Raw genomic sequence first — 120,831 nt, forward strand, 5'->3', positions numbered from 1 at the left:
ACACATATAACATGACCCACCCTAAGGGTCAGTAATTTAGAATATGATCCGCCCGAATGACTAGACACAGATGGAATGATCCACTTTAATGAAACAACGCAGTAAACATCATCAACCCTAATTCAATTCACAACATAGCACTTTAAAAAGTTCATAGTCTTCTTCTGCGTCTGTGTTCACTCTCTCTGTTTTTTAAATTTCTATACATTCACAGCTTTTTCCTCCACTTCTTCCTCACTTTCTCCCCTTCTTCTTTTCTTCTCCTGTTTCGCTTTCTGCACGTGTCTGGGTTCTTCCTTGGTGAGGCTACCTCTTCTTCCTCTTCATAATCCCTCTCTTCTTCATCCTGTTGTTTCTTAATGCAATCTGAAGACCAATGTCCTTTTTCTTGACAATTATTACAGGTATCTTGACTTTTGTCTCTTCTAGCCCTGTTTTGCTTTTTTTTACGGTCTGGACACTCTGAAGACCAATGACCTTTCTTCTTACAGATATAGCAAGTATCTTGACTTTTGTCTCGAAAGTAGGGAGAGTATTCTATCGGCTTGTCTGAAGAAAATTTTCTGATGCCCGTTCGCAAAGCTCTGATGAAAATTCCGATCTGTGTAGGCTCTTATATTGTTCTGATAGGTTTGAGAGTGAAATGAATAGTGGAAGGCAAGTCACTCACTCTTTATATATACTCTGGTCTGCCATGGATATAAAGAGACCCTTGGTGTTTAAAATATTGTCATTTGACTTTTCACAGTCAAGATGAAACGATCTAATCAATTTGAGAAGTATGAAGAAGAAGAAGGTAAGAGGCAGAAACGTGATCTATCGCCTCGTACAAAAGCTGAAGTCTTGGCACACATTCATGCCAGTGATTTTGAAGATGACATGAGTGAACCAAAATCCAGACCCAGCAATTCTACACCCAGTCAAAGTTCACCACCCTTAGTAAACCCACAAAATTACTATCACATTCGAGAGACGGAATAGCGCTCCTCTAGAAAATTTAGAACCACGGTTTACACTTACAGGGTGAAGTATAAAGATTTTAAGACCGACGTACTGCTGGAGAAAGCAGAGGGCTTCATCACCGATGTGTGGAATTCTTTGTTAACCACACTGAATCACCAATGTCAAGCCAAAGAATACGATCGCTTGAGACTTTCCATTCATCACGACGGTTTGAAATACCCTGTTTGGATCGAGTTTAGCAGTCCAGCAGAATTAACACCTTCCAAAGTCATGGACAAGACACAACACTTGTAACAATCCAATGACCAGTTTGACATCACCGATGGTAAAGCGACACTGTTCATGACCCACACGTCTCTTCCCCAAGGGACTGGACGTAAAAAGGTCTTATTGGTGGACGACCTTCGTAACACCAAAACAAGCCTCGTCCGAATTAACAACTCTCAAGACCAGATATGTTTAGCCAGGGCTATCGTGGTGGGACGAACTATGTCGACAAGAACGACACGGCATCATGGAAAAGGGCTTGGGAGAACATTCGAAAATAGAAACGAGCCAAACAACGAAACGAAGCAGAACTCCTGTTACAACAAGCCGGCCTGTCCAAAGACACACCCTGTGGCATTCCTGAAATGCAAAACTTGCAAGATGTCCTAGCTCCACGCTACACCTTGAATGTGCACCCTCAATAAGTGCGCGGGTCTCTGTTGTTTCGAGGCAAAGATTTTAAAGATGGAAAATACATTCACGTCTATCATCACGATGAACGTTTCGATACCATTACCAGTATCACCGAATTCCTGGGATACGGTTATTACTGTGAGAAATGTGACTATGGCTATAACAATCGAGAGTAACACAATTATTGTGGATCGAAATGCACAGGATGTTTGGCCTCTCAACCCTGTCTGGACGAAGGACAAGAACAAGTTAGCCCTGCCTGTTACCAGCAACACCTAAAGACGCAAGGTTCACAGCAGAAATGTGCTTGTCAACTCCTGATATTGCCCCCTACGTGTGGGCAAGGCATACGTACCAATAGTGCCAAGGCACATGTATGTTCAAGAAAGAAAAAATATCACATTTGTCACCACATCGTGGACTTGGAACATCAATGCTACATTAAAAAGTACCAACCCTAACAAGAGAAAGATGATGACCACAGGAAGAAAGAGAATTTCATCTTTTTCGATTTAGAATGCATGCAAGAGACCGGCATTCATATTCCTAATTTCTGCGTGGCTCATCGAGCGTGCGAAAAGTGCATCCATGAACCTATCTTTAGTCATTGCCCTCACTGCAGCAAGATTCCTGGTGGACGTGAAAAAATATTTCGGGGACCGAACAGGCTGGCCAATTTTACCCGATGGATCGTAGAGCCCATCGATGAGACCTGGAGCCAAGATGACATCGAACGTTCCAGAGATTGTCATCGCCATGCCACGGTAATGGCCCACAATTTCCCGAGATACGATGGACAGTTTCTTTTGAGATACTATACAGAACAAGGCACCGACCTTTTTTAAGTCACTTTGAACGGAGCCAAAATCATCTCCATGCAAGTGGGATAAGTACTGTTTAAAGATTCGATGAGTTACTTGGCCATGCTTTTCAGCCGAATGGGTAAAACGTTTGGAATGACAGAAATGGCGAAAGACTGATGTCCTCACTGTTTCAATGCCAAAGCCAATCAACATGCTGTTCTACTCCATTTGCATGATGATAAAGACTACGACCCCGACAACATTCGTACCGAACAACCAGAAGCTTTCTACGCTTGGTACAGACAAAGCCTCGGACCCTTTCAACTTTCAGGAGAAATGTTAAAGTATTGTCGTTCCGACGTGGACATTTTACGGCGCTGCTATGGAAAATTTCGAAAACTGTTCATGGAACACGGATGGGTCGATCCTTTGAAAGAAGCTTGCACCATTGCCAAAGCGTGTTCCTTAGTGTACAGACAACGATTCATGCCTGAAAACACCCTGGCTGTGTTCAGCCCTCAAACGACCAACTTTGTCAAACGTCAATACTCGGTCAAAGCCCTACGCTGGTTACATTATTTTTGCGACAAGGAAGACAAATGGATTCAGCACGCCCGCAACGGAGGGGGCGAAAAGACCATCGGAACGTATTCGGTAGATGGCTGGGACTTAGAAAACCCAAAGATCGTGAACGAGTTTAACGGTTGCTTATTTCACGGATGTCCCGTCTGCTACCCTGATCAAGTCACTAAAAATCAATTTTTACAATGAACCATGGAATACTTGTTCCAGGCCACTTGTCAGCGACGCTTAAAGTTAGAACAGCAAGGATACCAAGTGGTGGAAATGTTGGAACACGAGTACAATTACCGTTTGTAAACCGATCCCGAGTTTAGACGCATCGTAGAAAGTTGCAAGTTGAAGGACCCACTGAACCCAAGGGACAGTTTGTACGCAGGAAGGACAAATGCCACTTGTTTGCTGTACCACACTGACGAAGAGAAACGAGAACAAATCAAACACTTGGACGTGTGCTCACTGTATCCCTACGTGTGCAGATATTGTCGCTTTCCTGCAGGGCACCCGCAATTGCGGACGGAACACATCGACCTGGACCACATTCGACAATACGAAGGCTTGATTAAATGTAAAGTCTTGCCTCTCACTGACTTGTATCATCCCGTGTTTCCTCACCATTGTCTAGGCAAATTGATGTTTCCCTTGTGCCGTACTTGTGCCGAAACGTGCAACCAAGGCCAGCCTTGTCAGCAGACCCAGAACGCACCTTGACGGGGACGTGGGTTTGCGTGGAATTATTCAAAGCTCTGAACATGGGATACCAAATGTTTGAAATGTACGAAATTTACCACTTTTCCAAGACACAACAGTACCACAAGGGTGACCCAAGTCAGAAAGGCATTTTCGCAGACTACGTGAATGCCTTTATAAAACTGAAACAAGAAGCCAGTGATTATCCTTCTTGGCGTCACACTCCCGAAGATGAAAATACATTCAAAGAGAAATACTGGGAACAAGAAGAGCATCACTTTAGACCACATCGAGACAATCGAAAGCAGGAGATCGTTTGCCAAAGTGATGTTAAATTGCTTGTGGGGTAAAATAGCACAACTACCATGTTTACCCAAGACGGAACATTTGACGAAACCTTCCCGCTACTTCCAGATGATTCACGACAAAACCAAATACATGAAACACGTGGACGTCGTTCGTGAGGATTTTATTTTATTCAATTACGAAGAAGATCTGGACTTTGTACAAGCTGACGAATTTGGAAATGTCATCATTGCGGCTTACGTGACAGCCCATGCTCGATTATAATTGTACGAAGATTTAGAACTGTTAGGGGATTGCGTCCTGTACTTTGACACGGACAGTTACATTTACATCGATCGCCATGGTCAACATCACCCTAACACCGAAAGAGACCGTTTAGGAGCCTGGACAGACGAACACCCCGACGAGAAAATTTTAAGTTTCGCTAGTGGCTGTCCCAAAAATTACGGCTACGAATACCGTGACAAAAAAGGAGAAGTGCATACGGAGTGTAAAGTGGAAGGATTGAATGTCAATTATCGTACCAGTCAAGTGGTGAACTTTGGAGTATTGAAAGAAGTCTTGCAATCTGGAGAGGATGAAAACTTTAAAGTGGCCACCTACCAACCGAACAAGATTATACGTTTACCCACTCACCAAATTGTCAGTCGACCCTTGGAAAATGTCTATAAAATCGTGTACCAGAAGCGAGTGCGACTTCCCAACCACTTCACTTTGCCGTATGGTCACGTCCGTATTGGTCAGCATATAAGAAGGGACAATGTGCAAGTTCGATAGTTCATTGTGACTACCAAGACCAAGCGAACAAGTTGAATTCTTTGAAAGAGACATCATTCAAGTTTGAGGATTGTAAAATACAATGTACCTTCCCATAGTGTGACTAATATTGGATGGATAAGACCCATGCATTGCGACGGAAAATGTCCGGAAGGAAACTGCAAGTGTCCATGCGCTTACCATTGTAATTGCGTAAAGGATTTTGCAGACGAGTGCGATTGTGGGCCTTGCGATGTGAGCGATGCTGTACACTGTGACCTCAGCGATGCAGATTTTAGTACCACTACTCCTATTATGGAAAGTGATGATATGCGTGTCAATCCTGATGGATGCGAAAGCGATGCTACTCGTCATCGTGGACACTTTACTGGGTTTCATTGTAAATGTAGATGTCAACCTTCACGTCTACCACCCTACGGATGTCATCCAGCCATGAGGAAACTGCTCTCAATGTCACCCTACCCTCATCGAAACGAGTCTGTGAAAGACGAACATTCGTTCCCTGTGCGTTTGTCTGAATACTACGACTTTGAAAATCGTTTTCCATCGTTCAAAGGAAAATGGCATAAATATCTGGAAGGACAGACCCCGAAGAATTAGCCAGAGCCGGATTTTTCTACTTGGGCGAAGGAGATAAAGCGAAGTGCTTCAGTTGCGGTGTGTCACTTCACCAGTGTGAACAACAAGATTCGGCCTACCTGGAACATGCTCGATGGTCTCCCAATTGTCACTATTTACTTTTAGTGGGACGATATCAGTAATCCCTAAATGGATACTTTACAAGAGAAAATTGGTGGTTTGCCTGTGGAGTTGAGAGAACGCATTTACTGAGAACTGGTCAAAATTCAAGTGAAACGTAAAGAACAATTGCATTCGTTAGGTCACCGGTGTTTAAATCACTGGTACCTGAATGCTATAACAGGACTGATTCAGTTGAAAGTGTTTCATTGGTCAAACATTCATCAACTACCCCTTGGTCCAAAGGATTGGTTTGTTATTGATGATTCTATTTGCTACCAGGTAGACTTACTGCAACAAATTTCAGAGTAAGAAGAGTTAAAGGATTACCAAACTCTTTTACAGAATGTCACCTAGGTGAAAGAGGAAACTTCTGAACGAACTGTGATGTGCAAGTTAGTGACTAAACGATTTAGATCGCTACTGGAGTAAAACCATCTCTGACCAGACAGTACACTTATTGTCTATGACAAAAAAAGAGTTTTATTATGACCTAGTCATGGATACTTTACAAGAGAACATTCGTGCTTTGCTTATGGAGTTGAGAGAATGCATTTACCGAGAACTGGCCAAATACAAGTCAAACGTAAAGAACAATTTCATCCGTTACGTCACCGGTGTTTAAACCACTGGTACCTGAATGCTATAAGAGAACTGATTCATGAGAAAGTGTTCCAGTGGTCAGACCTTGTTAAACACTTCGAGGTTGCAAAGGATCAACATGTTTATGATTTTCGTTACTTTGAGATTCACCTACTGCAACGAATTCAGGAAGAAGAGTTAAAGGATTACAAAAATCTTTTGTGCAACATCTGCTTAGTGGAAGAGGAAACTTCTGAACGAACTCTAAACTGTAGGTTAGAGTTTGGAAGATTTAGATTTCCTACTGGAGAACGACAATATCTGGGTAGAAATTACATGTATTGCTTCCAAAAAATAAAGAGGGTATGAAAATAGGCTGCCATGCAAAGGCTTTTATCCAAGGTGATTCGACAGATTCCGTGGAAGGAACTCAATGGCACTATTAAAACCGTGGATGATTGCCATCACTTATTAGAAGAACTTTTTCCATTGAATTGAGTCGACAAGTGGTGTGTATCTCAATGACTTATTTTCTGTGATTTCGTTTACCAGCCGATTCCGTGTGGACTCTTTATGAACAGTACTTATCACCCAAATGGCCTTAAATGATCACGAGAGACTCATTTTGCTCAAAGCCATGCGTTTTCATGTGGATACTTCTTGACCTCTACGGGAAAAAAAGAATCGTCAACTTTTAGCTACCGAAGACGTGTATGACGATGTGTGTGTAGCTTGTGACTTACACCCCGACTGGACAGATGTACGTGACTGGAAAAAATGGGGTTTTGAGGCTTGGAACCAAGAAATGGCCCAGTATGCTCGAGAATTGTGAGCCTTCCTTCCAACGTCCAAAGATATAGTCACTTTTCAACCTGTGTTAGTGACAGTACCAGAAGAACTAATCACCGAGGACAGGACGGTCATGGTCATTCCTGAAAGACCCTTTCGGGAGGATACTTGTGTGACATTACCCCCTGTAGAACCTGTCAGAACATTACCCAAAACATTTTCTATAGAGACTTGTTTCTATTCCACTTTCATCGTTTTAATGTGTATTTTATCGTTGTACTTAAGCCTTTGGCTTTTATGTGATTTAGTCTTTCGTGTTTATTTTTGAAACATCAATAAACGTGTCCTGATAAAAGTACAAAAACTCTTGTCTTGTCTGTTTTCGTGTCACAAGTGACATTCCTCACACTATGGTTACCTCTGCTGTCTCTGCTCCCTCTTCCTTGACTTTCAAAGTCATCGACGAACACTTAGATCGTGCCAGTTGCGAGGCTTTGTATCTTCGCCATCCCTTTCACATGCTCATTGCTGGATCAAACGGTTCAGGCAAAACCGAACTTTTCAACCGTTTGATAGAACATAAACATCATTTGATTGATCATCCACCTCAACGAATCGAGTGGCAATCGGCGTACAGCCTCTTGCTAGAAAGTCAAGGCGATTCCATTGTTTTTGTGGAAGGCATTCCTAACGAAGACGACGGAATAAAGTCTGACCCCGTCAAACCCATTTGGTCATTTTCGACGACATGTTAGGAGAAGACGAAGAAGAAATTAAACTTTGGTTTACGCGCAAAGGGCATCACCGTAATGCCAGTGTCATTTACATCGCTCAAAATTTGTTTCAACAAAGTAATGCCCATCTCAAAAACAGTCTCAATGCTCATTACGTGGTCTTGTTTAAAAGCCCTCGAGATAAATCGCAAGTGCAAGTCTTAGCCAAACAGTTGGGAACGCCTTGGCTAACTCATGCGTACGACGATGCCACTCAAACTCCACACGCCTATTTACTCATCGATTTAAAACCCACTACCCCCGATTATTTGCGATTTCATACCCATGTGTTTCACCACTGATGTCAAGACGGAGGGCCTGTCCTGTACATGTCTCCGTCCTCGACTTAACCCCTAAAAGTCTATAAAAACCTCGGACACTTATCGTCTGTCTCACACAGCATCAACATAACGTCCCTTCAGTCTCATCTTCCCGTCAAATTGATTCGTGCCTTGTATGGCATGAGTCGCGAGAAAAATCCACCAATACGTGCTCGTGTCTTATAAGCCAGTCTCAAAGAAGTCTTACGATTTTTTACGGTGACAGCATGCCAATTACTGCAAGGTATCATTCAGCTTCCTCATCAAACCAAACGCTTTTCTGATATAAACAAAGTAGCTTTGACCCAATTAGCCGATCCCCGCATTGACACTCAAACCAAAAAGCAAATCATTTTGAACCCTGGAGGGAGCGGTACTCAAGGAGGTGTCATCATTCGCTCCCTCTTAGGATGGGATCCTAATGCTCCCAAAGTTCTCCCCCCAAAAAAAGCCAAACGAAGCCCCAGGAAGAAAAACAGCAACGGTGTCAAGACCAGGTCATATCCCCGGAAAAAGAAGAGTCCCCAGAAAAACAAACAGAGAAGTCCTCTGAGAAAGAAAATCCCACAGAAAACAGCTTTTAGTCGCAGGAGAGACACTTCAGCCAGAACGCAACCTTACATTCGCAAACCACGACCTGCAAGGACGGTGACCGCGTCTCCGGTAGCCTCAGGATCATCCACTTCTCCATTGATGACACCATGGAAGCCCGTGTCTCCAAGAAAATCTCCTCCAGTGGTGAAGCCATCCTCCTCTTAAACTGCCCCGGCAGCTGCTCACAAAGTACCTGCTCCAAAAATCAAAGTCCAAGAGAGATCGGGCATGTTACAGAGTTTACAGGAATTGTCCAAGCAAGAAATAGCTCGATTAAGTCCGTTGCGAACCCCTGCACGACGCGTGTTACCTGTCCTCAAGTTGATACGACGTAAAGACAATCAGTGGCGACGCGTTCCAGTATAAAAAAGGCCTGAGACAAAGTAGAGGTATCAGTGTTTCTGTACTCCTGAACTCCCAAAAGATGTCACCTCAAAGAAGTGCACACCGTCAATATCGTCATTCTCCTATCCAAAAAGGAAAGAGACAAAGACAGTCCCGTCATCCGACAAAGCGCTTAGGCAAGCATCGACCTTACACAAAGATAAGATACAGTCGTTCAAAGAAAAAGATGAGTCACCAAAGGGGAGGATTCCTTGGCTATTTTGGAAAACACATTGTCACTTTTTTGACGAAGCGATAGTCCAAGAAAGAGAAAAGGCCGTGTGCTAAGTCATCGACGTTAGTGTATTTTTGGTGAATGTCTCGGAACCAACAAGCAAAAAGATCACCCACCAGAAAACATTCCTCTTCTATACCCAAAGGAATGGAAAGGAAAGGACTGCCTCCTCGTTTAGTCAAACATGGGGACATGTTGTTTGTCCTGTCCAAAGCTTCTCCACCCCTGCGAAGAAAACTCATTCAAACAGCCTCCAAAGATGTCATCGATACCGTGTGCGAATGTTGTTTGAACGTTTTGAAAGGCACGATCCCTTTGTCGAAACACCAGAAACAATGCTTAGGCAAACTTCGTCACGTTCTTCTCCAAATGGTTCAAAAGAAAATTCCCATTCGTCAAAAGAAGAAGATGTTGGTCCAACGTGGAGAAAGTTTACCACTCTTGTTAGGCCCTTTGCTGAAAGGAGTCTTGGGAACCATGTTGGAAGGACTCGTGTAAGCAAGATTAAAAAGGACATCTGCAGTCCCAAGATCTCAATGTGACACTTGACATCGAATGGAAGGACGAAAACTAGCTTTAGTGCTTTACAAACGATGGATGGAATACCATCGTTGGCAAGAACAAAGAACCCCACATTTACCTCCCAATCCCAATTTGACCGAGATGTCCCAGTTACAACACGAATTGCAGTCGTTGATGGATCGCAACGATTTGTCCCGAACAAAAAAATCGCAAAAGTACGGTCAACTCTTGCAACGACTGCAACTCATTCACCAGAATGTTTCAGACGAAACAGCTCTACCCACTGTGAAAGAGTTTAAGACCTTGATGGAAAGTCCATCCCCCGCACCACCACTACCACTACTATTGCCAGTGACCTAGACAGAAAAAGGAGAAGAAGAAGAAGAAGGTTTTCAAACTCCACCATAAAAAATACGCAAGTTAACAACACCACCTACATCCAGAATTGGATGGATTAAAAAGATGATGGTCACCCCTTCTTCATCAGAAGAAAAAAAGAAAGAGAAGATAGAAGTGGGACAAGAACCGATGATACCTGTTCAGACATTCTCTTCCTCCACGACACCTATCGCTGGCCGCACACGCAAAGCATTACAAACCAAGAAAATACCACATGAGAAAAAGAATAGCATCATCAAAGAGCGGGTGTCTTATTAACGAACAAAAAAAATGGAGAAGGTGTTAGCCATCATTTACTACGATCCATCCCATCCTGAAGGTTACGGTGGAGTTCACAAATTGTATCGTGCTGCAAAAACTCGACTGAAAAGTCTCCGTTTTTGCCTCAGTTGCATCGATGGTTACAAGAACAAGCTACCTACACTTTACACAAACCCATTCGACGCAAGTTTTCCAGAAGTCGCACATAAGTTCAAGGCATCGATCATCAATGGCAAGCCGATTTAGCCGATGTCTCTCATTTGCCTACCTACAATTGCGACTACAAATTGTTTTGTCATCGACGTCTTTTCCATTTTGCCTGGGTCGTGCAATTGACTTCCAAATCGAGCAGAGAGTTAGTGCGAGCCATGCAACTGGTGTTGAAACAAAGTGGTCTTCACCCTCGTCGATGGTAAACGAACAAAGGTACCGAATTTCTGAACCAAGCTTTCCAAAAGGAATTAAAGAAACGTGACATTAATTTTTTTGCCACCGATAATCCTGAAAACAAAGCCAGCATCGTGGAATGTTTTCAACGTACCCTGAAATAACGCATGTGGAAATATTTTGCGCATTACCACACTCTCAAGTACAATGACATCTTACCACACCTAGTGCAAGCGTACAACCAATCTTACGATAGAAGCATTGGACGTGCCACACAGGTGTTGACTCCCGACACCGAAGTGCTGGTTTCTGATCGCCTGTTTGGTACGTCCCCGACGGGGGCTGTCCCCACGAAAAGTGTAGTGTTGGACGTAGGATATTGGGTGCGCATTGGCAAAACCCAACGCACTTTCGACAAAGGTTACTTACCTAACTGGACCACCGAATTGTTTCGTGTCACTGGACGAGGTCATGGTCGTCATCCTGCCGTCTATAAATTGGAAGACATGAACGGAGAAGTGTTAAAAAGAACGTTTTATTTGCCCGAGTTACAACGTGTCACCAATAAAGAAGACGACGTGTACGACGTCGAAACTATTCTCGAACGCAGAACCCGTAAAGCGGGCAAACGACGATTTAAAGAAGTCAAATTACGTTGGAAAGGATATCCACCCAGTTTTGATTCTTGGATCGACGCTTCGCAAGTCATCGACTATACAAAGAAGTGACCATCATGCCCCTTCACACAGCCTCAGCATGTGCTAAAAATGCTCCTTCACCCATTTCTTCTATGCAAGACTTACAATAGTAACCCTTGTGGGTGTGGTGTGGAGGTGTGCCTAAAACGCAAATCGTCTTTTTCTACCAAATCTTTGTGGTGTATTGTGTCATCGCTGCAGCCATCGCCAATCTGAGTTTGCAACAAGGAGACAAACAATTGTGGACCATTTTATTGAGCAGTTGCATCGGTTACCTTCTTCGCAATCCCTCCCTGAAATTCACATCGAAGGGGAACAACGGGAATCTCGTGTCCAGTGCCAGTCACCACTCCAAAAACAACAAGCCCATTTTGGGCGGAGACACTCTTCTGACTTCCAGTAACCCCGCGGACAGCCACATAACTCTGGAATTATGAGCCACCATAACCAATTTTACTTAACCTTACCCAGTGACAGTTCCATGGACGTGTTTCCCAATAACACTTTGTTCTGTTACACAGTCAAATTACCTCAGGCCATCCAATTAGATCACGAATCCTATTGAGAAGTGGCTTTAGTGGAAATCATTCACCTGATCCAAGTCCTCAATGTCCTTCCCAATCAAAATTATTTTTCGGTCGATGTTAATGACAAGCAAATGCAAAAAGTACTTGAAGAATTTAAAATATGTGAATGAAACATATAATGGACAAACTCAAAAGTGGACAAACCACTTGATCATTCCCCCAGGGTTTTATTTTAGTGGTGAACATTTGGTGAGCACCATTGTCTCCAGGTTTAATGTCGTGTTTCTTAAGGTTTTGGAGAGTGTCAGAAAAAGTGCCACCCTTGAGTACCACAAAGTAGCTCTTCGCTTCTGATGCAATTTGAGGGGGATAAAACGATGTCTATTTAATTTTGTCATGAATTGCGCGGGGACATGGAGATGAGGATGGCAATGATCAAGAAAAACGAATTACCAGTCATTTCCGACAACGATTCTTTAACCACGTTATTTCGTTCCCCATTATAAATGAACCTAGGACTGAAGATGATCCTTGCGAATTTGTACATCCTCATTATTTGCCTGTCAGTAAGTCATATTTTGACACTGTCAACATTGCTATAAAAGGAGATCTTGTACAAAATATTTCATTCCCCAAAAGAAAAGTCACAGTGAAACACCATTTTCGAAAACGGTTCCCAAACAAAGTTGTAAGTCATGTATCCAGTGTACCGAGGTGTTGTTCGACAGCGAGGACATGATTTAGGAGATATGTTAAAATCGGCGTTTCGTTCGTTGGCTCCCGTGTTGAAACCGATGGTGACACGAGAGTTGCACGCCTTGAAAGATGCCGCACTAACGCAAGGCGAAGAATTTCTCCAAAATTTCATCATTGACCAACAAAACCCTAAAGAAGTTTTCTTGAGGGGAGGCAAACATGTCTTGTTGCAAACATGCAAATACATTTTGGTCCGACGAGAAACTCCTATAAATACCCTGAGCGCTACCGAGTCAGGCATTTCTACTTCCCTGACAAAACAGCATGGACAAGGCAGAAATAGACGAAGAAGAAAACACCCTTTCACGAGACTACACACTTCTAAAACTAGAAATACAAAGAAAAGAAGAACCGCTCGAGACTTAGACGTTTACGATTATTAAATTATTGACAAACAGAAAATTGATGCACTGAGAGTCTTGCGCCTGTTCCAAGTCGGAACTGGATCTGTTTGCAATGGCACCCACCATGATGACGATGCAAGAATGCAAGAATCCCAGTAGGTCGAATTTCATCCCGTCTCCTCTTTGACGGATTCAGCTACCATTGAGTTTGATATCAAATTTCAGCCCGATGATTACATTGATCTGAATAGCAGTTACCTGTACTTGAAAGTCAAAGTGATCAAAACGGACAACACTAATCCCGCAGAAGTTGCTGGAGTAGCTCATGTCAACAAATTCATTCATTCCTTGTTCAGCGAAGTGGACTTGTACTTGAATAACAAACTGGTCAGCATCAGCATGGATACTTACCCGTATCGTGCCTACCTGGAAAATCTCTTGACGTACGGAAAAGAAGCCAAGAATACTCATCTGGATGCTTGCGTGGTATGCAAACCTGACACAGCGGTTGAGAACACGTTTAACGACACAGCCCTGACAGCAGATGACGATCCTTACAATGTGGGTTTTAATGACCGTCATAAGAAAATTATGCAAGGACGTAGTTAAGAACTGTTGGATCGTTAGCATTTGGACATGTGGTTACAAGAAAAGTATTTTCTGAACGCAGTTGATATCCTCCTGAGACTGAATCGTAGCAGTGCTGATTTCCATTTGATGGCCAATACCAAAGAATACAAAATTATCATCCAAGAAGCCAGGCACTACGTGCGTCGTGTGGAAGTGTTACCTAAAGTGGGAAATGACATCAGTCACACTTTGAGCAGAACGACCGCCAAGTGTCTGATACGAAGAGTGGAAGTGAAAACGTTCACTATTCCTGCTGGACAGCGATCCATGATCGAATATCATCTATTCCAAGGACAGTTACCCAAACGCTTGATCCTTGGCATCATCAAGAATTCAGCCTTCAATGGACTTCATAGCCAAAACCATTTCCAGTTTCAACATTATTACGTAGCCAAATTCGAAGTCAGTCGCGATGGCAAGACACTGTGTACTAGGCCCTTCGAGCATAAAAAGTTTGGTGAGAGGATTTATTTGAGATAGTACTTGTCGCTGTACGAAGCCACCGGCCAGTTAGGGACCAACACCAGTCACGGTATTTCGTACGAGGATTATGCAGGAGGCTACGCTTCGTGGGCTTTTGATTTAATTGCTAGTGGTAAGTTATTGGAATAAAAATGTTGTGTTTTGAAGAATAAAATGCGTTTGTCGTTTGATTTGCTATGGGTATCATAATTCATGCTCTTTGACTTCTCTCTATCCCTCTCATAACACTAATTTAGTGTTCCGACTCGAAACCGTGTAGGGATGTTTTCCTTCGCGTCCGCGCTTTTACCATAAATGCGAGGCAGTCTCCAGTCTGACCATCCGTTGTCGACTCATCCTCCTACGAAGATGTGCTCAAGATTAGCCAAGATGAACGAAGCCTACGTGAATTTACATCGGGTCATGACAAGTCTGATACGGAGACCTGAAGAGATAGACAATGTTAGAATGTTGAAAGTCATTGAAGACCTGATAGAAGAGCTCTTCAGAGAGGATATAAGGGAGGAGAAAGAAGAATGGACGGAGAAGTACAGACTTCAGAAACAGCAAAGAGAGCAGCAGCAACTAGAGCAGCAGGTTGCAGATAGAGGTTTTGTCAACTGCCGTGTCGACACCAAAGAGTTCTTCTCTTTTCGAAGAAGCAGACCCTATCCTGTGGGAAAGCCTGTCGCCAGACGAGGTCGCAATTTTAGATCCTAAAACATTGCCATAGCTCCTCGTTCACACAAAAAAAATCCAGTCCTTTTCAGGACTAACCCATACTCTAGAAAAGAAATAACATTTCATTGCCAATGGTATGTTAGTCAATTAGAACAAAATAGAAGTGCGTTTATAAGCACATGGATATTTATCTTGGTTAGAAATTGCGTGTATAAGCATTTTCTCTAAGTGGCTTGTCAAAAATATTAAAATAGTGATTATCAGTATAAATAGAGTGAGTGTTTCTTTTAGGTCCGCGCGTTTTTCTGGTAATCATATAGATAATGTAAATTTGGGTCTTAGGGGATGTTTTCCTTCACGTCCGTGCTTCAAATATATATACCCTTGGCAGTCTGGCTACGCATCGTTGACCTGTCAACAGTGAAGAATGAGCACCAGAATAGCCAAACTCTTGGAACTTTAGATGCACTTGGAGTACGCCCGTCGCCTGTTGGGTGAGCTGGCCATGGAGGCCATATCAGAGGAAGCAAAAATAGAAGAGGAGGAGCAGGATAGAGCAGGAGATAATACAGAAAGAAGAGGAGGAAAAGAAAAAACTATATTACCTCACCTCATGATGAGAGCTGTGTGTGAGTTGAAACCTATAGCAAGGACGCCTAGCACGAGAGCCACAGCCACAACAACAACAGCGTCAACAACAACCACAAGCGATACCAGTACCAGTATCAAGAGCTGTTGTCCTCCAAATAGAAAACTGGAAGGAGGAATTGGAGAGACAGCGGGAGCCAGGACAAGGACAGCATCCTCGGGTGTGGCATAGAAGAAGATGAGAGAGGGCAATCTTCAGAATCCCAGAAACTGAAGGTTGGGGTGCTGAGGCTACACCTCAAGCCTCTGCACTCCCAACCACAAAGATAAATTAGGAATAGGATTGGAGCAGACGATGCGTGTGTGGTGCCAGACCTGTTAGATGCCAGGATTAGGCAGATGACTCTGAAGTTAAAAAATCCAGCCCTTTTCAGGGCTAACCAAAACTTTAGAAAAGAAACTATTCAATTTGCCAATGTGTGAATGTAAAGTAGTGTGAATATAAACACGTACTCCTTTCCTGGTGTGATTGTGTGTTTGTGTCTTTGTGTGTGTGTGTGTGTGTGTGTGTGTGTGTTTGTGTTTGTAAGCGCTCACGTACATTTGTGTGGATAGTATATTATTGGGGTTTGTAAGCTGTCACGTACGTATGTGTGAATAGTAAAGTGTGTGTTTATTATACATTCCCTTTCTGTGTGGATGGTATGTTTGGGTTTTGTTTTTTGATGCTTCGCGTATGTGGACAGTGTATCATGGTTTTGTTTTTTGCTGCTTCCCGTGTGTGAATAGTATATACGGGTTTGATTTTGCTCCTTCGCGTGTGTGGATAGTATAATTTGGGTTCGATTTTTTGCTGCTTCGCGTGTGCGTATAGTATATTATGGTTATGTTTCTGCTGCTTCCCATTTGTGGATAGTATATTTGGGTTTAATTTTGCTTATTCGTGTGTGTGTGTGTATGTGTGTGTGTGTGTGTGTGTGTATGGATATTAAAGAAAGGGTTTGTTTTTCTCCTTCCCGTGTGTGAGTAGTATACAATGTGGTTAGTAATTTGTCTCCTCATCACTGTGTGGATATTAGATAATATGTGAAGAGAAAAGTAGGGGATGTTTTCATTCACGTCCATGCTTTAGTTATAAAACGGACTTATTCAATAATTGGATAAATATATATTATTGGATACTGGATGCTACCTATGTAATGGAAAGGATAGAGAAAGAATGGAAGTTACAAGAGTGCCTGGACTATGCTGTGAGTCTAAAAGCAGCCAAAGAGATGCTACAAGGGATGATAGAAGAGGAGTTAAAGAGGTTGAGAGGCTTGATTAATGCACCCTATGTCAGAGTGGGAAGCTTAAAGCAAGCACTTGAAAATGTAAGTCAAGTCTGGTGCTTTATGGAATATATGATGTATGGGACAGAGTTGTCTTATGTGAAGAGAGGTCTGGACAGGCTGAAGAAACCCGAAGAACTCATGAGAGCTGTGCTGACCCAAGAAGTGAAGAAGATCAAAGAATAATGGTCAAGGGAGAGAAAATTCGTCGAATTATATAAAAATCGTGCATAAATTCTTACAATACCCAATTCCTATAAAAACAAGACGGCAATTAGAACAATTCGACAATAAAGAAGAGTATTGTACCAATTCATATATATATATATATATATAAATAAACATATAGATATAGACATATATACATATAGATATAGATATCAAAATATAGATAAAGATATATATATATGTATGTATATATATATATATATATATATATATATATATATATATATATATATATATATATATATATATAATCAGTTATACTCATTCACGAGAACTGATGTACGAATTTAAACAAATTCATGCACATATTATCAAATAATTCACGCAAAACATTATATTGACATAAACAAACTGCAGGAAATTTGACGACGATAACTTGTGCATTTTTTTTTATTGCTCCTACAGCCAGATTGTGACCGTTGAACCTTCAGTCCTCTGGTCCCTTGGACAAGTGTTTTACGAGAGAGAATATCTTTCAAATTCCTCTAGGAGTCCACGTACGTTTACTCTGCCAAGAAAACTTAGACTATTTAGATTTCTGATGTGGCGATATTTAAACTAGGAAATTTCGTGTGGGAAAACACGCCCCTTATATAGCGTAACCAATCAGGATTTACTATATTTACCGACTTTTATAACTAGGCGCCAAATCTGGGGTCAGTTTGACATGTACTTTCAGAATAATGTTCTGTACAATTTCAAGTTTTTACAGTTCCACTATGAAATCGAAATTTAACCGTGTCCTTAATAGTACGTCGGGCTGTTACATAAACAAAAGTGAAATTAGGCTCACTACTGTACCTGACCAGACATTTAAAAATTCTAGCAGTATAGCGATTTAACAAGCGCCTCTCTCCATAAATCTAATTATTTGTTCTCTGGTCTCAAACTAATGTGTTCTTCATAGATCTTCAGAAATTTGCCCCCTCACACAGAACCAAATTGGTCAGTTATGGAAACTTGATATGTGCAGTATCCCAGTGTATAACCTGCGTGTGTGTGTGCTTTGGATTGTTAACGTAGCTTGAGAAATGTTTCAGTCATAGCACTACCATGTCTGCAGTGTGGCAGTATATAGTGATATCTTGTACTGGGTCTTCATGCCGCAGACATGTGGCATAATGTCCCATCTAGTCATTTTATCTTGACACCAGGCCAACCAGTCCTAACAGTAACCTCTTAAGGCCGAGCGTCGACCAAAGCAATTCCTAGTACCATTTTTGTCTTTGGTATGTTTCAGCCGGGCTTCGAACCCGCGATCTTCTGCATCCAAGGAGGACGCTCTAACCACTAGGTCACCGGAGCGGTCTAAGTGTATAACCTAACGTTGCAACACAAATTCAGTTATCTTCCTATAGTTCACAGGGCAACGAAGTTTTACGTACAAAACTTTAGGGGCCCCAAGTAGCCGAGTGGTCTAAAGAGTTCTCCGTTATGGATCACTGCCATCTCACCTCTGTCTGCGTGGGTTCAAATCTAGAATTCGGCCAATGTGGGTATGTGAGAAAGCTTGCCAGTAGCTTCTCGTGGGTCGGTGGTTCTTCCTGGGGATTTCCCGAGTTCTTCCCAAATCTTTAGTACTGGCCACCATGCATAGCCTATTGTGTGCTGAAAAATGGCGTCAAACCCCACAGCAACCACAGAAACGCCCAAAGCTTTTGAAAGTTTTTGGCGTACGAAATTCTTTCGCATTGAACAAAAGTACCACTTTAGACGATTGTTTACGTCTAAGAAATATAATGTTGGTATGCTATTAGTTTAGTATATGGACGGAACAGTTAATTCTTGATTCAGATTACCCCACCACCTTCAACCACATTTATGATAATCTTCGGTGTAGATGGAATTCGGATTTCATACCCGCACTTCCACAATAGATCCTCCCCATTCCTAGCATGCAGGAGCCAAGACTTTCCCTGTCATCTACGCCTCCTCTTGGTACTTGATGCTTGATGCCTGATACCCGGTATGATAATCCTCTTGATACCCGGTATGATAATCCTCTTGATACCCGGTATGATAATCCTCTTGATACCCGGTATGCTGATCCTCTTGGTACCCGGTATGATAATCCTCTTGATACCCGGTATGATAATCCTCTTGATACCCGGTATGATGATCCTCTTGATACCCGGTATGATAACCCTCTTGATACCTAGTATGATAATCCTCTCTTAATTTTGTATATGTGTAGAAATTCAGATTACAAGAACAAACGAATGACGAACAGACGGAAAAGAAGACCAATCACAATATATGATGTTTATTTCTTAGGGAAGACACTTTACCGCAATTGTTAAAGCATTAAATGACCTACTGGCATTTGCTGTACCTTAGAACACCAAATCAATCCAAATCATTGTTTTGTGTGACTATCAAATATGATTAAGATATTAAAGAAGAAAGATAAACTAAACATTGCTTTTCACAAATATTTATAATATTTAAAAAATACTCATGAAAAATCACTGAAAGCACTTTCCAACTCCATAATAAATAAAGTATAAGTTAACAGAAAAAGCACCCCCCCCGTAACAAACCCCAGCCAAAAAGAAAACAACAAAAAGCCATAAACAACAGGGATGATAAAAACAACTGCAGCAATAGCAGTAAAAACATTTACAAGTAAAATAACAGAAGGGATAAGATTAACAACAGCATTAGCAGTAACAGCATCAGCAGGTAAAACAATTAAAATAATCTTCATCATTACTATCATCATCGCAACAACACGAAAATAATAGCTATACGAGCATCGAACATGACCATACTAACAGCGATGATGATAATATTTATTTAAAGGCTCCTCTACCATTATTTAAATACCCACTCTAAAATCTAAAGTACAAATTGTTGTTTTCCTGCAAAAGTTTAGAATCCAACCGACGACTAAACAATGTACGTTACACTTGATAACCCCATGGCCCTGCACCGGGCACACACCAAACAGTACAGCAGAACTGTAAATCAAACAGTAAAATGACAATGGAAAAATCACACCCTTCAATAATGCAGCATACTCTAATTAGATCGCATTTGGTGCCTAACGTAGATTTATTGCAGAATGGGAAGAGTTTTCGAAATACTTGGGTGAAATAGGCCAGGGATTCTTTCCTTGCGACGATGGAACACGGGTCTGGCGATGTGAATAGGTTAAACGCCACATACGTCACTATGCATTGATGACATCACAATGAAGATACCCTACACCAAGAAGTAGACTAGCTTCCTGTCGTACGTGAACTTAAAATTACTAGCATTGTTCAGCCTTGACGTTTCCTTGAATAAAATGATCACCAGCACTTAAACGCAAAGGCGGATTTGCAGATGATTTCAAAAATTTGATTTATCCTGATATAAATCAAATAAATTTATTGTAAGAAATGATAAGTGAAATTTTAGCTCATCGTTTTATATTTTAGTAGTTTTACTGAGGAAATGTGCTAAAAGGTAAAGGCACCTCTGGAAAAAATGGCAGTAGTAAGGTGGGCCACTTTACCGTCAATGGGAATTAGCATTACAGAGACCCCTGGGTCAGATTAGCGTCAAGGGAAATTTAACATGGAGAAAAATCGTGGGTCAGATTAGCGTCAAGGGAAATTTAACATGGCGAAAAATCGTGGGACACTCTACGTACAAGGGGAATTTAACATGGAACTATAGTGTGGGTCTGTCTAGCGACAAGGGGAAATTAACATGGGGAATAGAGTTTGGGCTTTTGGGATTTTTTTTAAAAATGTTTTTAAATTTAAATTTAAATTTAAATTTAAATTTAAAAAAAGGGTAGGCAATGGAAAGGCTATCTCTTTTCGAGAAATATGGCTGGCCCTGAAAAGGGCCTTTGGCTTTCTTCTGCTTCTTCTTCTATTTCCTCCATTTTCTCATCCACCACCTAATCTTTCCCAAAATTCCTTTGTTCTTCCTTTTTTCTTTTTCTGGTAACCAGTTTGGGTGACCCATAGCCCTGAACTTCTCTTGTATCTTGATCCAATTGTTGTTGAGTTTGTCAAAGGCCTCTTTTTTCTTTAAGTTTTCTTTCTCCTTTCGTTCTTTATTCCACTTGTCTTTGATCTTTTTCACGTCTTCGTCCATTACTTTTCTCATAAGTTGTTCCGATTTCTTAAGCTGGTCTAGGCCTTTTTTCACAAAGGACCACTCTGTCCATTCCATTACGTCTTCCAAAAAGCACCTGACTTCTATCACATTATCCATGGCTTCCTTTAAGTGACCAATCTTTACATACTCTGGATCTGTAAAGCCTCTTAGTCTTTTTACTTCTTCTTCTATCATCTCTACCACCAGATCCATGGCTAATTTTAGGTTTGTCACTTGCCTTCTTACAAACTCCCTGGTTACTTCATACTTCCATTCTCGTTCAATCCTTTCCACTGCATAAGCTCCATCCACCATCCAGTACCAAATGTCTTTCAACTGGTTAAACAATTCTGTTACAGCTACCATCTTCCTTGTATCTTATTCCGTAGAATGGTTTGAACGACGAATACTGTGGGTTCTTATACGAAAAGCGCGGACGTGAAGGAAAACATCCCCCTAAAACATAAAATTGATATTACCTAGATCATGACCTAACATCGTGCAGACGTGAAAGAAAACATCCCTACTTTTCTCATTTCATATAATATACTATCCACATAAGTGAAGCAACAATAAACAAACCCCAAATCTACTATTTACACACGCAAATCATTAAAACAAAATCCATAATCTACTATCCACACAATCGTATGTGAGCGCTTACAAAACCCAAACTATACTCTCCACATACGCTAAGAAACAATAAACAAAATCCATAATCTACTATCCACACAATCGTACGTGAGCGCTTACAAAACCCTAACTATACTCTCCACATACGCTAAGAAACAATAAACAAAATCCATAATCTACTATCCACACAATCGTACGTGAGCGGGTACAAACACAAACACACAAACACAAACACACAAACACAAACACACAAACACATACGCTAAGAAACAATAAACAAAATCCATAATCTGCTATCCACACAATCGTACGTGAGCGGTTACAAAACCCAAACTATACTCTCCACATACGCTAAGAACAATAAACAAATCCATAATCTACTATCCACACAATCGTACGTGAGCGGGTACAAACACAAACACACAAACACAAACACACAAACACATACGCTAAGAACAATAAACAAATCCATAATCTAATATCCACACAATCGTACGTGAGCGCTTACAGAACCCTAACTATACTCTCCACCTACGCTAAGAAACAATAAAGAAACCCATAATCTACCATTCACACAAACATACCTTAGCTCTTACAAGCACCAACACACAAACACATACCCTCACACTATCTTAAAAAAGAGTTAGTGTTTATATTCACACTACTCTACCTACACGTTGGCAAATCGATAGTTATTTCTTTTCTAGAGTATTGGGTAGCCCTTAAAAGCGCTGTTTTTTTGAACTCCAGATGCACCTATCTAATGGTTGCACCTTCCTGGCCTGGCGCCACACACGCATCTTCTTCCCCAGTCTCCTTTCACCTTTCTTCTGGGGAGCGCAGAGGGAGGATGATTCGCTTCAACACCCCAATCCTCTGTCTCGGGAATATTGTACGACATCCTCTCTTCTAGTTTCTTTTCCTCCTCTTCCCTCTGTCTTCTCTCCTCCTCTTCGTTCTTCATTCTTTCCTCTTCTACTATAGCCTCCGCGGCCAGTTCATTTAAGAGGCGCCTGACATATTCCAGATGTATCTGGAGTTCAAGAAGTTTGCTTATTCTGCTATTCATTCTTGTGTTGATCAATCAACAAGGGTAGCTAGACTGCCCAACGAGTTTCAATTTATAGTGAAAGCGCGGACGTGATGGAAAACATCCCCCTAAAAACATAAAATTGATCTTATCTAGATCATAACCAAAAAACAACAACGCGCGGACCTAAAAGAAACACTCACTCACTTTTTTATGCTACCCATCACTATTTTAAATTTTTTTTATAAATCACTTCAATAGACTATCCACATACACAAAGCAATCCAATCTAACTCCAAATATACACCTCAAACACCAAAAAAGACATCATGTTAATCTACTATCCATACCAACTTACTTAACCACTTACAAACACAAACACACAAACACATACCCTCACATTTTTTTAAAAAAGAGTTAGTGTTTATTTTCACACTACTCTACCTACACACATTGGCAAATCGATGGTTATTTCTTTTCTAGAGTATTGGGTAGCCCTGAAAAGGGCTGTTTTTTTGTTTTGCTATGGCATTCTTTTTTAGTTTCTAAGAATGCGATGTCCTCTGAGGATAGACTTTCTGGCGATAGGTCTGCTTCTTCGGAAAGAAAAGAAGAACTCTTTGGTGTCGATACGATAATCGACAAAGCCTCTGTCAGCTTCAGGTTGCTGTTGCTGCTCTTGTTGTTGTTGTTGCTGCTGTCTCTGAAGTCTGTACTTCTCTGTCCATTCTTCTTTTTCCCTGTTCATTTCTTCTCTGAAGAGCTCTTCTATCAGGTCTTCAGTGATTTTTAACATTCTCACATTCTCTATTTCTTCTGGCTTCGGTATCAGACTGTGTCTGACCCTATGCAAATTCACGTAGGCTTCGTTGAGTTTAGCTAGTTTGGAGCACATCTTCTTAGGAGGATGAGTCGACAATGGATGGTTAGACTGGAAACAACCCGGTTCTTAAAGTCAAAGCGCGGACGTGAAGGAAAACATCCCCCACACGGTTTTTGAGTCGCAACGTTTAGTGAGTGTCATGAGAGGGATAGTAAGAAATGAAAGAGCATCAATCCAACATTCTTATAGCTAAACAAAAGACAAAGGCATTTTTTTCAAAACACAACAATTTTTATTCAAAAATCATTTAACACTAAACAACAACTCTAACATTTTTTAACAATAATCCAACAATATAACATCAAACAATTTTTTCAAAACACAACATTTTTTATTCAAAAATCACTTAACACTAAACAACAACTCTAACATTTTTTAACAACAATGCAACACTAAAAGTTTCTCCACTAGGTAAAGAGGGATAACAGTCTTCCATGGTTTCTAGTAATCTAGGATGACTTCTCTCAAACTGTTGATTTCTATGGTATTATCGAATTCTGCATACAGGATGACGTTCACCGTTTCATCAGGGTCTCGGTCTTTAAACTGAATTTCCACACGAATCTGGCCGGATTTTATAGGGTGGAAATGTCCCTCGTCGCTGCCTTGGTCTGGAGTGAAATCGAAAGCCCACAAAGCGTAGCCTCCTGCATAATCCTCGTACGTAATACCGTGACTGGTATTGGTTCCTAACTGTCCGGTGGCTTCGTACAGGGACAAGTACGATCTCAAGTAATTCTTCTTGGTAAAGTCAGGTTCGAAAGGTCGGGTACACAAGGTCTTGCCATCGCGACTGACTTCGATTTTGGACACGCCAAAGTGTTGAAAGTAGAAAGGATTTTTTTCGGCAGCTCCGTTGAAGGCTGTATTCTCGACGATACCAACGATCAGACGTTTGGGTAGCTGTCCTTGGAACAGATGATCTTCGATCATGGATCGCTGTCCCTTGGGAATGGTGAAGGTTTTCACTTCCACGCGTCGTATGGGATACTTGGCAGTCGTTCTGCTCAACGTCTGACTGATGTCGTTTCCCACTTTAGGTAACACTTCCACACGTTTGGGTAACTGTCCTTGGAACAGATGATCTTCGATCATGGATCGCTGTCCCTTGGGAATGGTGAAGGTTTTCACTTCCACGCGTCGTATGGGATACTTGGCAGTCGTTCTGCTCAACGTCTGACTGATGTCGTTTCCCACTTTAGGTAACACTTCCACACGGCGTACGTAGAGTCTGGCTTCTAGGATTTTGGTTTTGTAACCGTCACTATCAGCCATCAGATGGAAAGCGGCACTGCTACGATTCAGTCTCAGGCGGACATCCACCCCGTTCAGCAAATACTTTTCTTGCAACCACATGTCCAAATGCAAACGATCCATCAGTTCTAAACTTGTGTCGGCTCCCGTGATTCTCTTTCTTCGTTCTACAAATCCATCATTGTTGTCTTTCTTTTCATCAGTTTCCAATATTTCAAACTTGGTAGGATCGTCAGCTTCCCATACCACACAGGCATTGAGATGAGTGTTCTTGGCATCTATTCCGTACGTCAAGAGATTTTCCAGGTAGGCACGATAAGGGTAAGTATCCATGCTGCTACTGACCAGTTTGTTATTCAAATACAAGTCCACTCCACTGAACAAGGAATGCATGAAATTGTTGACGGGAGCTACTGCTTCATCGTCTATAGCACCTCCAGTCTTATCTAGAATTGTGACTTTCAGGTACAAGTAACTGCTATTCAGATCGATGTAATCTTCAGGCTGTCCTTTGATTTCAAACTCGATGGGAGCGGAATCGGTCAGTGAGGAGACGGGGTGAAATTCCACCCACTGGGATTCTTGCATCGTCATCATCGTGGGGGGCATGGCAAACAGATCCAGTTCCGTCTTGGAACAAGCGCAAGATTCTCGGTACATCATTTTTTTGTCTCTTTTTTCTCAATAATCGAAAACGTCTAAGTCTCGAACGGTTCTTCTTTTCTTGGCCTTTCTCGCTTGAAGTCTGGTGAAAGGGTGTTTTCTTCGTCGTCTCTTTCTGCCTTGTCCTTGCTGAATGCCTGACTCGGTAGCGTGCAGGGCATTTATAGATGTTTCTCGTTGGCCTAAAATGTCTTTGCCCGTTTGCAGCAAGACATTTTTGCCTGCCCTCATGAAGGCTTCTTTAGGGTTTTGTTTGTCGATGATGACATTTTGGAGAAATTCTTTGCCTTGCGTCAGTGCCGCATCTTTCAAGGCGTGCAATCCGCGTGTCACCATCGGTTTCAACACCGGGGCCACCGAACGAAAGGCCGATTTTAACATATCTCCTAAGCCGTGTCCTCGCTGTTGAGCAACCCCTCGGTACACTGGATATATGACTTACGAGTCGTGAGAGAACCGTTTTCGAAAATGGAGTTTCACCGTGACTTTTCCTTTGGTGAATGGAATATTTTGTCCCAGATCTCCTTTTATAGCAATGTTGACCGTGTCCAAATACGACTTGCTGACCGGCAAATAGTGAGGATGGACAAATTCGCGGTGGACGTGGTAAGTGTTTCCACCTTCCTCGTCAGTGTTCGTGGCAGAATCCACTTTGAAAGGAATGACACGCAGTAACGGTACGGAGGTGTGTCCCACCACGTTGTACTCCACCACATCGGAATACACGAACATCAAATTCAGTCCTTGGTTCAGTTCTACCGGGGCACGAAATAACTTGCTAAAAGACTCGTTGTCGTAAACGATGGGTAATTCGTTTTTCTTGAGCATGGTCTTTCTCGTGTCCATGTCTCCGCCCAACATGTCAAACAATTCAGGACAAAATAAAATGGACAGGATTTTACTCCGTTCAAATTTCATCAAGAAGCGACGAGCTGCTTTGTGGTACTCCATGGTGACATTTTTGTTGACATGCTCCAAAGCTTTCAGAAACACGACATTAAACCTGGAGGTAATGGTGCTGACCAAATGTTGACCACTAAAATAATAGCCTGGGGGAATGAACAAGTGATAGGTGGTGTACTTTTGTGTACGGGTTTTCTTGTCATATTTGACATTGCTATCCGTCCACTGTTGCATTTGCTCGTCATGAACTTCCACATCAAAAAAATTTTGATTGGGAAGGACATTGAGGACTTGGGTCGGGTGAATCATTTCTACTAAAGCCACATCCCAATGGGCTTCGTGATCTAACTGGATGGCCTGAGGTAATTTGGCCGTGTAACAGCACAACGTGTTCTTGGGAAACACCTCCATGGAACTGTCACTGGGTAAAGTTAAGTAAAATTGGTTTTGGTTACTCATAATTCCAGAGTTCTGTGGCTGTCCGAGGGGTTACTGGACGTCAGAGGCGTGTCTCCGCCCAAAATGGGGTTCTGGTTGTGATTGAAGTGGTGACTGGCACTGGCACTGGACACAAGGTTCCCGGGGTTCCCGTTCGAGGTGAATTTCAGGGAGGGATTAGGAAGCAGGTAACCGATGCAACTGCTCAATAAAATGGTCCACAATTGTTTGTCTCCTTGTTGCAAACTCAAATTGGCGATGGCTGCCCCGATGACACAATACACCACGAAGATTTGGCAGAAAAAGACGATTTGCGTTTTAGGCACACGTTCTCCACACCACACCCACAAGGGTTGTTTTTGTAAATCTTGCACAGAAGAACTAGGTGAAGGAGGAGTGGTCGACGTAGCTGCGTCTGCTGTGTGAAAGGGCATGATGGTCACTTCTTTTTATAGTCGATGACTTGCGAAGCGTCGATCCAAGAATCGAAACTGGGTGGATATCCTTTCCAACGTACTTTGACTTCTTTGACACGTCGTTTGCCCACTTTACGGGTTCTGCGTTCGAGAATGCTTTCGATGTCGTACACGTCGTCTTCTTTTTGGTGACACGTTGTAACTCGGGCAAATAAAACGTTCCTTTGAGCACTTCTCCGTTCATGTCTTCCAATTTATAGACGGCAGGATGACGGCCATGAACTCGTCCAGTGACGCGAAACAATTCGGTCGTCCAGTTAGGTAAGTAACCTTTGTCGAAAGTGCGTTTGGTTTTGCCAATGCGCACCCAATCTCCTACGGCCAACATTCCACTTTTCTCGGGGACAGCCCTCGTCGGGGACGTACCGAACAGGCGCTCGAACACCAGCACTTCATTGTCGGGAGTCACGTCTTGCGGGGCACGTCCGATGCTTCGATGGTAAGATTGGTTGTACGCTTGCACCAGGTGCGGTAAGATGTCGATGTACTTCAGAGTGTGGTGATGCGTAAAATATTTCCACATGCGTTCTTTCAAAGTGCGTTGAAAACGTTCCACGATGCTGGCTTTGGTTTCGGGATTCTCGGTGGTAAAAAAATGAATGTCACGTTTCTTTAATTCTTTTTGGAAAGCTTGGTTCAGAAATTCGGTGCCTTTGTCCGTTTGCCATCGAAGAGGGTGACGACCGCTTTGTTTCAACACCCGTTGCAGGGCTCGCACTAACTCGCTGCTCGATTTGGAAGTTAAGGGCACGACCCAGGCAAATTTGGAAAAGACGTCGATGACACAAAACAAATATTTGTAGCCACGATTGTAGCTGGCCAAATGAGAGACATCGGCTAAATCAGCTTGCCATTGATGATCGATGCCTTCCACTCGGGTGCGACTTCTAGCAAACTTGCGTCGAATGGGTTTGTGTAAAGTGTAGGTAGCTTGTTCTTGTAACCATCGTTGCACTTGAGGTAAACGGAGACTTTTCAGTCGCGTTTTGGCAGCACGATACAATTTTTGAACTCCTGCGTAACCTGCAGGATGGGAGGGATCGTAGTAAATGCTGGCTAAGACTTTTTCCATTTTTATTTTTTGTGTTAATAAGACACCCACTCTTGGAGGAGGCTACTCTTTTTCTCTTGGGGTATTTTCTTGGATTGCAATGCTTTGCGTGTGCGGCCAGCAATAGGTGTCGAAGAGGAGAAGGATGTCTGAGCGGGGGATATCGGTTCTTGTTTCACTTCTGTCTTCACTTCTGTCTTCACTTTTTTTTTCTCTTGTGAGGAAGAAGGGGTGGCCATCATCTTTTGAATCCATCCAATTCTGGAGGTAGGTGGTGTTGTTAACTTGCGTACTTTTTCTGGTGGAGTTTGAAACCCTTCCTCTTCTTCTCCTTTTTCTGTCTTGGTCACGGGTACTGGTGGCACTGGTACTGGTACTGGTACTGGTGATGGTGCTGGACTTTTCATCAAGGTCTTAAAATCTTTCAAAGTGGGTAGAGCTGTTTCGTCTAAAGCTTTCTGGTGAAAGAGTTGCAGTCGTTGCAAGAGTTGACCGTACTTTTGCGATTTTTCTGTTGCGGACAAATCTTGGCGATCCATCAAGGACTGCAATTCGTGTTGTAACTGGGACATCTCGCTCAAATGGGGATTGGGAGGTAAATGCGGGGTGTGTTGTTCTTGCCACCGATGGTATTCCATCCATCGTTTGTAAGGCACTAAAGCTAGTTTTCGTCCTTCCATGGGGTTGTCAGGGGTCGATTCTGAGATCTTGGAACTTCCGAGGGCCTTTTTATCTTGCTCCCACCAGTCCTCCCAACATGGTTCCCAAGACTCCTTTCAGTATGGGGCCTAACAAGAGAGGTAAAATACCTCCACGTTGGACTAACATCTTCTTTTTTTGACGAATGGGAATTTTCTTTTGAACCATTTGGCGAAGAACGTGACGATGTTTGCCTAAGCATTGTTTCCGGTGTTTGGACAAAGGGATCGTGCCTTTCAAAACGTTCAAACAACATTCGCACACGGTATCGATGACCTCTTTGGAGGCTGTTTGAATGAGTTTTGTTCGTAGGGGTGGAGAAGCTTTGGACAGGACAGATAACATGTCCCCATGTTTGGCTAAACGTGGTGGCAGTCCTTTCCTTTTCTTTCCTTGGGGTTTTCTGGAGGGTGACATCTTTGAGTCTTCAGGAGCACCAAAAAACACTGATACCCGACTTGGTCACAGGCCTTTTTTATACTGGAACGCGTCGCCACTGATTGTCTTTACGTCGTATCAGTTTGAGGACAGGCATGACACGTCGTGCAGGGGTACGTAACGGACTAAATCGAGCCAGTTCTTGCTTGGACAAATCCAGTAAACTTTGTAACATGCCCGATCTTTCTTGAACTTTGATTTTGGGAGAAGGTACTTTGTGAGCAGCAGCCACTGCCACGAAATTGGAAGGTCCTGCCACTGGGGAAGTTCTTTTGGGGGTCGTCAACGGAGAAGTTCTTGGTGTGATCAACGTCTCCAAGTACTCTTCAGTTCTGGGTGTCATTAACGGAGAAGTGGACAAACGTGAGGCTGCCGGAGACACAGTCACCGCCGTGGCAGGTCGTGGTTTGAGAGTGTAAGGTTGCGTCCTGGCCGAAGTGCCTCTCTTGCGACTAGTTTTCTGTGGACTTTTCTTTTTCTGGGGGCTTCTTTTCTTTTTCCGGGGTGGTGGTGGTGGTGTCTGGTCAGAGGAGGGTCCTGCCACTGGAGAAGTTCTAGTTGGGGACCTGGTCTTTTTCTTCTTGGGGCTTCGTTGGACTTTTGTCTTGGGTATAACTTTGGGGGCATTAGGATCCCATCTTAAGAGTGAGCGAATGATGACCCCTCCTAGAGTACCGCTCCCTCCAGGTTTCAAAATGATTTGTTTTTTGGTTTGAGTGTCGATGCGGGGATCGGTCAGTTGGACCAAAGCGACTTTGTTTCGATCGAAAAAGCGTTTGGTTTGATGAGGAATCTGAATGATTCCTTGGAGTAATTGACGTGCCGTCACCGTGAACCATCGTAAGACTTCTTTGAGACTAGCTTCTAAGACACGAGTTCGTGTTTGTGGATCTTTTCTCGACTGATGCCATACAAGGCACGAATCAATTTGACGGGAAGATGCGGCTGAAGGGACGTCATTTTCGCACTGGAGTGAGACAGACGAAAAAGGGTCTGAGGTTTTTATAGATTTTTTTATGGGGAGTGAAATGAAGTCGAGGACGGAGACGTGTACAGGACAGGCCCTCCGTCTTGGCACCAGTGGTGAAACAAGTGGGTACGAAATCGCAAATCCTCGGGGGTCGTAGGTTTCAAATCGACGAGTAAATAGGCGTGTGGAGTTTGAGTGGCATCGTCGTACGCCTGAGTCAGCCAAGGCGTTCCTAACTGTTTGGCTAAGACTTGCACTTGCGATTTATCTCGAGGGCTTTTAAACAAGACCACGTAATGCGCATTGAGACTGATGGTGCGATGGGCTTTACTTTGTTGAAACAAATTTTGGGTGATGTAAACGACACTGGCATTACGGTGATGCCCTTTGCGCGTGAACCACAGTTTAATTTCTTCTTCGTCTTCTCCTAACATGTCGTCGAAAATGACCAAATGGGTTAGACGGAAGTCAGAGACGATGTCGTCGTCTTCTTTAGGAATGCCTTCCACAAACACGATGGAATCGCCTTGACTTTCTCGCAAGAGACTGTACGCCGATTGCCACTCTTTGTAACACCACACGATTCGTTGAGGGGGTCGATCGATCAAATGATGTTTATGTTCGATCAAACGTTTGACGAATTCGGTTTTGCCTGAACCGCTAGGTCCAGCAATGAGCATGTTGAAGGGATGGCGAAGATACAAAGCCTCCCAACTGGCACGATCTAAGTGTTCGTCGATGACTTTGACAGTAGAGGAAGAGGGAGCAGAGACAGCTGAGGTAGCCATGGTGTGAGAAATGTCACTTGTGACACGAAAAACAAACAAGACAAGAGTTTATATACTTTTTCAGAACACGTTTACTGAATGTTTTTTTTTTCAAACATGAATAATAAAGACAAAAAATACATAAAAGCCAAAGGCTTAAGTACAAGAATAAAAGGCACATGATAACCATTAACGTGGAATAAACACAAGTGTCTGTACAACATGTTTTGGGTAAAGTTCTAACCAGTTCTATAGTAGGGGTAAGGTCACACAAGTGTCCTCCCGAAAGGGTCTTTCAGGCCTGTCCACGACAGTCCTGTCCTGGGTGACGGGTTCTTCTGGCACCGTCACTAACACAGGTTGAAAAGTAACTTTTTTCCTTGAATAACTCTCGTGCATACTAGGCCACCTCTTGTGTCCAAGCCTCAAAACCCTGGTCTCGGTGATGTCCAACATTTGACTCCTAACCAATCTGGTTTCTTCTTCGTCAACGACATGGTAAGTTACTTCAATGAACAATGAACTATCGATCTTGCCTAGGGTTCCTTTTTATATACAGACCAATACCGACGTGACCGTACGGTAAGGTGAAGTGATTGGGAAGTCGCACTCGCTTCTGGTATACAATTTGATAGACTTTTTCCAAGGGTCGACTGACGATGTGGTGAGTGGGTAAACGTACAATCTTGTTCGGTTGATAGGTGGTCACTTTAAAGTTTCCATCCTCTCCAGATTGCAAGGCTTCTTTCAATACCCCAAAGTTGACCACTCGACTGGTACGATGATTCAGAGTCAGTCCTTTCACTTTGCACGTCGTGTGCACTTCTCCTTGTTTGTCCCGGTATTCGTAGCCGTAATTTTTGGGACCACCACTGACGAAACTTAGAATCTTGTCGTCGGGATGCTCGTCTGTCCAGGCTCCTAAACGGTCTCCTTCGATGTCAGGGTGCTGTTGAATCGGGTGATGGATGTAAATGCAACTGTCCGTGTCAAAGTACAGGACGCGTTCTTCTAACAGTTCTAAAGCTTCGTACAATTTTAAGCGAGCATGAGCTGTCACGTAAGCCGCAATGATGACATTTCCAAAAGGGTCGTCTTGTACAAAGTCCAGATCTTCTTCGTAATTGACCAAGATCAAATCCTCTCGAACGACGTCCACGTGTTTCATGTATTTGGTTTTGTCGTGAATCATCTGGAAGTAGCGGGAAGGTTCTGTCAAATATTCCGTCTTGGGTAAACACGGTCGTTGTGCCATTTTACCCCACAAGCAATTTAACATCACTTTGGCAAACGATCGCCTGCCTTCGTTTTTTTCGATGTGGTCTAAAGAGATCCCTTCTTGTGCGTAGTATTTCTCTTTGAATTGTATTTGGTCTTCGGGAGTGTGACACCAGGAAGGATAGCCGCTGACTTCTTGTTTCAGTTTCAAAAAGGCATCCACGTAGTCGGCGAAAATGCCTTTCTGAGTAGGGTCACCCTTGTGGTACTGTTGTGTCTTGGGAAAGTGGCAAATTTCGTACACTTCTAACAGTTGGTATCCCATGTCCAGAGCTTTGAACAATTCCACGCTGACCCAGGTTCCCGTCAAGGCACGTTCTTCCTGGCTGTGATGGCAAGGTTGGTCCTGGTTGCACGTTTCGGCACAAGTACGGCACAAGGGAAACATCAGTTTGCCTTGACAATGGTGAGGTAAGACGGGATGGTATAGGTTCGTGGGAGGCAAAACTTTACACTTGATCAAGCCTTCGTATTGTCGAATGTTTTTCAGGTCGATGTGTTCCGTTAACAATTGCGGGTGCCCTACAGGAAAGCGACAATATTTGCACACGTAGGGATACAGCGAACACACGTCCAAGTATTTGATTTCTTCTCCTTTCTCTTCGTCGGCTTGGTACAGCAAACAGGTGGCATTGGTCCTTCCTCCGTACAAACTATCCCTCGGGTTCAGCGGGTCCATGAACTGGTAACTTTCCACGAGGCGTTTAAACTCGGGATCGGTTTTCAAACGGTGATCGTACTCGTGTTCCCACATTTCCACCACTTGGTATCCTTGCTGTTCTAGCTTTAGGCGTCGCTGACAAGTGTCCTGGTACAGGTCTTCCATGGTCCGTTGTAAAAACTGATTTTTAGTGTCACGGTCAGGGTAGCAGACGGGACATCCGTGAAATAAGCAACCGTTAAACTCGTACACGATCTTGGGGTTTTCTAAGTCCCAGCCATCTACCGAATACGTTCCGATGGTCTTTTCGCCTCCTCCGTTGCGGGCATGCTGAATCCATTTGTCTTCCTTGTCGCACAAGTAATGTAACCAACGTAGGGCTTTGACCGAGTATTGACGCTTGACATAGTGGGTCGTTTGAGGACTGATGACAGCCACGGTGTTTTCAGGTATGAATCGTTGGCGGTACACTAAGGAACACGCTTTGGCAAAGGTGCAAGCTTCTTTCAAAGGATCGACCCCTCCGTGTTCCATGAACAGTTCTCGAAATTTTCCACAGCAACGCCGTAAAATGTCCACGTCGGAACGACAATACTTGAGCATTTCTTCCTGAAAGTCGAAAGGGTCCGAGGCGTGAGCTTGGTACCAAGCGTAGAAAGCTTCTCGTTGTTCGGTACGCATGTTGTCGGGGTCGTAATAGTGAGCCTCAGGCAAATGGGGTAGAACAGCATGTTGATTGGCTTCCGTATTGAAAAAGTGTGGAAAGTACCCTTTAGCCATTTCTGTCATTCCAAACGTTTTAGGCATTCGGCTTAAAGGCATGGCCAAGTAACTCATCGAATCTTTAAACTGTACTTGTCGCACTTGCATGAAAATGATTTTGGCTCCGTTCAAAGTCACTTTAGGACGTTCGGTGCCTTGTTCCGCATAGTATCTCAAAAGAAACTGTCCATCGTATCCGGAGAAATTGTGAGCCATCACTGTGGCATGACGATGACAATCTCCGTAACGTTCGATGTCCTCTTGGCTCCACGTCTTGTCGATGGGGTCTAAGACCCATTGGGCAAAATCGGCTAACCTGTTTGGTCCCCGAAAGATTTTTTCACGCCCTCCGGGAATCTTGCTGCAGTGAGGGCAATGACTGAAGATAGGTTCTTGAATGCACTTCTCGCACGCTCGATGAGCCACGCAGAAATTAGGAATGTGAATGCCAGTCTCTTGCATGCATTCGAAATCGAAAAAGATGAAATTGCCTTTCTTCTTGTGACCGTCCTCTTTCTCTGGTGGGGGTTGGTATTTTTGCACGTAGCATTGGTGTTCCAAGTCCACGATGTGGTGACAAATGTGACATTTTTTCTTTCCTCGACATACGTGTGCCTTGGCATTGTTGGTACGTATGCCTTGTCTACACGTAGGGCACAATATCAGGAGTTGACAAGCACATTTCTTCTGTGAAACTTGTGTTTTCAAATGTTGTTGGTAACAGGTAGGGCTGACAAACGTGCGCAGACAAGTCGAACAAGGCACTGGTTCTTCGCTCAGACAGGGTGGAGAGGCCAAACATCCTGGGCATTTCCATCCACAATGCTTGTGTTGCTCTCGATTATTATAACCATAGTCACATTTCTCACAGTAATATCTGTATCCCAGGAATCCGGTGATACTGGTAATGGTATCGAAATGGTCATCGTGATGATAAACATGAATGTATTTTCCGTCCTTAAAGTCTTGGCCTCGAAACAACAGAGACCCGCGCATTTCTTGAGGGTGCACTTTCAAGGTGTATCGTGGAGCTAGGGCATCTTGCAATTTTTGCATCTCAGGAATGCCACAGGGTGTGTCTTTGGACAGGCCAGCTTGTTGCAACAGGAGTTCTGCTTCATTTCGTTGTTTGGCTCGGTCGGATTGTTGAATAGTGTTCCAGGTTCTTTTCCATTCTACCGTGTCGTTCTTGTTGGCATAGGTTCGTCCCACCACGATGGCCCTGGCTAAACACATCTGGTCTTGAGGGTTGTTAATTCGGACGAGACTCTTTTTGGTGTTGCGAAGGTCGTCCACCAATAACATCTTTTTGCGTCCTGTCCCTTGAGGAGGAGAGACGTGGGCCATTTTCAGTGTGGCTTTACCATCGGTGATGTCAAACTGGTCATTAGATTGTTGTACGTGTTGTATCTTGTCCATGACTTTGGAAGGGGTCAGTTCTGCGGGTCTGCTAAACTCGATCCAAACAGGGGATTTCAAACCGTCGTGATCTATGGATAGTGTCAAGCGATCGTCTTCTTTGGTTTGACATTGTCGCTTGAGTGCGGTGAGCAAAGAATCCCACATCTCGGTGATAAACCCTTCTGCTTTCTCCAAGGGTACGTCGGACTTGAAATCTTTAAACTTCACCGTGTGTTTGTAAGCCGTGGTTCTAAATTTTCTAGAGGAGCGCTTTTCAGTCTCTCGAATGGAATAGTACTTTTCAGGGTTGACTAAGGGTGGTGAACTTGGTTTAGAGGGTTCGGATTCTGGTTCACTCATGTCCTCTTCAAAATCACTGGCATGAATTTGTGCCAAGATTTCAGCCCTGGTACGAGGCGATAGATCACGTTTCTGCCTCTTACTTTCTTCTTCTTCTTCTTTCTTCTCGAATGAATAGGATCGTTTCATCTTGAGTGCTAAACGTCAAATGACTCAAGTTTAAACACCATAGACTAATTTATAGTCTTGGCAAACCAGCTTATATAAAAAGGGTGTGTGTCTTGTCCTTTCACTATTCATTTCACTCTCAAGCCGAGCACAACGATGGAAGAGACTACCCAGATGGAACGTTTCGTCAGAGCTTTGCGAGGGGTCATTAGAAAATTCTCTTCAGACCAGCCGACGGACTACTCTCCTTCCTTTCGAGATAAAAGTCAAGATACTTGCTATATCTGTCAGAAGAAAGGGCATTGGTCTTCAGAGTGTCCAGACCGTCAAAAAAGAACAAAAACAGGAACTAAAAAAGACAAAAGTCAAGATACCTGTTATTATTGTAAAGAAAAAGGACATTGGTCTCCAGATTGCCCAAAAAAGAAACAAGAGGAGTCAGAAGAAAAGAAGGATTCTTCAGAAGAAGAGAGGGATTCTTCGAAAGAAGAGAGGGATTCTTCAGAAGAAGAAGAGGAAGAAAGAAGACAATTCTATTTAAAAGAGGCAAAGAAACAGGAGAAGAAAAGAAGAAGGGAAGAAAATGAGGAAAAAACGGTGAAGAAATTCAAAAAACAGAGAGACTAAATAATGAGAAAGAAGAAGTGTACGAACTTTTTAAAGTGTTCTGTGGTGAATTGTGAATTGGATTGTAAAAAATGGATAAAAGAATACATGAATGATATAAGGTAAGTGTCTTTGAGTTTTGATTTTAAAATAAGAAGCTACACTCAAGCACTCATACACAGACACGTACTATAAGGGTAAAATGGGTGGGGTTTATTTTTGAGTTATTGGCAAATTGAAATTGTATTTCTTTTCGAGAAATGTGGGTGGCCCTGAAAAGGGCCTTTTATCTTTATGGTGTAGGAGTGAGTTTAACCAATCAACTTTAACTGCCTTAAGCCTTTGCCACGGCCAAGGCCTACTTCTGATGATTGGGTTGAAATCACTAAGGGTGGTAGGACAGGCTTAGTCACAGGGTTGGCGTGTTTAGCTCGGGAAGGTCGTATTCTCTTCAGTCGTGATAAAGAAGTCTGATACATTTGTTTCAGACTTCTTAACTCCGCTAAAATGTCCAACAGTACCGTAGCCGTTTGATTTTCACCCTCTTGTTTCTTTGCTGCTACTTCTTCTTGCTGTTGTTGCTGTTGTTTTTTTCTTACCTCTTCTTGTTGCTGTTGCTGTTGCTGTAGGAGAAAAGCTTGTTCCGCTTCCTTTTGTCGTTGCATAAATTTCTCCAATTCTTCTTTCTGTCTCTGTCTAAAATTCTCCACTTGCGGTAATGAAGAAGGTAACGAAGGTTCCGGAACAAATTCTTGCGAGGTAAGAAAATCCACAAAATCCCAATGTACCTCTTCTGAAAGTAAGTCCGGGTTCCCTTGGGCAGTCTCCCCTGCTGGTGCACCCCAATGGATCGTTTTCTGAGTTTCCGTCATGTTGAATCACTGTCGCACAGACTGACTGCACACAAGCGCTAACGAATCTATATAGACCACGTGACGTCACAGACTGCTCTCTTCGGATTGGATGCGAGCTGACTGAATTTTGTAACGCGTGTTCGGATTGGTGAATGAATTCAATCCGTTTCAATCCTTCCTGTACCTATAAATAAGCGCAGTTCACTGCATTGATTCACCTATTCTCGTCGCTTCAAGATGTGGACCACAGTTGAGTCATCCACCCTTGTGTCTTCCATGATGTTTAGGACGGACATGCTCATGTATGTCAGGTCAAAGTGGACTGTTGTTGATAGGACAGATACTAGTCAATGGATGAGGAGAGTTTACATAGAAAGACAAGGATGTCTCAAGAGGGTACTTGTGTATGGACGGGCAGTTAGAAGGAGTTTAAGAAGAAGAAGAAGAAGATGTGACAGATGCCATCTATGTTAATATTAATATTAACATAAACCCAAAGGCCCTTTTCAGGGCCAGCCATATTTCTCGAAAAGAGATAGCCTTTCCATTGCCTACCCCTTTTTAAAAAAATTTAAAAAAAAAAATCCCATGTTCAATTCCCCTTGTCCCTAAACAAACCCAAACTCTATTCCCCCATGTTAAATTCCCCTTGTACGTAGAGTGACCCACGATGTTTCGCCATGTTAAATTCCCCTTGTACGTAGAGTGTCCCACGATTTTTCGCCATGTTAAATTTCCCTTGACGCTAATCTGACCCACGATTTTTCTCCATGTTAAATTTCCCTTGACGCTAATCTGACCCAGGGGTCTCTGTAATGCTAATTCCCATTGACGGTAAAGTGGCCCACCTTACTACTAATGGCGTTCGGGATAAAGTAAATATACTTTTTTATACATCGGCTGTCAATATTTAGACATTTAAAGAATTTATTTCAGCAATTAATTATTGTAGCACACACCTTGTTTTACGTGATAGTAATTTTTCTTTTGTTTTATGCATCCACGATTACTCCTACCCAACCTGTGAGCAATGCAAATAGGCACCGATTTATACGAAGGGCCTAGTCCAACAATGTAAGACGTCTACCATGAATATTTACGTTGATTTGGTCGACATAAACAGCATACATATCGGGATAGACATATTATATTATAGGACTACGAATGAACATTTATAATGTTCACAATCATGAGGACACTAAACGATCAAGGGCAAAAAAAAGGAAAGGATTCTTTACCCATTTAGTTGTTGTTGTATATGATCATAGTTTGTCATCCAATGTAGTCTTGATACAGTACATTTACAAAATGATATGGAAGTGAAGAATCTGTTCTCCATTTGCTAGATTTTTGCCCTGTTGACCTATACCGAAAGACAGTATTGCATTTGCTAGATTTGTGCACTATATACCTAACACCAGTATTGCATTTGCTAGATTTGTGCACTATATACCTAAAGCCAGTATTGCATTTGCTAGATTTGTGTCCTGTAGACCTAAAGACAGCATTGCATTTGCTAGATTTGTGCCCTATATACCTAAAGACAGTATTGTATTTGCTAGATTTGTGTCCTGTAGACCTAAAGACAGTATTGCATTTGCTAGATTTGTGCCCTATATACCTAAAGACAGTATTGTATTTGCTAGATTTGTGCCCACTATACATAAAGACAGTATTACATTTGCTAGATTGGTGCCCTGTAGACCTAAAGACAGCATTACATTTGCTATAATTGTGCCCTATGCACCTAAAGACAGTATTGCATTGCTAGATTTGTGCCCTGTAGACCTAAAGACGGTATTGCATTGCTAGATTTGTGCCCTGTAGACCTAAAGAGAGTATTGCATTTACTATATTTGTGCCTTATATACCTAAAGACAGTATTGCATTTGCTAGATTTGTGCCCTATAGGGCGTTTCACGGTTAGTATCTCCCCTTGAAAACACCAGAGGGTATATCGGTGTAACTCACTTCCGGATAGTTCAATCAATTAAGATGGCAGATATAGATCAAGAAAATGTGACAGACCGCTCACATCATGCAAGCAGGATCGATATCTCACTATCTTAAAAAGAAATTCTATCAATATTTGATCAATTATTTTTACATCTTTTATTTTTTTCACTAACTTGCCCTTGTCCCAAATTTCAAGTAAATGTTATCTGCCCATTTCAGAACTTCATTATCTTTCCATTACTACCTTATGCTCTAGTTTGAATTTTTTGATTGTGCGAAAGTGTATCGCTGCGTAAAAAGTTCTTGCAATTGATCTCGCTTGAAGAATAATGAAAATATATTTATTTTGTACAGCTTCAATCATAGCAGTTAATGGAGGTTGAAGGACAATGAGAAAAATTCTAACTTCTTAAGTTTTATATTTTATTATTGATTTAGGCTGTTGCTGTTCTATTAATGTTCATTATATTTTTCATGAAATAACTTGAGATTTTTCAAAATGCACAAATGTAAATCACGCTTGAACAGACAGGCGCACAAACAAGTCTCCTTTATGATTATTTTAAATTTATTTCCTTGGCTTTTCTATTATTGTTTGTTATATTTTTCATGAAGGAACTTGAGTTTTTTCAAAATGCACACATGTTCACCATGCTTGAACAGACAGGCGCACGAATCTCCCTGATGATTATTTTCATTTTATTTCCTTGAACGGTTGGAAATTTTAGAATATACAATTTGGAGAAATATGATGTTAGACACACTATGCATGTATAAGACATTTGTGGCTCTCACCTATCTGTCTGTCTGTATGCATGTCTGTCTTCTTTCATCTGGTGCATGGGTATGTATATCCTCGAATGAATGTGTGTTCGCATGCGTATAGTACATACACATACTTATGGTTAAAACCAAGTATAAAACGATGCTAAGTTAGAAAGAGTGACTGATACATAAAGACAACAAATATGAATATTTGTGAATATCCATTTATTATTGACTTGTGTAGCATGTTTTTACAAGCAGTCTCTTTCTTAAATCATGCTGTTTGCAATTTTACATCCGGTCACGTGGATCAATATTGATTTAAAAGGCGAACCAAAGTAATATGACGGAATCTGTGAAATAATTGGATCTTAAAAAATTACATATTTGATGGAAGGAAAGTTAAACAAAAATGAACTAATTTTAAGAAAGCTCTTCTAGATGAATTTGCTGTTGGCACTCAGAAATGTTGTCTAAAGACCCCAGCAAATTTGAGAGTTATTACGTGTCAGCATAAGCAAAGAAACATCATGCTGAAAGTTACTGCATGTACCGTCCGATATTTGATGTTTCAAAAGTAGAAAAGAAAATGAAACAGAAAGAAAAAAAAACGTGATTGGTCATGTTATTTAATCTGAACTTGTACGATATTTACACCAAAATATGAATACATATTCCGTCTGCATTAATTACACTCATTTATCGTTATGATTTCATGTAATTATTGCTTTGTTAAGTTCTTCTGAATATATCAAAATAATGTGTTCCTTTTTTTATTATAGAAAACAAACATTTATCGTTTAAAATATTCAGCTTTACAAATCAGCTGACATATCGAATTCATGTTATAATTTTCTTATCGAACTTGTGTTATAACTTTCTTAACTCGTAACATAAACGAACTATTAGCCTTGCGAAAATAACTGAGACAGAAGGATATATCAACAGATCAAAAATAAAAATTGTTGAGATTGTTTTCGTTAAAGTTATATAACCAAAAATGTGCAATCAATGTTTGAAATCGGAGAGCAGGGTAAATTATTTCTACAAATGTATTTGAAATTATGGATAATGAATTTATATTATCAGGTATGCACAGTGTATTTAATTAAATTATTTTATATCATTTAATTATGGAAAGTAAATATTATTTAATTATCTGATATAATGTAAGTATGGACACTGAATATAATGATCTGATTTAATGTCTATAATTAGTCTCCTATTATGACTAAAAGATGTTTGACATTTAACAGATTCATTAGTTTAACCACAGTGATCTGTAATACAGCTAAGATACCTTCCTGTGTTGACTTTATGTTTCGCTAACCAAGTGTAGAACGGTGAACTATCCGGAACTGGAAAATTTTTTGTGGACATGCGTATTGAAACTAAGGGAGGTAATTTTAGGCGCTTCGATCAGTAACTTCTTTGTAACCGTGAAACCCCCTATATACATAAAGACAGTATTGCTTTTGCTATATTTGTGCCCTATATACCTAAATACAGTATTGCTTTTGCTATATTTGTGCCCTATATACCTAAAACAAGTATTTCATTTGCTAGATTTGTGCCCTATATACATAAAAACAGTATTGTTTTTGCTAGATTTCGCTCAATAGACCTATATCTAAAGACAGTATTGCTTTTGCTAGATTTGTGCCCTGTAGATATATACCTAATGACAGTATTGCATTTGCTAGATGTGTGACCTATATACATATATATATATATATATATAGATTTTTGTCATGTAGGCCTATAACTAAAGTAATATATGCAAAGAAAATTCTAAAGTCACCACCAGTTCCAATACACACGACATTTGGAAGCCCGAGGCACATACAACAATATTCTATTTTTAGTTTCATACAATAAGTGTCAATATATTTATGCTGATTGACATATATATGAACACTGACACTGATATTCCTAGCAATTTGGGAAAGTATGTCACTGTGACTTATTCTAGACGTAATAAATTCTCCACTAGATGCATCATTCATCAAGTTTCCTCAGTATACAAACTTCATTGATCTAAAATGGACAGTTCAAATAATGCAAGTTATTTAAGGTAATCTGTATGAATTATTGTGATGTTAACTTCAAAAATAAGATTATACATTTTATTTCATACCCCAATAGAGAAAACACCTGAAAATTAAATTTATCAACAAAAAAAAGGAAGCTTTGAATAATCACAAATTGGGAAAAGGTAGTCCAAGTGATTAATTGTTTTTTATAGATGTCTCATACTTTAAACATGCATTGGAATTCATCAGTCAGGTGCAGCTAACACCAAACTATAGACAAGCTTGTGGCGTATAAAATCTATTCCTTAGTAATGGTACAGTTGTATTCCCTAAAAAAGTGGAGCATATTTCAGTATATCAGGAATCTATTCCAAATATGCATAGTCACATGGGCATGAGAAGTCAAAGCAATCTAATCTAAATATGCATAGTCACTCGGGCATGAGTAGTCAAAGCAATCTATTCCAAATATGCAGTCACATGGGCATGAAAAGTCAAAGCAATCTATTCCAAATATGCATAGTCACATGGGCATGAAAAGTCAAAGCAATCTATTCCAAATATGCATAGTCACATGGGTATGAAAAGTCAAAGCAATATATTCCAAATATGCATTGTCACATGGGCATGAAAAGTCAAAGCAATCTATTCTAACTATGCATAATCACCTGGGCATGAGAAGTCAAAGCAATATATTCTAAATATGCATATTCACATGGGCATGAGAAGTCAAATCACTGTATTCCAAATATGCATAGTCACATGGGCATGAAAGGTCAAAGCAATCTATTCCAAATATGCATATTCACATGGGCATGAAAAGTCAAAGCAATCTATTCTAACTATGCATAGTCACATGGGCATGAGAATTCAAAGCAATATATTCTAAATATGCATTGTCACATGGGCATGAAAAGTCAAAGCAATATATTATAACTATGCATATTCGCATGGGCATGAGAAGTCAAATCAATGTATTCCAAATATGCATAGTCATATGGGCATGAAAAGTCAAAGCAATCTATTCCAAATATGCATAGTCACATGGGCATGAAAAGTCAAAGCAGTCTCTTCCAAATCTGCATATTCACATGGGCATGAAAAGTCAAAGTAATCTATTCCAAATATGCAGTCACGTGGGCATGAAAATTCAAAGAAATATATTCCAAATATGCATTGTCACATGGGCATGAAAAGTCAAAACAAAAGCAAGGTTTGAAAACATGGTCTTGTATAAGAGTTTCCCTCCAAACTATTAAACATAATCCAAAGATTATGAACTGGGGTTACTGTGATCTACTTAAACTACTGGATGCATGTATTTCTTTGAGTGGTTGCACATGCATGCACAAGACAGCAGGATATAGAGAAATCGATATATGTAAATCCAACATTTTTAAATGAGCCATTTCTTCGAATGGGATGTTTCGGAATACATTAATGTGGCAGTGCATAATGATATCTTAGTACTTGCACTCTAGTAACTGATGGGATTTAATTTTGAAAGTCAAACATATCTCCACTCTTCCCACTATGATAATGTATTTTTCTTATAATGATACTTCACATATGAAATATTGCTATAATAACCTACAATCTAATGATGTAATATGAATATGCATATCAATATTTACACTTTGTACCTACAATCTAATGAAGTAATCTGAATATGCATATCAATATTTACACTTTGTACCTACACTCTAATGATGTAATCTGAATATGCATATCAATATTTACACTTTGTACCTACAATATAATGTAGTAATCTGCATATGCATATCAATATTTACACTTTGTACCTACAATCTAATGTAGTAATCTGAATATGCATATCAATATTTACACTTTGTACCTACAATCTAATGTAATAATCTGACTATGCATATCAATATTTACACTTTGTACCTACAATCTAATTAAGTAATCTGAATATGCATATCAATATTTACACTTTGTACCTGCAATCTAATGAAGTAACCTGAATATGCATATCAATATTGTACCAGGCTGTTTTTTATTTTCTCAATTCAGCTAACACATTCGAGCTAAAACACGAACAAGCTGATAATAAATAACGCCAGTTGTAAAGGTCTCGTTGACTACCTTAGGTTGGGGTGGGGCGTTCCCAGTATTATCTTTAATTATTACAGAAGACCCACCCAGTCTCGTTTTTGTTAGAAATTGAAGTAGTGATAGAGATGTAAAGCACCGAGTCCCCAGTCAGCAATGCCGACAGTTTAATTACTGAATACACAAAAGGTGAAATTCAGAAAAAAACAAAAAAATGTAATGCCATTCAATAACAGATAGTCCTTCGTCAGATGAAATTCAATATTCAAAACCCTATCACTCGTCTTTCACTCGACCAAGTGACAGCCTATTTCATCATTGGTAGTATTTCTTGACTGGTGCCCATTACCCCTTCAGTCCAACAACGAAGTCCTTCACACTTCCACTTCCTCCACTTCCGTTCTCTCCTTTTCTTGTCTCCCAGAGACTCAGGACCAAATGTGCCAGGGTATTTCCAATCTCTGTCTCCTACAGCTCCTTCTGTCCCTTAAAGCTTCTTGTCAGAAACTCCTTTGTAAATCCCTGAATAACAATGTTTCCCGCCAATTTAGAATGACGTCGGAGTAGCTTATAACGTCCTTATATAATTCCCGCAAGATGGTTTTGCAACTACTGACGTGTAGTTTCAAGACACTAGATTTAAACTTGCGAATCCAATGGTGGCCACACCTTGCTCAATTCCAATTTGATGTCGATTCACCCATTGTCTACATAATTAGCAGGCATTGCCCCCTCCCCGGCAGTCTGTCAAAGGTGGATTTATGACCCCCACTTGATGTTCCTTTGAGCCCAACACCGGCAATTCACGTCACTTACCTGGGAATCGCATGCAGCCAACTAAGGCGCCAGTAGCAAGTTCCTATGGCCATGTTATATACAACTGGCTTCCCACCCATCCTTTTGATGTCGGCTTACATTACTGTAACATAAGCCGGCCGGCCAGCTGTGTTCACATCGCTTTACATTCTTTGTTCGCAAGGCTGACACTTGCAACATTTATTAAGTGAATAATTAGCCTCAGGGTCGAGCATATACATGTTGCAATCTGGTTATTGCTCCTTACTTATAATGTGACACCAGTCTACTTCGAGTGATTGCAGTATGATCATCATTATAAAGTTTATGTAAAAAGAATTGCGAATCCCAAATGTGTGCAAATGTGCAGAAAGATGACAAATTGGAAAAGGGCATGACATTCTAATCAACCATGCCTTTCAAACTATATTTGCCAAGCTGAAGTGGTTTTTGCTAAAGTTGCATACAATGCTTTTGTAAAAATGTTAAACAGAAAAGTAAATAATGTGTACAAATAATTACAATATAATGTCAGCTACCAGAACCAAACTAGGTCTTTGAACGCACTCATGAGATCTAAAAATCCAGTCTGGTGTTTGAACTAACTTACAACATGAATATCCAGTCTGGGCTTTGAACCTACTCCTGGTATATGTGTCCAGTCTGGTGTTTGAACCCACGAGTTATAAATATCCAGTCTGGTGTTTGAATGCATGATATATTCACATCCAGTCTGGTGTTTGAACCCTCTCATAATGTATAAATATCAAATCTGGCCATTGAACCCACTCACTCATATAAATGTCAATTCTGGTTTTTGCAGCCACCCATGATATAAATATCCAGTCAGGTGTTTGAATCCACGTTATATACACATCCAATCTGGTGTTTGAACTCACACATAATATAAAAATATCCAATCTGGCCATTGAACCCACTCATGATATATAAGTATTCATTCTTATCTTTGCAACCACCCATGATATAAATATCCAGTCTGGTGTTTGAATCCTTGATATATACACATCCAGTCTGGTGTTTGAACCCACTCATAATATACAAATATCAAATCTGGTCATTGAACCCACTCATGATATACAAGTATTCATTCTGGACTTTACAACCACGCATGATATAACTATCAAGTCTGTTGTTTGAATCCATGATATATACACATCCAGTCTGGTGTTTGAATCCTTGATATATACACATCCAGTCTGGTGTTTGAACCCACTCATAATATACAAATATCAAATCTGGTCATTGAACCCACTCATGATATACAAGTATTCATTCTGGACTTTACAACCACGCATGATATAACTATCAAGTCTGTTGTTTGAATCCATGATATATACACATCCAGTCTGGTGTTTGAATCCTTGATATATACACATCCAATCTGGTGTTTGAACCCACCCATAACATAAAAATATCCAATCTGGTCATTGAACCCACTCATGATATATCAATATCCATTCTGGAATATGCAACCACCCACGGAATAAATATCCAGTCAGGTATTTAAACTCACTCATATAAATGTCAGTCTGGTGTTGTCTTACTTAAATGAGTGACAGACAGACAGATGAATGGACAGCCCAAAACCAATATGTCTCTTTGGGTCGAGACCTATATATGAGTGACCCTGTGATGAATGGACAACTGCCAATTTATCTATATTTCCTTTGGTAGAGACTTAAATATGAGTGCAATATATGCAATTGTTAGGTAAACATTTCAACCATAAAGTCAACTACTCTTGCTGATCTCTCTGTAGGAGAAACTGAGTACAGCATCAGCTAGAATAGGAGATAAAATCATATTGAGTAACTGTGAATGGAGTATGTGAACATAATGAAATGTGTGGTCCAAAAACCCCGACCAATTTCCTTGCAGATGGCTATTTTAAAAAAGTTCATTGTTTCCTCATATAAATTGATTTTTATGCTGCAAAGAACTATGAGTCTTATGTTTTACTTCAAGTAAGAAATGTATGTCCCACTTATAAAATGTCCTAAGTTGGTCCACTCATCTTTCCATTCTTACTGCTAAGATTTGACTGCAATTAATATCATAGATGGTAAAAACAAATTCTTTATTCACATATGAATGATGTCCTATTGTCTTATGTGGTAATTAAAGATTTTGTAAAATTAAATTTCTTTCATAGACCAAATTATCTCCACAAGTGCTAACTGTTAAGCTGATTTTTATTGAAAGGGCTACCATATTACTGAGCTGATTTGGAGTGCAATTATGCATTCATTTTAGGGAAAATACATTATTGTCAAAATGTGAATACACAGTTCCAGAATGTCAACATATACAAGTCTGAAATATTTATTTATCTTTGATTATAATTATCTGGAATGGGAGAGTGGTGATGGTAAATTATAATATGGTGAAAACAACTTTGCTTGGATTAACATAAGTGTGAAAAAAAAACCAGTCAATTCTCTTGTTCAACAATAAAAATGTGAAAAAGATCATAGCTATCAATCGGATTGTAAGAGCTGGAACTTTTAGGTGTTTTAAGAATAGTATGGACTGCAGATTTGGTGGGTGGCTGGGAGTTCCTTAGAAGGTGCTCTCCTTTAAAGCTAAAATTTGTGGAAATTTAATACAATGCATAAATAAAATGACAGATCCTTAAATTTCCTCCATTGAGATATTATGAGTTTAATGTTATTTTTCAATACATAATAAGTTATACATAGTGGTCATTATAACTGGAGAGGAAAGAACCCAGGAAAGCTCCGTTAAGAACCAGTGACTGACGGGAAGATATTAGCATGCTTTTTCACAGATACACATTGGTCAAGACTGAGACTTGAACCCTTGTGGAGAGAGATGAGATGGCAGTGATCGATAATAGCAAGTGCTTAGACTACTTCAGCCACATGGGCCCCTCCCTCTCTGAGACAGCATTGTATTGAATGGTCCATTACAAGGATACATGGAAATTAGGGTACAAAATGATAAAGATGTTTTAAACTGATACAATATATGGCTCATCTGCAAAATCTGAATTTATAATGCACCATGTTGGTAACGAAAGAAATAATGAGAAATGTTTTTTCTTAAGATCAATCAGAAATAATCATGTTTAGTTAATGTATGCCTTGTCATCACAACACATACAAATAATTCAAAATTATAACATGCAACAGTATAATTATTAATATCATTTAAAGTGTTACATACACATACTTTTCCATCTTTTAAAGTGTTACCAACACATAATTTTATATCATTTAAAGTGTTACTGACACATACTTTTCTATCATTTAAAGTGTTTCTGGCACATACATTCTAGCATACGTTATCAATATGTGCATGAGAATCGTCAAACTGTAAGGAACTTTTTTTTAAGGAAATATCCCTTTAAATCTATATTCGAAAATCAAAGATACACAGAGGAAATGATGGACGAGGGAGATTTGCAATGCCTAATGATGGTGCTGCCCACTTGTGCAAGCTGATCACAACATGCATATATGGCATGCATATATAGGATGAAACAACAGAAGTTTTACTGGGTATCACCTGACATAACTGTACTGAATAGAATACATTGTGATCTCAAAAAACTGAGAGGTTATATATAGGTTATTTGAATATTATGTGATGTCATCAAACAAGTCATTAAGTAAAGGTTGATGTCATAGGTATGAAATAAGTAGCCGACAGGTGTGATTAAAAAAATGCAATTGGGCATATATGTGTTGAATACGGGTAACTGGAAAAATATGGTTGAATGTTAGATAATTTCACAAATCAGTTCAAGTGGATGGGGATAAATGGCAATCAAGTGCTGCCCATAAGTTGGCAAATATTACAACTTACAAATCTGTACTTAAACTTAAAAAAACCCACTTTGAATGCTTTCATTCAGGCAAGAGTGGATAGTTTTTCTGGAACTAAACCTAACGAGTTCACAGTACAGTATTTGTAGTGAGGGTGTATATACCATTTCGCGGTAGTGGCTGGTGTAATTGTCTATTAAAAAACGTGGCTTTTAAAGGTATTGCAATAGGTGCGCTCAACCTAGTCACTAAACTGCTAAAGACATTTAATACATGCAAAACAAGTTCAAACAAGGTTATATGAATCTAACCCTGTCTACACGGTAAGAAAACTTGAAATCGATGGTAAATGAAGTAATCTTGTCACATAAGTTTCTGTCCACTTTACACTGTTAGTCCAGTATATGCATTCTGTTTATGAAATGTATGCGTATATTGTACAATTCTTAATTTGAAATTAGGCAATTTACATTTTATTCTTAATAAAAATGTACAAACTTGTGCTCAGAACATTTCATGGTACTAACGACAGCCATATTATACTGGTTCTCTTACTTTGAAATTTAGTTATATTGAAAGGAACCGGAAACCTTGCTAAGCCGCCAAATATTCTGGTTATTGGTTATATATCTTATAGAACAGAGGTATCGGCCGTTGCAATCAAAGAACGTGAATATGTATTAATGCGCGAAGCTGCTGTACTCCAAATGAGGAACGTGATTGGAATTTTGTTGGCTCAGGAGCCGACGACAATAATTGGAGAGTGCAAAGGTTTTCATGGAGGCAGGAACTTTCATTGAAAGTGTCAGGGTACTACATACATGTAATACTAAGTATCAGGGGCACATTTCTGAAAATAAGATATCTCATTATCATTTAATTTTATTTTCTAAAAATATTGATTTAAATGCCACAGGTACTGTAGGCGTGCTTGTTTCTGCGTAAAATTAAAACTATTGAAAACACCCACTCCCACTAATTTGTAGAAGAGGAATTGGTGTTGTCATTAACTTCCAATTTTACTGAGGGAAACGAGTGCCTGTACCTGATGCAGATCATGTATACTTTTTTCCCCCTCGTTTGTGTCGTTTGAGTCGGAACGTTAATGTAACTTTTTAAATGTTTTATATTTGTGAAAGAAAATGTTGACAAGAAGTTTATTTTTTCCCTCTTTGTACACAAAAGAGATTCGTCCTTGAAAAAATAAAGTAGACTTTAAATTTACTGTTTTACCCGCACATGATTTGGTTTAATTAATTTATTTGACAACAACTACAGCTTGAATTCTGTGTATGTAAAACACGTATCTCCGTGTCTTCCGGTTTTGACTGAGTGTTTGAATCATAATTTGGGCAGGTCTTTTGATAAGGTTTTGCCTTTGAGGCAAATATCATTTGTCTGTACATTTGTCTTTTCATATCCACCCAGCAAGTATATCAGGTATACGTTGTTATAAGGTGGGGACCTCAATCATTTCCAATCTATAGCCCAGGGGCTAAATCCAGCTGAAATGAAGACCATGGCTTATTTGGGTATCAGTGTATACCATAGGGGTGCAAGACTGTGAGTCAAAATCACCTTGGTGTCAAGACTGGGGGTCAGACTGAGGTAAAAAAACAAACTTTGGTATCAAAACTGGGGGTCTCTGAAGCGCAAATGAGGGTAAAGGGAAACACTGGGTATCATATATTAATTTGTATTTTCATGCACTGTAGGCGTATATATGATTACATGGTGGGGATCTCATTAGTTTCAAAGTTATGGTGCAGGGTAACAAATTTTCATAAGAGTAGGCTGGCTCCTGTGGTCAAAATAAGTTGCATGTATTAATCAGAATTTACATTCCAACTCATTTACACATCGTTGTATGGTGCTAGCCTCAACAGTTGTAAAATTGTATTGATCCTCCGTGCAAACTGATGTGTAAATTTACGTTTAATGCCGAGTAAGTGTGCATTATGGGCATCGCCAAAAAAAATCGCAATAGTTTATATTATATGACCAAGGGGATACGTTTTCTTGAGAATAGGGATAGACTGACTCCGTGTTATCTCAATCAAGGGGTTTGCATTAATAAATCCCATATGGCAATTATCAGGAATTACAAGAAATTTATGTAAAATCACCTCTTCCTCTGTAGCCCTACCATACTCGGGGCAAGGTATTTTTATTTTTATGCTCAAACGTAAAGGCTACAGTAGTACTAGTTTCCTGTGACCATTCCCTCTTTCCCTGTATATTTTATATCTGGGCATTTATTTTAACGCAGATTATGACTTCAATAGCAGTAGTTGTAGTTGCAAAACACTACAATTTAGCAACTAAATTGATGGTAATAATAATAATGCAAATAATACGACTATTACAACAATGGTAGTGGTGGCTAAATTACGATTAAAATTACTTTTTTGAGCATGGTTTATAATTGATGATCATTTTATAAAATATCGCCAGGGGATAAAAACAAACGGGATTGTGCAATTAGTATAATATAGTAATAATCGAAATAATACGACTATTACGATAATGGTGGTGGTGGCGAAAATTACGGCTTTAGACTATTGTTTTATGTCAGAAATAGATACACAGATGTGTACAAGTTTATTTCACATTGTCCACTAAAAGTATATATGTCTGTACTTTCTTTATTCCGTATCCTGATATGAGTCACTCTTTTATCCACAGTCCACATTGAACCCTACTACAGTGGCGTTGTTGTAATCAAAGACACGGTGCTGGTCATAGACAACGATGCGAGGAATCTCCAGCTTTACACTCGTCATGACGGCAAACTTCTATCTACATCACAAAAATTGGAGTCCTGTCCCACGGGTGTCTGTCTTATTAGCAAGACGGAAGTAGCCGTGTCTCTGTCGAACGGTTCGATTGTAATCATGTCATTTAAATCTGTATATGACGTAAAACTGGTCAAAATGTTCGATGTAAACATGGGATTTGATGAATGTTATTCATTGGCAAAATGGAAAGCAAACAAACTCGTTGTCAGCGGTAGGAATTTCGGCAGGATGTTGTGTTGGGGAGTTGTATCGATTACAGATGGACGTCTGGACTCAATTCACAACATCTGTCTAGTTGGTACTAGTTGGAGTCCTACTCACATGGCCATAAAAGCCAACACAGCTTACATCTCGTTTCGAACTGATGACTCCACTAATAGAGGTGTTTATGCATATAATATGTTTAATCCACACTCACACAAGTTTCTGTATCAACACCAGGAATTAATAACACCGGGGTCGATAATGGCTGACAGGGATTATGTGTACGTGTGTGACGACAACAGAATTCATCAGCTGACAGACAGCGGTCAACTAGTGACCATACACACAGTATCGTCAGATCTCCATACAATATTCTATGATGACCAGCATGGAATTATATACACCACAAGCAGTGAAGTTGGAAGTAATGTGATTAATGTATATAGACTGGAGTATTTACATAAATCAGGTAATTCTATTTTTTAATATCACGCGACAACGAAAACTACATACTTTTTTACATTTACAATTCCTAATTCACGTTTGGATAATAAATATAAGTTATACATATTGCAGTTGGAACCTAATCGTAAAGACAAACAATTTTAAAATATGTAAAATGAAATTAAAGTGTAATGAATATATTTTTTTTATCGTCCAGAGTGTAAACTCGAAGTGACGTTAGTCGTGCATAATCATTTTTATTGATTTTGACTGCAAATATAATCATATTTGTTGTTTTAAAATTTAAGACCAATATAGTTGTACAAAGTCAGTTCATTTGTGATTGTTATCTGCATGTTAGTTCTTACTAAAAAAAATTCATATCAAAATGATACATCTCTATGGACTGTCGCAATGGCGGCTGGCAGGTTAGCGTACATCATTATCAGTGCGGGGCAATACACATTGTGTTTATGGCCAGTAGGGGGCGCTTTCATTGAGACGCCATCTGCACGCCACAGTCAATCAGGGTTACACAGTAAAGCACTCATGGGTTACAGCGTCTAAAATTCCCATGTTTCTCATGTTCTCGCAGGTTGCATAATCTCGCGGCATTAGATATTTCCTTTTTACATAGACACTTGCACCATCTGCCTTTCGTTTGTAACAAATTATTTTAATAATGTTTTCTTTTTGGGAAAATAAATAAGAAACATACTAACCAATAGAAGATGTATCAGATAACCAATGTACTCAAACGATTATTTATAGAAGTCTCCATCTTGTCATGCCGAAGCCGAATATGAATGTCGCATTCATATTTCGGATGATGTAGGAATAATTAAACAAACCAGTTCATTTTGATGTCCGATTGCTGAGTGTAATTTGTTCTGGACACTTGACAGCTTGGTTTTTTAGTTATGCATGTGTTGATTACTCTTGATTATTTTCACTTCCTCTTGGAAATTCCATGCTTTTAAAAGTAAAAACAAAACAAAACAAAACAAACAACAAACATAAAAGCATGCTGACAACTTATATTCTTTATAAAACTGTTTCGTATTTTATAATTTTGTTAATACATGTTTATATGCTGGTATTCCCTACTTTGGCAAGATTCACCTGCCAATTTTAAAAGTGTTTAAGTTAGGTCACTTTGAATTAATTTAAGCCTATTTTTGAAGCAAACAAATCAGTCATTTTATTCAGTTGTTGCTTTATATGATGCATGATTTCCATAATTATAACATGTATACATAGTCACATGTAAATATATTCACAGTACATGAATGCATGCCATCCTTCTCTACATTATACATGTTGCAAAGGCAAGCAAGTGCACACATACGATTTAATTGTTTAGAAGCACTTAATAATTGTTCCGGTGTTGCCAAGTTTACATTTTATAAGTATATGTCAGTTTTAATCAGATTGTAGATGTAAATGTTTGGATCAATTTTTTTATATGTTGACCAAATGTGGTGAGCTTTTATGACAATGGATTTATGAATGTTGCACAAGTCTCCAGTATATTAGCATGAATAACTTGGATAGCGTACATTGAAATTACACTCTCTGATCAGTATTTCACTTTACCCTCATTTGTGCTTCAGAGACCTCCAAATTTTTAATTTCACCCCCATTTTTGGTACCAAAGTTTTTTTAATTATTACTCAGTCTTTCCCCCCAGGTTTGACACCAAGGTGATTTTTGACTCTCAGTCTTGCACCCCTAGAGGATACACTATCTGATGTTTCGGGTAGTCATTATTTTTCAATTTGCCTCACTGTTAACAATAAAAATAATCCATTACATGTACAGGTGTTCCAGTAGAAATTCAGAACATGGATGATAGATCCATCCAACTTTTTGAAGATGCTCTAAAAGATGGAAAGGAAACTATATACAGCATAAGAATCATGGTTGTCGGACACATGGGTGTAGGAAAGACAACCCTGGTCAAACGTCTTCTTGGAGAGGAAGTAAACATTTCCGAGAGACGTAGTACAGAGGGCATAGATGTCTATGTCAACTGCCGTGATGTTTCTTTATCGACCTGTGAATGGACGAGGCAAGAAAATGGTATGTGGGCATACAAATATAAAATATATACATTTCTCTATTTATTCACATACCAGGAGGTGAAATGTATTGTGCTGTGCTGACATCTGACCATTCATCTCTGTTTTGTTTTGGCACAATAACCTAAGTTTTCTACAATCTAACATTACCAGAGATTTTAAGTAGTTTGCATTTGGGGCATGGGAGAAACCTACATGTTTTGATTTCAGGATGAAAAATAATCTAGCTTCACGGTCTAGAGTTAAAGGTCACAATGACTAAAAGAAGGAAATTTCCCACACAATTAGAAATGACAGATGTTCAAGTTAGTCAGCACAATGACCAATACTAGAGAACTGATCAGTATCATTTTCACTTAGATCAACTAGTCATTATCATAAGTCCTTTAGTGAAAACCCTATGGTGATATGGACATCCATTCAGAAACAGTGATACAAATTTCAAGGTAGCGGCACAAGATTTTTATTTAGAACCAAGTCATTCATGGGGTGAATGCATGCTTAAAGTTTCATGTCCATTTTCCAAGTAGTTAGAGTAAACAGTGATAAGAAGCTTGTGTTAATGGATGGATGAACAAAGGACAACATGCCATTTTGACTTTTTGTATCAGAGACGTTGACCATAGGGAACATATATCTTGTGATATGGAATACAATTTTTCTTTTTTAAGACAAGGAAGACATATATTGATTTAAAATTGAATATGTTTAAGCTGTATCCATCTTATGTATAAGTGCTTTACATCTGAAGATTATGATAGTGTTTACCAACTGGCAGACATGTAATATATGAGACTAATGTAAAACGGCCTTATATCTGGAGATTTTAATTTGTTTACATCTGAAGATTATGATGAGTCTAATGTAAAAAGGTTTTATATCTAGAGATTTTAATAGTATTTACAATCTGACAAGCAAATAATATACAATTTAGGATCCTCCTGTTATTTTAGGTTCTCTGATGTCTCCTTCTGTGATGTAAACATTGTTGTCTTTGTGAAAATACACACAATACTCCTAGTTTCATTTTGTTCATTTCTATAAAGAGCAGTTCCATACCACCTTGGCATTAACATTTTTGTTTGCAGCTGTAACTGGTTTTGCATATGTAAAGACATATCTTCAAATTTCCATTGCAGTTGGGTGGGTTACATAATGTTTCACAAAAAATGCAAATATCTTGAATGAGATTATTCCATTTGGGACTATGAATTGTTATAGAAACTATCAGATAACCTTTCACCTCTGACATGGTAATCTAAATTTACATGAAGCATCCTTTGATTTCATGCAAATTGTTCATTTGCGTTTTGACAGCTTTCCATGAAATGGTTACTTTTTGCCAAATTATTTGGTATTGTTTCAGGGCTCCCATGCCTATTATTTTCTCATTTGCTATGAATTTTTTTTGCTTCTTACAATGGCATGGTTTTGAATATATATAGTAACTGCAAGCTCATTGTAATTACAATTGTTATTGGGTTACTTCTTCTGGTAAGCATATACTCTTAACTCAAAATGGGAATCTATACTAATCACTATCAATATTGACAAAACTCTGGTACTGGGACTATCTTCTGGTAAATGGTGGAGACTGTAGCTTTTAGGTGTTCACTGATGGACAGCCAATGACACAGCTACTGAAAAGCTCACAACATGTCCTTGTATACCCATAGAAACCAAACAACTGGAAACCAAACAAACCAAATGTCGTTTAGGTCTCTTACTTGGTGACATAGCATATACAGAAATAACAGAACATAACCAAATGATAACCCAGTTGGCTATTAACCGAAATTAAGGCAAATGTAATTAGCTTTTGAATACCAAAGAAACAAATGAAGTAATTTGTCTGCTGCAGGTAATATAGTGAATTGCATGTGAATTAAATTCATTAATAAACATTACCAATAGGATATTTGCAGTATATGGGGTTATATAGTACGAACATAATGTGAGTTTCATGGATCAGTGAATGGTTTGATACAAACCATGTTATAGTAGTATACATGTATGATAATTTGCCACAGTATGTATAGCTATAATTTATAGTACCGACAAGGCCATTTTGTGTTATCAGAGATTTCATCGTACTTTATTGATAAAACATCAGAATCCACTAGTATAACGTATATGTGCTTCAAGTGCAGGGTAAAACAGTTTCAGTTAGATGTATGAATCAATTTCAGGAGCTTTTGTAAAATGTAGTATATTATAATGATTAGTATTTTTTAGTGTACTAAGTACTTCATGTACTGGGCACAAATGGTTTAATTACATGCACAAATCAATTTCCAAGACTAAAAAAATATATAAATTTTTTTACTGGGGGGTGGTGGTGCTAGAGACAGCAATGAAAGATAGAGATGGTCTGCAAACCTGAAACATATTTCTTATTGCCTTATGTAAGTCACTACTAATCTTGAAGGAATGATCTGCGTTTTGTTATTTAAATGGTGCAGATAATTTCGTTCAGGTATACAAGAAAACAATAGATGATGGTAAACTGTGTCATGGTAGGACACAAATCATGAGGTTTTAAAATATAACCTGGAAGGTTATGTTGCCCATGACTTTTTGGAGAAGGCTGTTCAGAACATCAGAATAAAATTACTTCAAGGGATATCGTGAAGTAAAAAATTACACCTTTATGACAAAGTTGAAGCAGTCCTCTTAAACATATATTACTTCTCCCAAAAGAGATTTTCTGCAGGGCTGGTTGATATATGTGAGCGGACCTTGTTGGTCAGTGTAACACTTTTTGTTAAAACAACTGCTGCACTTTATGTAACTGTGAAGACAATTTATTTCTCTGTTCTAATTTAATGAGTATGAAAGTAATTAATGTTAATTGGTTGTTGTTTGTGGTTTTAACACCACGTATCAGTGCATGATATACTATGTTGTTATGTATACAGTATTTGATTTAATTTAATTGTAAGTTGTAAAAAAAAAATTAATTTCATTAAATGTAAAAATAATGTAATTTTGGTTACATGGAATTTGATATTTTCCACAAATTAGTTTGACCTTAGAGTTAAACGTAAACACAGAACTTTGTATCTTATGCTGACCTAGTTCCTGACCTTGATTCAGAAATCACTGAGACAAGTAAACAACTTTTTATTTTTATCTTATTCTTAGTGTAAATTGATAGGTTTTTATCAAGGTCATGCTGGGTCTACATGCTTTAAGACGTAAATACTTCTAAAAAATTCTGGAGTTGACCCTCATCCAGGAATGTTTTGAGTTTCAAGTTACTGTATAAGCTTTGTTTATATAGATATTTCTCGGGGCTTTTTCTTTACGCTGGACAGTGTATGTTGTGAGAGTTTGAAGTTATTATTTTTATTCAAATTATTTGGATTCTAAAAAATTAATTACTTTTTCTTATAAATATTTGAGTGCTCATGCCGAATTCTTGGACAAAGACATTGAATTAAATTTTTCTGAAATTCAAACACCGGGATATTATTGACTGTGGGATAAAGAAAGATTTGTAGACGATCCAACACCATACTGACTCTAGTATACGTCATCGCATTCCATTTTGGATTCTTCGTTGGGACTAAAACTTGAATTCATTAAAACATTTCATTATTAGGACCCCTAAAATTTAATTTGTGGATTATTCTTGGATTATTTTTAGATTTGATTCTTAAAACCGTATGTTATTTTTTTAAATTTTTACAGTGTTTTTACCAGGGACGTAAATTAACTTAAATTTTTCAAAGGTTGTTGTTTTCACTCTGTCTCTTCTTACTGTTTTACTTTGACCCTTCTTATTTTGATTCCAAATTTAATAGTTTCTTACCTCTAGTGAAAGCCATCAATAACGTTTGGACCTGGTTTGTGTTACAGAACTACTATTATTACATTTAAACCATTTTTCTTCTTTAAGTCGTTCACCTTACTATTTTTATTGGTGATAAAAAATTATGTTTGTCAGTGGTCATGACACTGGACTACACAATGAATAGCTTGTACCTTACCCTCATTTGAGCCCATGATTGACAGGATTCTTTCCAATCCCAGTAGCAGATGATCCACAAGTTTGGAAACCAGACTGTGGAAAATTCAATTAGTCACAGTATGTTGATATCAATTTTCTTTTGGTTGACCTGAAATTTATATAATTCTTCCTTGTTTCAAGTACAAGATAATCTCATAGTTTTGTGATTGTATTGGGGGGGGGGGGATAAGTTATTATTGTGCAAGAACTGGTTTCTTTCTACCAATCAGATCAACATTTACCTTTTGGCTTGGCATCATTTGGAATATGTCTTACTCAAGTGGAAGATGGTTGATAACTGCAGTTGGTGAACAGCTATGGTCGGATAGGAATTGGCGGTCGAAATTGCTAATGAATTGATGAATAGAAGAAATTATAATACGCTCTGTCTTTTTATGGTGGGCATATAACAAATATTTTCAACGATATTGAGGTTGATGACAATATTAGTTTAACTAAATTGTTGAGAGATTTGTTATTTCCCACATGTCACTTTTCAAACAAATGTGGCAGTCATATATAATACAGGCATAAACATTTTCAGGTACAAGAACGGATAGAAAGTTTAGATTTTGGATGACCATTGGACAGGTACTGGATGAATAGTGAACAGATTTATGTTTATGCACAAAGAATATAATCCATATAGACCTTTAAATTGTACATCAGAACAAATTGGTGATAATAACAGTAATGTTCTTATTAAACATTGACCTAATACTTTCAGTCAGCTATTGTATGCAAGTAGTTTGGAAATTTTCTATGTTATGAATCAATTTTATTCATCTTAGAAAGGACATACCGGTAATACTGAAGTTGCTTAAAATGCTTCTTGTCAGGTCAAAAGAGCAACTAGAAGTGACATGTTTTTCATTATCCACATGCTCTAAATATGTGCATACAAGGATGAATTTTTAAGCCGTCATATTAACCTTTGACTAAAAGTATGTACTATGTTAGCACAGTTAGCATGTTTGCATCCGTCTGTCTACGGGAGACGATGGCGTATCTCTAAAGTAAGCTTTTGTTTATTCTTCTTTCTAGCTCTCTTTTCAGCTTGTTTTATATTTCTCTCTTCCTCTGCGTTTTGAACTCCCTGCCTCACAGCTAGACGCCAGCTGGAACGGTTGTTTGCCCAGCTCTCCCAGTCGTTGACATTGATGTTCGCCGTCTTCATATCCTTCTTGCAAACATCTTTGTAGCGCAGATCTGGTCATCCAGTTGGTCGTGTAACTTCGGCTAACTCCCCATGTAACAGGTCCTTGTAAATGCGGTCTGGGTTCATTTACTTGACATGGCCAAACCAGCGAAGGCGCCTCTCGCTGAGAATGAAAAGCATGCTGTTCGTGTTGGCGCGTTCTAGAACCTCTGTGTTCGGTACTTTGTCCTGCGATTTGATGTGCAGAATGCGCCGCAGACATCTCAGGTGGAAGCTGCTGAGTTTCCTATCGTGTCTTGCATAGGTGGTCAATGTTTCGTTGCTGTAGAGAAGTGAGCTGAGCACGCAGGACTGGTAGACACGCAGTTTGGTCTTTTCGGTGAGGATGGAGATGTTCCAGACTCTCTGGTTACGTCTGGCCATCACTGCTGATGCCTTGGCAATAATGCCATTCACCTCAGAATCAATGGAGAGTGAGCTATAGATGTTAGACCGGAGGTATGTGAAGTTCTCGACAACTTCCAAGTTGTACCCATCGATGGTGACAGAGGGTGGGGAGTCTGCGTCCTGCACCATGACGTTCGTTTTCGTCAAACTGATGGTCAGTCCAAATTCCTTACAAGCATGGGAGAGGCGGCATAGCAGTTGCTGAAGTCCATCTTCCGTGTGTGATGTCAAGGCTGCATCGTCGGCGAGGAGCAATTCACGGACGAGTACCTCTGTAACTTTAGTCTTAGCACGGAGACAGGCGATGTTGAACAGCTTGCTGTGAGCCTGTTATGGATGTACACTCCCTAGCTGCAGTCCTTGAATGCGTACTGGAGAAGCATGGAGAAGAAGATGGCAAAGAGCGTCGGCGCAAGGACACAGCTTTGATTGACGCCGCTGATGACTGGGAAGGCTTCAGATGTTACGCCATTGAAGCACACTGTGCCGTGCATGTTCTCGTGGAACGACATAATGACAGCAAGCAGACGTGTTATGCAGCCGCTCTTCTGCAGCATTCTGAAGAGTCCACTCCGACTAACCAGGTGAAACGCCTTTGTCAGGTCTATGAAGGCAATGTAGAGGGGCATCTGCTGCTCGCGACACCTCTCCTGCAGCTGACTATTGAGAAGATCATGTCTACAGTTGACCTGCTGGCTTGAAATCCACACTGGGGCTCTGGGTATACGCGGCAGGCTAGGATCTGCAAGCACGCTAAGGAAACACTGGCGAAAGCCTTTTCCAGTGATGCTGAGGAGGGAGATGCCCAGGTAGTTGTTGCAGTCGCTACAGTCTCCTTTGTTTTTGTACAAAGTGACGATGTTAGCGTCACGCATGTCCTGTGGGATATATCCCTGTTCCCAGCAAGGGCAGAGGAGTGTGTGTAGGGGCTGGATCAGTGCTGGTTTTCCGCTCTTGAGGACTTCGGGCGGAATGACGTCGCTTGCAGGAGCCTTCCCACAGGCAAGGCAATCGATGGCTTTTTCGAGCTCTTCCAGGGTGGGCTGTGTGTCTAGCTCCTCCATGAGAGGCAGGTCTGGAATGGCGTCCAGGGCAGTTCCAGTGACATTGTTCTGGATTGCATATAGCTCGAGATAGTGCTCAACCCATCGCTGAAGTTGTTTCTCCTGGTATGTGATGACTTCGCCAGTCATGGACTTGAGGGGGGCGGTCTTGTAGGTGGGGGAGGGGGGCCTGTCGCCTTGTTGATACCCTCATACATTCCTCTTGCATCATCGGTGTCGGCAGCTGTCTGTATACAGTTGCAAAGGTTCAGCCAAAAGGCGTTGGCACAGCGGCGAACAGTCTTATAGGCGTTGTTCCTTGCAATCCAGAGGGCTTGTTGCATTCTGGGGCAAGATGCAGCCTTGTATGCCAGGAGTGCTTTCCTCTTTGCCTCCGTCACAGGCTCCATCGCCTCCCAGTTTGCCTCATAAGCTGTGATGGCTGAATTGTACACAGATTCACGGATATGGGACCACTTGGAGTCAATGGTGTCATCAGGTGTCACTTTGGTAAGGGTTTCCTTCAGTTTGCTGATGAACTGCTGTGTTTTCTATGGGTTGCTTGCACAGCGGGTGCTGATGCGTGGTTGACCATTCTTCTTGGCATGGTGCAGCTTCTTGGGTAATATTCGCACCTTGCTGGCCACGAGGGAATGGTTCGTGTCGCAATCAGCACTGTGGTAGCTGCGGGTGAGGAGGACACTTGCCAGTTCTGCACGCCTGGTGATGATGAGGTCTATCTTGTGCCAGTGGCGTTAACGTGGATATCTCCACGACACCTGGTGAATCTCCTTCCTTTTTAGAAAGATTTGGTCACACATACGCTGTGGGAGCAGCACATCTGCAGCATTCGCTGATCATTCTCGTTGATCTTGCACCTTTCGTAAAAGCCGAGACAGGTGGACCAGGTCTCATGGTCAGCTCCCACTTTAGCATTGAAGTCTACTAGTAAGTAAAGGCATTCATTGCTTGTGGTACTGTATATTGCCTGGTTCAGAGCCTCATAGTTGTTGACCGGGCCTAAGAATGTTGGCAGCCGGACGGCATGGGTTCTCTCAGTACCTGATGATGGAGGTTTAATGAAGGCGATTAGCGTGTTCTTTACGGCAAAGCCTACACCATGCTCCCTAAGGTCATCCGAGGGCTTCCTCTGCCAAAATAACGTGTAATTGGCTTCCCTGACGGTGCTGCTGTCAGCCAGTCGGGTCTTCTGGAGGCAGGCAATGTCGATGTTCAGTCGAGAGTGTTCTCTGTCAGTGACGGCAGTCCTCCGTGCATCGTCGATCTGCTGTAGTTCAGCGGTCAATCCAGTACACATGGTCCTGATGTTCCAGGTTGCAAAACGAAGAGTTGGAGTCTTCTTATTTCTTCTTTCTTCTTTTAGGCTTTCCTGGTGCGGAGTTTTGTGGCCCACTTGTCGAGATGGTTCTCTAAGCTCCACGCGCCCAGTGAAGCAGGCAGGCCATGGCGGGCAGCACCTTACTGACTTCGGTCTGCCCAGCTTGAAGAGGGCGGTAGCTGTCCAGTGAGACCTGGTGATCTCTCCCACTGTCAGAAGTGACTTCTGGCGCCAAGCTCTACGCCAATCGAGCTTTGACTTAGAACTGGCAAACTGCTACTTTTTGTAATGTGCCGACGCCGTACGACGACGCTGGAGTGTCCTTTCCATTGGACCTATGAAGCATGGGCAGGCTGGTATGGAGATTCAGCTGTTGCCCATGCAGCAGATCCCCCCTCTCCACTCAGCTGGTGGGCCCAAGGGAACGACTAATGACGATACAACTTGGCATCAACAGCGTCGCAGGAGTTGCCAGAGTGCCGTTGAAGTCAATGTCAGAACGCCTTAGGAACTCCGTCTCCGGATTTTCTTTTGGGGTTTACTCCCTTAGCCTTTCCCATGAGTGGGTATAGCCACAACGCAGCAGAGGTTTGGAATCGGAGGTGTCCTTCTCCTAGATGAGCGACCATCCATGGTTTACGAGTCCCATCTACCCGAATCAACTGGTTTTAAGGCGAGAGTTGCCCGCCTTCACCCTATCTCCTGTTAGTGGAAAACGTGGTCTGCCACTCGCGAAGGCCAGGAGCTGGATTTTAGTTGACAGAGGGAATCAGATACGCAAGCCGTATGGGGCATTTTTGGAGGATTGGGACGCTTGTCTTCCACTCCCACCCCGGACAATGTCAACCTTAGACCACTTAGCAAACTTGCACTTATTATTATTAGCAGAGTACATATCATTATATTATGTGTATCTGTATTTTTAAAGTTCTTTTTGCTTCTCTATGTGTTTGCACAAGTGCATATGCTGCTTGCACCCTATGTTGCATGCTAACCTGCTTTGTAACCTAGCTATGTGGTGAGTTGTATATATAATAACACCATATAAGCCATTAACCAGGCCACCTGGGGGTTTACGTTAGAAGGCTTGTAGATTGTATTTGCGTGTGTACATGTGTGCATTTGATTTATCATCTTAGTGATGGCTCACATTTAACAGTAGTCCACTTCCACAAGGCCAATGAAATTTATCGTGCTATTGCATTTCAAAATTTCTATTGTTGAATTCATAGTCAATAGTGATATGTATTTAACATTGTTTTGTGGAAAGAACTAGTGAAGATTCAGCAAGACAAGAACTTTTCTCCAACTTTTCATTTACTGAAATTTTAAATTCTAAGGCTATGGCAAGCATGAGGACAAAAACAGTGTTTTGTTCTTTAATAGATATTAAATCTGACATACAATATAGACTGCCATCCCAAACAAGTTGGAAGTCCATAACCTTTAAAGTATAAGCAACAGTTTGTATGATAGAAGTTGATATAAACAATTACAAATATCAAATTATAATGTTCAGAGTTTATATTAAAATTATTGCTTTTGATGGGCTGGAAAGATCGGCTAGCATTTTATTACATTAATATAGGTTAACTATAAAACGTCCCTATAAAACATCCAATGGCTATAACAATAATAACTAACAGCATTTATAGAAAACCTTGAGAAACACTCGACAGCTTCACAGTATTAACAACTAACTATTGGAAGAGCATTGAGAAACACTCATCTGCTCTATACTCAAAATTTGCACTCATTATTTTTATTATTATTATTATTATTATTATTATTATTTGATTTCATATTTCTATTAAATTGTAATAAACATTATTTGAACAAGGTCGGCAAGAAACACTTGACTTGGCCTCACAGGGTCATGACAATTACTGTCTGATTACAATTTAACAGATTAAGCAGATATTTTAGCTAAAGTTGCTGATTTAAAAAAACATAAAAATTGAATGAATAAGTATTCTGAAAAGTTTTTAGTTATACAGAAGCAGATCTCAAAATGTAGTTTTAGTCCTGTTTCAAATGTACTATACAAACATTATTTCTGCATTTATTTATATAGATGTCGTGAAATAACTATGAATTCTCATTCGCCGAAAATAATCAACAAAAGAGTTATCTTTTCTTTGCACACTGCCTTATATGACCTTTATAGTATAAAAAAGATTGTAAAATATTTTCCTGCGCACGTTCAACATGTTTTGAGCTCATAATATGACCCTCGAAAAACTGACGAGGTCCCAACACAGACGGTTACAAACTTCTTATACCTTCTGTGGAATTCTGCAGGATTCTGCATTTGGCATGGAGACTTTTAACGTTCGTTGGGTAGCAACCGCAGGTAACAAAAATCTGCGAGCGCTTGCTTTAAGGGGCAAGCAAACTTTGTTACTGATAGCAGAATAACACACTAATTAATAAATGTAACTAGAATCCTATATAACACAGAGCATTAGCTAAGTGTGCCCAATAGACTTTTCAATGGTCAATATTTTTTATTCAAAAATGTTTAATTTAAAATGGTTGATACCGTAAGCGACCACTAACCATTAAGCTGTATAAACAACTGAAGTGTTCCAGATGTGCCAAATCTGGAAAGTTGGTGAACAGAAATCAACCAGACTATTTTATATCCCAAACATGAACATATGCTTTCAGTAAAATATACCAAGGAGTATCGTAGTTTTGTTTCCTACTGGTACATATACACTGCATCCGTAACCACAAATAATAATCCCAACAGCTGAGTCCCTTTTCAGAATGAATGTAGTCATATTTTTCTAATATAAGCCTTTTAAAAAGATTGATGCTGCTTGGTACAACAATGCCATTATCATATTGCATTAAACCAGTCAAGATCAATAGCTATGCTGTGTGGGAAATAAGGCCTTATTAGCCAAGATCCACTGTTTTAGCTACGTATGAAATTAATAGACCAACACAAATATCTGCTATGGATGTGTGTACTGTAGCAGAATGAAACAAGTGGCATTCTAGCATTTTATGGGTTTGGCTTTTAAACGTTTTGCCTTGTTATGTCCATTTTTTATTTGAAGGCTACTACAGTACATAAATTGCAAAGTATAAAGAATAGTGTATTATACACCAACGTGATGTACTGTGTAAGGATGGGGTGAATAGGAAAAGGCATTACTTAGGTAATGTTTTCAAAACAAACATGCATTGAATGCTCAATTGCTGTTGAAATTATATTTGCATTTGTTAAACCTGTAATCAGCTTAATGATGAAGTATTGTTTGCTGTATGATTACTAATCACTGACTTCATAGTCTTTTCATGGGCAGTTATTGTTTACAACGAGTTTATGTGTATACATTTGATAAAATTAAAGCATCATGTTAGATTTGATTTTCTAGCAGTATTTACATTTTTTGAAAGGGTTTATTTTTTCTAAGTTCTTGTACAATCCTCATTTTTACATGTTATAATTTTGCTTTTTGTTGGTGCTATGTAGCTGTTATTGTGCTGACATGCTGTTTACATTACATTACATTACATTACATTACATACATGCATGCATGCATGCATGCATACATACATACATTCATACATACATACATACATACATACATACATACATACATACATACATACATACATACCAAAGGTAGTTTTCTTGCAATTACTATTTTACTGTCAATCACTCCCTGTCAACACCTATGTGGTGGAGGTACACATGCACCAAAAGAGTGTCAGGCAGGTGTTGAGTTGCTTGGTATCTACTCCCCACCACCACTACAGTATTTAAACTTGCAGTAGCATGGAGTGGCTTATCTGGCCCACCGCATGTAGTGGAGAGACAAAAGCTCATTAAAGTTGTATTTTCATTTTCCATTTCCAGATTGATTTTTTGTTGCAAAGCACAATTTAGCTGTAGTATATGTTCCTTCTGATTTCAGATTCAGAACAGGATTATAAACTACAGCGCCTTGTTAAAGTTCTGAATGAGAATTACAAAATGAGCGAGAGCACTGCAGATCGGGAACAGGTTGCAAGCTCTCCTCAACAAGAGAGAGCTGACCACAATCTAACTGGTATTGTTGCTGATGATAACAAGGATACAGAGGTAATATATAACCGGGCTCTTCAACAGAATATTGGCCAGAATCTTTCATCTACGGCTAGTCTTAAAGAAGAATCACCTTCCACAGTAGATCAGAGTAATCGCACCCAGTCTGAAAATAACATGATACTTGAAAGGGAGTGTGGAGAAAGTAATGCCACTGAAAGTCATAAGACAGATCCATTGAGGAAAATGTTAAAATTGTTGAAAGAAAATCCAGACAAAACAAAGCAGGATGTAAGAAAGTACGCACGTTTAACAATTTGGGACTTTGCAGGGCAGTATGCCTTTTACACGACACACCAGATGTTCCTGACAATACGTGCCATTTACCTGTTAGTTTCAGATGTCAGTGGACAAATTACTGATATTGTAGAAGATGAGTGTTACTTTGACACTGAGGGGAAAGTGAAATGCAAAGTTCATGGTACGTGCTGGGTTTCGTCTCATCTGTAAATTAATTTATCTTGAATTTGACAAAGATACAAGATATTTTTCAATATACAAAAATAATCACATTCATTTGTACAACTGTAAACATTTCTTGGTTAAGATTGTAAGAACTCTGTTATATTCAGAAGAGAATATTGAGTGGACTAAATGATTGATTCCTTACGGCTAATCTTGAAAAAGTAATATAATAACCATATAATTGTCAGTTGCAACATAAAAGCATTTAAAGGAGATAAAACATCACATGCCAAGAAAGAAATGATTGATAGAATTAATTATTAATTGCACCACAGAATGTGTCATTTTTTGCTCCGTATTTGATGCAGCTCTAATGATAGTAATATCCTTCTATGATAACTAATATCCTCATGAACTAATTATTTCTTCATATTATTTTCATTCAGAAATAAGGACTTCAGGATTTTTCCCAACAATAGTACTTGTATGTCACTCCACTGTTTTTCAGTTGTAACTGCTAACAATCAGCTGACTTGCTACTCAAAAATGTGTAACACCTAATTAACAGTCATTTCCTGTAAAGTCAGTTATTGTTGCAAGTATCTGTCTTTCCCTAATTTGAGTTTAGGCTTCTCATACTTTATTTTAAACTGTGCTGACACGCAGGAACACAAACAGCACAGTGTGAGGGACTGATATAACGTCAACAGTACGGGACCTAGGGCAGTCACTGAACTATATGGAATTTGATATGGTCATGAGATAAGCAGTAAAACCTCTATTTGTCTTGCATTTTGTGGCTAAATAGCCTTTAAAACTGGGAAAACAAAATGACCAGACAAGCTTAGACAGTGACACCTTGATTGATTGCCTGACAAACAGAAAACAATACGTACATTTAAATCTTAGGTAAGCTTAGTTGGCAACACCTATATTGATTTCCTGCGAAATAAATAATTTTTAAACTTAGTGATTTTTCCATTTAACTTCATTTAGATGTTTATTTGGCAGTTAGAAGGACAAATCAAAGACTAATTGATGTATGAGATATATCAAAACTCTCATGATCGATATCTGATTGAGCAAAGTTTGTAGGTCACATTCTTTCATCTACTGGGAATGTCCGGCAAAAGCAGGAATTTCAGGTTCATTATTTTTAAGTCATTTCATTCTGATGCACATTCAATTAAATCTGTCAAAAACTAAGTCAGTATTGTTTTAGTAAATATTTTGTCAGCCAGTAGATGTACATTATTCTGTCAATGCTTTGAATGTTTATGATGTATTTTGTTTCTTGCCTTTTTTAGAGCTAGTTGAGATCTGGATGAATTCCGTACATTCATGTGCTCCACCTGACACAGAGAACTTGAATTCTGCACATTCCCCTACAACATCTTACACAGTCATCCCACCACCTGTGATTTTAGTGGGGACACATGTTGATCAAATTCCACAGGTATTTAATTTGATCAATAACACATATCTACTGAATGTTACAAACTGCAATTTTATAAGAGTTTAATTAGAGTCATGAATGTGACAATCATTTCATTCCCATGTCTAGTGATTGTCACAAGTCATTTAAACCTGCAACTATAATTTGAGGAAAGAGGCAAACTTGTGCCGATTGTTTAATGTGAATCTATGCTAGTTTTTGAAGTAATCAAGTATGAGAATGAATAATGATGCAAATTTATTAACGCCGTAGCCTAAATCCATATAAGGGTTTAAAGTTAAATAGTAGGTGAACACATATGTATATCTACACATACACTAATTAGACCCATGACCAACCCTTTGACAGAGCTCATATGTAACTAGAGTACCATCATTGGCTTGCCAATGCAAACCAACATACATTTTGCAACTTACCCTGAACTACTTAGCTGTAATTGTCTTGAAACGTCACATATATGATCGTATAGTCTAGATGGAACTAGATGAAATGTATGCCAGTCAGATATCCAATATGGCTACCATAATAACCATCGTAAAAGTATTACTGTTACGTCATATCTGAGTGGATGGTCATAGCATGGGGTGTTCACTTAAGGACATTATATAAAGCCTTGTTGGCCCTGAATGAAATTGACACAAATCAATTTCCAATATGGCCATGACAGCACTTGTCATAAATATGTTATTGCTACTTCGTAGTGGATGACATGGTCATGTCAGCATCGTGTTGTCACTGAAAGACTTCTTATGATTTCTGGTTGGTCCTAGGCGAAACTGTGCCGATCTAAGGCTTGTTATCTCTGTTTTTCAATGGGATGGTAAGATCAGTGTGGGTTTTGCTAGAAGATTTCTTAGGATGTCTAGTTGGCACTAAATGAAAATGGTGATAGTCTGATATTCAATTTGGCTTCAATATCAGCCATTTCGAAAATCTTAGTATCATTGCTCATACTGAATGGATGGTCTTGTCAACATGTGATTTTATTAAAAGACTTCTTCTGATATCTATCGGATCCTAAACAAATAGTGCTGATCTAATATCAAATATGGCTGCCATGGTAGCCATGATAAAAATCTTGTTATCACAACCCTACTTGACTAGAAAGTGATGCTAGCATGGGGGTGATCGTTGCAAGTCTTCTTGGTTGATCTAGTTAGTCTCAAAGTAAAATGGTGCTTATCTGTCCAATATGGCTACCACAGCTGTGTTCTTGTAAATATTGTTAGTTCTGCTTCTCCTGAAGTGTGCTTCTTGTTGTTGTTTAAGGTTTAATGCCATTTTCCAGTGCATGATTTTTTATATATGGTTGCCAGTGTAATAGTATATACACGGTGCCCAGTATAATTTGTGGAGGAAGAACCACCAACTCATTGTAAGCTACTAGCAAGCTTTTTATGTCTACTCCCCTCAAAATAGTGTGCTGTATCAACACAGGGTCTTTCAACAATATATTTGTTATGATTAATTGATGGTCCTACATAAAAAAGTGACTGTTGTACAAAGAGTATGGCTTCCACAATGGACAAAATCTTTGTGTCGGTGCTCCCAGTTAATGGATGTTCATTATGACATGACATGTTCACCAGAAGATTGTTAATAAAGACTACTTTGTAGCAAATAAAAATGGTGCCAAGCTGATATCTAATTTGTGTACCACATCAGCTAACACAAAAGCTTGTTTTCGATGAAGATTTTCATAGACGATTTCAACAATAAATGGTGAAATATAGGAAATAGTCTTGTCTTGAATTTGTACATAGTCATTATTTTATTATTTTATGCTCATTTTTTCGCCCGTTAACTTTACATTTTCAAAATCATGTAGTATTGCCAGATATTAAACCCGTGCGCCGGTCACATATATAGCATTCACGTGCATAAAGGAACTACGTTCTACTGTAAACAAACAATGTACGCAGACGCCAGCACTTTTGATTTGTACACAAATCATGTACACTGGCGTAAGAGGCGCTTTATGTTGTGATTGTTTAAATTTGTTTATAAATGAACTAAAACAGACATTTCGTGGAGTGCCACAGACCAGCTGTTTGGTTCATTCCGCGTGATACAATGTTTCAAATTTAGGCTAGCTACAGTATGCAACAAATGCAATAAAATTCCTTACAAAAAACGTACAAGTGACAAGTCATATACTGTCTTCTTTAGCTGGTGATAAGAATGGCAAAACAATATCCTTACAGTTTTACATCCTGAATTTCCTCAAGATGTACTTTCTTAGTTCTGCAAATCCGAATTACATGAGCCATGTCATAGGTTTTCAATCTTGATCACACATGTCGAAATTGTACTGTTAATTTCGATAAGTGCAATTACATCCTCCTTACTGCACTCAAAATAAAATAAGCATTAAATTCCATAGTGATTTTTTGATAATTGCAATTGAAAGACTTCATACTTTCCCCACATTATGATTTCAAGCATTCAATGACAGAAAGCAGAAGCACATTTACAGATGTCTACACGCTTTTCCTAGCTTCTTCAATCCCAAGTACTTCACGTGGAATTGTCACATACAAATCCAGTCCATAATCACGAACTTTCTTAGAATCGAAAAAAAAATTACCAAAATCTATTCATTCCAGATCAAATGGAAAAGTTGTTGCAATGCACATTCATTCACAATATGACTCCAAATTTCAATTTTAACCAGACATGCCATTTTCTTTCGAAAGTTATGTCCAGCGTGCGACTAAGTTCAAATTTATCTGGGCGGAGTTATCTGCGCAGTTATAATGTTGTTGTTACGTAATGATGAATATGCGCTTGTGTACTTAGTTTTTAATACGGCATACATTCATTTACATTGTTTCTTGTAGGGTATTTTGTTTATATAATTAAGCATTAGGTAGAATAAAAAATTGGCCGAATCTGAGACTCGAACCTACGCAGACAGAGTTGAGATGGCAGTGATCTGTAACGGAGAGCGCTTTAGACCACTTGGCCACTCGGGGCCCCCGAATATTATTGTTATCATCATCAGATATGCATCTTTGCTATACAGTATATTTTGGAAGAATAATGATTTTAACTATACATTCATTGTATCATCTTATGTTTGGTATTATGATACTGGAGATGATGGATATACTGGTCTGAATGAATTGCACACCATTAAACTATTCCTTTTATTTTTAGAACCTGATGGCTTTGTATGGTAATTATGGAGATTACATTGATTGTGTATTATGGAGATTACATGGTCATGCCTACTTTCCCTGTAGATAACAGATCTGGTCTAATAGATCCCATCCAGTATGAAGTCAAAGCACAAAAAGTTTGTCCTCACTTCTCTTTTTGTATCCTGGATATGTTCTGTGTATGGGTCCTAAGGTGTTATCATGGTCCATCCATATTTGTGCATGTACATACACAGGGTTTGCATAGTTTTTAAAAGTCTTTTAAATCTTGTAAAATCTATAGACGCATTTTCAAGTTTTAAAAGTTTGTAAAAATTAACCTAGATTTGTTAAAGTGTGTAAGTTATGGGAATTTCATGTATAAATAAAAAAATAAAATAAAACAATTATAAATAACTTACTGGCAACGTACCAGCCACCGGTGGAGATGACGACTAAAGAGAACAATGTGACTGGAAGTGTTGTCTCCCTTTCATCTGGGCTTTTTGTTTAAAAGTTTTCATTGTGTGCAACAAGATGCCGGGCGCTTGTCCTTTCGATGATCAGTGGTTGTTAAATCCTTAATATAGTAAATGGCTCAGGAAGAATCCAAGCTATAAAAGAAAGGTAGTTTTGCATACTGTGCAAAATGAATCTTGGTGTTTCAAGCATGGGAGAAGCAGCTGTAGCAAGTCATGCAAAGGTAAGTGAATTCATGATCTCTTGACTGATGATATTACTTCTATTGTTAGTCTCTATCAGATAACCCTGATCAAGGAACACGACTGTATAAGTTCAAATCTAACAAAGTTTGTTAGAATAAAATTATAACTCAGATGAGACAATTATTTTTTAACAAAATGCCCGACAGTCCCGCGTCTGAGGAGAATGAACAACTTCTCTTCTTCATAATGTTGTCTCAGCCCTGAAAGGGCAAATGTATTTAAATTTATTTGTATCTTTATTATTATTATTATTATTATTATTATTATTATTATTATTATTATAAACTTAAATATAAAACTGGCAGTTATACCTATATGTTTTATGTTTAATTTTATTTATGGATGTTTCACCTATAAAATGGCTGCGAAAATACCAGGGCCATGTGGTTCAATACCTGGCAGGTAACCATGAGTAAATCTCTATAGAAAGGACTTAGAATAGTGTGACATCTTAACCAATGCTATACAATAGGGGTGGGTGGCCAATGACAGAAACAAACTTTTTCAGTTCATTCTTCACTATCTCCCTACACTAAGAACACTATTTCTTGAAATCTATATTAATTATTTACTTTAAGCAATATTAGCATGCTATTTGTGTATATATTGGTGGGTGATGCATTTATTCTGCAACCCCTTGTAGTACCAGTTCTCCAGCTACAGCATCAGTGTCATCATCGAAGTTGACATCAAGTAATCTCAACAGATATGTAACAAAACGTGATATTCAGAAAGCAGAGGTGATCTGGGCATTTAAGTGCATTAACAGTCACTACAGCACGAATTCATGTTCAGACATTGGTCAGATATTTAAAACTATGTTTACAGACAGTGATATTGCTTCTTCCTTCACTAGTGCAGATAAGAAAACAACTTATTTCTGCATATTTTAACTAAATCCCTATTTTGCTAATGAGCTGAGGAAGCATACTTGTTCCAAGCCATACATATTACTCTTTTCTGAAAGTCTTAATGCTGACCTTCAGGAAAAACAGATGGATGTATATACCTGAATATGGGATTCAGATTGTTTCAAGATATTCTATTACGACTCCCTCTTCCTTGGTCATGTAAAATAAGAGGACACTGCATAGCTGAGTCCATTTGTCACAACTCTTGGCCACAGACACCTTATTCAGCTGTCAATGGATGGGCCCAATGTTAACTTAAATATTATTGCAAGATGAAGCTGGAAAATCAGTGGGAGGGATGAAATTGCTGCAGACTGGTACATGCGGCCTGCATGTGTTGCACGATGCTTTTAGAAGTGGTTGTTTCGCTGCCTCATGGGACATGCACACTTTTTGTGTCTGCAGTCTATCACCTATTTCACAACTCTCCTGCCATAAGGGAAGGATTTATGGGCATTTGTGAGACACCAGCATTCCCATGTAAGTTTTGTTCTCACAGGTAATTACTTAAAAATGTATGTTATTCTCAAAATTAAACTGGCTGAAATTTGAACACCGTGATAGCTTGGCATATTAGCATAAGGCAGTATTTTAATGTTAAATGTTAAATGTTAAGTATGATATATGTCCTCAATATTTGCAATTTTAACCTAGAATAAAGAAAAAAGGTTACAAACTGACATTGATATTATTTAAACATTGCAGAACACCTTTTCCTAATACACACAGTGAATAATGTCTTACCCTGGTGCCATTCTATGGTCTCCCCAATGTATTACAACTGAAACAAACCTGTATTTTTGTTTACCAGCACCGATGATGAATGTACATTTTCATTTATTGGAAACTAATTTTTATTACAGATGACTGGAGAATGTCGAGCCAGCAGAATGGGTCATACAACTTCTTCCATACTTGGAGACTTTTTGTTCTGTCAGCAAGAAAAAGTCTATACCATGCTGCAGATCCTTCAAAGATGTGATGAAGATGATTGGGGATCCATTAATAAAAGCCAAGCTGCAGTTTGTTGTCATGATTGCACAGGAGATCACACAATTCCGTACACTTTACCAAAGTGACCAACCAATGATTCCATTTTTGGCAAAAGACATAACCAAAATGGTTAAAATATCTCCTGTCAAGATTCATGGAAGAATCTATCTTGAAACCAGCGTCTTCAGTGGTAGGAATACGTAGCACTGACTATGCAGACCAAATCAAACAAGTCGGTCGAAACAAAGTGGATCTCGGATATGCTGCATCTCCTACACTTCTGTAGTATGCCCAGTTATCATGGTGAAAACGGATCTGGTTTTGGAAATCCTATGCAGTATCACTCAAACCCAGCCAGACCTTTGAAGTGGTACCTTAATGAATGGTGCCTGTGGGTCAAGGAAGATCGCGCCTTCTTCTACTGTTTAAGTCGGAACAAGACGATATATCATCTCCGACTATCTCATCCTCGATGAAATAAATTATTCGCTCAGCATTCAGGGAAATAACCCCGGCTCAAACGAACTTTATACACATCTCGGCTAATGAGGTTAGGGCACTTTCCAACAGCTTAGCATTCGAATGAAACTGTTCACTAACTGACATCATTCAGGTTATGGGATGGAGATCGGAGTCCACATCTTTTAGCTTTTATCTTTGAGGTCTGTCAATTCAAAAGGGTCCAAGTTAGTATGGTAGGACCTATGTCCGCAGCTCAACAGGTCACATGTCCGGGTCGATCGACAACTTCTTAAGATATGGCTTCACGACTTCCGCTGGATTTGCGAGGGGACTTTTATGCCGCGCCCCGTCAGATGGAGTCCCCTTCAGCTGGGGTACCTAGAAGATGTCTCTCATATCTTGGGAGACCAGAGATTTATTTCAGGTGTAAGGAGATGTACCTCCCTCCACCTCTTACCTGTTATCCTAAGGTATTATTATTTTTTAACGTATTCGAAGAATAAACCGATTTTTCCTAGTAAAATATGTTTCTTAGAAAATATTTACCCAATGACAATAAACACAAACCCGCCTAGCCTCACCGCAGTCACGGAGCAGGCCTACCACTCTAATAATAACATGGATATTCGTACATTTTGCCATCAAGTCTTGTATGTAAGGTGAGATTACTCTGCCCATCCACCACAGAGCTCCCTTTAGCTAAATGCAGTATCTGGGCAGGCTGGATATGCGAGTTAGTGTTAGTTCTCCTAAGGTATTATGATGTTTTCGAAAGAACATATTTTACTAGGAAAAGTTGGTTTCTTATTCAAATCTTTGTGTGAAAACCTACTACCCGAAGCTAACGAACCACCGTTATCACATCGTAGAGAAATGCTTTCGCACAGTATGCTCTCAAACTAAAATCAAACCCTCAAAATCCTGTTTTTCGGCTGTTTTTCAACCCAAATACAAAACCTTATATGAAAATAAACCAAACGCCATACCATCCTTTGGCATTAGAATATCATCCAGCCTTGACAGTACAAAAATAGATCTTTCTAAGATTCAGTAAACGTTCATCTCCGAAACACCACCCTGGCTACTTAAACAACCAATATTACTTTTTATGTTACACGATGGAAAACAATCTGAGACAAACCCTTCTGTCTTCCTCAACTCTTACCACGAATTCCTTACCGAATTTAAAAACTGCGCAATAATTTACACTGATGGATCAAAGGATGAGGAAAAGGCTGCTACAGCTTTCATTTGTGGAAATTACACAACGCAAATTCGCTTACCAAATGGAACATACTTTTTTCAGCCGAAATCAGAAGCAATAGACTTTGCTCTGCAACATGTAGAAAACAAGCGTATTTTAAACATCATCATTTTTCCGACATACTATCAGTACTTCAGTCACTACACAACCGAAAACTAGAGAATCCATTATTGAAAAACACACTCGTCATAAACACCGCACTGCTAAAATGGCCCTTACTCAAGAACCATCTGATTTTAAAATATCGTATACTGATTTTAAACCTAGTGTCAGAAAGTCCTTACTTCATAAGTGGCAGGCATCATGGAATGATGTAGTGAATAACAAGTTTTATGCAATCAAGCCAACTCTAGGAGATTCTAGGAGAATGGAATCCTTCCTACAGAACCATGCGTAGGGAGGAGGTAGTCATTGCAAGAATCCGAATTGGTCATACTTATACCACACACTCCCCCATAGTAAAAAGTGAAGACACACCAGAGTACATTTCTTGCAATTAACCATTCACTGTTAATCACTTTATGAAAGAGTGTTTAGACCTGTAACCTACGCATGATCAGTATTACAATGTGCATGACATGAAATTACTTTTTGATACAATAAACATTGCATTATAGAGTGCCTGACAGCAGTGAATATTTACTCTAAACTCTAACTTTTATACTGTCACCTTGTGCAATGTTATGCAATTTATAATTACCGTCCCTTTTTTAATACCTTTTCATCAATCTTCGTTAACATACCCAATTTACATCCCCCGTTGATCATGAAGGTTTATTTTTCACCGTTGCCATCATATCAATTTAATTTCAACTATTTCGTTTTGATATCCTGGTCGATATGAGACTTTTTATAAGTTTTAAAAGGTTATACATCTAACATTTTATTTGGCGCTAAATAGCCAACAGTGCTATGCGCCGTTAAAATACAATCAATTAATCAATCAATCATTTCTTATTTGAAATAAATCTATCTTGTGATGAATGTTCCCAAAATATATCCTGATCGGAAAGAACGATCTAACCCCATACATTTTAAATGACCATCGTTCCCTTGCAGTACATGTGTACATAGTTAAAACTTAACAAGTAGATACATTTAGATATTTATCATTGTGACTGGGCCATAACGTGATTGTAATTAAGAATTCGCTCTTTTTTGTTGTTGTGTTTTGTTTGTTTGTTGTTTTTAGAAAAACGTGGATGTTATCCGGAATTTAACTGTCTAGGCCTTAGATGATTCTTTTTTCACGAACATTAAGATAAAGTTAGGTTGTTCAAGAGAATATCAACGCAGTGTGCTTCAAATCAATGCGTAAGTTGGCTCAGAGTTCTTTAAATAAAATAAAAGTGTAAATGTATTGCAAAATAAGTCGATCAACCAACTGTATATGACAATACATTTTTCTTTTGTCTATTGACATTAAGATCATTTGAATCTTGACCGTAAATCATGTCTGATTTTTTTTGTAGATGGTCATCTGCCTTTGACTATTCAGATTTCAATCAGCAAAACTTCAGTTGCTATGATTGATCCATAATTTAACCATCGTGCATACGTGCAACACGCCAAGTCATTCATGTAATAGGAAAGACACAGTCTTTCCCAAGATGAAATTGACATCTTCTGGTGCTACGATTTTATAACATTGTTTACAATGGTCACTGCCTGCCTTGATTTCTGCTGAATATCTGCTGAAGTCTAGTCTTTATTAGAGTGAGATCCTTTACGTTTGAAAGGGGGGAGTGTAAATGCTTGTTCGGATTTGTGGTATAAAAAGGACACTATACCATTCCTTGCTTTAATTGAAATAAACTCATCTTGTGACAAATAAAATCATTAAAACATAATGACAATATGAAATAATAACTTAGCCCCATCAAATGACATGGCCAGTCTCAAACAGTACATTTGCATTCAGAATTGAACTAGTTTTTTTTTGTAAACATGTATACTCAGTCTTGTAAAACGACTATTACTGCTTCAGGACTAAACATGTGGCTCGCATTTAAGTGTAAATCCAATGTTTTTGGAGGGTTGTTTGTGTTTTTTAAACGGAAGCTACTGCTGCGTGTAATTTAATTGTTCATATTTCAACAGTAGGATACATTTTACACTGTTCAAGAGAATATGTGTGTGTGTGTGTGTGTGTGTGTTATTTGGATTTTTAACGTAGCTTTAACAATTTTTCAGTCATATCGCTACAATGGCTCTATTGTGACAGTTTGATGTGATGTCTAGCACTGGGGCATCATGCTGCAGACATGTAGCATGATGTCCCACCCAGTCACATTATCCTGACACCAGGCCGACCAGTCCTAACACTAACTTCTTAACGCTGAGCACCAAGCGAGGCAGCTGTTAGTACCATTTTTGTAAGTCTTTGTTATGACTCGGCCGGGGTTCGAACCCACGACCTCCCGTATCCAAGGCGGACGCTCTAACCACTAGACCACTGGAATGGTTGTTCAAGAGAAGCTCAACCAGATGGGTCCCTCATCAAGTCAGTGCATCACAAAAAGTACAAGGCTTTTCAAACTATTTATATTGTCCATATATATGATTGAAATAAAAATCAATGTTGGATGAATGGTATTTAGTTGTTAATCACTCATGGTGCATCGGTCTTTTCATTAGTAGTCTTCTTTGATTGGCTGTTCAAATGTCAATCAATAATATTGATCAGCTGCTCCATAGTGGCAATGCCATCGTTGTGCTAGCCAAATCACAGTGGTGATTTGTTAGTATTTTATTGTTCTTTTGCAGAAATGAAAGTGGAGGGGATTATTTCCCTTACCGTACAGTGTGGGGTTATGAAAATTACATGTGAACTGTACTGTATATAAATTAAGTCAGTGCGGACTCTAACAGCATCATTTGGAAAATAACTAATCATCGATAACAAGTTTATTGATGCATATTGCATATGCAAGCATCGATGATCTGAGATGAGTAAATTGGGGCAAAGCACTATCGTAAGAACTGATGATGGCACCGATCGTGGTCCTGTTTGGTAGGCTGGTGCCTAATACAGCTTTTGTTGTAACAACACGAGCAACAACACGAGATTATACCATATAATCCACATTTGGTCATCCCCACCATCGTCTTAGACAATAAATTTAATTCCCAAAAAATAATTTTTGTCATCCACCAGATGATCAATAATCATCCGTGCCCTTTGATCATTAATTGTAACATCAATGAAAATACCGTCGTGGTGTATCTGGAAAATTGACCAAACGTGAGCTGCACCATCATACATAGACTCTTCCTTAACCATTCTGATATATTCGTGTAATTGTAAATCAAATAGTGGGCATTTAGTCTTATTGGTTATTCTGTTAAATTATAACCTTGTAGTGGTCGTGACCACCGCTGGTTTAATCATAGCTAATTGTGAAACCCCTTCTCTCATAGTTTCTAACAATTTAATCTGATTTTGGAACTTTTCTTGGGCAATATTGGACTTAGGAAAGGTTAGTCTAACACAGGTGAGATTATTTTGCTATTCTTGCAATTGTTTTGCTACAGTTCATTCACCGCTTATCTAATTAAGGCAAGTTTTTTCTCAAATTGAACATTATCGCAGAATATTAAATAATGTCACGAGCAGAATATAGTTACAAGTGAGCTATGATGGGGTCAACAACTCCATGCGTAAAACCTTGTTGTTATGATCATTGTGGATATCATTCAGCTAGTATCTGAGAGGTAGTTTAGGGACAAAACCATGTGTTAAATGCAGGATCAGTTTCAGAGGAATCTCAGAACCATGTATTTATTGTAGGGTGAGAAAATATAGAGTGCTGAAACAATAATATGATAAAATACACCGTGAGTCACGATAAAAGACACTAAAGATTATCTTCATAGTACGTTTAATAATGTACTTTATTTTTTTAACCTGTGAACTATACCGGTCTGTTACAACGCCATTTCCTCTCTGTATAATTTATACTGCCCTGCTAAAATTAACATGGAAACAACTGGAATCTTGCTGACCAAGCTTTCATACACGGCTCAGTTCTGCTTTTGACAATTAAGAAATTAACATTTTCTTTTAAGGCCTTGATGCTAGAAACGACTTTTAAAAACATTCAAAACATTCAAATAGGATCTGTTTAGCCTTCCCTGTTTACTTTACCCCAGGGATATCCCGAGGATTGATTATGTGTCGATACAACGCTCAGATCAGCATTTCTGATACGGGTATGAGCTCCTCCACGCCCCATTTCATAAAATTCTTGGTTTTTGAAATGGTCGCTTTCTACCTCCAAAAGAGCTTCCCCCAGGCTGCTCAACCAATCGCTGGTCACTAGAGTAGAGAAGGGTAATTAGAACTCTAGAAAGTACAGTTCTCGTGGTAGCTGCATGCACATACAAATTATCAATGTTCATACAGTATAAAAAAGATGATGGCTTTAAGTTCGTTGTCATATTGTGAAGAAAAGAAAAAATATATTTATTACCTTAATACAATATCTGTGTGCAGGGGCACATCATAAAGTGCATGTTATTCTTGAATACATCTTTAATAGAGAGAGAGCATTCTTAAGATTATTTATATTTTAATTTAAACTTTACTATCTATTTTTCGTTTACAAATGTAAACATAAACCTATGGTATGGCTTCTTTTCTTTGCAACTGATTTGTTAATTGTGTGTGTAAACTGATAGCTAAAATTCACAACAGCAGCTCTTCTCCATATTTGTTTTATTCTCCATTATGTTGCTAAGCAATGGTTTCATTTGATGAGCATTTTTTGAATCATTACATAACCCACACCCTATTTCATTGTTTCATTCTCATAAATTAAGAAGAAACAGAAAAAGAAGGAAGAATTAGGATATAATAATAATAATAATAATAATAATAATATCAATTTAGATTAAGATAGTGCACTAACTTCATATTATTAATAGGTGAATATGAAAGTTAGTGCATATATGCATATCATGGTTATTATCATAACATATGCATCATGACCTTGAACTATAATTTTGAAGAGCATGTATTCTGAAACTAGACCTGTCTCAATTATCATTATCATTGGGTTTATATTGGTTTACAGAAAAGGTTTGGTATATTTATATGAATGAATTGCTCACCATTCAACTACTTTGTATTTTTAGAACCAGATGGCTATTTTTGGTAATTATGGAGATCACACTGACATGCCCAGTTTTCCTGTACATAACAGATCTGGTCTAATAGATCCCATCAAGGATGATGTTCAATCACAGATGTTAAGTTTGTCCTTGCTTTAATATGTTCTATGGATGGGTCTCTTGATGTTATTCATGTGCATACATATATACGTACCTACACCTGTCATTGTACATCACAAAAGTATTACGTTTCAGACATGTTAATCATTTCCCCCCACCTCTGACAATTTGACTTGACGTCAATACATTTTTAAAAATAATTTGTCATTCATCCTTGTGAAAAATGTCTATTTTAATTTTTCGTATGCGTTGCTTATTTACCCGGTCTAACTACATTCAGCAATATTGTTGAGCAAAAACCATACTACAGCACATGAGAAGAGGTGTTTGGTTTTTTGGAACGGACTGCATTAGCTATCTGTTTATGGTTGTATTAAGTCGTATTCTTGAGCAAAACCTTAATACAGCCCTTGGGAAGAGGTCTTTTGTTTCCTGGAACTGACTGCATTTGTGTGTTGTCTTTGCAGGTGATGGCAGAGGATTCCTCAGACGATTCCCTTTATTTAGAGGATTCCTCAGACGATTCCTTTTATTTAGAGGATTCCATTGAATATTCAGACGATTGGTTTGATCCAGAGTATCAGATGATGGTAAGTATGTTTTGGATTTTTTCATATCTTGGTCATATTATGCTGACTCGTCTATCCAATCCATACATCACGAAGTTTGTTTCCACTTCAGAACTGTTCAAGACTGCCTGATACATAACCAAACAAAAATTAAATTCCTCCTTTACCTTTACTCAAAGACAGTTTCTGCCAGGATGATGGCTCTTCATCCTTAAAGTGTCAGTATGTATGCTTGGCATAGTTTCTGGTTCACTGTTGTATACAGTTTGTATCATATTTACTATCATATTATCCTGTAGTAGTAAATTTAAACTGGTCAAAGTCAGTATCAGAACGATGTATTATGCAAAGTTGTGTCATTAACTAACAAACATAAACTGTGTTGATTTATTGCTTAATGGTTTATCAGTTACATAAGTCTTTAGCTAACAAATATGTATATCTGTCTTTATTACTTAATTTAAGATCAGTTACATAAATAAGAAAGAGAGAGGACCTAAAACATAGCCTTGAAGGATATTTGATTTAATGGTAACGCATATGTTTATGTGCTGCTATTGGAAATGGGTTTTTCTTCTTATCTTTATGAAAGTATGATCCAAACAATATTATCAGAATGCAAAAGAAATCCTGCAACACTTTAGGTTTTGGCAGAGATAGGAATGGTCAGCTAGGTCAAAAGCTTTCATGTATTGACAAAAAATAATTCCAGTCAAAGTACCATTAACTTTTCGTATAGTGCAAGTTCTGTTAATTTGGTGAGTTGTGTTTCTTTTAAGCAATATATTTGAAGGAGTGATAATACTTTTCTTTTTTGTACAACATAATATATCTTTATCACATAGATGTTAGACTGTTATTTTAGTTGATTAAAAATTTTCTAGTCAAAGGTCCAGTAACATTTCAGATAGACAAAACTTAATTTGGTGAGATATATTGTACAACTTATGAAATAGAAAGTTAGGTCCTTTCAAACAATATCGATAATATAGTTTTTTATGGATCTTGATATGTAGCTATTTTGGATACTATTCTTCTTCTTCATCTTCTTCTTCACCTCTCCGGTGGCCTAGTGGTTAGAGCGTCCGCCTCGGATGCGGGAGGTCGTGGGTTTTATCCCCGGCCAAGTCATACCAGAGACTTAAAAATAGTACTAACAGCTGCCTCGCTTGGCGTTCAGCATTAAGAGGTTAGTGTTAGGACTGGTCGGCCTGGTGTCAGGATAATGTGACTGGGTGGGACATCATGCTACATGTCTGCGGCATGATGCCTCTGTGCTAGACATCACTATAAACTGCCACATTGCAGACATCGTAGCGATACGACTGCAAAATGGTTAAAGCTACGTTAAAAATCAAAATCACATCACATCACATCACTTATTCTTCTTCTTCTTCTTCTTATTATTATTATTATTAATATTATTATTATTATTACCATTATTATTATTAAAACTAATATCCTTTATTTATTGAGGGTGACATCATTCCCTTACATGTGACTTCTATTGTGGCCTTGCAATTAAACAATCTACACATTCCAATAGCAACAAATGTTCATTGTTAACATGAACTGTATAAATCAATACAGATATAACAAAAGTTAATTAAAGTTTTAGAAATTAAAATTATTTTTTCAGATAAATGATACACTGTTATCACAGCTACAGATGCAAATGTTTGTGGTCATAGAGAAATGATTGCCCGTTACAATATTTGGAGTGGTATGATTTTGTAGAAGCTGAATCATTAGGTGCTTCTTTGACATCATACCGCTCTGTGCCATTAAACTATACTGTTGCAAAATCTCTTAAAATGTTAACATTATTGCTTTAATGTACACTTTGTGCTGATTTTCTTACAAACGATAAACCAGTGAGACAATCTGGCAATAAGTTTGTTATGACCTTGAATATGAAAAGTTCTTTTTCCAAACCTAGCATATTACTTAATTTGCCTCTATATTTGCTGAAAAGAGTACATGTAAGAAGAATTATACATATGTGCACAGTACATACATACAGAAAAATCTAATCTAATTATGAAAACCAGTCAAATTTTCCAAAACAGCACACAAATTCTATGCCTTTTGATAATTCTTTGTTTCTGTGATAATTTAGAAGTTGTTGAAGCAGAATAAAATATTTTCAGTTAAGATACCAGAGCATGGGGCACATTTAACGATTTAAATGTTTTGTACTATGTAATTCTGAGGAATATTCTTTCCATGTGGCTGTTGGTTGCATTGAGTGGATAAGCATTGTCAACATTCATTGTAAAGTTAAGTCCTACATCTATTTCATGGCACATTATAAATATTCATTTAGTTTGCTCCCACTGATGCATACATCATTAACATATTGTGATTTATTATCTGTACACACAACTACTCTATAATGTTTCAAAACAGCATGGACATTCATTTATATATAAAACTAAATATGATAGGACTTTTATTCCTGTGGTACTCATCATAGTAGCTTCAGCTCCCAATGGCAAGTTCATTACAAAATGAAAGGCGTGCATAAGACATTCATGCAAGTACACGAACTCTATGCAGTGAAGACAACTGTATTATCAGCTTTCCCAAATATAACATATTATATATGCAGTCAAGACACCATGGTGTAAGCCTCTCTAGCCAATACATGGTCTATGTGCAGCCAGGGCACCTGTAGTGTAAGCCTCCCCAGCCTGTACAATGTTCTCTGTGCAGTCAGGACACCGGTAATGCTTATATTTCCAGCCAGTATATTGCCTCTGTTCAGTTCAAGACACATGTAGTTCCTCCTCAGGAGAACAATAGAAGATGGGTCCATGTGGTCCAATGCTAAAATGGCAAAGATATTAGAGGAGCTTGGCCCCCAGAGATGCAATATGCAGCAGGCTCACCAGCATGTGAACATGCCCTGACAATCATCAACCAATACCAGACTATATACACTTCACCCTCGCTAACTCTGCACGTCGGGGTCCAAAAACATAGACTGCACTATAGATAAGGGTGCGTTACCGAAGGACCTAAAAAAATCACTAGACATCGTGAGAACTGCAGGGTGGGGGATCTGGGCTACTTAATGACTAATTCCTTGTTTTATAATCGTGTTGAGAATAATTTTCAATAAAGTGCTTTTTCTGATGAAGTTGTTTTGTTATTCTGTATAAATTTAATTTATTTTCAAAATGTCCAACATCTGAAAAATCGATAACATGATTCCAAATGGTTTTAACAATCAACATGTTACGCCTGCCGCACAATCCTTTACACATCTCCTGACGACAGCGACTGCTTCTGTGACATTTTACCTGACATCCTTTAGGCTGCACCACAGACAAGAAGCTTATCCTCCTTGGTGTCTTCAATGCAAGAGTTGAATCAGACCACACATCATCATCATGATGTCTTGGACATCCTGGTGTTAGCACGATTAATGAGAATGGCTACAGGTTTCTTGAATGGTGCCTACATAAGAAGTTTTCCATCACCACCATATTCTCTGGTGGGTTGGTGGTATGGTGTGTCCAAATATATGCATTGTGTAATAGACATCATCCAAAATCCAGTCATTGGCATCAACTTGGCCAAAGTAATGCCAGGATAAACAACCTAGTCTGTTTATTTCACACTCACCCCTGTCATAGTGCAGACTGTGACACCAGCCACTCACTTACTAGCAGACTCAGAGTGTAGCCCATAATGGTAAGTAAATCCATGCATAAAGGCTTTCCACACATGAATATTTAGCATGAAAGACAATTGTAGTTTTTAAGCCATTGAGACTAGTTGGTGACCAGTTCAAATAAAACGGTGTCACTGATGAAAGAAAAGAATGCATCCTGCCTAGAGAACAAGATAAACTCAAGGTTAGGCTTAGCGCTTTCAAATTGTCAAAGAGTGCAGTGCAGAAGACAGCCAATACATAGTTAAATGTATTCTCGTAAATAAATTTCTTGACCTTTTGTTTTATAACAGAAATTATGAATTGGAGGTGGGTGGTGGAATTTGGGGTATCTTAATTAAGTTTTGTCCAGCCATTATGAATTTATATTTTAACACTGCTTCTAATTGCTGCTTCTAATTATAAAGTAGAATATATTCATGTAATTGATTTATCAGCATGGCTTGGGATAGGGATTAGGTGATGGCGCTAGGTATGATAAGTGAGTATTGGCCAACCATTGCACATTTATTTGTGAATTCTGCTTTTATGTGTAAAATTTAAATTGATTCATCTTCACTTATTTGATTAGGAGAACATTTGACTTAGGGGATAGGATTGTAAGGGTGTGTTTTCATTGTAGCAAACAAAAGTTTATAAGTTGTTACAAAATTACATTTCAGATTAATTTACCGAAGTCATACAGAATTGGTGATAATAGTTCCATTAAACTAATGGTTTATAATCATGTAATGCAAGTCTACCTCAAAATAAATTTTTCCTTCATCTACATGCTTTTACATGTATCATGACATTGTCTGAGAAAATATTATTGATGTTCTATCCATGATATCAAATTTATATTGTATGGTCATGGCAATCAATTTCTTCCTTGCCCATTATGGGTCTTTTGTGAATGGGCTGACAGTATAATTGTCCAGACAAAGAGCTGAGACTAAATCAGTGAAACTCAGATGGATTATTAAAGAATGTTGACATGGAAGCCTATCATTTTAATGAAAAATCTATGGTTAGGAAATGAGTGAGCAACGTTTGATAATTTCTAAGGAAGACGACCAAATTGTACAAGATTAATGAGTGTGTTAATCATCAGACAACATTTGCAAATATTTTGACAAAGTGGCTTTTGACTAACTATGAGTTTATCATTGTATATATAAAGCATATAAATAATGCTACTTGCCATTCTTATAAAGGAAATATGTTGTCTCTTACTTAATATGGATTGTATTTTCATTCCTAGAACCGTCGTCGTAAACTTGGCCAGAAATATTTAACAGAAATCCGCTCTTTTCTGAGAGACAAACCAACCATCGTTCACTTGATTGACAAGGACTTTGCCATTGACAACACAGTTGTGGACAGTGAATTGATGGCGTTAAAGAGGAAAATTGTAGAAGTGGCTTCACAACAGTCATATTGGGGAGAGCAGATACCCACTCGGTGGTTTCTCCTGGAACAGCAGCTGATGAAGCTTAGGGATGCTGGAGTTAAGGTACACATTTAAATGCTTGATTACCAACATTAATGCTGTCTCCATGATACCCATGTATTACTGGTCTTTAATGGCTATTTTGAATTGTCATATTGTTCAAAACAACATTATTTTGGACCCGTATACTTTGTATCCTTTCAGTCCAAAGTGGCTTGCAATTCTCCAAATATAAACCTTATTCGTGATAATCTGTCCATAGCCTCAACTTTTCCAATGCTGTTCAACTTGGCTATAACAAAGAACAGCAACAAAATTCTTGCAAATTTCTTCAGACAAGTGATAAAAACAATCTTGGTCTAGGTCAGTTTTATTGTGTCTGAAATGACATGTGGTATTCAGTTCACTTGAGGCTGCTGGAAAGTGTTCTGATGAATTATAAAAGGTTTCATACTTCACTCTATAATTCAGTGCCCTCTACAGAATCCTTATATTCCACTGATACTTGATTCCTACATTTGCCTTATAAGAATGATAGTGGACTGAGGGCACTGAATTATTCATGTGAGACACCTCAGCCGATTCTAGTTCTTTATGTATATCAATCTTCCATAATTGTTTTCTCTATAACTCACCCCTCTTTTGCTTCAAAGAAAGTTTTTGAAAAGATAATTTATTATACTAACTTGGCTTGTTAGTTGTTGGTCAAGACGATTTAAATTTTGCCCATGCTAAATTCATAGACAATAACTGCATTATTTTTTCTTCTCTGTAATTTAGTACAGTTGCAAATGTATACATGGGTAAAAGAACTGCACACTCCATTTTCCTGATTTGAAACATCAAAGCATAATTGTCTACTTCTCCTGACTGCTGGTTCTGTATGGAGAAAGATGCAATGTCTATTGTAGTAGCTTTTTATACTTTATATATGCTGACCAATTTTTTTTGGTGAGAACAGAATGTATTTGAAACATCAAAGGCATTAAGCATAAAAAGCAGTTCTTGCTCACAGATTTGAAGCTGAGAATGTATTATTTTGTTGATAAAGGTTTCAATGGTACCCAGGTACTTAGGTACCCGCCCATTCATAATTACCCGAGTAATAAAATTAGCTATAGAATACCTGTCTAATCCATGTAAAAAAAATAAAAAAATAGTGATGTTAGAAGCGAGTGAGACACAGAATAATGAGTATGGTCACATAATAACGAGTGTGGTTAAATGCTTATATCACGTGACAGTGATCCATCATATACCTCCTTGTCTGATTTTGTATTTTCGATGTGTGCGACCATTTGGTTATGTATATCAAACAGTCTCCTTATTTTCTATTTATAGTAATTGTACATGATTCCAAGAAAAGAGACGGGTATCTTGAATTTGAAATCATGTGCCACAGATTAATTATAGTTTTATACAGACGTAAGTAGCAGACTAGTCTATATTAAAAAAACAATGACTCCAAATATTAAGTGAAATAGGCTTTATTGCTGTTACTTGTGGATGTTATATGAGTAAAATATGTTAGAGGAGAGGGACTTTTTAAATTAAAGAAGACGTTGCATCAGGAAAAGGACAAATCAGTAGCGCTTTACAAATTTTGAAAGACGAATTTGACAGTGATGTAATACAGCATTCAGTATTTGTGGACTTGTCTTAACGACCTTTCAGCAAAAGTTGAACATACGATGTAGACAAGCTAATGTGAATGTTACTGATAAATAATTTATCATTTTGTTTTGTGTCTGTTTTCTCATACTGATCTATTTGGACCAAGCTGATTTATGACAAGAGTTTTAACTAACTCCAGAGCCAGGTCAGTAACAGCAATAAATGTACGTTTTTGATACAGATTTCTTTATTTATGGCATGTAGTATATATATATATATATATATATTACACTTTTGCGCTCTGGTTGCGCTTTTTGGACACAGATATTAGCAATAATTATGCTTATACCTCTTATGGGATTGATATGTATGAACCTACAACAAAACAGATCATTTTCACATTTAATTTGACTTCCCTTTGATCGGAACCTGGGTTGCCAATCAGAATGTTTACATGGCTGACTAAAACTTTGACACGTTTATTCATTGAGTAAATGAATGAAATTTAGATTGAATGCGAGTCTTTTAGAATAATAAATTGTAGGTGCTTGTTAACTGAAAGACACACACACACACACACACACACACACACACATATATATATATATATATATATATATATATATATATATATATATATATATATATATATATAATGATGGAAGGAAATTCTAATTTGTTTGATCCTGATTTATAATGTATCAAACATTTCCATTTGGATTTTATATTGACGTCCTGAATTTTCACATTTCCAAATAATAATGAAATAATTGTCTTGAGATAAAGGAAGCACATTTTTTGTTTTCAAAGTTTACAATGAGAATTTAAAGTATTTTATAATGATTCACTGGGTATGTGCATCATACTAAAGAATGAGCATGTTTTATTCGTGAATTACAATTTTCATGCAAATGTATAATGGCAAAATCGCTCATTCTTTTGCTTCTGGGGGAGATTCACCCCCTTAGACACTCAGCCCACATTTTGGTATTTAGTTTTTCCAACTTTTGCCAATGAACGTTTTTACTGGTTATATACTCAAAATTGCAATTTATCTTCAACTGTATCATTGTGTTTTGAGATGTGTGTGTATGTGTGTGTGTGAGTGTGTGACATTTTATAACAGATTCCTGTTTCTGAAATTGGTCAAATTTGTAAACAGAAAACCTAATTCAGTATTTAGTTTGTGTTTCATTTTAAGCTTTGAATATTTTAGACTGTTTGCTGTCTCTTGAATCACCACAGAATTTACTTTTCATCATTTGCTTCAATCATTGTTTTAATCATCAGATGAGGGTTACCTTGAAACTATACTTACACAATCATTCAAAGGTCTAGTTGACCCAAGATGAAAATGCTAATTGTTGGACATCCAGTATGGCCACCTTAGCCGACATCTTGAAAATGTTATCACTATGACTGAATGGATCTTTCTATCTTCCTGGATGGTTTCACCAGAAGATTTCTTACCATTTCATGTTGTCTCATGATATGAAAAATGTGGGCATTTATCCATCCAATATGGCCAAGACAGTTGTCTTTTTGAAAATCTTTGTAACACTTTTCCAAAATGGTAGCTAGGGTCATATCAGCATAATAAGTCTAGTTGGTCTTGAATGTAAATCATGTTTATGTAACATGCAATATAGCCACCATAACAGCCATTGTGAATATATTGTTGATGTTATGTGGAAAGTGATATCAACATGGGGTTTTCACAAGCAAACTTCACATGATATCATGTTGTTCCTATATTGAAAGTATTGCTGCAGGGACTCCCATTATGAGCACCAACTATGCCATCTAAGAATTATATAATTGCAATTCTTTTTGAATCAGTAGTCCTATTAGCATAGGGTTTTAAATGAATGTCTTCTTGTGATGCCTTATTGTTCATAACGGGAAGTCATATTCTTCTTACATCAGTTATAACCCTTACAGCAGCCAACTTGAAAATTTTGTTGTGACTCCTTGTCTTTTTTAATGAGTTTTAGGGTATTGTAAATGGAAGGTGTTACTGGCATGGGGCTTCCAGAACATTTCTTCTAATGATATTTAGTTTGTCCTAAATGAAAATGGTGCAGATCATACATACAGTATGGCCATTACAGCTGCTTATTTGAAAATCTTGTTGCTCAAGAATATCACTTAAAAAGAAGAAATGGTCTTATCTTGAATTCTGTAAATACTCATACGGTTGACCTCAGTCCCTTCCAGGAATGTCTTGTTCAATAATTTCATTAACGGAAACATTTTCAGATTTTTTGTTTTTCAATACTTCACAGACAAGCACTTTAGAGAAATTCCATACAGTTGTTACACTAATTGAACATTACAAGGATATGTTGTGATGTGATATCATTCCATGTCAGATTAACTATATTGATGTTCATCCTGCTAGACTGAGATTGTATGAAATAATTTGGTCTGCCTTTGGTAAATTGTGTGAGATTTTTATCCTTAATGTGCCACTCATATGCTTTAATACAAACATATTGTTTTGGGAATACTTTTATGAACTGCATAATTTTTAGTCATGCAGTATGAACGGAGTACACAAATAGTCATGCTGATTGTGTGGAATATACATATATTCATGTGATTTATGTGGAGTATGGATATATTCATGCATATTTGTGGTGTATGCACATAGTCACCAAAACTGATACTTCTCTTAATCTACAGTTTGACTAACAAAAACAGTTGCAAAGTCTTTCTACATATCACTTTAAATATACCATTGTGTGTATGTAGTTTTCACAGGAATTCTTTCTGGAGTCAGAATTTTCAGTATGTTGAATATGATTACAGGTGACCGAATCCCAGGCTAGAAATACTTGATTCACTTTATTGTCACGACCATAAATTCTGTCTACATGTATCTGAGACTGTAATACAGTAGAATTGGCAAAATATGTCTTTATCGTAAAGATCACAACCTAATTACTCTGAGTTGATGTTAAAACTTGTACAACTTACAATGATGATAATGAAAAAGTAAATACTGATAATTCCCATACAGATGTATATGTCTATCATCATAAACAACAAAACTCCTCACAACCAAATGATTGACACTAAATTACAAATAATAGTCATTCACAAGTCCTTACACAAAATTGTTTTCTCTGGTCACTTTATATCACTATAATTAAACATTATTCAAGTCAATCAATCAAATTATATCCTTCAAGTATATCAATCAATCCATCTGATCACTCAGTATCCTTCTGAGTAATCAAATGATTCAATCTGATTATTTCCTTCCAACCAGTCCATGTGATCAACTTATGTCCCTCCAGGTTCTTGAATCAATCCATTACAACAATTTATATCCCTCCAGGAACTCCAATCAATCCATTTGCCTATTTTATATTCATACAGGTTCTCCAATCAATCCATTTGATTATGTTATATCCCACCAGGTACTCCAATCAATCAATCTGATAAATCTATATACCAGTAAATACTCTAGACAATTCAGCTGATCAAATTATATCCATCCTGTTGCACCAATATATCCATCTGATCAATATTTAAATGCAAGGGCCCAGTTTTCATGGGGAAAACACAAGGGTCAATGTTCATGCCATAATTAAAAACTGTTTCATGCCAGGAAATTTTGATATCATCTATATTGCATTTTTAAAATATTATATATTTTGTGGCAATAAATATTATGTTTATTTTCTGCCTGAACATACACATATTTCATTCAGTTTCAGAAGACATAACAGGCCTTGGAAACTAAACCCCTCATACAATATTATGATATACGTTAAGTCATACAGTGAAGTACCTGTATGTATATTAAAATACTATACCTAGCAAGCATATGACACACAACATAATGATAAACATTAAGTCATACAGGGAAGTACCAGTATGTGTATTAAAATTCTATGTCTGGCAAGCACATGACACACAAAATAATGATAACTATTAAGCTGTATGGTGAAGTAACAGTGTGTATATTAAACTACAATGTCTGGCAATGCCTGGCAAGCACATGACACAAAACATAATGATAAATATTAAGTTGTACAGTGAAGTACCAGTATGTATATTAAAATACAATGTCCAGGCAGCTACACCACATATACACCATTAAGATATATATGAAGTATCAGTGCATGTATGAAAATACAAATATCCAGGTGCCTACACCACTCATACAACATTGTATTATATTGAGTCATACAGCAAAATACCAATATGTATATCAATGCATGTAAATTGCCACTGCTACTTGATATTTTTTGTCTATTCATTTTCAATCTGGAAGAAAATGATAATATCTTTGATAAAACCATATACAAACATGATGCAACGTAATATATTTTGATATGTTTACTTTTGGCTTCTAGTAATTTTCTGTCAAAATGTTCATATATCAACTATTTATCAGAACAGCTGTCCTGTACCTTCTCGGCCTTCACCGTCACATAAAGCTTCATTTCTAAAACAAGAACAATCCAATGATAGGATTGCTGTTTTAAATTTTGAAATGCCATGATGAAATTTTAAATTACTAAACTACAGTCCATTTTTATTGACAAAATGAAATGCATAACCTATTTATGAGCAGGCTTTAAACTAGAAATGCAGATGCTATTAAAATTTGTAAGAAATTTTGCACAGAACATCGTGTATATCAGTCACAATGCCTTGATTTATCATCATCAATATTTACAATTTGATTATCTGTCACAAATGAGTTGCGTATATAATGTGCGTTTGTTGGTAAGGGGAAAGAAAGTAACGATAATTGAGCAAAATCTTGTATTCTGTTAGGTCATTTATCACTTTTCTTCTGTCAGCTGTATTTAGAACAAAACAAATTTCTTCTTATTGGTATTTTGTTATATGTTGCTGTTGCTGCCTGCCTGATGTATGACACTGTAGCCTGTAGGTGTACACAAGCTCTTCGTGATAAAATAATTATGTCTGACACTGTAGATTGTATGATGCAGTTGTTGTTGGATGTCAAGACGATTTAAATTTTGCCCATGCTAAATTCATAGACAATAACTGCATTATTTTTTCTTCTCTGCAATTTAGTACAGTTGCAAATGTATACATGGGTAAAAGAACTGCACACTCCATTTTCCTGATTTGAAACATCAAAGCATAATTGTCTACTTCTCCTGACTGTTGGATGTCAAATGTCTGACACTATTTCCTGTAGATGTATCATACAGTTGTTGTTGGATGTCTGATGTCTGACACTTTTGCCTGTAGATTGTATGATACAGTTGTTGTTGGATGTCAGATGTCTGACCGTCTTGCCTGTAGCGTACACATGCTGTTAATTATGTATTTCTGATATATGGCATTGTAGCCTGTAGCATACACGAGCTGTTATTGATGGCGGTATGGCATTGTAGACTGTAACATACACATGTAGCATACACATGCTTTTGTTGATGGGTGTTTGATGTCTGACACTGTAACATGTAGAATACATGTGCTGTTATTGATGGAGGTATAGCATTGTAGCCTCTAGCATACACATGCGGTTTCTGATGCATGTCAGATGCTATATTATGTAATACCCACATGCTGCTGTTGATGTCGGACAATGTATTCTGTAGGATCAATGCAGTATACATGACATATAACTGAGGTGATCAACCTAAACTATAAGTTTGTTTGGATATTGGCAAAGTCAAATGTGTTGGATCTGGCATATGCATCCATTTGTTGATGAATGTTGGTAAACTCATCTGTGTTGCATGTGACATAAATGTCCAGTTGTTGATGGATACAGAATCGACAACTGAGCTGATTAAGCCTGGTTGTAAATTCCTTGAATACTGTCAGCATCATCAGGGTACCCAGTGGTATACACATGCAGTGGCTGATGGTTACAGAAAGTACATCACCTCACTTATGTGATCAGGCCTTTTAATAAGTTCACTTGGATAATGGCAGGGTCATTAATGTAACCTCCTACATACATATTCATTGCTGATGAGTGCAGAACTCGTTACTGATGTGATCCAGCTAAACTGTAAGCTAAGTCAGAAATAGGCAAAGTTCAGTGAAGATACCTACATATATCTGAGTATTGGTAAGGTCAAAATAAAATATCCGTATCTAAATGAATATTGGCAAGATCAAACTAGCATGCATATGTTAATATAAATATTGACAAGGTCAATTATCATCATATGTCTTGTCAAGTGGTGGCTACATAATGTAATAACAGTGTCACAAAATGACATTATTAAAGCAGTTGAATATTTTATTCATAAATTATACATACTAAACAAGTGCTTTGTCAACTTGCAATTGCAGGTGGTTTCTCGCAGTACTGTGGAAGAGTTAAACAAGGAAGGTGCTGTCCAAATAAAAGAAAGCGAAGAATTGGATCTCTTTCTTAAATATCTACATGAAACAGGAACAATCATCTACTTCAAGTAAGATTATAAGCCAGGTATCGGTATAATAATGGTATTAATGCTGCAAATACTTGTTTGCAGTAGATTTTCTTATTAGTAGTTTAAGCCATTATTTCCAAACAGGATGTGAAATCACTGATACAGGTATTTCCATCGAACTGTATTAACATTGTGGAGCACATTTATGAAACCTAAATCTCGCCAAAGCTGTAAACCAGAAATAAATCTTTTTACACGTATTTATTCTAGTTGCCTTCATCAGTGCACCATTAATGCTACAGCATTGGACTCAGAATGCTGGAGGACACACAGTACTAATTATACGGAAGAACTGTGAGCCAGTCTAGAAATGGGTGAAGAAATAATAGAGTTTTTACGGGTTTGGTGGTCCATAATTGGTTAATAATGAAAATTAAAATTTTACTAAAACTATCTTTTGAGAGCTTATTCTATATGTACTTAAAAAAATATAGACAAATTTCTACTGATGCAATTTTAACATTCTTACAGGCAAGACTCAGGAGTACTCAATAATGAAAGTAGTACCTGATTCATTTGGTGCAGAATCAATAACGTGTTTCATGCACATGTATGTAAACAAAATGCCGCGGGTCATATGGTGTTCTCCACAAATACGCTTGCACCAAGGTTAGATTTGCATGGAGAATTATAGGTCTCATCATCAGCACCCAGAAATTTTAAGTTATTGAATTTTGAATATGATGATGTTTCCATATGTTTACTATTGGAGTTGAATTAGTACCGTGTGTCCTGGATGCATGGGTTCAAAACCTACCCACGGTCCGCTTAATTGCTCTGCCTCAGTTTACCCATGGGAGAGGCATTTAGTTTTAATTTCTTCAACATGATGTAGCCAATAAAAACTGCCATTAAAATGAAGAAAACTTTGGCATATGAGTAGATAGTAATCTTTTGTATCCATACTGTGAGAAAAAGGATTGTAGTCACTGAGATAAACTAGCTCTTCCAAAATATTTAGACTTCAAAATATCAGAAGAAACAATAAGCAAGTCTTACTTGTATAAGTTTGCATTGAAAACTCGGCTAAAAAATGAGATGATTTGTTTTAGGATGCAAATTAGAGCATCAGAAACTACAGGTGTCCAAGATACAGTAAAATCAAAGTTACCAAGCTCCAGCTCTTCATCAGTAACTCAAATATTCAGGGTCCATAAGCATATGCTGTAGCATAGGAAAGCACAGGTTAGTGAGGTTCAGAGTGTGGTGAACAGTTGGGGTGATGATTGGTGGGATGTTTACAACATCTTGTATACATGAGCATTCAGATCTTCTTGTCCTTCACAAACATTAATTTGATGGACTTTAATATGTATGGTTATTATTCTAAAAGAAGTCAATTAATGTCAATACCTGTGATCAATAATTGAGACTTTGAATACAGACCAATCTACCATGCAGTACTCACAACTTTATGTATAAATATAATTAGAGTTGGTCCCCTTTAAGCAAACACATCCAAATGAAAGCTTTATAATTATCACAGACTGCTAAATCTCAACCCATCAATACCAGTTAAGTTCTCAAGTTAAGGAGTTTAAATGTCACTTACACAACCTGAAAAATTTCAAACATAAACAGCAGCATTATGAAGGTTGCAGACTTTAGATAACATTCTAATGAGGGTCACTCAAATTGCATCCCATCCAAATGAGGTATGTACACATTATATCATATCATAAAGAGGATTATACACTGTATATCCCATCCTCATGATGGTTGTACACTTTATATTCCAATCTAATGAGGGTTGTGCACTTTTTTCCCAATCTAATGTGGGTCGCACATTTTTTGTCCCATCCTAATGCGGGCTACACAATTTATATCCCATTATAATGAGGGCTGCACACTTTATATCCCACTATAATGTGGGTTGCACATTTTATGTCCCATCCTATTGTAGTCAAACATTGCATATATATCATCAAATATAGTAGCTGTTACTATAAACACCAACAAAAGATTAAATGATTTTTCAGAGACTACAGAACAGGACCAACCATGAAAGAAAACACCTTAGGATTGAAAAAAGCAGCAGCACCCCCCCCCAAAAAAAAACAAATGACATCTTCTGCTATAATAATGAATGCAGTTTTCAATAGTTGAGTGAAAATATGGTCACTGATGCAATGAAAGAAACATCAGTACCTTTCAACAACTGCTGAAAAACTCCTGAGTAGGACTGGACTATATCTGACAGAAAGCATCCTGGCATGAATATTTTTTACTTGTGAAATACACCACTATAATATATAGACAATCATGTAACAATTTCTTGCTGAATGGCATTGAATTTAATTTGACCATACTTGATAAAAAACATAAATTAATTACCAATTTTTCTTTTAAAAGCGGAGAAGTATTCTTTGATGAGGTCTGTTATGAATTACAGAATTTATGCTGAAGTATCTCCTTTACAGAAAAAAGAAAAATATAGTGTTCTCAAATATGAGCCATAAATTGCAATAACATAGATATACATTAGCAAAATAAAACTTCTTAGGGAATTGAACAATCTCTAGTAATCAAGCTGAAAAATAATGCATCACATAACAAATGTATGAAAATGTAACAACAAATTAAATTAAACTTGACCATCCTTGTTAATTCTGTATCAATCTTTAATTAATATTAGAATAAATAGAAACTATAAATATTCAAATATTAAAGTAAAAAAAATTAACAATGTTTAAAAGATTTTTTATAGAGTTGTAGCCTGACTGTATATTGTTTCATTCATACCTAAGATGGTTATTAATCTCACATGAGATAGGAACATCTGCTACCCTATTCAATTGTTATATATCAGAGAAGAATCATTGCTTAATTCCACATCTTATGAATATCATTTTTCAGCATTGAAGTATTGAGAGACAATATTGTGTTGGACCCAAAGTGGTTGATTGATGCCCTGAAACTTCTCATCAATGCTCATCCTAACCTACCAGAAAGCCATGCTGAAAATGGCTCTCAGTCAAACAGCCCTGCTGACAGTAATGCTGCAAATGGCCCTCAGTCAAACAGCCCTGCTGACAGTAATGTTCAAAATGGCCCTCAGTCAAACTACCCTGCTGGCAGTAATGCTGAAAATGGCACTCAGTCAAACTGCCCTGCTGACAGTACTGCTGAAAATGGCCCTCAGTCAAACAGCCCTGCTGATAGTAATGCTGACAATGACCCTCAGTCAAACAGCCCTGCTGACATTGCCATCACACAAAAATGGCTTGACTTCAAGGACAAAGGAATTCTTACCCCAGAGCTTGTTGGTTTGTCCGTTTGTTATATCATATTTATTCATTTCCTCTTGGTTGAAGTCTGATACAAATATTAGTAAATACATATTCTGTTTTATTAGCATATATATTTCATACCAGTGAATGTGTTAAGAAATTTAAACATCTTTGACATGTACGCAATATCAGTGTCATTACTTATTTAATGACGTTAAGGAATACAGTATATGGAGTTCACTTAACCATCTCTGGAGATTAGATAAATTATTTCATAAATGTTATTGCATTAACGTGTTGACTGACTGCATCACCTTGCATAACAACACTTGGAGATCATTTCTGCAAAGAAGAAGTGGAATTCATCTCTGAACCCAAGGTTGCATTTAACAACATTAATAAAGATGCAATTCTCTGTATAACAATTATTGGGCAAAGACAATAATGATAATATCAGACATTATTCAATGGTGTAATTAGTATAGTTTTACATGACCATAATGCCACACCACAAGAAGGCACAATTGTTGCAAATGTAAATATTTCCCAATTAAATATTGCCTATGATTATATGAGTCGTATCAGTAATAATGAGTAATTGATTGGAAGTACATGTGTGTGTTGCACCTGATCAGGTTTGGCTTGTCAAACATTAATACTATTCTTTGACATTATTATTATTAAAAAAAATTAGAATGGACACTCAATATTACCAGGGTGAGAAAAATAACTGAAGCTGACCAACAAATCCAAGATGAAATCTCAGAGAGAACCACACTGCTCAGGAAATACAAATGCATGTGTGTGGTTCCAGACTGTATTTGCATAATTGTTGCAGCAGCCACTGTTGTTGTGATTGTAGTATAAATCATCACTGTGTCAACTAGTAAGAGTAAACCAGTTAGAATTGTTGTCGTAACCGCATCAATAATAACAAGTGTGACTAATGGAGGTGGTAAAATCATCTCATTATGGATGCTTTCATGAAAACCTGTCTATTTTGGTCTTCTCACAACAGTACAAAGAAGTTTCGGTACAATTAGTAAACTGTGATTGATGTTTATCGGTAATAAAATAATTAGCATGGTGGAGATCAAGACTGTCGACAGAAATGGAAAACACCAGTTGGCTTAGTAAATTTACAGTCAGTATTAATCATGGAAATGTTTGCTGTTGTATGTGCATGTGTAGATGCATTTGTGACTTGTCACATTCCAGTCTGAAAGGTGCGTGTTCAGGTTATAATAGTGGCTTAGTTGACTACTGATGTGAGTCAGAGTTTTGACTCTCCTCTTGCATGAATGCCTATTAGTAGCTTTTACTCCTAGGCATGTGTGCATGATGTCATCAGGATGTTTCAAGTCTGTGACCCATAACAATGTAAATAATATGTCATAAATGCATTTAACAGAATATATTAACCTCATATCTCATAATTTATATTTTAGTAGAATGATAAATATAAAACAAGTTTCGTTTGTTTTTTACAGATGCTATCTGGACAAAGGATAAGCATCCACAACTTCACGCCAACAAAGATCACATATTGAGGATAATGGAACAGTTCAATATAATTGCCAAGCCAAGGGCATTTGGTGAGATTGGGGAGAAGGTCAGTTGATATGAATATTCGAGTTTTCTTTTGTGTTATTTGAAATTGTCCTTGTTGTCAGACCCAAAAAGGTTAAATATGAAAAGACATATTTGAATAAGTCCACTCTAGTTGTTTTAATACATATCATAAACAATTTATAACAATCGAAACTAACTGATAAATGATAAGCATGTAAATGCATTTTAAATGAGTTTACTTGAAAATATATTTTTACAACTTATATCGAATCTGGCTAGTTTTAAATGCTGAACCTGTGCTACCCAGTTTTTAATTACAATTTATTAATGGGTGCATTTATAAAATTTGCTATTTTTTGTATTTTGCTATATTGTGGAAGGAGGTTTATTCCTATTGCACCTATATGTAACTCTTGTGGTCTATTGAACTTGAAAGGTGCATGAAGCTGTATGAATGGATATAACTCATTCTGATTAAAGGAGTGAATTCATGCAGTTACATCCCTTGATAATGTTTGATGGTTGCAAAGTAGCACTTCATCAATACCTAATCATTACAGTAGCATATGCTCAACAGAGGGTATAGGTTAAATATAATCTCATAATATTTTTTAATATTTATGCTTATGATCAATGATGAAACATGATTATCAATACATTGAAAGTTAGTTTCTTCGTTTGGATCCTCTATAATGTAGGATTATTAAAACCCTCCACACAATCTTTATTTTCATTATTTTAATTTGGTTAAAGTAATTAAGTTTGGCAGGAAATTTTCATAAACTGTGTTTTGAAACATAAATCCGCATGGATATTCCAGTATTGATTTTGTTTTGTATTTTATATTTTAGCCATTAGTAGAAAGCATGAAAGCAACTTTTAAAATCAGTAAATTCATAAAAATAATGGTTGGGGATTGAATTACAGGCAACTACACTGAACACTAATTGATCAAAAATGTCTAACAATATATTCAGATTGTGGATAATGTGGCAGACATTTTTCTCAATCTCCACTCCATGAAACTGTACAAAATTTGACAACAAAACATAGCATGGAGTCACATAATTGATTAAAATAAGGATGATCTGCTGCTAGTTTCAAAGTTAATACAAGACATATAGACAAATTTAAATGACTTCTCAAAATCTTCAGAAAAAATATGTTCAGACTAGATCGAAAACTATCTAGCTTGAAGGATATTCAGATTTTTTTAAAATGATCTTGTTCCCAAGAAATCTTATGTTCCCAGTAAATTATATTTGCTATTACAAAATGAAATGGAAAACACTTCTCGACAATCATTTGCATAATTTAACTAAACATATATAGGGAGATAGGGCTTTCAGAGTTATTTCAAAAATGCAGATTAACTATTTAATGGCTGTCAGAAATTCTTCTTAAAAACACACGATAGAATTTCACAAATTAAAGAACTCTGACATAAAACGAAATTTGTGGGGCTATGGTATTTCATTATCTATCAATCAGGGAACATGCTACTCAACGCTGTTTTTTTTGTAAGAAGACCCGTACAACATCAATATCAGGGTGTACACCTTACATTGTATTAATGGGATTAAGTGCAAACAATTCCCACTACTTACAATTAAAATTGTACTGTCATTTTTCTGACATGTGAGAAACCTTATCATTCCTGGCACCACAGACACATATTCGTTGCTTACGATACTGACAAATTATATTAACACATTAACCCCTAGCGACGACTTTACGGGGCAGGAGGTAGTAGCCTACTGCCGAGCTCTGTAGCGTCATGGTCATGCATGATGCACTAAAGTGGGTGGTATTATAGAAAGGTAAACGGATGTAGCACTACAATGATACCAAATAATCTGGAATATCCAGTTGCACTACAAAATACAGATAGAAAAGCCTCAATTTTTGGACCCAACTTTTTTTTAACCCAAAATTTGCGTGCAATAAGTCCTTATATCATTAGGCATCTTAATCTCCTTATCTATAACTGTTATGATCTAACATCTTATAGGCACACAAATTTAATTTATCTACTCAAATGAGGCCCACATTAAGCTTTAGAATAAAATGGTCCTGGTGACACAAAAATATGTATATTTGTTTTGGTCAAAACAAGTTTTAAAGGGGATTAACTAGTACTGGGGGAGGGAATTATATATTGTCTTTTATTTTTAAGAGGTGGGAGGTGGATGTTGTCCTGGGGATATTTTGTCTGTACTTGATATTTTTTATAGGTAATCGTCGTGCATGGAATGCTTGTGCTGACGGGCGAAAACGACATTAATCCTAATAGTCATTTATAGGTAAACTACCCTAAGCAACGATAAGAGACACCTCACATCTATAATGGTGTGGCATTGTGTATTATCGTCAGCACCTAAATTGCATGTAGATTAAATCAAAAGCCAATCTTTAATCTACAGTATGCACTATATCTAAGAATGATGCAAGTCACTGCCAGCTATTTTGGACCAGTTTCAACAGGAGTTATTGACGGAATAAACAAGCAACAGTCACATTCAGTCAAATTGCATGATCAACCAACCTCTTCCATACTTTGGAATATTCTTCCTACTGGCTAGACTGCTAGATCCCTGTTACGTCGACAAATCCCTGCATTACATTTGCAGTAATTACAATGCGCTTTCTGTAAGGCAACTACAAAACCAAGATTATTTTTGAAAATATAGAGACGGCTTTTCCGGAAGCTGACTAGGCCAATATATAAGCATGCGCATTACGATCGAAGGTATCGCTGCAGGGGTTAAACCTAGAAGTGGTCAAAATATTTAGCTAATTTGTTGGGGCTATGGTATTTCATTATATATGCTAACGGTGCGAACGTAAAAACGATGATGATCAAAAATAAACTTAACATCTATTTTAGTGATATAAACATACACGCTACCAACAAAGATATACGTAATAAACATGATGTCACCGAAAGGTTGCACCGCAAATATATATTTTTAAAAAATCAAATTTAAACCTCTAAGCATCCTTTTAAATAAAACTGACTTAAAAATAAGTTTTCACCATATTACTATCTCATTTATATATATCAAGTGGCTAATACAGTTTTATTTTCACATAGATAGTAGAAAATCTTGTCTGCATTTTGGGTGACACTAGATATATCCTTTAGGCGACGGCAGTTGTCAAAAGGTAGCTCGTACGTCCACCATAGGTCACATTTTGGCTAATATATATATATATATATATATATATATATATATATATATATATATATATATATATATATATATATATATATATATAGGTAGATAGATAGTTTGGAAAATGCATGCTCATATGAATTTCATGTCTTATTGCATTTGCCATGGTGTATACAACGTCTTACTGAGAAGAATTGTTATTTCTACTAATAAGAATTTTTATATATTGTATGTGTGATCCTTTGGTCTTCGAAATGTCAGCGACCATATATAAAGAAACAACACAATCCGATTCTGAGCGTAGATTAAAGCAGTTATGTCCCTTCATAAGTTTGATAGCTTCTAATTAGTGATTCAGAGAGTAGATTAAAGCAGTTCTCACCCTTAATGAAAGTTTTAACTTCTAAGTCGTATTACAACAAATTGAATCATTTCATTTGAACATGCACATGTGAGGGTTTTGTTTAATACTTTCTGAAATATTCCATGCATTGTTGTTCTTATGATCAATAAGGATCATGATTATCATATTTACAGTTTATTTAACTTTTCAGTTACATAAACAAAAAATAGAGACAGCTGACCTGAAGCTCTTATCCTTACGCTAAGGACTTCTTCAGCACATTGATGTGATCTCTACTGACTGTCAACATCGCTCGATGGAATGGTGAGCGATGTTAACAGGTTGTTCCTGTCCTTGTTCAACGTCGGTTTGTGTGCACTTATGTAAATCAATTCTTTAAATCCCAGCTCGAACCAGGCTTGTTCTCGATCTAGCATTTATACAGAGTTCCAGTTTATAGCATGGCCACGGGCAAACATTTTGGATGTGTCATGATACCTCATACCAGCTTGTTCTTTCCATATCCCCAGTATAGGCATGATGGAACTGACTTTCACCCTCTTCTTTTTCAATAAATACGATAGATAGGTCCACAAATATCTCTGTTATCAGACCTATCCTTGTGGTAAACTAACATTTGTCTTAGGGTTTGGTACGGTTTGAAACTTACATTAATTTTGTCTTGTTGGAACATGTGCTTCAGGAATTTAGAAGTCCATTTTACTTATGGTAGGACAATGTTGCCTTTCGAAACTATTCTTCCAGTTGGTCTTCTTTCCATGGCATTGTCATTCAGAATATTGTTACTTTGATCTAATTTTTGTCCTCTTGAGGGCAGCATTGACATGGTCTGGTTTTTGTTTTAAATCTGTTGGATCAGATATGGCAACTTTGGCTATGTGATGTAATGTTCTGACAACCCAAAGTTTCTTGTCTAATGGATGGTATGAGTCAAAATCAAGGTACTGGTCAGTTTGTGTAGGTTTACGATAAACCATAATTTGTATCGTGCCATCATAGTTTCTGACAGTGTTTGTGTCAAGCAATGTTGACAGTCATTAGAGATCACATCAGTCTACTGATAAAGTCCTTAGCATAACGACGAGAGTTATAAGTTAGCTTTCTCTATTGTTTTGTGTATGTAATTGAAACGTTGACACACTTTATCAAATGTGAATATTACTATACAGTTAAGCGTTCACCAAATCATAATTATCAGTATAAATCAATAGAGTTTCATCCCATCTGTTGTGTGTACCTTAACCCTACATTCAGTCTGTACTGTATAATGAAAAATAAATGTTCCTGGATATTCTTTTATTAATGCTATTCAATATTATTGGCACCGATGTTTAGTCATTAGTAGAATATATAAAGATGCCTGTCACAACCAATAAAATGATAAAAGTAATAGCGTGGATGCAGACAGAACTGAGTGTCAGCAGGCACAATAAACCTCTCCCCATTCATAAATAAATGACCGAACAACACTGACATTAAATGACTGAAATGTCTAAATTTATTATCAGATTTTGGGTTGAATTGCAATTAATTCTTTCTAAACAACACTCCATGAAATTTGACTAAATTTGACAAAAGGCAGCCTGGCATGAAGAATCTTATAATTTATTGCAGTGATACTGATCATTCTTAACAATGCCGGACACAGTCCATTGTTGTAGATGTATTGGAATATTTGTACAAAAGATATTTATGATCTTTTATGATAAAAATACTTTCTCTTCTTCTTCTTCTCCTGGGAATTTAGAAATTATTACAAGATATTAAAGCATACAAAATATACAGAAATAATTTGATCATATTGGATACCAAACTCTTGACGTTGAAGAGCATTAATGTTTCTTTGATTCTGGTATCCAATCAAAATGTAGATCAGTCAGAAGTTCTTGGAAAAACAGTACAGAATTGGAACATTACAAATAACTTGGCTAGTTGACGTTTTATTAGTTCACAAAAGGATACAAATTAGACATCAGATGTGGTTTTTAGTTATAAAGAATTTTAAACATTTTAGATGTCTCAAACATACTTCACACATTTGAACCAATCTTGACAGACAGAATGCAGTAGGACTTGTATTTGTGTAGTTCACCTGGTCAGAAGGCTGCATGATCGTTATGGTATGGCTTAACAACAGCCATTGTGCGTGGGGTATGATATGTCCATCAACAATTGCTCTTTGAAACTTGTTTTACATAATTTGGTACAGAGCATCCTAGAAAGAATTGTCTTGAGATGTATACAAGTAATGCCAGTCGGTTATTAAATATGTCTGCCATTTAAAATAATTTTTTTTCTAAAGCTTCAAATGACCTGTTCTAAAAGCTACAGAACGTAATTTTGTATGATCAGTTTTGAACAGTGAAGTTTCCACAGTGGATGCTAGTCATATATTATTACCAAACATAGAAAGACCTGTGTCAGCGTTTATTACAGAAATAAAAAAAAAATGTGGCCTAAGGTCCCATCCATTTTGAAACGTTAGGTCATTTAGAAACAAATGGTCAAAAACACCATTAACTGCATCAGTTATATTCATATTTGCAAGAAAATATTCCGTTTACCAGCATTATACGAGATGAATTGGTCCTTGCCGAGTGAGATAATATCATTGTTTCCATGCCCACTAAAATTGTCCACTGTTGACGTCATCATAATTTTAGTTGCAATCGAAATTGTAGGATATATTGTAAAAATCTCGCTTAACAATCACTAATTTAATGTGCAAAATGCTGGAAATATTAATATATATTGGATACAATAATAATTCGATAACTCTAGCACCTGGTATCATTATCAGCTCCTGTTGTGCTTTCCATACTTGGATTTGAGTTCATCATGCCGGAAAAACCATTTCCATCAATAAAGAAGATACGTTGGATATTTGAATCTCTGTTTTTTTTCTTCCCCATAACCTGTTTTGGAAATAAATACAATAGTGCTTTTAATGAAGATTTAATATTGTCTTTTTTGGATATTTTCTTAATGTGATCGTAATTCCTGTCTTATGAGTGATACCCAAAGCTAATCAACATCAGTAAATATATATCTACCATTGCCTACTGCCTTGATGTCTTTGGCAATAAACATACTCTGTTCATTCGCTTTGTACATGTTCAGTTGAATCGAAAATAAACATTAACACCTTTTATTTTATTTTATTTTATTTCTTGGGATCTTTTTGTGAACGGCTTATGATCATTTTAAAGGTAATGCTTTCGTAAAACAAGTGGAGGAAATGGGACATTAGCTGACTTACCATTAAACAAAACTGCCATTCTAAATATAGAAAATTATTACATTATTTCATTATGAAGGCTTCTCAGCAGAATTTAAATAAATTTTTACCACAAACTTAATTTTAGAGGGAGCAACATTATAAAAAATTTTAGAGAAAATATTTTGCTATGAAGGATATTAAATTATTTAACAGATTCTGTATATCTGCCATCAGAATATAACATTGAAAGAAAGTTGAACAGTGTCCTACTGATGCAAATGTATTGGCTGACTGGTCCTGTATTTGGCGCTTTACTGTATGTCTGCAATGTCAGCAGTCGCAGCCCACTTTGCTACAGAATATGATACGCTATGGCATTTGTGAATAGATACACCTTCAAAAGTGTCTTCCTGAACAAATTAGAAAAGAATCCCATACAATCAGTAAAGTATTCAGGCAGGAAGTGATTTCAAATGTGTATTATAATAATACTCATTTTGCACCAAATGTGGATGCAGTAGTACAAATAGTGAACTGGATTCGCTTCAGAAGCTACAGTAGTTTGCAAAATTTGATGGACTTCTGTCATAAAGGGCATCCTCATTTATACAAAGATGCCAATCTGCCATCAAAATGTGGCCACTGTTGTTAAAACTATGCAAATATTTTCACTATATTTATAGCTTTAAAACTGCAAAATACAATATAACCAAAATTTATAGAAATCATCCTGCAGTATCAGACCTCATATAAAAGTATCATTTTTAACTAAGCAATTTCCAGATTTACAAGGCATCTTTTTTATATTACTTAGATTTATCATATATATTAGTAGCTAAAATAATTATAATGACACCTGCATGAATTTTGGTTTACCCTATTTTGATCCTATGTATAAATTAATGTTACTGTATGGATTAGAGATTGTTTTGCAGTGGTCTCAGGGTATTTTTATGGGACATAGATTATTGGTATGATTTCTTTAGAATATATAAATAGAACATCGCTGGTATGATTTCATCAACATATAAAAATAGAACATCTGCAGTAAAATATATTGTTTGAGTGAAATCCTGCAAATAATTTATTGCTATATTAAAGATGTCTTATCTTTGCGATGCAAACACAGTCTGTGGATTTGTATACTCACTTAAGTCCATTTTGCCATCCACACTCACATTTAAATGAATTATAACATTGTTTTATTCTAATTTTGATACTTAAGTCACCTCAGTTGGAGGGGGGTTGGGGTTGGGAGGAGAATCTCAATCATGCCCCCATTTTGCTATCCATCCACGCACACATTACTCTATTACAGTTTTGACACTATTATCCATCAAAGTTGGAAGTTTTATTTCAGTTGATGGATGGTGACATGCTCACACATAACTAGATGTTGACATCCACACACACACAACTACATACATACTGCTATGGTGGCCTAGTGGTTAGAGCATCCGCCTCTGATGCAGGAAGTCGTGTGTTCGATCCCTGCCCGAGTCATATCAAAGACTTACAGAAATGGTACTAACAGCTTTCTCGCTTGGTTCTCAGCAATACGAGGCTAGTGTTAGGACTAGTCGGCCTGGTATCAGGATAATGTGACTGGGTGGGACATCATAATGCCCCAGTGCTAGACATCACTGACAACTGACGCCCTGCAGACATCGTAGCAATATGACTGAAAAAATATTAAAGCTACGTTAAAAATCAAAATCACACACACACACACACACAACTTCACACGCATTGCTTTATTGCAATTTGACACTTTTAAGATCCATCCAAAATTAGAGCTTTTATTTCAGTTTCAGGGGGAATGGTGTTAATGCTTGAAAACAGATCATAATAAACATTATGAAATTCTTTCTTTTTACAACTTTCACTGTATCTGATAAATATGGTGACAAGTTGTTATTGTTTTGCCACAAAATCAATTGCATCTTTTGTTGGACTTTGATTATATTCTGCAGTAAACTTTGGACTTCAGACTGTGTTTTCATTAAACGTCTGTCAGAAAATGGCAATGTCCTTGATGGTACAGTTTACTTAAGCTCATGTGATAAAGACTTATACAACCTATACATGTCATGGTGATCTCTTGTAAGTCAAATGTACATGAAGCATATAATAATATCTTCACTTGTACTGTATTTATATATAGGCTGATGCTTGACATATTGCATTAAACAAAGTATAAGTAATTTAAAACTGGCTCATAAGTCCCATATAAATCAAGCTTATATCATTCTTGTAAGTTGGAATAAGTTATTTTATGAAGGAATAAGCCATCATGATATGGCAAAGGGTTGTGAGGAATACATTGTTCAGCCATATGCTCTTAAAAGGTGGGAATGGGCTGTCGTTCTTGCAAAGATAAACTCAATTTCATGTCACACATCTAACAATAAAACGTCCGTGACCAGTTGTGTTCAGTGGCAGTATATCTTCGTGACCAAAAGTAAAAACAAATACAAGAACTGCAGCCAATATTGTTATCTATCATGGTCACATGTAAAGCATTACTGCACATACCTTGTATTTGCAATCAGGAATATAATTTATCTTAGTCTACCGAGTCCACTTCTGACATGAGCTGATCAGTATTCTGTATAGACATTATTTCAGAAGAGGATTATTTAATGATAATGAATTTCATTTGCAGAAAGTCTCTGTAAAATTATAAAAATAATATGGGGAGGGGTATTCAAATGCTTGAAATGCAAATGATAAAGACTGGAGGCAAAACTACTTCATGAGGTAACATAGAGGAATAATGAAAATGCAAGCAATGGATGCAAACATTAAAAGATGTCACATTGTAAGACTTGTGCACATTAAAAATAGACATTACCTATATGAAAATTAAGAATATATATACATTCTTTTAGGTGGAGAACTATTTCCTGACACCTTGTATGCTTCGATTGGAATCTCCTAAAGAGGTTATCTCCCCTGAACAAGATCCCCGCATGGTGAGCACACCAGTCTTGTGTTGTGTCTTTAGAGGGAAATATCTACCCCCTCCCATATTTCACAGGTTAATTGCTGCCTGTGTAACTCGCTGGCCAGTTGCCAAGAAGAAGGAGACATCAGAAAATCTCATTTTCTGTGGCTGCTGTGTTTTTGACATTGGTCTTTTCCACAGATTGACCTTGCACTGTAGGAACCATATTGTTTTTGCAAGAATAACGAGGATGGTGATCGACGAAGTCAAGACTCCTGATGTCAAGCTGTGTACTAGAGTTAGAAAGTTCATTACTCTGAATCTCTCTAAGATTACTTCTTATCTTGGCCAGAACTTACAATACGAGTTGCGTATTCAATCGCCACCGCCTCGGAGTGTGTCTGAAGATGGCATGGTTGGTTTTTCCCCACCGATTGAGATGTGGCTTGCAGATGAGGTAAGTTCTTCTTCAACATTACTAAACATAAGGGACATACTATTTTAGTAGGGGCCCCGAGTGGCCGAGTGGTCTAAAGCACTCTCCGTGACAGATCACTGCCATCTCACCTCTGTCTGCGTAGGTTAGAATCTAGGAATCGGCTAACGTGGGTATGTGAGAAAGCTTGCCAATAGCTTCTCGTGGGTCGGTGGTTCTTCCGGGGTTTTTACGGGTTCTTCCTCCACCATTAATACTGGCCACCATGCATAGCCTATCGTGTGCTGAAATATGGCGTTAAACCCAACAACAACAACAGTTACTATTTTAGTATTGCCTTCTCCTAATGTATTGTTCTACTTTATTGTTGTTTAGTTGATGAGCTTACAAAAGCTCAGGTCATAGGTGATGTCTTATTACATCACCAGATCATGTGTAGGAGAAAAGGATCCAATTGGAGAATGTAGTTGTTGTTCTAGGGTTTATCGTCATTTTTTAGCACAAGATAGGCTGTACATGGCGACCAGTATAGCTGGTGGAGGAAGAACCCTGGAAAACCCAGGAAAGAACCACCGACCCAGGAGAATGTAGTAATACATCTGCGGTATGATGCCCAGTGCTAAACATCACTATAAACTGCCACACTGCAGACATGGTAGCGAGATAACTGAAACTTCTTTATACCTACATTAAAAGTCCAAATCTGACACACACACACACACATGCTCAACAAAGTGTTTTGAAGTGTCAACATTTTAGCATTCCATATTGTATTATAAATCATTCACTTTTTGAATGTTATCAATTTATTTTATTTGACTATAATTAATAGGAAACCTAGATTAATGACCTCACTGTTTTATAATAATGTACAAAATTTATAAAAAAGGATGGACATATCTGCATTTACAGGTACATTCTCATTTTTATCTAAAGAATATATAAGGTTTTGCTAGCTTTACTTGTGAAAGACCAGAAGAGTTTATGAAATGTTCTTTCATCTATTGTCCATCTGTCTGTTGGCACATGTTTGCAGTGGTTAATCCTACTTGTAAATTACTTTGATGGTTCATGTGACGTTTTACATGCATATTCATCCCATGGACTGCTTGGACCAAGGTGAAAATGGTACCTCTTGGAAAGCTCCTTCGATAGCCTTGTTGTCACTACATCTAATCGAATAGCCATATTGACATGGAGGTTTCAGGAAATGATTTGATATGATGTCTCATCGACACAAATGAAAATGGTTCCCATGTGATATCCTATATGTCTGCCTTGGCAGCCATTTTAAAATCATTTTGTCACTCTTGCAACTAAATAAATACTATTTTTACACTGAAAGACCATTTTATAATGCTTAGTAGGTACTAAATGAAAAGGGTGCCTTTATAAATGTAAATATGGTTGCTATGGTGACCATCTTGAAAATAATGTTATCCCAACTTCTGAGTGGGCAGTGGTATCGACTTTGGGTTTTCTCTTAGATATTTATTTTCATGTCATGATGTTTATTTGGGCCTTTATCAAGCCGACATCTGAGTAGTTGCCATGGTGGTTTTTGTTGATTTGCGTTTAATGCCATTTTAAAGGACATGATAGGCTATACATGGCAAATGATACATTAATGTCTTTGGTTGAATATGAACCTTGGGAAACCTCGGTAAGAATCACAGATCCACAGGAAGCAAGGGTTACCATGGTGGCCATCTTGTCAAGTGACTTTTTGTTCAGAGACTTCTTAGGTTATCCAGATGGTCTTAACTGAAAATGGATCCAATCCAACATCCATCAGTCATCTTAAAAATTTTGATCTCCCAAATTGATCAGAATGGATGCTAGAACAAGATGGAGTTTTCACTAAGACTTACAATTGTATCTAGTTCTACACTAAACTGAAATCTCATAACTGTCACGTTAGTGTTAGTATATAACTGATATAAATGTCACATTAGTATTAGTATATAACTAACATAAATGTCACATTAGTATTAGTATATAACTGACATAACTGTCACATTAGTATTAGTATATAACTGATGTAACTGTCACATTAGTATTAGTATATCACTGATATAACTGTCACATTAGTATTAGTATATAACTGATGTAACTGTGACATTAGTAATATTCAATCTGAAGAGATGGTTGCATTGATATGGAGTTTGTAGTACAATTCTAATGTTGGTCCTATCAATAATGCTGATCTGACTTCCGACATATTTGGCACACTGGCATATTAAAACAGGTATCTCTACTACTCTTCGACAGATGGTCATATCGAAATGTGGCTTTCATCAAAAGACTAAATATGATTTTAGTCCTAAAAGAAAATGGTTAGATTAAAGGAAGGTCTTGATATAACATGCAGCATGAACTACAAAACAATATATGCCTTTAGTTATTAAAAGTTCGTCGATTTTGGTGATATAACCTTGCTTAATTTTCAGAGTGTGTTAAAATGCCTTAATCACTCAAACTTTTGGTCTTGGGGAGCTGATTTAAATTGTATACACAGGCTGCACATTATCAGCAGCAAACACAATCTAGCCCCATGCTGGCATATGTGATATATTTTTTATATCAACAAAGCCATATAAATCAGATTGAAGGGATTGTATGAATCTTAAACAGATCTAAAAATCCCATTTGTGAGAGCACGCTACTGGTACATTAATATGAAGTTTGAGAAAAAGTATATCATCAAGTATGTCATCAAATATTTCATCAATATGTCATTTATAATTGGGTCCTCTATTTGTAGTGCACTAACTAGCTTAAATAATACATGTAGAATGGAATAAGACAATGGAATATTTGTTAACCATAAAATATATCATTTAACTATTTATAATATATGTAGAGAAGGGAAACTAATATGTTTTTTCATTTAATAAATTGATGAAAAGAGGCTGATGTCTAAATCACAAACTTTGGGCACCTAGAATGTCACTTTATAAATCACAATTTGAGCCAACAATAATGGCATTTCTTAGACTTATTTCCTTAAAGGCTGTACAATGCTGATTTTAAAGTGGATTTTGATGAATGTATGACAGTCACTTAAGTAGGAACTGTAGATATAGATATGATTTTCCATAAATTTGTAGGTTTCATTTTCCTTCAGGTTTACGGTCTGCAGGGCTCCTATTTCTTAAGACATAATGTGGCTGTATGACTGATGTTTCAGTCTTACTGTGTATATGATTAATTTTCCTTAAGTCACACCATGTCTGTAGGAGAGAATTTCCTTTAATAGCCATGTCCATATGTCTAATTTTACTTAAGGCACAGTGGCATTATGATTCTTTATCCTTAAGACTAACTGTGTCTTTAGGAGTGACTGCCCTTATGGAACACTTTGGCTGCACTACATGCATACATGATCAAATTTAAGAAATAACATTTTACCTATACACATCCACATACATACACTGTCATACACATGCAAATACAGACACTATCACATATATGCATGCACACACACGCTCACACAGAGGGGAAATGACATTTTGCCGATACCACTGTCAGTTCACTTTTGATTTATTCTTCCAGGAAACGTAGTGTTGTTACAATAATACCAAATAATAATTAGTATAATACATGCATGTCATTTATCATCTTATCCCTTGTTATATCCCAATTTTGGGTGAGATGGTGGTCATGTAGATTAGTATATTATTTCGTGGAAGTTAAGTGATAGATTCTGTTACTCACAGCACAAGTTGAAATAATGCTTAGAATGATTTATAAGTATAACCTGTTTGATTATAATAGCATCATTGAATCATATAGTTAAAAATATACTGTGGAATCCAGAGACCTTCCTCTCAGTTTGGTCTGTGTGTGTGTTCGTATCATCTAATAATGGGAGTGCCATTATACCTTCTTATTAAGTCTAAGTTGTGAAAATCATTTGATCTCATATAAAATGAAATTTAAAAAATTCACTTCCCCATTGTCTTTCATACTATCGAAATTAATTCTCCATAGCTGAAATGGTAGGTGAAAAGTAAAAGAACACAACATGTTAGACATCTCCAGTTTAAGAGTGGTTTGTCTTTTGGAAAAGTTCATTGTAAGTTAAACATACTTTATATATGTTCCTGTGAACATAATACCATGAATCTTTTCTGCAAATAGTTTCTTGGATTTTAGCAGAGAGAGCGCCGTCAATATACATCCTGTTGCTTTTCTTTTGAATAATACTGTTGAAAAATAGATAGACCCAATCTGTTTTGCACACATTTCCTAACGTCAAGCACTCTATGCATTCACAGAAAAATCTTGATAAACCAGAACCAAAATGTTCTAATACATTAGTGTGATGATCATCTAACTAGTCATTGTTACTGTATATGTGGTCATTGATTGAATCTTTTGGTAACATTAACCTTCCTCTCTCTTTAGGGGCATGATCCTGATACACCTATAACACCAGAGCACATGAATCATTCTCGCCTCTGTGTTGCTCTTGTAACTGTTTGTGGAGATGCCATGAGAGAAGTCCTCCATACCCAAGTTCCTGCACCTCACACAGACATCTATCAGGCAATCCTGGCCAATAGGGTCAACTTGACCAGGAGACAGGGAAGACCGCTTCTTAACCCTGATCAAAGTCAGCTGGTGTTTCCAGATCCCCAGGGGCGAACGACAGGAACATTAGAGCAGTTTGATCTTTCTTTGTTATATACTCTAATCAGAAATGTCAGCTCAGTTCCGGCTCCATTAACAGGCTGGGGATATGATCCGCTAGATCAACCAAGGGATAAATCTCTAGGAGCAAGTGTGGAGCGAATTCGTTCATACAGGAATCATATCAGTGGCCATTCACCAGACGGAAAGATGAGTAAAAAAGCTCTAGAGGATTACTGGAACAAGTTTGAAGCTGTGCTTCACGACATTGAAAATTCAATTGGTGGACAGGTATACAGCCATGAGTTGGAGAAGCAAAAGAGACAGGTGATCTCCATCTATGAAGCCTGTTAGCTACAAATGAAAGTCATGAAGAAAGAGCAACAGGTACATAGTATAAGTACAGTGTGCATGCTATTATGGCAGCGATTGCAACAATGTATGTGATATGATGGCAGCAGCAGGTATAAAATATAAGAAAAGTATGAGCATTATGATAGCAACAACAGGTAAAAATTGTTTGTACATTGTGTGATATGAGGGCACCAAAAGATACAAAGAATTATGTACAGCGTGCGTAATATGATAGCAAAAACAGGCAAAAAGTGTAAGTACATTGTGTGTGATGTGATTGCAAAATCGGGTTCAAAGGATAAGTACAAAGTGCTTGATATAATGGAAACAGAATCCACAAAGTATAAGCTGATCGCACATGATATGCCAACAGTACTGTGTGTATGATATAATGGCAGAGTATGAACACAGCTTATGATAAATGGAGTTCAAAGGTTGGTTTCAACTTAACTGTCATATTAACTTTCGGTTTTAAATTTAAAGCTTAACTTGATACTTTTTAGGTTTATTTAAAAGTGGAGCATACATATTGAGTGTGAAACTCATGGATACTTAATGGGACTGTTTGACACTGGAATCTCAATAATGAGTGTGACACTTGTAACAGTATTTATTGTCAGTTAGAACAATATGCCCATTTCTTTCAAATTATAAATACAATGTCATCTTATTCACGTAATATTACATCGCATTTTTGTCAAGTGGTAATCCTAATATATTCTACTGTATGATAGAAGCTTTCATCAATTTTATCATTAGAGAGTGAATACGGTATTTCAAATTAAAACTTTTAAATTTACGTCAATTATTGTTACAAGAACGTTTTTTGTTAATGTTATGCAATTTTTTTTACCCATTTTCATACAGTAATTAATAAAAGGTTTGTTATTATTTTATCGGAATATCAGCATTTCTTACCAAGGCGCATTCTTAGCCATTGAGGCTTTTCCAATGATGTATGTTTGTGTTATCTATATAATTCTGATGTTTGGAAGTGGATGTTTTGACAAACGATACAGTGGCATTCACATTATGTTGAATTCTGTGAAAGTTGATATTATGTAAACAGGTACTTACATCAACATTACTTTGATGTCTGTGGATGATGATGTTATGTCAAATGGTATTATGACATCTAAATTACTTTTCAATGACTGTCGATGAGCGGATTATATCAAATGGTATTATGACATCTAAATTACTTTTTAATGACTGTTGATGAGAGGATTATGTCAAATGGTATTATGACATCTAAATTACTTTTCAATAACTGTCGATGAGAGGATTATGTCAAATGGTATTATGAGATCCAAATTACTTTTCAATGACTGTCGATGAGAGGATTATGTCAAATGGTATTATGACATCTAAATTACTTTTCAATGACTGTCGATGAGAGGATTATGTCAAATGGTATTATGACATCTAAATTACTTTTCAATGACTGTCGATGAGCAGATTATATTAAATGGTATTATGACATCTAAATTACTTTTCAATGACTGTCGATGAGAGGATTATGTCAAATGATATTATGACATCTAAATTACTTTTCAATGACTGTCGATGAGAGGATTATGTCAAATGGTATTATGACATCTAAATTACTTTTCAATGACTGTCGATGAGCGGATTATGTCAAATGGTATTATGGTATCTATACATGAATTGAAAGTGTCTGTGACAAGAGCTTTTATTTTTGATGGACAAAATAATAGTGTACAGAGGTTGTTTACATAATGAGAATGTTTGCATATTTTATTGAACTTTGACGAGGAAAAAACTTGTAATTTTTAAAATCATATAAATTTATTGACTTTTTAAAACACACCGTATTAATGGTCTATTTTAGTTGATGCAGAAAATGCAATCTATTTTTTTTCTTCTTATGTTCAGGCATTCCATTGTTTATTTAAAGAATTATCTATGACAAGATCTGTATGCTTTTTTTTCAGATTTGTCCTCTAAGAGTTACTACAGTTGTGCAAGCAGAATGCTTGATCCCAGGTACCAGGAAAATGAACTCGGGATACACAATCCCATGATAAAGTCACTACGCTATGTGGCTGTATTTAGGACCCAGCATTATCCACAATCCAGTGACACTAATGTGTGTGGCTAAGGACCAAGCAACATGCACGATCCCATGCCAAGATATACTTCTCTTTGTGGCAATAATGAGGACCAAACATCATCTATAATCTCATGTCTAGTAATGTGGCCATAATTCACACTCAACATCATGCATGATTCCATCTCTACTATTAATACTGTATATAGTAATAATCAGGGTCAGGCATTGTGATAGAGGGGCTGTCAAGTTCACTGAGAAATATGTTATATTGTTTTTTGACTGTTTAATTGGATGTGTAAGCAGTCATTTGTTATTCAGACATTCAATTGGTGTGTGAAAAGACAAAATAACTATAGTGTTTTCTATTTGACTTTCTTTTATTTCTGAGAAATAGTGAATTATGTTGGTGTACTGATTGAGGACAACACATTAAGATTGTTCCTGTTATTTTTGAGAAATAGTGAATTATGGTGGTGCACTCACTGAGGATAATACATTAAGATTGTTCTTTTCATTTTATTTTAGAAATAGTGAATAATATTGATACGTTCACTTAGGACAACACGAATACTACCATTCAAAGTATAAAGTATTGCAGATTGGACAATTTCATTACATTTTATGATATCTATTTGGTCCATTCAGTAGATGCGTTTAGTAAATATATAGTCATAGTAACATGAGGTTATAAATGAAATACTTATATTTGGTCCCAAATGCAAATGGCAGCAATTAGAGAGGTGTCTTATGAAGATGCTAACTCATACAAAATTTGTTTTGTTACCTAATTTGATTCGTCAGTTTTCAGAAGAATACGAGAAATACTGTTAATATCCAGCAGTTATAAAACAATAAGCTGACCTGTGTTTTTAATTCCTTTAGTAATGTAGAGCATCAATCTGTTATATGAATTTTTGTTTCATAATATCTGATTAAATTATTCTTTTTAATATTGTTTTAATATTGTCTAATTTGTATTTTGATGTGCTTGATTTGATTTAATGTTAGGAAGTTATTATCCATACATTTATTTAATTTGCCCTATAATTTCCTTGTGAAACTCAGTCACCTAAAAACTCCATATAATTGGGACCCTGTACCCTACAAAAGTCATATCATATTTGTTAACAATTATGATGGGCAACTTGCAAATATATTTAGACATGTAATTGTGAATATTGTTATACTGTATACTGTACAACTAAAATGATATTGGGCATTTCTACCTTGGGGTTTATGTTTGCTCTTTGGTAGATAAAAAATAAATTATGTAAGTCAAAAGTAAAACCCTCAAACTGGCCCAGTCAAAACTTACATTATTATTGGTTTCAAACACACCTAATTAAAAAAACATAGGTGTACACATATGGTTTTGTGTTCTCAGATTTTATGGAATAGGCTATATTTATATTTGTATAATAGAGTAGAGGTATGCTTATATAATAGAGTATAGGTATGTTTGTTTAGCATTATATATATATATATATATATATATATATATATATATATATATATATATATATATATATATATATATATATATATATATATATATATATTTCATTGACTATATAAATATTTATTTTCATGGACTTTATGTATATTTGTATAATAGACTACAGGAATATTTGTGTAATAGACAATATGTGTTTATTTTGGTTGTTGTTGTAGAGTTTAATGCCATTTGTCAGCACAAGATAGGCTATACAAGGCGGCCAGTATAAATGGTAGAGGAAGAGCCCTGGAAAACCCTTGAATGAACCACCTACCCACGAGAAGCTACTGGCAAGCTTTCTCACGTACTCACATCGGCCGAGCCAGATACACAAAGCCACGTAAACAGAGGTGAGATGGCAGTGATCCATAACAGTGAGTGTTGTAGACCACTCGGACTTGTGAGTCCCCTAGGAATATCTGCATAATATACTCCAAGATTATTTGTATCATAGACTATATGTATTTTTGTATAATACACTACATGGATATTTGTAACAGACTATAGGTTTATTTGTATAAAAGACTACAGGGATATTAATATACCAGATTAAAGGTATATTTGTAACATATAATAGAGGTATATTTGTATCATATACTGTAAATATATTTGTGTAATAGACTTTAAGTACATTGGTATAATAGACTGCATGTATATTTGGTATGATAGACTGTATATATATATTTGTATAATAGACTTGAAGTATATTTGTACAATAGACTTTTCTTAACTTTACACCAGTAAGTATTGTGCTGATATTTTGAATGTATGTACACAAAATGTGCTGTGTAGAAATATCTTGTTTGTAGGAAAGGAAAGAGAAAATAGTTTTCAGACGGTGTTTCTTCATAAAATGTTCATTATTTTTTAATTAGTTTAAAGGGTATAATTCTTGTAAAGTTTTTCAGGTGTCACATGACTAAATGAGCCAATGATATGGCCCAGTTTCTGTTACATGTATATGTGTTTCATCTGTAATATGTCCATCCATCAGCAAATGCTTTGTTACCACTCGGGAGCTATATTTCTAATCCGTTTTAAAACAAACTTGGAATATTTATTTTATAATCATTAATGACCTTAGTAATAAGCAAACTCCATGCATATTAATGATGAATTGTCATGAGTTAAGTTAATAAGTTTCATTACCAGTCGAAGCCATATTTATGATCCAATTTTTAACAGACTTGGAATATGTGCTTATACCATTAAGGTCTCATCTGGAAGATATCGGTATTTGATTGAGAAAGCACATCCTATATAAATAATATGACCGCCTTAGAGGTAAAGTCTGTTATATTTTTTGCAAAAAGCTTATCAAAAAGCATTATAAGACAAGTGAAATTCTATTATTTCGTTCATTGCGAACATTGTTGTAATATACACTTGTTTCCTTCTTTCATAAACGACACTTCTCTTCTTCCAAAGAACCCTGTTGGCAGATTTCATGTTAGTCACATAGAGTTAATTGGTTGATAGGGTGTGAATCAATTCTGTTTTCTCTTTTCATTTTTTTAAATTTGTTCTTTGTTTCTTTTTTTCTGACAGAAACTAATTCCTGCATGTAACGAAGCCTCTATCTTAGATTTTAAGTCCAACATACAATCATTCCAAATCCAGTTCTAGTACATAATTCCGATGTTTAGATATATAGCTTCACAAAATTTGAATATTTAAGTTATTAGAAGAAAAATCTAATTGATGATGCTTTAAAGTTGGAATTGAAGCAATGCCGAACCTAATAGCATTGGCAGTACCATTGTATATTTGTTTGAAGTGTCTTAGTTGACACTTTAAAATAAATAGTTTCATTAATTCATTTATATTATTTATGTTCAATTACTGTGACAGATTAAAAGAAAACTTGGCACTGTTATAAGAAATCACAATATATGGAAATGAAACTAATGTTTTAGAAAAAAATTAAGAAACTTATCGAAAAGCCGATGAGTTGGTATGTATTAGATCAGTATTAATGCAATCTTACAGTTATTTATATGTTGCAATAACACCATCCAGACGTAAATAACTGTAAACTTTTAATTGATCTAAGTGTAATGTGTTGGTTATTTTTCATTGATGCTTTAGATTATTAATAGGAACGTTACGGTAAAAGTTTTTAGTGTCATTGGTTGAGGTCATAAACATGCAAGTAGTTAGTAAAAACATGGTCAGTTGTGACTTGTATACAAGTTGATTCTTATTACAACTTTCCGCTTAGTATCCTGCCATCTCCACACAATTTAAGCACAGCCATACTATAGTTACTGTAGTAGTTTGAATTAAACATTGTTAACTTGACACGTTTCAATTTTGCCTATGTGCATGTGAGGTTCTAAACATTTGGACAGTACGCCAATATTTGGTATGTTCATGATCTCAAAAATATACACAGGATGTAACATAATTGCAGCTTACCTGTCATTTTTGATCACTTGAATAATTTTAATAATGAATGCACTAGGGCCTTCTTGAGGTGAGATATATTAGTTTCACAGTGAAACTGATGTTAGCTTTAGATTGAACTTTGTTTTGTTAGGGTCTGTTCATTTTAGCTTGTACACACAGTGTGGGTGAGGGGTATG

General features: G+C 37.5%; 1 protein-coding gene across 1 annotated transcript; it reads left to right on the forward strand.

Moving 5' to 3' along the window:
• Nucleotides 1-51,815: 51,815 nt before the first annotated feature.
• On the forward strand, nucleotides 51,816-118,257 carry LOC149784628 (uncharacterized). Its single transcript, XM_089933019.1, has 13 exons — nucleotides 51,816-52,260; nucleotides 54,057-54,317; nucleotides 66,249-66,839; nucleotides 68,131-68,279; nucleotides 73,919-74,077; nucleotides 81,474-81,596; nucleotides 86,498-86,749; nucleotides 94,601-94,722; nucleotides 97,600-98,009; nucleotides 99,464-99,585; nucleotides 109,197-109,709; nucleotides 114,099-114,710; nucleotides 116,633-118,257. The coding sequence occupies exons 1-12, from the start codon at nucleotides 51,816-51,818 to the stop codon at nucleotides 114,675-114,677; spliced, it is 3,726 nt and encodes a 1,241-aa protein (XP_089789145.1). The 3' UTR covers nucleotides 114,678-114,710; nucleotides 116,633-118,257.
• The last annotated feature ends 2,574 nt before the right edge of the window (nucleotides 118,258-120,831 follow it).

This window comes from Sinohyriopsis cumingii, chromosome 14 (assembly GCF_028554795.1).
Source record: "Sinohyriopsis cumingii isolate HCF-2022 chromosome 14, ASM2855479v2, whole genome shotgun sequence".
Taxonomy (NCBI): domain Eukaryota; kingdom Metazoa; phylum Mollusca; class Bivalvia; order Unionida; family Unionidae; genus Sinohyriopsis; species Sinohyriopsis cumingii.

Excerpts from the sequence above, each read along its gene's own strand:
- LOC149784628 (XM_089933019.1), top strand. The coding sequence starts at position 51,816 with ATGTTGTGTTGGGGAGTTGTATCGATTACAGATGGACGTCTGGACTCA. Across the intron at positions 52,261-54,056 it reads GGAGTATTTACATAAATCAG|GTGTTCCAGTAGAAATTCAG; the intron begins GTAATTCTATTT and ends TTACATGTACAG. Across the intron at positions 54,318-66,248 it reads ATGGACGAGGCAAGAAAATG|ATTCAGAACAGGATTATAAA; the intron begins GTATGTGGGCAT and ends TTCTGATTTCAG.